General features: G+C 37.0%; 1 protein-coding gene and 1 long non-coding RNA gene across 5 annotated transcripts; both read right to left on the reverse strand.

The window, feature by feature from the left end:
• Nucleotides 1-954: 954 nt before the first annotated feature.
• Nucleotides 955-61,364, reverse strand: LOC106050568 (uncharacterized). Of its 4 annotated transcripts, none has more exons than XM_013205543.2 (2): nt 60,847-61,364; nt 955-11,593 (listed from the first exon to the last, which is right to left on the reverse strand). In XM_013205543.2, the coding sequence occupies exon 2, from the start codon at nt 11,386-11,388 to the stop codon at nt 7,936-7,938; it is 3,453 nt and encodes a 1,150-aa protein (XP_013060997.2). In that variant the 5' UTR covers nt 11,389-11,593; nt 60,847-61,364; the 3' UTR covers nt 955-7,935. The 4 variants fall into 4 exon arrangements, with proteins under 4 accessions (XP_013060997.2, XP_013061000.2, XP_013061003.2 ...); XM_013205546.2 differs by lacking the exon at nt 60,847-61,364 and adding an exon at nt 37,723-38,230; XM_013205549.2 differs by lacking the exon at nt 60,847-61,364 and adding an exon at nt 13,249-13,403.
• A 22,281-nt stretch (nt 61,365-83,645) lies between these two features.
• Nucleotides 83,646-91,881, reverse strand: LOC129923564 (uncharacterized). The gene is made up of 3 exons (XR_008775525.1): nt 91,614-91,881; nt 90,207-90,539; nt 83,646-86,087 (listed from the first exon to the last, which is right to left on the reverse strand). It is a non-coding gene; the product is annotated as an uncharacterized LOC129923564 (long non-coding RNA).
• Nucleotides 91,882-144,179: the final 52,298 nt, after the last annotated feature.

Here is a 144,179-nt window from a genome sequence, read left to right on the forward strand (position 1 = left end):
GCATAAAGGAGGAATCATCTTCTTTAAAAAGTAAATTTTATTTTTTACTCGTCTTCCGAATAGTTATATGTAAAGATTTTTTCTTGTTCTTCTTTGTTCTCATTATTACCTTGGAGGGTTTAGATGACTAGACCAATATCTGAGATGAACTGGGCAGGAGTCTCCAGATCAAGCATGTATAGTTTTCTTCTATAGGGGTGTTATAGGCCCAATGTTTTGTTTGGGCTCTTGAAGGAGAATTCAGTTTTGAATAGATTTTTTTTAGTTAAAGGTTAAAAGTTAAAGTTAACAAAAGGGAAAAAAACTACAGTATAAGAGTTAAAGAGTTCTGATTGATCTGCTTTGCTCTTACTTTATCCCCTTTCTCAGTGTAAAAGTCATTCTCAATAAAGCTCGTAACTTTGTCGTGGTTAATTTTAGAGCTATTTGGTTCCTTGTGTTGTCCACTTTGCTGTACCTGTTACACATGGATGTGAATAATCTTACTCAAATTATTATGCATTTCAAATTGTTACCAAGGTCACCTAATATAAAACTATGCTACTAGTTCAAGATAATTATACAATATTTTAATTTCAACAACCACTTTCTGAGTTTTTTCAATGATTATTTACATAAAACTATTGATGGTGTAAAGTTGTAATGGACCTCATTCACCAATCGTAAACAAACAACATTTAGCCACGTGATAATATTGTATCACGTGACAGCCTTTATGGATTGCGAAATTTGTATAGAAGAGATAGAGAACCACGTGGCTAAATGTTGTTTGTTTACGATTGGTGAATGAGGTCCATTGAGTCAATTATGGCATGCAATGATCATCTTGGGACAACTACGTTAACAATTCTTGTATCAAAATAAATGGATAATAAAAGAAATATCCTAAAATATGGCACAATATGCTAGGAGACTAATTTAAATAATGAAAAAGAAATACAAAAACACAACTCATTGTAAAGAGAACAATATATTTATTTAATGCACTGCCCTCCACAGTCTGTGGCCACCTTCAGTTCAAGATGTTAGACCAATTTTTATTTTCAGATCTACTTTTGAAATATATTTTCAAACACCGAACTTTCTTATAAACCTGGACACATTTTATTTATATAAATAGCCAAGTGTTAAATAATTACATTAATACAAAATTTATTTTGTGTAACAAAAATAATAGACTAACAAAAAATTAAATTAATCAAAGAAAATCTAAACAAAACAAATAATAAAAGGGACTCTTAAAAGGATGAAAAACACATAAATTAGGCTATGTTGCTTCATATCTATAAATTACTTTTTTCAAGATTACTTATCAGTAAAATAACAAAAATTAAGCTTTTGATATTTGAAAAAAAAAGTGATTTTGCCAGTAATGCTATTAGATTGTGATTGTGCAAAAGCTTTGTTATAATATGCATTTTGATTGATTTTAATTTGTCCAACTGCAGTAATGATAAAGACATTTTGAAATATATATATATTTATTTATATAAATATATTATTATATATTTAAAAAAAAAAGACTGATGAAATTAACAAGTTCAAAGTTCAAAATATGGTGTCTATATGCACAACCTATTGCTACACATTAGAAAGCAGACAGTAATATACAAACTTTGTAATAAATATGACAAGTAATATTATGATGTGAGTTTTTTTTTTGAGTGACATCTTGGACAACATTAACAACACATACCTTGGTGAGTTGAACTTTTGATATGACATAGGGAATGAAAATACTAAATACACAAACAGTTTTTATATAGGCTACAATCTTTGAAAAGTTAACAAACACACAAAATGTATTTAAAAATCAGATCTACAGCTTTGAAATGATTTGAACATGTAAATAAATACATCAAAGAAGAATTAAAGCTTTGTGCTGACTTTGTGTACATCCAACTTGCTAGCGAAACCATGAACAATTCATTTATCAGTCTACGAATCAAATGAGTTGTTTTTAATAATGCCCTCATTATTAGACAATATATTTTCAATGACGTCTTAAATTCGCCTTATCATATGTCAATGTAGGCCAGGGGCAAACGAACAAATATCAAACATATAGAAACAACATGAAGTGTCTTAAGGAAGAAAAATAAAGTACCCTATCTATATAACAGACAATATCAATTTAAAAAAAAAAAGGCGATAGACACCATTGTATTAAAATGCTGTTGACACTAAACATTATGTGTAGAAAGAAGGAAATGAAAAACTTGAACAAGTCAAAGAAAGACAAGAACAAGAACATTGTCTTTCAAAGAATTCACACTTGTTAAGAGCTTTTCAATGTAACAATGCAAATTAAATTCAACACAAACAAAAAACTATAGAATTCTTTTATAAACACAAACTGAATATTTGAATTTAAACTTGCAAAAATATTTAAATAAAAAAACAGGTGTAATGGTAAGGAATAGCTTCATTATTCTCTTAACTACTTTAAATTAAAATATTATTTCATTACAAATAAACAAGTTGACCAAACTAAAGATGATATTACAAGTTATCCAATAAAAAATACAATACTAAAAAATCTGTTATACCAATTTGTTTTTTTAATCTCAAGAAATGAAGCAATATGTACAATGCTAGTCTTTTGACTAACTATAAAGAATTAAACATACAACAGAATCATCATTCAAATGATATAATGTAATCATCTTTAATAATACCTCCATTACATGACACAATTTGTAAAGCTAAGATCTTACCTTTTAAAAGTTGGAATGCTTTCAAAAATTTAATTGCAAGGAAATCATTTTTCATATAAACAAAAAAAAAGTTAATATTTTCTTTTTTCAAATAGAATTTCTACATAATTAACTTGTAGAAAAAAGAGATGTTATAAAACTCTACACTGTTCTCCTATTCTCTTCTACATATTTGTCTGATTAAATTTATGTTTATCTTTGGTAAAAAAAAAAGAAAAGAAAAGCTGCAAGAATAACGATTTGTAGCGTTGTGATATGACTGTTATTGATTAAATGTTAACAATATTGTTCAAATTAATAGCATCGAATTCAAATGATTCACAGCAATTCACTCTTCTATGTTGAAAGTTAAGCCAAATTCAACACCAGAAAACAGAACAAAACATGGAGAAAACAAAGCCAACACACAACATGCAATTGTTATTTACATAATTTAACTCCCGGGATTCAAAGAGATGTACAGGGTGGATACAACACCAAAGTTCAACAAATGTCTATGACAGTAAGAGTTATCACACTTTCTCCAATTATTATGGCCTGAGTGATCAAAGGGGGACACCATGAAACAAAGAAGTAATGCACACAAAAAATAACATAAAAAAAAAAAGAAAACTTTTTTTGAAAATTATTAACAACCTTTTGAAAAAGGTTTTTAAAAGAAAAAGAAAGGAAAGAAAGACATCAATAGTATTAAGTTAATGTAGATAAAATAATACATACATAATTGAATCAATAGCAAATAAAAATAGCCAGCCCTAATTGCAATGTGAAACATTGTAGGCCAACCACGATATCATCGGGGTACCAATCGTCATGGAAAATTTCAATATAAGTATGAGAATAGCCATAATTTTATTATAGTAAACTCCATTTTCAACATTAGAGAGATATTAAATTAAAAAAAAAATCTAAAATGAGTTTGCAAGCAAATGTGTATGCCTTTCCACTAAGAAAACAGTGAAATGCTAAAGCATCTGATTCAAATTTTTGTTTCATGAAGAAAAGAGTGAAATCTTTTTAAATCTTTACAGCAAATCTATTTTGTTTAATAGCTGCAAAAAAAAACCAATGTCTATTATTTATCAACTGACCACTTAAGAAAATAGTCACAATGTATTGAGCCATTAATGAAAGATTTTAGCTTGTCAGACTTAAAATACAATGAAAATAATTTACTGTCTCATCTTATTAATATTATGCCCCCCAAAAATATGTTTGAAATTAACTGATTGGTCAAGCAATAAAAAATTAAGGGGCAACAAAAGTCTCAAAATAAATTTCAAACGCAGCATGATAGAAGGTGTCCAACAGTTACTTTATGAAGAAACATTTCTGAAGCAGTTCAACGTATAATATATCAATACAATAATTAACAGATTTGAACAATATTAGCAAGGTCCTGAGATGAGAGTATATAACAAGGTTCTTAAATAGTTGCAAAAAAAAAAATGAAAAGTAAAAATCCTGAGATTTTCCAACACGCTATTATAATTTTAATTGGAAAGATGTAAAAAAAAAATGTGAATGTGTACAAGTTCCTGAGGAAAGTTCTGGAGTAACATTGGGGACGAAATCTAAAGACAATATCTTTCAATACTTTGGTAATGTTTATTTTGAAATCAGATGGAAAAAAAAAGTATTTTTTCTTTCTTTTGCGAACCTTCAGCGTCAACAAAAAATATTGTGTGGCGAAGCAAATATATTTTATTAAGAAAATGCAAGATACAGAGTCAAATAGTCATATGTACATAAAAAAAAGTGTGATAATTTGGGGACAAAAATTGAAGCAAAGGGTATGTAACTATGTGTAAATATATACAAATAATAATGTGAGATCACCTGAGTTGTCTTTCCTGAGTTGAATATCAATGCATTATCACTGCAGAAAGATGTCAGAAAAACTTGGATGTACAGCAAACAATATATAAATATATATATAATTATATATATATATATATAATTATATATTTATATATATATATATATATATATATATATATATATATATATATATATATATATACAAAAGATGAACAGGCAGACTGTTATATAATCTATGTACAAACTCACAGAAAAGACAATTATTGTCAACTGTGAATCTCAGAAACGAAATTCTAATTCTCAATTTTTGTTAGAACAATGAAAAATTAAACCCAACCCAATCCAAAACAACTCCTTTATCAACACATTGATTGTACAGGTGATATAATAAGTTACTCATTAGTCTCAAGGCATAGCCAGGTGTGAGTCGTTTTTAATGGGTTTTTTTTTTTTTGGGGGGGGGGGGGATAAAACTGAATTTTCTTTTGCTTTGCCACCTCCCAACTATGTCCAATCATTAGAAACCAGATTTCAAGATGTGAGCATTATGAAGACTTTGCTTTTTTTTAATAATAATATTAATAATCTTTATTGTCCGTATGGAAATTTGTCTTACAATTTGTGCATTATAATAATATAAATATAATGTCAGCATTTTTCTGTTAGCCTGATAGAGAAAACACAAAAAAAACATGATAACAGTCATTCTGCGGCTAAGCTTTATGAGAAACAACATTAAAAAAATTATTTCTTTTTATTGTTCTTTTTAATATTTTTCAATATCCCAAGCTAGATCAGTGCAAAGCATGCTTAACTTTATTCCAGCTGTTACAGAAGTGTTAGACAAAAAAAAAGTGTAAGCCTCAGGTGACAAAAGCCTGCATATAAAACTGCTAAGCAAAACTGATACTGCAGTGCACAGATGTTCCAGTGAATGCATTATGATCCCCATACTCTTGACATATTAACATTTTTGTGTGAGCTATACCGGAAGGAGGGGGATAAAAGATAACATTCTTAGATGCACACAAATAATTACTGCATCAAGAGAAAATAGTTGTCATAACTATACTATTTGGAAAGACCTAGTTTATAGCCTTGCTTAGAAATATTCTAAATAAAATGATTACATTAAGGGAGTCCTTCTTAGAAATGTTTATCCATTTAGCAGAGAAAAAAAAAATCTGTTTGCTACATTTATAAATTGAATAATAAACTCTATAGAGAGCTGAACAGAAAACTTCAGTGCAGTTAAATTCAGATATTTCTCTAGTCCTTTAATACCCCAAACCATCGTGTAGTTGAAAAAAAGAAGTTCATATTTTAAACTTTAAAATGGTTCTTGATAAATATATTTGTTTAATTTGATTTTCTTGCTATAGGTATTGTATAATACAAGTATATACAATCTTGTTTACTTTTAATGCTGTGTTAGTACACTTTTCTCTAAATTTTAAGCAGAAAATCAGGCTTACTGACAAGGATTGATCCAATACTTCAAATGTAATTTCTGCTTCATTTAAAAAACAGGAAGAAGGCTATAAAATGGGCTTAGTCATCAGGAATAACTTGGGAAAGGGGGAGGTGGGGTGGCTTACAATCAACTATAGTTATGAACAGATTTTATGAGACTAAAGCAGTAGAAACTTCATTTAAAAAAAAAAGAATTGAGATCAAAAAGATAAATATACTTTAAAAAAAATCACATCATGACTTAAAGAACCATACCCGTATTATTGGTCTGTTATAATAAATAAACACTTTTCCCAAAGCTTACACACACACATAGAATGAAAAAAGCAAAATAAAATTTAAGCAGTGCTTTCCATTCAATACAAATAAAAAATGAAAGCAGATTATGGAAGTTTGAGAACACATCACTGTGAACTCTGTCAGCAATACTGTTTCAGATATTGGTTTGGAGTGTGTAGAATGCTGTTAACATCTAGGAATCTTGATATGGAAAGGTAATTGCAGAATAAAATAAAAATTTTAAAATTTATATTCACACTCCTTAAGTGTCAATAAGTGTGTGTTTAAATTTGTTTGTTTTTTTTTCGATTGATTCCACACTTAGAAATAGTAAATGCAATATCATGGAAAATTTGGCAGTTTAAAAACAAACTAGTGTAAATATATATATTATAAAAGATGAATGCTTTATGCAACAATATAGAAATGTTATTAAATACAAACTTTGGGAAGAAAAATGGATGTATAGTATAAAGTGAAAATGAATAAATCCCTGCAATGAAATATACAAATTGTACTGAAACCATTGAGGTAGAATTTTTTTCTTGAGTGTATAAAAATATAGTTATGGGCCTTTGATTTGTGCCCATACAATTCGTTTTTTATGTGTTCTAAATTTAACTTGCCACTACTTCCATCTAACGCCTATATATTCTAGCTAATCCTATTTTTAAACATATTAAAATATATACTTCAAGCTATTCAGCAGTGCCTCTTACAATTTGTGTTGGCTATATATACATTTCAAACTATTTCTCAAGCTGTTAAAGCATAAAAATACAAAAAAAGCAACAGCCAAATACCCATCACCAGTCAACACTTCAAGATCAGCCTCTAAATATCAAAACATTCCAAATGATATTGAGTCAAAGAGATAATGCTTTTTTAATACTTTTGATGCAAAATATTATATAATTACATTCTTAAATTGAAGTCAATAGGAAGCAAATATAAAAAGCCAGCATGGAACATTGCTGAAATTCAGAGATTGGAAATGTGAAATATTTTAATTTTGTTAATTCTACAAACCGAAAAGTTAACTTTTTAGTACCATATTTGTTTTTTTTTGTTTTTTTTTACATAAATTAAGATTAAAAAAAAAAATTCAATACCCGTAAAAATAAAAAATAATTATGCAAATGGAAACTTCAGAGTGTGAATTGGACAACAATAGGGGAAGGAATTCTCTGTTTAAAGAATTGAAGATAAATATGTGATGCATTCAACAGCATTGTAACAGTACATTAGGACACATAAATATGTGATGCATTCAACAGCATTGTAACAGTACATTAGGACACATAAATATGTGATGCATTCAACAGCATTGTAACAGTATGTTAGGACACATCCCTGATGAGATTGAACCAGTTTGAAAGATGACTCCCAACAATAATTTATTGTCACCGTGTACACACTATAAATAGATGTTTTTATTCCTTAGTTTTGAGTGTACAACTGACACATATATAATCTTTATTTAGTTCTTGTTCATGTCTTTTTTTTAATGATGGTAATGTTTTTAATAATCCACAGCTCATGTTGTTGAGTGTATATCAATAAGCAGTCAAACAACATTTTGAAAAATGAATAACTTTAAAAAAAAAAATCACTTTTAGTCACAAGAGAAAGAGTACGCTAATTTTTAAGCTAGACCACCTTTTGCACCTAGACCAAGATGTTCAGATAAATGAACAGTAAAGTAGGTTTTGTCTTTACAATCTTCACCACAGACAGAACAAAGGAATGGCCTCTCTGTGTCAGACTGGTGGTACTTTTGGTGCAGGCGAAACATGGCATACTCAGTAAAGTAAATCTCACAATAAGAGCAGCGAAACATCCTGCCTGAAGTCAGAAGAGACAGGAGAAGCTCCTGAAGGTGGTGGTCATTTATATTGCTAGGGCTTGGGGCTGAGTGTGTGGAATTGGCTGGGCTGCTGTGAGAGCTGAGACCAGAAGGGCTAGCATGAGAATGGATATTGTTTCCATTGCAGGATGAGCCAACTGGACTCCCAGATGAGCCATGGTTTTGAAGTGAGCCTGTTGATGACTGAACCAGTGGGCTTGGACAGCAAATATTCACTTGAGCACCAAAATCTTCTGTTGAAATTTTTAGCTCCTCTTTTGTGTCCATGCTTTTTATATCTGGATTTCCATTGGTATTGATGTGTTTTTCTTTTTTTGGAGAGAAACAATCAATAAATGGGTTACGTCCCTCTCGTTTGGTCATCTCCCCAGGTTCCTCAGCTTCAACTTTAATATTCTCTTTTTCCCAAGACTTCTTCACTGGACTTAAGCCATTGCTTCCATTTACACTCCTTCGAGGATATTTTTCTTTACTTCTGTTAGTCTCGTCATCATATACAGACTTTCTTTTTCCAATACTCAAGTTAAGAGCATCAGATTGTACTGAAGGAGTCAGGCTGTGGCCTGCAGCATAAGCTGAATAGTTAATGAGCTGGTTAGTTGATGCGTAAAACTGATAAAGATGAGGGGCTGCAGCTGCTGGGTAAGCAAATAGATTAGCAGCAGCCACTGCTGCTAAACTACCAGCCATTGGTGATGCCAAGGAGTTTGTGGTCAAGTGAGTGGGCATTAATCTTGGTGAGACCATGTTCTGAGGTGAGTTTTTGGGTGGAGTTTGTCTTGCAGCATTGACATAGTTCTCTAGCTCTAAGTTAGTTGGGGGAGGAAGGGAATGGCGTTGGTTTTGTGGGAAATTAGAATTTGATTCTGTTGGGGTTTTTCTAGAATGATTAGCATAATGTGGACTAGGGGCAGTTGTGGATGCTCTTTGTGATGTTGTGGTCACTGATGTATTGGTAATGGCCTTGGTGCTGGGACCTGTGCTTTGAGTATGTCCACTCGTTTGATTATACAAAACAAAATCCAGCATTGCATTTCGTGGGACATCATGACGCCTGCCATGCCTGCGCAATGTTGACCCTCTTGTAAATCTTGCACCACAAATTTGGCACTGATATGGCTTTAGTCCCTGGTGGAGCTTCATATGTGACTTCATATTGTTCTTGTAACCAAATCTTTTATTACAAAGTGGACATGCATATGGCTTCTGAACAGCATGTGATCGTTCATGAAAACGTATAAAAGATTTTGCAAATGATTTGTTGCAAACTCTGCAAACTTCAGTTTCTTCTGCCACTGATTCTCCGTTGGCTGCTTGCTCCTCCACCTCATCAGAGCAGAGTTTCTTCGTTGTTGAGTCTGAGTCTTTCAGAACATCTGGGAGACTGTCAGCACTTCGTCGCTGCAGGAGGCTGTTGCTCTCTTTGCTATCATGTTCACCATCTGACAAAGCCATATTGTGGGGCATGCTTTGACCTGCCTCTGAGTTGTCCAGGAGGGAGAAGTACTTGAGTGAACAAATTTCTTGCTTTGGTAGTGTATGCTCAGAAACAAGGTGTTTTTTCAGTGCCATAATATCTTCAAATGTAGCAGAACAATGCTTACACTTGTATGGCCCCTCGTTGTGATGGCGCAGGAAATGAATGCGAAGGCTGTATGCACAATGAAATGCACTGGTGCAGAGAGAACAAGCAAATGACTTAGTTTGTGAATGAAGAGCCTCGTGAGCCTTTCTAGTGATGCTATCTGCAAAGGATTTCTGACAATACTGACATACAAGAGACTGTGACATATCTAATGCATCAGATTCTAACTTTATGTCCTCCTCATTATGACTTTCATTGAACTGCTCCTGATCTTCAGCTACCTCTTCTTCATTATCTTCATCTTCTTCTTCATCTTCCTCATCTTCTTCTATCAGATTGGTTGAGCTGAACTCTTCCTGGGATCTATCAACATGAGCTTTGTTATTCCACAATGGGGGTGGTGTGGATGGCGTCATTTTCAAGCGGGCACCGGAAATGTTGGCAACAGTGATTTTGTCAGGGTATTCCATCTTCTCGTTGTTTGGGCTGGGCCAGTCACGTTCTCTACCTGATAAGCGTTTATACTCATGAGGGCTTGGTGACCTCCTTCTATCCGTTTTAACCTGCAGCTTGTCAGATTTGGTTTCTCCTGGTTCAGGAGACTCTGTGGCCAAAGGAATACCACGTAGAGACGATGGTGGGAACACTGGGGGCTGGGATCTAATGCTGAAATCTGAGCAGTACTTAGCTGTGAGATCCATACCTGAGTCAGAGTTGAATGATTTGGAAAGAGCAGACAGTCCCAAAATAGAATTGCTGTGCTCTCTGTTCTTAGAAGAAGGGGAGGGTGAGGACGACCAGGACATGCTGTCAGACTCTTTCTTTGACTGCAGCGTGTTGCTGTTTTGGTCCAAAGAGGCTATGGCAGCAGCTGAGATGGAATTATAAAAATGGCTTCCATAGTGAGCATAGCTGTAAGCCGATGCTGCCCCTCTGGAAGGACTAGATCCTAGAGCATTGATGGGGTTGGTGACAGGGAATGAAGTAGGGTAAGCCGGGTGTAAGGTTTGTGGTGGGGGTGATGCAGGTGTCGGTGCAGAAGGCAGATTGCTACCAGCATGCGAAGTTATGTTAGCAGAGCTGGAGTTCACTGTCCTTGGGGCAGAAGGCAGCTGATTCGCACTAGCATTTGCTGCTTCTTTGTGACGTTGTTGTTGCTCTTTCAATGCAGCTGCGGCCGCGACTGCTGCCGCTGTGTTATTCTCCTCATTTTTGGCCAGACTATTTGATGCTCTTAGAAGAGGGCATCTGCGCTCATGATAGCGTCTAGTAGTGGAGCGCGTAAACACTTTGTTGCAAAACGTGCACATGCGAGATTTTCTTGGAAAACCATTACTTACATAGTTATAAAGTTCAGATCCAAAATTATAAGTGGGCATTTGAACCCCAGAAAGACCGTAAGGGAATTCATTAACGTTCGGGTAGGCCATCGTGAGACTGGTATTAGTTGAGGAAGGCTGCGCTCTGCTGTATGAGGTGCTCTCCCTTGAGCTGCTTCTCTCGGAGTGAGATCTGGCTAATGCGTCATAAGAAAACTCTGGAGGGCTTGAGCGAGATGACGAGTTGACACCACTTCTGGAAGAAGACAAAGGAGAATATCCCGACAGGAGATGATGCCGAGAGCTCATATAACTTCTGTTGGCCATTGTTTGCTAATGTGACAGTCAAGCTGTTCAAAATAAAATGCTGATTCTTTTGGCCCCTCAATGCTGGTTTGGCAGTCGCTAAGTTGGACAAAGCTGAATGGAAAGTCGTTGTTGCGAAATACTGAAATGGTTGAATTCTTGATATCCGTGGCGTTATTTCTCCAGTGTGCATCCTAGGCATGATAACCTCTGCATCGGTGAAATTCTGAAATGGAAAGATTATGGTATTAGTTATTTGCATAAACTGCAGCAATAATACTGTAACCCATTTCTACCTTTACATTTCAGCGGTGAAATTCTAATTCGTGCTTTAAAATTTACTTATTTAATATTTCCTAATTTGAAAGTGATGTAGCTCAGTCAGAGGCGGCCTTAGCATTACGCGAGGCCCGGGGGAGTGTCAGAAGCCGGGCCCAGGGCGAGTGTCATACGTGAGCCGTAAAAGTAGACCATATAAACTGTAGCAAATGACACTAACGGTCTCTTCCACCTCTGATGCTGTAGGTGTTATCATCTTTACAAAACAGTACATTACTTAGGTACTGTACCATTGGACATTTGACAACATTGCGTACTGTATTGTAATTGTTTTGCATTTAAGATTTTGCTTGTAAGATTTTGTCCTATGTCCTATAGTATTGACTTAGTGGCTTTTAATCAACGGAAGTAATGATTCAGAAACATTTTGTACGACAAATCAACAAATTAGATAATATTCATTTCTGCTATCGCGAGACCCCTAGGCGCGGTGTAAGTAAAAATAGAGTTATTTTGAAACCCGTATTTAATTAATAATCGCTTGGCTATCTGCCCATACACAAAGATGTAATTCACTTGGAAGATAACATTGCTCTGTTTTACCTGAGTTGAACAAGAATGATTTCTTTATAATAGAAGCAAAAACATACAAACTTATTAAAATTACAAAACCATGAACAAAGCATAAAACGTATTCGCTGTAAGTGTTATGCTCCTACAAAAGTTACGTAACGTATACAGATATATACAGCTAGTATTATTTTGATTATGTACGTTTGCAAGGCTTAGGCTTACTCGAATACCCACCATTTCTCAAACGGACATGTGGTCTGAGAGTGCCGGTTGTGTTGAGATGACGGACCTGGCCCCAAGTACTGACTCTATAGATATAGATGGCAAAGGGTGCACTTGGCCACTGTGAGAACTGCCAACTCGGCGTCTAGCTTGGTCATGACGCAGTCGCGGGTGCGTTCAATTCGTGCATAATTATATCCGGTCCCCGCGGTACTCTAATATGCAAGCACAGAATTAGGAGAATATAAAGACAGAAAGCGGGAGAATCGGGAAAGGGGGGCGACCCGGGCTAGGAAACAGGGTAGAACTAAATAAGAAAGAAATACAGAATGGCATAATTATTTGCAATGTTCAGTTGCTTTTTATAGTTTAGATCTCGATCTGGATCTAGATTAGTAACATCATAAACTTAAACATATTAAGAGTTAGTGATACGAACAACACTATCTAGTATTTTAAAAGCAAACCATTTCAATTAAGTTTAGTTATTTTACTCATGCTAGGACGAATTTGTACAAATGCTCCTTCTTCCCTAGCGCTATTAGAGCATGGAATGGGTTGCCTGGGCCAGCCAGGAAAACCCAGTGACTTGGCAGAATTTAAGTCATTGGTTAACATGAATGACTAAATGCATGACGCTTAGGGCGTAATCATCTTTTTTTTTTTTTTTTTGAAGTAACGTCTGTATTATATAAGATAAGATAAGAAAATAAGATGTCCGATTCCAGAAGAACGATAGGGTGCAAGAGGTATAGCACATAAGTATAAAAAAACATTAGGTGAGCGAATCTAGACACACATACATACACAATTTCAACTGGAATCATTTGTCTTGTATCAAATAAATGGCGGCTGCCCTTCTTCCGTTCAAAACACATTTTTGTGTAATCACAGTCATCTTTCGTGCACGGCTTGGATCCCACGATTTGAAGCTACGCGGTGGCGTAGGCTACCACCACTAGGTTCTATATGTTAGTTCTGATGACCAAAAAAAAAAAGGTGGGGGGGGGGGGGAAATCCGAAAGAAAATATAAGAACACAATTATTTTAAGGATATCAAAATAAAAAAAAATGTTGGTGCCAAAGTTGAACATACCACTAAAACGATAATTTTCAAAACTCTACATATTTGTTTGCTTTTTCAAATAACTTTTCTTTCCACAATGTCAACAATTTTTAAACTTTTTCCACATTTTCACCTATTTTTTATCCTTCATTGTATTTTAGGGCAAAAAAAAATCACAGATCTGTCTCGTTCTGTCTGGAAAAACTCTGAATGATTCTAAATGAATCACAGGTGTCGATTGCATGCCTTTAGGTTAGGCTGTGACTAAGCAGACCAGTCTTTGAGCAACAAATTTCAAAACTTCCAGGTTGGAGACACGATCTTTCCAGAAGATGCAAAAATTTTGCGTCTCAAACATTGCCCATGAAAACTGTTTAATCTCTACTCGTGATGTATGAAACTTGAGTTCCCTTTAGCCCTTTCTAATACGTTATCTGTTAACGTCTGAGGCTTGTTCAGTGTACGGCAGACTAACTACTTAGACCCTCATTAAATATGCAAGAAAGTAGATGTGAAATCTTCGAATGTCGCACACACACACACCACATAGCCGACTGCGTCATACAAAAATCAAAGTTGTCAAAAAAAAAAAAAAGGTTGACAGCGCGTTGTCGTGGTAACGGCACAGCAAACAATGGTGGGAGAAAAATATGACGTTTAGTAGGAGCATGGCCGATCTTAGGCATAGGCAAACTAGGTAGCCGCCTAGGGCCTCCAGTTACCTAAGGCCGGCCGTGGTAGGGAAAAATCAGAAGAACTTCTTCACGAGATTTCTTAGCGCATGTGAATGCCTGTTGTTTCCATTTTGAAAACTGAAAGATATAATTGAAGGAAGTGAGGATGGGATCACGTGATATTTTGGAAGACCTTGACTTACATGTTGTGGCGCTTGACTATGTGCAAGTCTATGTGCAATGACAGGTCAGTACCGGTATTCTAAGAAGATGTATTGGTCCCTCCCTCCCCCCCCCTCAAAGAAAAATATTTAAAATGTTGAAAGTGTAAAGTATCGGTACTTTTATTACTACTAATCTATTTGTATATATTTTTGAAAGCAAATCTGTTGTTAAAGGTTCGTAACTCTTTATCTGAAAATAAAACCTTACAATTCACGAGAAAGAAAATGAAATCTGGACTGCTTTATATTCGTTTCTAAATTATGTCGAGTCTATTGGTCATTAAATGAAAGGTTTTGTTTAGCTTTGTAAAATTTTAATTATTTGGATACGACTTCGGCTTTTCTGTACTTTGCGTTTTTGCTCAATGTTTTATTTACTTAAACTATCGATCTAGTGCATTTCGATGTCACACAGAAAATACACACACACACACATATCAATACAATCAAGACACCACTAATAGCATACAGTGGCGTTGGTTTGTGTCTGTGTGTGTGTGGGGGGGGGGGTGTTGAGACGTATGGGGATACCATCGGATGACATTCATCAGGAATGAAATCAAAGTGGAGAAAAAGCTGTAGGATTTTATTAATAATAAAATAATTCATGAAATAAAATAATACTGAAATATTAATAACTATAATATTATTAGGCCTACTATTTGCCGAAGCCGACTAAAACATACCATATAACATATGACTTCTGCATAAATTATTGGGAGGAGTGATTTTGGGGGTGGGGAGATAAACGCACCTGATAACACTAATCCTTAGTGGGTGTTCGTGACAAATTAGACTACTGGACTAAACACTGGTATTTAGGGTTGACATCCCTCCAACAAGCTCATCATTAACACAAACAAAAACATTATTGGGTAGTCGTCACAACAATAGATGCGTTATATACACATGCTGTCACCTGACTGATCACGTGGGATACATCAACCAATAGCGTAACTGAAAGTTGTTGCCTTTGAAGCACAAAACATTTAAAAAAAATAAAACAACAAAAAAAAAAAAAGCGCATGTATAGACGCCGTTAATTCCTCTTAGCTCCATTTAGAAGATGTCACATTAAAAGATTTTCAACATGTAGACTGATGAATTAAAGGGCAACAACAAACAAAAATACTCTCTTAACTGCAGAGGGTTTCCATCAAAGTAAAACTAGCACATAAGTTATATGGGAAACTTCAAAGACAATTAGCTAACCAAAAAGAAACTTTTTCCTTTGGTTTTGTATTTAGATGCTTACACAGAAACATTACACATTATAAAGATAATTGCTTGTTTGTATCTACTCCTTCCTCTCCCCTCCTATGAGCAGTCTTAATTTTTCTTTCAACGAAAGGACTGTCTTAATTCCTAATAGTGTGATTTATTAAACGAAGCCTGAATTTAATTTGGTTTAAATGTTTGCTGTTCAATTGTCCTAGTAATTAATTCGTTTTCCCAGTGTAAGATCTGTAGTCTCCCTCGATACGTAACTGAAAGTAATCCAGGAGTCCTTTTTACGCATATTCCAATAGTTAAATACGAAAAACAGGTTTAAAAAAAAAGTTTTTTTAATCCTTCATGGTGAAACTAATGGGAGGGGGGGGGTCTGTAAATTTCTCTTTGTGTTTATTTCTTGAGATGCAAGGATACTTCCCATATTGCATTGCACATTCAAATTCTTCGATTAAAACAGTCCAGCATTTTAGTATAGTTCCATGGTCCAGCTGATGATTTCTACATAAGACGGTGCGCAAAATGTTCTTATACCTCTATATAAGTATTCAGATTTTTAACTGCATCCTGAGAAATATTTGAGCTGAGTGCGGGAATTCCCGCTGAAACCGTATTCAAAATAAAAAGAGTTTTCACTGTATGGCCAATTAAGCGCGCTCAAATCCCAATCTTTTCATTTATTTTTTTTTTCTCCTAACATATTCAAAAACTGTCAAATTTCACGGAAAATCGTTAGAGCAGTTTTTGAAACATCCATTGTCCACTCATTTGATTCTTGAACCTATGAGTTTGGAAGCTAATAAGATGATTTTTTTAAAAGTGTAATTGTTTTCTCTGTAGGAACACATCAACGCTCAGAACGAGGCTTTGAAATTTGCCGCATATAAAGTATAGTGAAGGTCTTTCAGCATTTGTCTAGCAGTACTTCGAAGTCCTGGCACAGCCATTTCACCTTTCCAAAGAATTACAACGCACCATAAAAAATAAACAACGTGCACATCGCATAGTTTCCTACAACAACAACTACAACAGCAACAACAACACCAACAACAGCAACAATAACAACATTATAAAATGTTCTATCATCAAAAACTAATTTACTTTGACGACGTAAGGTGATTTAAAAACTAGGATGTCGTCTGTATTTTTTTTGATCATCTTATTTGTTTCGTTTCTTTTTTTTTTTCATCCTGCCTGTCTACACTTGCAGTATAACTAGTTACTATTGGTCACTGGAGATTATACTTTTTTTTCCCCCTCCGACAGCCGTCCATGTGTGTGTACGTGATGTGTGTGTATGTGTGTGTGCATGAGCGTGTGTATACTGCTCTATGCATGTGTGTGTGTGTGAGGGTGACTGACGCAAACGTGTGCTCGCTTCTGTTTAGTTCCGTGTTTCTAGTCGTTCCTTCGGTCGGCTCACGCCTTGGTATTGATTCGACTGGCATTAGTACTGTGTTGGTAGGTCGCCGAGGCAAGATTGGTATGAGGGAGAGAAAGAGGGGGAGGGGCGAGGATGACGAAGAGGAGGACGGGAGAAATGTCTAGGGAGAGGGGAAAAAAACTATAGAATCTCTTTCTCGAATTTCTGCAGATTCCTTCAGAGAATAAGCTCGAGATGAAAAATAAGAAAAATATTTTGCTGTCATTTATTTTGTAGGACGACCTATAAGATAAACCTTTATACAGAAATAGCAACAGACAAAATCTAAATTAATATTATACAAAATAATAATAATATAAGGCATAATTTTTTCCCCTTTGGATTCAAACTATTAGCGTAGGCAAAGTTGAAGGTGCTTATGATAACAATAAAAATAACTAGTCGACCCGCTGCGCTGCATACCCCGCTATTTAGTGACGGGTAAAAATAATAACACACACATCACCGGAAAACTCCTCCAGGAGACTACAATGAATGACTATAAATTAATTTACATGATAACAAAAAATAATATTACAAGAAGAAGATTCTCGTTGCCTGTCAGAGGGCGGTACTGCTGCAGACCTGCCACATCACCAGAAAATTCCTCAGTGGAGACTGATAAAGGGATTACGATGAATTTTGTTTCTCTTTAGCTAAACTCGACCCTGGCAGTGCCAGAGAATGAACACTCGTTCGTTTCTAACATAATACTAAAGAAGAACAAGAGAAAGACGAAGAAGAAAGTATTATTCTACAAATGAATGTCTTCAAAACTAAAGGAAAAGGAAAAACTGAAATGAGTTGAAACATCGTGGGAATGATACTAAATCTAGGTAGGGCCTAATGTGAAAATGGTTTGTGGACGACATTGTTCTTACGGATAAATCCGTTGCTAGTAAATGCACCTTCCGGAAAAGCAACGACTTAGCAGATTTGAAGTCATTGATTAACGTGCATGAAATGTGTAGGACGTAATTATCTTCATTTTTTTTTTTGGAAGTAACGTCTGTAATATATAAGATTAGAAGATAGAAAGAAAAAAAAACGCATTTCTCTATAATTATTTGTGGGGAAAAAAGACGTTTCTTAGTGAAATGTTAAAATTAAATTTTTCTGGATTCATTTTGCGCCTAAATAGGCAAGAAAAAATTTAAATGGCGGCTTGTGGGAAACATGCAGACGTGAAAAAAAAAAGGGGGAGAGAAGCTCACTAGAAATAGTCAGGCAACGGGAGAAAACTAGTAAAAAAAAAAAAAAGGCAATGGGAAGGCAGGGGGAGCTAAGTTGCGCTTTATCGACTAGCAACAACACAGAGCTAGCTGACAGCAGTACTAGTCATAAAATAGTCGTTAAAAAAAGTACCAAAGGCTGCACTATTTTTAGGGTTATGACAAGGGTCCTCAATAATTTAAAGTAGCTTGTTTACTTGAAAGGAACAATTTAGCCGTAAGCTGTAACCCTATTTAGTTCATGCACTTTACTTTCATGATGTTTGGCGACACATTATGAATAGGTGTACACTCCTGATTTTCCAAAATAGTAAATAAGCGCGTAATAATCGTCTGGGAACCCTTATGTCTGGGACCACTACAGCAACAGGGTGGACCCTGGCATGGAGCGTGAGTATGCGCGCAGTCTTTAGGGATGCGATATGTGTGTTTGTGTGAGTGGAAGTGGGAGTTACTGAGATGCGGGTGCAGAGAGGCAATAGGAATACATTGGGGTGTAGTAGAGGAAAAGGGGAGAGGGGGGGGGGGGCTGCATGCATACTTGAAAAAAAAAATTGGTGGAGGGGAAGAGAGGGTTCGTGTGGGGTCGCGAATGGTGGAGGTAGGTGATTGTGGAACGTGGCTTGGGTGTGTGGAGATGGGGCGCAAGTGAGTAATCTGCTGTTTGATATGCTTACAAAATGTGAAGCAGAGCTCCTCCTCCCCCCCCCCCTAAAATCTCCCAGCCTCCCTCTTGCCAGCGCCCTTTCCACACTCTGTGTACATATACATACCTGTACATGTGCAGGGTACGGTCGATGACCTGTCGGACGTGGGCCACATAGGGTTCACGGTGAGTTGAAGAGGTTAAAAATAGATTTATGTGCACAAGGTTAGGTCATGAGAGTTTCTCTTCCCCCATTCTCCCCCTACACCTCAATGCTAGAAAATAAAACGCATATGTTTGTGAGTGTGTGAGAGGAGAGAGAGAGAGAGAGAGAAAGAGCTTGTTGCTTAGAGAAACTGTTGCAGGAGAAAACAGGAGAAAAAAAAATGGGGGGGGGGGGGCGTGATGTGTATGGAATTCAGTTTTTGAAACAGGAAGGCTCTCACCCATAAATGGTAGGCCTGGGAGCAGAGAACGTACCTCTCTACCACTGATTACTAGTTCAAATCCTATGAATGATATACATTTGTCATTCCTTTGTGTATTAATCTTTGAATATTATTGATTGCGTATATGCTTAAGATATAATAGTTATTAACCCCCCACTTAAAATCTAAGCATCATATAACAGTACAAATGATGCGGTTACTACTTGGAAAAGCCGCTATTGCTTTTGTGTTGTTTGTCTATATTACTGCTAAACTAAAAACGTTACTGATAATACAATTATACTTTCATCTTTATGGTGCTCAAGATAGTAACAATGGCAACTCATGGGGTTCCGATAATGAACCGTTGTGTTTTGTTTAAGTATTTTATGCATATACACTTAAACCAGTTTTATTACAAATTTTGTAACATTAAAATATCGGACAGCCGTAAAATCCCAAGTGGAGAGATGCCAGTAATAGTAAAAGGCATATAAAGCCCCATTAAGAGGCAAAGAAAAGAGGCCTAAGGCCCAAGAATTCCTATGATGACAAAGCTAAAATTGAATAGCGCAAATTCTGAGGTTTCCTTAAAAGAAGAAAAAAAAGCATTAATTATAACGCATTAACTTTCATCATAACTTTGACCTAGAAAAAATGTACAGTCTATCCAATGTAGCCACAGTTTTCCGAAAAAGTGTCCTTAGAAAAATATAAAAGGCAGTTCATAGTAGTAGTTAAGTCGATCTATGGGATTTAAATTAACTGTTCAGGAGATCTATGAATAAAATTGTAATGTAATGCGTGAGCACTGCCACACAAGGGGCAGCCGTATTTATCTCATCTGTGAAATGTTATCCTAAGAGGTACAAATGTTCTAATATTTAAGACAAATAAATAAATATCATGTTAAGATAATGACATTATTAGTCTTTTAGACGAAACGTTGGTTCAACTGCCAGTTGTTGTTTTTTTCTTTTTGGGATCAAGCGTCATCGTCCGATTCACACCCAATCGTAAAAATTACATTTTTTATATTGCGTTGTTAAAAGCGGGAAAATAAAAATAAAAATTAGGAACTAGAAAATTACGAGAAACAATTTAACATCGCTTCAGAAGTGCTGTTAATAAAACTCTTAAAGTAACGTATCGTAGTTGTTGGGCCATTCCTGACTTGAAATCTCATACTTCTGGAAAATTTCAAATATCGATAGTTTCATCTAATCTTTTTTTTTTCTAACTCGTCTCTAATTTTGTGTCCTCCCCGCTTCTCACTCACTCCACCTCCTAGTCTCTGCTCCTCCTATCTCGTCCACTCCATGCTCCCCCCTCCTCCTGTTCGTCTAGCAGTTAGTTGAAGGCTTGCCACACAAATTACCGACCTAGTAGAGGGATGGACAAATAGGCGACAGACACGCTAGCAGATAGATAAACACGCACCAACACAAAATATAAGAGAGAGAGAGAGAGAGAAACAGGGGAAAAAATCGTTGGTCAATAGTTGTTTGTTCGAGTGAGAAAGACCATTGGTCAATGGAGGACCGTGCGCGTGTATTTAGTTAATAGCAATGGTGGTGGCGGTACTAATGCGTGGACAGATGGATTGGTCAGTCGGATCGATTCACCTGTGAACACGCGCAAAAAAAAAAATTGCTTTTAATGATAATGACCGGAAAGGTATTTAAGTTTTTTTTTCGGTCTAGTTCTTTGTGAATATGGACAGTCGATAAAATCGCTTCAATTAGATTTTTATAATGACTTCCCTTGCTCCTCTGTCTTCATATCTGACTCACGGTAAACCAACCTACCTATACATCAAATACAGTATCGTCACGACATGGTCAAAGACAACGTGTCAGTAAGTAAAGAGAAGAGAACCTACATCTCCACAGCAACGAGGTTCGCTGTCCTATTTTAAGTCTACTATAACCAACCAATGCAATGCAAAACCCGATGTCACCATGGGCAAAATTGCCATTATCGTAGGCAATTTTGCCATTATCGTAGACAATGCAGTCAGTGTTGTAGGCAATGCAGTCCTTATAATCGTGGTAAATGTAGAAATGACACAATACCATACTTTGTGAAATACTTTCGCTATCAATATTTTATCGTAGGTTTATCTTAGCAAGAGCCGATTTCAATCGCAGGGGTAGCGGTAAAAAAAAAACAAAAAACATTATAAAATTCTGAAACATCACAATTAAGACAAATTTAAGACAAAGTCTGCAAAAGTACTCGATGAATTGAAGACACTACAAAAGTACTCGATTAATTGAAAACAATGTCTACAAAAGTACTCGATAAATTGGAAAAGTGTTCTTGATGTACTGGTGTTGATGTACTGACTATTACTACCATTAAAAAATAATTTCAAAAAATACAATATTTAATACATTCCCATTCCCTAAGGAAGTTTCGGAGTAAGATGAGAAGATGCGGACTAATTGGCGCAGTATATTTGTTGTACCGATGTACACAATAACAAGTGAATGGTTTTTGCTCTAGCATGCATTTTTTTTTTAAAAAGTCATTAATCACATTCACCTATCTTATAGTCTGTTTAACAGTTGGGATACCAAACATGATCTGTCAACCGTCTTTCTCCATTCCTTTTTGTCTTTCAATGACAAATCTGTCCATTCCTCTATGCTGCTTTCCCGTCCCTTTCTCTGTCTGCCTCTGCATCTTTTTCCTGGTACTGTTTCCTGAAGGAAGGTCTTTGCGAACCCCGAGGCCCTTGTGATATGGCCATAAAGCTTTACCAATATGCCATCATTTCGATATTTCCCATGAAAAACTTAGGGCCTACTCAAATAACCAGATTTCAGTGTATTGCCACTAAAGCTGGATACATATAATATGTTTGAATTTGACTAATAGTAATACTACACATTTAATGAGCTCAGTGGAAAGGGGAGATAATGCCTGTACATTTATGTCGTGATTAAGCCCCTTAGTTTGTTTCTATTTAAACAAGCAGAAAACTCTCCGACGGAAAATGCTGAACGACAAGAAAGATGCTACATTCCTCCCTGCCAGATAGCTGAGAGAAAATACAGTAACTATTTAGGAAAAAGGAAATATAGGCTACGTTAAAGAATAAGATGGTGAGGGGGATACAAAAAAAGGGGGGGGGGAGGGGTAGTTTAAAAAAACAACCTTGAGTATATAACCAGTGACCGTGTTCATACAGACCAACCACCAAAAGCTTTCAAGGAAAACTCTGGGCGGTATTAATGGACGCTGGTTAGATTATCTCATGGTCCTATACAGACGGGATTAAAGCTCTCGGAGATCAGACTGTGGGAAGAAGGGGGCCGGGGCTGGGTGGGGGAGGTGTCTTATAAGCTCACAAACACACAGCTTTCCGGAGTTATTAAAATCAAAGGATCGGGGAAGAAGATAAGGGAGGGTGGAGGTGAAAAATTGGGAGAGAAACTGTCGATGGTTAAATATTGGGAGGGTACCGGGGGGGGGGGGGGGCGTGCCCGTCGTCATAATTATAAAGATGTGCGGTTGTCAATGTTAGGGTGTTTTTAGGTGTTTTGTTTGTGCGTATGAGTCTGTGTGTGTGTGTGTGTGCTTTTGTCATCCCTTATACATCCTGTTTTTAACTTAATTACTAATTATGACCTGATAAAACTTTTTTAAAAAAATCAGCCAGATCTTGTTAGGAAGAATTTAATGTAATCACTTACACAGGCTCAATAAAGTGAATAGTTCAAAGTACTGAGGAATCCTAGTCGATGAAGGGCACAATAGAAACAATTCGATAGTTACACAATATAATGCAACTGTGATAATATTTGATAGTAGATTTTGCCTTAGACTAAAACAACGGATGAATTGTTTAATTTGTTTATACGAAAAAAAATAATTCTGGGATATTAAAAGATAAGCTCAATGTGTGTGTGGTTTTTTTTTGGGGGGGGGGGGGGTATAAACGACAAAAATATAAAATATATAAACATAAAGGTTGATAATTATAAATATAAAATACTTTTGCTCACCCCTTTTTTTTTATATGTATTCTTCTTTTTTAACCCAAAATAAACATAATTCATAATTTTTATGTACTTAAATTTGAAATTTGAACACCTAATTTCACGCCACATCTTCTATTAGCCAGAATAAGCACAACTTTCTTTAATCATGTGTCTATATGTGTATCATGTTTAAGTTTCAGGCATGTGTCTGTATGTGTATCATGTTTAAGTTTCAGGCATGTGTCTATATATGTATCATGATTTAGTTTCAGGCATGTGTCTGTATGTGTATCATGTTTAAGTTTCAGGCATGTGTCTATATGTGTATCATGATTAAGTTTCAGGTATGTGTCTATATGTGTATCATGTTTAAGTTTCAGGCATGTGTCTATAAGTGTATCAAGTTTAAGTTTCAGGCATGTGTCTATAAGTGTATCAAGTTTAAGTTTCAGGCATGTGTCTATAAGTGTATCAAGTTTAAGTTTCAGGCATGTGTCTATAAGTGTATCAAGTTTAAGTTTCAGGCATGTGTCTATATGAGTATCGTGTTTATGTCCACCTATGTCAATAGTGCCTTTAGTTTTGCTCCATCTTTTTATGTATTTGTTTATGTTTTTTTTGAATTAGTCTTTGTTTTAAAATAGACCAATATCTCTGTTCTAATCATATATCTATATTTCAAGTATATGGGCCATCCCATAGTGAGGCAATTCGGTAGTGGTCAATTGATACAGATGGCAGTCAAAAGAACTAATATTTACTATTCGTACTTAGCAACTGACCAAAACAAATGCCACCTTGACCACTGGACTAGATAAAGAAAATTGGGTCTTGAGAGAAAAAAACAACAACAACACGAAATCAATCACCCCCCGAGGACCACGACTTGACCTTACTTCGGCCTAGACTCCTAGTGACCTGGATTAGTCCATTCCAGCGGTTAGGGGTGAGGTGATGATGAATGCCACTGACCCCGCGCAACCCCAAACTGCTAAGTGATGAAATAAATGTCAGAAAATGAGGGACACTGGGGGCAACGGGGGAGGATATACGCTAGTCCCCCCCCCCCTTCAAGTCGTCACTTATTTTTATCTCTTCATCTTTCTCCATGCTCCCCCCCCCCCTCCTTGCACCCACCCCCTACATGTTTTCTTTCACCCACGCACTAAACCTCTTTCTTACCATGTCGAGCATTTGACTTCAGTAAGTCACGGTGTGGGGGGGGGGGGAGGGAGGGACTTTCTACGTCTACCAATGACATGCAGAAAAAAAAAGATGATATATACATGTAATTAAAAACGCAGACAAAAGGCGTGTAGCGTCCGTAGCAACCATGGGACGCAAGTAAACGGTAGTAGTTGTAACATTCTGTCCAATACATTCCTTGCAATTAGATATATTGGAGACTTCGTTATTCGCAGAAATTCTCAATGTTTGAAAATGTATTTAAAACGTGATTCACATCGCTAAAAAAATGCACACAATAAGATCTCTATGGCTTTCCAAATGTAAGGTCGATCCCAATGTCAGCGCAATACTCTCGACACCGGATACACCAAATAGCTTGTGGGTTTTTTTTTACTGGGCTTGCCTCCATTTTATGAAATTCTCTCATTAAAACAAACAAACAAAGGGAAGGGTAAGAAATCAAATCAAAGTGCACTTTGATTTAAAAAAAAAAGTTTGAAAATCTAATTCATTTTAATTATAATGATAAGAATCGAAATTGTGTGAACGAGGGAGATGGGGGGGGGGGGGCGAGCCTTTAATATTAACCGTCTTAAATAATTAAAAATTAAAAGACTTTCTTTAAAAAAAAAACACTTTTTTTTTTCAATGATGGTGTCATTAGTATACAACAATCTGTGAAAAATTAAGGCGGTAAAAAAACAAAGGCCTAAGACTTGAATAATGCATTAATGTTTGTCGTGCTCTGACTTCTGGACCAGATCTCTTGAGATCTTTTTGTTTTCAACGCTAACCCAACAAAACATACTCCCCCTAAGCCTAATTACAGTTTTATAGTAAAGGGGAAATATAGTTGCCCCAAATAAAGCTGCCCCCGTGAAAAGATGCACAATAAACGCTTTGGTCATACACTGGAATCAGTCGCCTGGTAAAACTGTAAAGAATGGCGTCCCACACTCAGGTCTTCTTTCACACGTATAACCACACACACACACACAGTATACTATTCGCGAGCGTATAAACAGGACATCACGTGCGAATCCCTTAAGCAAGCGCACATGTGTGTGTGTGTGTGCGTGCGCGCAAGTGTGTGCTCGAAGTCAAAGAATGTATGTTCAGGAAAAAAAATTGTGTGTGAGTACTATTAAAAAATTGCTTCAATGAAATCAACAAAATTATCCTTCAACATTATTTAACTAAACTCTCATTGCCGATATGGGTCGTGCCATGGTCGGCATCGTCTGTGGTATACTTCAGTGGCAACTAAAACTGTTGAATATGTACATATATTTAAAGTTTAAATTATGCCCAAAAAAAAAAAAAAAAAAAAAAAAAAAAAAAAAAAAAAAAAACAATAACAACAACATACAATAACATTCCTTTTTCGTGTAAAAATAAAATAATTTTGGTTTCTAAGATTAAACTGATCAGGAGCAACTGAACCATTGGCGCTTTTTAATCTTTTTTTATCACAAAGTAAAACTGTTGACCAAATGTGAATTAGTAAATACAGTAGTCAAAATAAATATGAAAACAGGAACTCAAATTTTTACAACTTTGTACTTCTCGTAAATCGGAATAAAAATCATAAATTCATTTCACTTACCTTTTCGGACTCATCATTTGACTATACATTTTTGAAATTACAAGATTGCTAAATATGTACATAAATACATATATACTTACAAATGTTGAAATATTTACAAGTGCCGAGTACATGTACAATGTGTACTATTTAATACTAAGATTTAATTATTCCCTTTCCCACTTACTAACTTTGACTTACATTGATCTGGTTGACAACTGCTCACAATATAATTATATCTACTCACTGTGCTAGATCCCACTTATAGTGTTTCGTTGTTTTATTTTCCAGTTATACAACAATGTCATTGTTTTTGTTTTACCGCAGACTACATCCGAAGCTTGAACTTTCAACCCGGACGAAATTGAGAGTCAGATGCAGGATTTTTCTAAGTGGTAGTCTACCCTGAAACACGCGATTACACTGAATGCATCCGTAAGTGTGGCTATTTTTAGAACAATAGCGAAAATACCATCTAGAAATAAGTGTCCATACTATTCGGAAATTTCCGATAAACTGATCAAAGTATTTGGAAAATTCGTGTTGAATCATATCTAAGATGACTAAATAATGACTTTTATGCAATAAATCTATGTAAACAATATAAAACTAATTTTATATAAAGTATCAATTCCTGCCTTTATTATTCTTTTAAAATTACGGTAATTAAAATGATTGCTAGAAGGGCGCAGCTTCTAGAGGCAATTCATATTTTTTGTCTAAAATGTAAAAGTTGTGATACAATCATCTCCCTATTGAGTCAAACGCAATATCTCTGTCTTTTAAAAATAATATATATTTTAGCATATATTAGAGATTTATACATTAACATATATTTGTTACATTCAATCAAAACTTGAAAGCTCTTTGGTAAATTTACTTAGTTCGATTCTCTTTTCAATACTTATTTTAGAAAGGTGGACTTAAAGGCTCTCCACACGATGTACTGAGAAAACCTTTAACCCACACACTCACACAGTCACCACGCGCACACACACACACATACATTTCCTAGTAGAGCTGCTGTACTGCTGCTTATCTTGAGCAGAGAGTCACGTACAAGCCAGCAGCACGACCACATCTGGAAATTTACTAACAAAACCACACATCCACCTAAACAGAAAAAAAAAACCCAGACGTATCAAGGAAGCAATTACAAAACCTAAAGAAAAATCTAGGGGGAAAAAAACAACATAAAAACAAAATACTGAGAAAAAAAAAGGACCCTGGTACTTTTTTTTATCAAAGCTTGGTAGCAACTCATTGATTTGTGAAATGCTGCTCAATAAAAAAAAATACCAACCAGGGGGAAATAAACTGTGCAGTACTACTGACTATGAGCTACCTCCCTTAAAATCGCAGTCTGTTTCCCCTCCTAACTCCTACTGTGTGTGTGTGTGTGTTTGGTCAGTCAGCAGTAGAGCCAATACTTCATCCCCGGAGAGGATAAAGAAACTTGTGCAATACAATTCAATAACATTTTTAAAGTAGCTAACTCAAAATATACTAGACTTTTGACCGTCAATAGCGAGAATGCAGTTTGAACCAATGTTTGTTTCCCCACATATTTCGCTGCTATTTTTTTACTTTTTAAATTTTGGACTACTTTTTTTTGGGAACAAAAGCACCCCGAAAAAAAAAACCTTTCTTATTGGCCTGGAGGTCAATGGCGATGGCCTTGACCTTTTCATATCATCTCATACATTATAAGAATTCCGTTTAAAAAGTGTACTTCTTATATCTACTTACATTCAATGCACTAGGTCATGTATTTGTTCTTTAAAACAAAGGTTATGATTACATCAATATAACTTTGAATTCTTTTCCATTGGAGAAAATCTTTTTTTTTCTACTTTAATACAAAATAGATTAAATTAAACAAATAATACATGTAAAGCAACTTTTTTTAAACACATAATATGTCAACGTGACCTAGACTATGAAACGGGAGAAATTTAAACATTATTTGAAATTGCACACAGAATTTTTTTTTTGTTAATTTGTTGCAAAGTGTCAAAAGGAAATTATTGTTTACTGATATGAAAGTTTACACTTGTAAATGGAGAGTTTTAATTATTGTCATTTTTTTGTCCTGTTAAATGTAAATTGTGCTAGTGTTATGTTACGCTCACATTTTCGTGACATGATATTGGTTTGTAGAAAGTTCGGGATAATTAATAAAACTGCAAAGGGAGATAGAAATGTTAAATTTCAGGATGCACCCGCCAAATGTTAAAATACGTTTTTCTTAGCCAGATTTTTAACAAAGTTTTCAATTTTCTCAGCATATTTTTTTATAATTATATTTTTAATTTTTATTATTTTATAATACAATTTAATAATAATAATAATAATAATAATAGAAAGAAAACGAAATACTGTTATTATGTTTGACTCTTGTAATCTTATATACTAGACCACGTTGAGAACAAATCCGTACTTAATAGTTACTAAATCTAGTTTTTGTAATATTAAATAAAACAGCTCACACCATGCAAAACAATTCCCCTATCAGGCAAGGTGTCCCGACTACCAGAGTTGACGTCGGTACCTAACACAGGCTAACTTGGTTAAACAGAAGTCATACACAACAGGGGTGGCCAACCTTTTTCGGCTATGGGGCCATATACATTTCCGACAAAGGTTTGACATGCCGCCCAACCACCCATTAAATGTTTAGTTTAATGGAACCGATTCTCTAAAGTTTCACTGAAGTTTCACTACGAACTGATGGTAGAGATTTATAGGGACCGGAAAACACCGCGTCACGGAGAAGGCCCGCAGGTCGTAATTTGGACATCACTGACACTGAACATCTTAGTGCGCACAAAGTCTCGCCTATTTCTCCCGTTCGACATGTCAATACTTTGATTTGTAGCTTCATATGTTTTATATTCAACAAATGCTTATACTTTTTGTTTTCAAAATGAAGGCCACAATATCGTCAAATTGTTCAAATCACACTATAAATTCAAAGTCTTCGAATAAAAACAGTAGCTCTCTCTCGCTATGTCTTTATTTCAACTCCAGTCTCTCTCTCTCTGTCTCTCTCACTTTCTTATTCTTTCTCATTTTTTTTCAGCAAGAAGACTTTAAAAAAAAAGAAGAAAGTCCACGACTAGCAGGCAACTCATCAAGTACTGAACACAGTATCGATCTCAGTGACTGTGACGTATCGATGCATAGCGAGATCCTAGCTGGCATACATTATTTTAGTAGGCGAAGATACTTTTGGAAGAGAGATGGAAAAGGGGCACGTAACCCCGCGGGCTCGAAGCGTTATCATTATTATTTTTCAAAGTCGACACACACACACACTCAATTTAGATTAAAAGAAGGCGTTTTGTTACAAAATATAATAGTTTCAGTAGTATAACATAATATAGCAAGCTAACTGTAGAGATAATGTGAAAGAAGAGATTCTGAGACAAGCCTTACGTCACATCGTCTGCTGCAGCTTGAAAAGCGGCCATTTTGGTGACCAAAAAAAAAAGGGATTGAAATTTTGAAGGAAAAAAAAACGATAAAAGATAAATAAAACTAATATATACAAAATTAATTCCTACTGAATTTTCAAATAATATAGTAAACTGATCATTCGTATTTAATTTAATTTGTCATTGAAAAATAAAGAGAAAAAAATTGGCGAGTATGGGGATGGATCCCACGACATTCGCGTTATTAGCGCGGCGTTCAATCAACCGAGCTTTCCAGTAATACTTCTATATACAAAATGAAATTTTGGGACAGAAATGAATGATTTCATGTTTTTGCTAGAGACTTTTATGTCTTTTCATCAACCTCTACCCTTTCGTGCCACCCATGAATAAAGTGTGTGCACAAAGTTAGCATATAGTCAAATATCAAATTGTATGAACTAAATGCTGACTATGTACAACGAAATAATAGCAACTCATGTTTTTGTTTTTTAAAAAGTTCGGACTAAACTACAAACCATAAACTAATAAACAAAATGTATTTTAAACTAAACTTTTTACTCAACATTGTATTATGTGATAAAAACTGTCAGTAGCTGAAGAATTTGAGTGTTTTGTTCTTTGTCCAAGATTTTTTTAAACAAATGCGATTACGGCGAAAAGGAAATTTGTAAACAGATCCTGACGGAACCCAACAGCTTTGTTTGTTTCTCCAGTAACAGCTTAGTAAATGTTTTTCTCTATCAATTAAATCTTTAGATTATCATAAAGATATAGTCATAAATCTTTTTTAAAAAATATAAACTATTCTGTCACGATGAATAATTAAAATAAATACCCTAGTGAACTACGGAAACCAGATGATGCAAAGCTCTTCCGTGTTTATGGCCGACGGTGAAGGAGGATCTTGTGTGGCCAGCACAAAGACCAACACACTTTACATCCCTAACGTATATGTCAGGTGCACACTAGACTTGGGTGTAATCAGGGGCGTCGTCACTGGTATTCGAACCCAAGACCCATTCGGCTTTACCACTGGATCACCACGTCCCACAATGAAAGTACGTTTCTTGGAAAAAAATGTTTGAAATCAAAAGTAAACAATGTTTTGACACATTTTGGTACTTGACCTGGTTAGACGTAGCGATTTTTTTTAAAATAGAAAAACTGATTATTTGCATCTTTGGACCATTGTAATCGCGAAACATAGACGAGATCAGTAGAACAAGAAGCAAAACAAAAACGGGAGGAAGAACATAGACTCAGAGGGCGTAAACCCAATCCTATGTGGAAGTACTGTTAGGGCCATGGATGTGATATTGATTAGGAAAAACGACATTGCTATACCTACATTACACGTCCACTGTTTTGATAGATTTAAAAAGGAATGTTGTATTTATAAAAGTAAAGGTTATACTTAGCGAAAGGATATTGATCTCTTGACCTATGGGGCTCAAAAAATAGCCATAGAAATTCATGTTACGTAATTACGACGGAATAATAGCTAGAGGCGTAACATTATGGAATAAATTAATAGAATTACCTCACTTCTTATTGGTGACAAAATACAAGAGGAGGTAACCGGGTAACCCAGAAATGTCAACAATGTACACAGATTCATTTAATATTGAGTTAGTTGTCTTTTGTTTTTCAAATGTAGTAAGATGGCTGAGCATGTTCTTGCTTCGTTTAAATAATTGAACATTAGATAACTAAACACTTTGTAAGTATGTTTATCGGTATCTATAGGCTACTTTATTGACCTTGTGGAAATTTGTTGTGATTTTCTCAGATAAAGACAACACAACGGTTATATCCGGAGCAAGAGACATTGAGGAATGGAGAAGGGCGATCGAATAAATCCTGTGTGATGCCCCATCGGTACAAGGAATAGGAATAGATGAAGGTGGTATGTTTTATCCAGCCTTACTATTTAAATGAAACTGGTAAATAAATTCAAATTCATTGTAGTAAACTTTGTGAACATAATACTTATTGAAATTTCGCGAATACAATATTCAGTTCTTATTAATTCACTTTTAAATACTGCCACTGGTACAAGACTTTCTAAGTTACAGTGTAAGGGTGAAATAAATAAATTAATTAAACGAGTTATATCCCTTTAGCGATGGTCCACGCTTAGATGTAATTATTTTTATTGCATTCATTAGTCACCTGTGATTTTAAACTATTATAAGTTAATTCTTTTGTAAACATAACTAGCAATAAAACAATTAATTTGAAGATTTATTGTGTGCTTTAATTGCGATGGCTTACTGTAATCTTGTTCATAATTTCCAAGACATTCCATAAGTTGTGAAAAACATAACTTTTTTAAATCAATGTCTGTCTGGGGGGGATTCTTGGATTTTCTCACTTTAGTACCTTGAATGTACAGGTTCGTTAATTTGTACTTCCTTACATCAGTGTTTGTCAAACTTTTTCCTAAACGGAACACTTCGCACATTCTGAGTATTAAACTTAGCTAAATTTGGCTCACTTTTTAGAGAGGTTAATTCACGTGGTGGCCTACTGTTTAATTGAAAATTGAAATGATCTCGATACATTTAATTCAGAAAGTTTAATCAAAAGTATTGTGAACTGATTTCTGTCAAGTACAAAATATGGATTATGTACACACCACTTTGACTGATACTGCGTGCAGTTTTAAACAGAAGTAAAAAAAAAAATCGTATCTTCGTATTTACACACGTGACGTGTCCATGTGTAAATCTAGTCATGTGTTAATCTAGTCATGTGTTAATCTAGTCATGCGTGTTGTCTAGAGACTTTCACTCTGCTAAGTCTTTCGTGGCTAATTCAGGCAATCCATTTCATGCTCTAATAGCACTAGAGAAGAAGAAGAAGCACTTGCGCCAGTTTGTCCTAGCATATGGAATAAGAACCTTCTATTTATCTTGGGGTCTTTCTGAGTATTTCATACGGTTTTGTTTTTTGTATAAAAATTTGTAAATTATGGTTCAATGTTTTATGTATTATTGCTACTTTACTTTTCAGTCTTCTTTCCTTATTGTCTAAGTTTAGTGATTTTACTCATGGTGTTACTTTAATCAAACGTGAAAATTCATTTGTTTTAAATCTCACGGTTCAATTTTGAGTCCGTTGTAGTTTTTATATGTCTACTTGAGTTGACGTGTCCCAAACAGAAGACGCATATTCTACTATTAGTTTAACCAATTAATTAAGTAAATACTGTTGGAAGTCCTTATTTCTCCACTTGCTGAGAATGCACTATAAACGACATCGTAGTGGCTTACCGAAATAATAGCCTGAGTCCTATCAGCTGAAAGCTGTAGCTATAAACTAAGAACGTGTTTACGGAAATGAGCCAAACAAAAATATATTACAGCAACTTTTTGGAGATGTCGGGGGGAATAACTGAAAGTGAAACACGATCCTGACAAAACATTCACGACTGCCTTTTAATTATTAGTGACCTGGTTTAAGGCAGCCTCCCCTGCCCAAACCTTACCTGCCCCTCGTTGCAGGGTAAACTATTTCCATGTTATTTACTTTCATTCATAAAAGAAGAGGAACAGTTCGTACAACAGTGATGTGTGTGTGTGTGTGTGGGGGGGGGGCTCAGGTGAAACAAATATCAAGTAAATCCAGGACAGGGCCAATACACTGTAGGCTACCACCAATAATAATAATAAGAAGAAAAATAACAACAACAATAATAATATAAAAAAAAAACAATAATAATATAAAATTAATAATATTAATATAATTTTTCCCGCTCTTGGGTGGATTCTCACTCAAAAAAATTTACCGCTTTGGAAAGCAATACCTATACTATTGTTAATTGTTTTTTTAATTGTTCAGACGACAAACACTAATTATTATCTTTCTTTCTTGCCCTACTATTTTGGGTATGTAATGGATTCCAATAACCTAGCAGATATTTCTTTTTAAACCAAAGTTCCACATTTATTTAGTGTCGGCTTTCAATAGACACTTTTAAAAAGTCCTATATTTCTCTGGTGTCGGCTCTAAATAGATTCTAGACACTTTAAAAGTCCTACATTTCTATAGTGTCGGCTCTGAATAGACAATTCAAAGTCATACAAGTTTTAATTGGTTGCGATTGTCTCTAGTTCGATACAGAAAAAATGTTCCATAAGCTTCATCTGCTATTACTGTGCTAGTTATTTTGATTTCTAAGTTAACCATTTCATTTAGTTTATTTTCAAGGGTGGTAACAGCAGGCGTCAAATGAAAAGCCGACGGTACAATTACAATTTTCTATTTGAAACAAGAGACCACAGAGTTGTGCTGTGTTCCTAACAAATAGCCTCAAACTCGACTTCATTAGCCTCGATTTTATTTCACACGAGTGATAATTATGATTCTTTAAGACAGAGAAACAAACAAAAATCAAAAGTGAAATAAAATGTGGAAACTAAAGGGTCATAGAAAAGAAAGGGGAAAAATATAAATTTTCTATTTGAAGAATTTATACGACAATCATGATGAAGGCCAACAATTTTTGCGGTTATTTGAATAAGAATGCGGTTATTAAGACTTGACGTTTTTAATTACATTTTATCAAACAAGAAAATGAATTTAGAAAAAAAAAAAAAACAACAACCATATTTAAAGAAAAATTCAATTTTTTTTTCAGTGCGTACGGAGAATAATTTACAAAATAATTACAAAGAGTTATGTTAGAGATATTTAGCTATATTTGAAAAACTATAAATAGCTTTTCTGTGGGATAGCGTTGATAAGCTATGTTTTGTAAGTATCATAATTGGAGTGCCCTATTTTTAGCACTACAGAATTAATAAACTTTTGTGTTTGAAGCTTATTTTTTAAATTTAGTGGTTGGCAAGATTGAAATTCAGTTTAGCGTCCCAATAAATGTATTCACTCTTTAATAGCATAAAAACATTGGAACAAAAACAAAGTATATGATAATTATATCTCTGGAAAGGATACCAAATTTAAGAGGAGTTTAGGTAATACTGAAAGAAGATCAAACAACAAAATTAAAATGGCTTAAAGGAAGACCAAGACACAGCTGGATAGGCACAATGAGGAGACATAGGACAGCTTTGGGTACAGACTACGATGAAGACAAGAAATATTTCTAGATGACATGGGTTATACAGACCTAAAATACTTAGATTCACATGGGGAGATAAATCTGGGTATATTAAGTATAAATGTTTATCATTTCATTGTGAAATAAATAACCATTACTATTCAAAACTGCTCCAGAGTTGTATTTCTGTTTTAACTAGCCCTGTATCAATTTCCTCATGGAGAAGCGAAATAGTTTGGGAGCACCGGTCATGGAAATAAAATGGCGCCATGATATTATTCGTGTCACCATGCAGTGTTGGAGAGAAATTAATGAAGCAGAAAATCACCACGCGCGTGCAAGCACACAAGCACAATCACGTCAACACACACACACACTCATTGCTTGTATACTTGCGTGCACTCACATGGCTTCTATCCCGTCATCCTATGCACTAACCAGTGTCTATTAGTAAGGTTTCCGAATTATCACTCTTCCCAAACTAATAATAGCCCACCAAAAGAAAACGGGAAACAACTGGTTGGAGTTAGACTACTACGTGAACTCAGTATGGGTATGCATAGAACATGGAAAGTACATGTACAAAGGACATACAATAAACTGTCTAGTCTGATTTCTCTAATTCAAGTACTCTACACATTTGAGCAAAAATTGTCTTAATTGTCTTAAATATAATGCATATGAAATTCTCGTGATATGAAACTATTTCCCAGTATATGACCTCAAAAATGTCATTTTATCCATTTGCTGTTCAAAATGTATATATGAAGATGATTGATCAGTAAAAGCTTGTGTTTAATATCAATGGTAAATCACAGCACACTTACGGCATACGAACTAAGATTTTCTAGTGAGAACTATGGTCGTCTTTTTAAAAATAATCTTCTAAGAAATATTCCAAAAGTGAGTATTATCACGTGTTATCATTATCATGGGCGCATATGGGCGTCAAGCTCATCCGCTTCTATGTCCGACTTTTGACGAAGGTATCATGTGCCAGCACAACGAACAACAGTCTTTACGTCGCCCAGCTAAAGCCTTAAAAACTCGATGCTCAAAATACAAGTCTTTACCTAGATTTAAACTTGAAACCCTTCGGAAACCAAGCGTTACGTTTATCGTTCGGTCACTAGACCACACTTATAAAAGCTTAGTGTAGTTAAAAGCCTATTGCATTGCCTCGCAACAGTCTGTCAAGAGGCTGGGAAGTATGAACACTATTGCCCGGACATTAAAAGTGATCCGTACACAACAAAAAAGTTACATTAATTTTTTTTTATACAAATTTAAAACAAAAACAACACTACACAGAAAACATCAAAAGATTGAAATCTGATTGGACAGTTGTGACACTAGTAAATCTAATCAAGTTCTTTCAACTCTTTAAATCTTTTGTCTCGTTTCTTTGATGTACAGAAATCAGGAACATATCGCAACAGGCGCTTAATTGTTGTTTTTATAACGCTTATTTTATTCCTTTGATTTCTTACTGTCATTAAAAAACAACGTACTGGTTAGTTCCGAACGAGTTAAATGTCAAGTTTACCACAAATAAGAATGAGTTGTCTTTAAGAGTGAAATATAAGCGCCTGGTGTCATTAAGGGTTAACAACGAATACAAGATTGAATATAAGTGTAATAAGAGATTTCACATGTACATCGTACTAACAGTAGAATATAAGAGATGTACATGGTACTATCAGTAGAATATAAGATATAGAAGTCATTAAAAGTTGATCTCATTAGGAGATAAGATGTTACTTAAAGTGTAATATTATTTCTTCCGAAGTGTATTGTAAGTACTGTCATAAAATGCGTCAGACGTAAATTATTTTATGAAGTAACGTCTGTAATGTATAAGATCTACATGTCATTGGATCTGTAGTGTAATACCTACGTGGCATTTCAATTACCCATCAAGACCTAATTGTTCTTAGAGGTGTATTGCAAGTCATATATATCATACTACATTTACTATATAAAGTGTAATGAAAATGATTCAAATGATACATAAAAGCGCTCATTTTATCAAAAGTTTAATATAAAAGCTAGATGTCAGTCAAACAGTGCCTATGTATGAGATCTAGATGACAGATGTCCTGAAAAGAACACCAAATAAAGTGGCCGTCTTTAAACAAAAGTATAATAGACAGTATAGACGTAGTATCTCTCGAGTCAGTCTTATATACAGAGTACCAAAAAGCTATCTGTCGCTAGAGAATACATCTACAAGTTACTTCCGTATAATTAGCATAATGACGACGATGTAAAAAAAAAAAAAAGTGCGACGCGTTATCGCCAGGTTGTGACAACATTCGCCAAGTGTCAAGGTCGTCTTTTGACACATGTACGTCACCAAGCGGGCAATACCTTAGAAAAGGCAGTCCCCCCCCTTTCACGGCCTAGGTAAAGGGTTATTGGAAATGGCTTGGGGAGAAAGGGGGGAAAGGAGATGGTCGCGGTGTGGGTTCACAAAAGGTCACGTGGTGCAATAAGATTCAAAACATTGACAATAGGCCTTATTAAGCGTGCACGAAACAAAACACATTTAGATCCAGACCTAACTTATGGATAGAGCTATAATAGGCAGCATGGCTTGGTGTCTTTTGTTGTGGGCGCGTTTCTCTTGTTCTTGTATTAAATCTAGATCTAGTGTGTTGACATGTATTCAAATATATTAATGATTTCAATTGCTAGGAGTCTTTTACATCTAGCAACTGGTATATTATAGGAATATTATATTATTTTTTTAGAAACTTACGACTTGACAGAAAACATTTGATTTTATATAAAATAATACATATATTCTTAGGTCTTGTCTTATTTTCTTGCTTTAGTCCATCTGACTATGAGTCTACGAAAACGCACTTTCCAAATTTGAAATAACTAAAAGATATAGGTGATGCACCACTTGCACATATAGATGCGTGTGTATGTATTATATTTATATATATATATATACGAGTATTTAGAAAACTTTATGTGACTAGGTTTAAATTATAAATTACTGTGAGAGAGAATCTTATCCATTGTCATTTAAAAATAAAATGAAAATCTAAACACAATATGAGGTATAAACGTAATCACTTACCAAAAAAATCAATTTCTTATTGATTACCAAGCAGTAATCAAAAGTCTTCGATGATGGAATAAAACAAATCGATTTTTAAAATATTTTTTCACTTTTGTTTCCGAAAAAAAAAATATTGAGAAATGTAAAAGTCCATCACATCAATTTTAGAAATCAATTTTTTTCTGAAAGTAAAAACAAGAACCGAAACTAAAAACAAAATAGAATCTAGTCCACATTATGTGATCGGCTACATTGTCCTGGGCTGAGTTATCAGTTTGCACATAATGAAAAGTCCGTAGTAGTTTTGTGTGTGTTTTTCTCGCTTACTTTGTGTTGGTCGTTTCCCCAGCGCTCAAAAGTAATGCGGCCGGCGAAAAATGTACAACACGTTTTCTCTCCTTCAAGGCAAGCGCAATAACTCTCCGCACCGCCACAGAGACAGTACACCTCGCATTATCAACGACTGACACAATAAGGCATACAGAAAGGGGGGAGGGGGAAAAAAGGGGGAGTCTAGAAAATCTATCGCGGTAGTACTGTTTTTAAACACCCACCCCCGTTTGACTATTGAAAAAAAAAACATGAGAAACAGTCCAGTCGCTTGGATGGACGCCAGTACGGCCTGCAGTCTACCCGCGCGCTGGCCCAGCGACTCGCCATGCCGCGCGAGATTCTCTCCCTTTGCTTTTTTTTTTCCTTGTGCAAAAAAAAAAAAAATGGAAAGAAAAAAAAAAAAAAGAAAAGTACCGCCCGAACACTGGCTACTACTGCGACCACTAAACAGTACTTAACCATGGGCAACCCCCCCCCCTCCCCACAGCTGATGGCGCCCCACACTCACGCCAACAGCAACCAATGCAATGTGACTCTGGGTTGGCGTATTGGGGGAGTGGGACACAAAGTAAATGGGAAGGTCAAATATTTTAATTTATTGCTTTAAAAAAAATACACTTACCTAATTTAAACGAAAAAAGCAAATTTTCTATGTAGAATATTGCCACTAGTTATGTCAGTGTATCGTAGACTATTTGTTCATCGAGTTTTCCCTTTGTTTCTGTTAATATAAGTCAGTTGAGTTTTCTTTGTATGGTGTTTCATTTTTATTTTGTTGTTTGGGGCCACCAAATTCACCTAGGCCTAGGGCCTCTAATTACCAATTTTCATTGATACGCAGCAACCAACAACGTCGTTGGTATAATAAAACAAATGCGGTGTTGCATTGTAAAATGGTATCTACAGGAACCAAGATAGGACAAAAACAACAACAACAACAAAAAACAACAACTACCTAATAAAAAGAGCTAGCGGAGGGGGGGGGATTCACTTTTCGAAAACCAAATGTAACTATCGCACCAATTTTGAGCCGGTAATGCTATGGCGAAATCAATTTTAAACCGCGCTTTTTAGTTTAAAAAAAAGCGTGACAGAGGGACGGACAGACAGACAACACAAGACAAATATCTGCTTTTCCTATGGGAATGATTGCTAAAAAAGATTTTCTGGCGGTATTTGTATTTTTAATCTTTAAAATACTAGACCATAATCTCGACTTGTGAGTGAAACATACTGTACAAAAGATTGTTCCTCATGCAATCTTCTGTTGATTTATCACTTGCACTCACGATTTAAATAAAGTAGCAAGATGTCTCTACCTCCTAGCAGCAGTTACACATCTTGTGACTTAGCACGTGTATCCAACCACAGAGGTAATCACACAAATCTACTCATGTACACTCACGTGGCCAGGTGGGGAGGTGGAGGTCCTGGGAATTCCTTAGGTGACTTAAGAGAGGAGGGCAAAGGTGTAACAATGTGTAAAAAAAAAAAAAAAAAACTCACACCCTCCACCTTTCCCATACCCCATCTAAATGATCGAGTTAATGCCCTTGTTACATGCACAGACAGAATTGTACTAAGTTGTATTAGATACCCATTTCGCTCGCATTTCGCATGGGGCATCGGTGTAGGGACATTCTGGTTCCGTAAGGTTGTTATTGCCGGAAGTGGAAATGGATATAAGCACTCCACTATCTTTAAAATGCTTCCAAAGGCCTTTGTCCCACATTCATATTCATGTCTGAAAACCAGTCCAACTCCTGGTTGTCACGTGTTGCTTACATATATTGGGTCCGGCGAAACTGTTTTCAAGAGAAGGGGCAAAGGCGAGTAACTGGCGCCTAAACCAGTAAACTTTGGATAGAAGGGACTCGTTAGCCTTCGCTGGCTACCCACCCAGGAGATTGAAAACTCTGAATTCAAAACTCTGCTGCCTTGCAGCTATACCCAAACATTGGAAAAACTTCGGGAGTGAACCCTAAGGAAAAAATCAGTAGTCGGCGATCCTTAGACACTTTGCAGTACACAGTGCCACACCCTGGCAGAGCCTGAGATACTGTTGATATCAAACTGTATCGGCTCTTGTTGCTCCTTTGGATACATCAGCTGTGTGAAGAGGGGGGGGGGACTGCCGTGTGGGCCGTATCGTTCCAACCATAGCTAATGGTTGGCAATCGACTCATTTCTATCAGATGACGCCTATAGTCGCTTAAAGACTGAAGGAGTCCATATGGACACTCTAAAGTAGCTTGCCCTCTTGACAAGGTAAACAACAATAAAAATCTAAAGTGATATGCCCTCTTGACAAGGTCAATAACAATAAAACGTGTTATAATTATTTACATTAAACACAAAGACAAAGTTGTTTACATTAAAGACATTGTGACAGGGGAAGAAGCTCCCAGTAAAGTTGCTTGCACTAAAGACATTGTGACAGGGGAAGCAGCTCCAATTAAAGTTGCTTGCACTAAAGACATTGTGACAGGGGAAGCAGCTCCAATTAAAGTTGCTTGCACTAAAGACATTGTGACAGGGGAAGAAGCTCCCATTAAAGTTGCTTACACTAAAGACATTGTGACAGGGGAAGCAGCTCCAATTAAAGTTGCTTGCACTAAAAACATTGTGACAGGGGAAGCAGCTCCCATTAAAGTTGCTTACACTAAAGACATTGTGACAGGGGAAGCAGCTGCCATTAAAGTTGCTTGCACTAAAGACATTGTGACAGGGGAAGCAGCTCCAATTAAAGTTGCTTGCACTAAAGACATTGTGACAGGGGAAGCAGCTCCAATTAAAGTTGCTTGCACTAAAGACATTGTGACAGGGGAAGCAGCTCCAATTAAAGTTGCTTGCACTAAAGACATTGTGACAGGGGAAGAAGCTCCCATTAAAGTTGCTTACACTAAAGACATTGTGACAGGGGAAGCAGCTCCAATTAAAGTTGCTTGCACTAAAAACATTGTGACAGGGGAAGCAGCTCCCATTAAAGTTGCTTACACTAAAGACATTGTGACAGGGGAAGCAGCTGCCATTAAAGTTGCTTGCACTAAAGACATTGTGACAGGGGAAGCAGCTCCAATTAAAGTTGCTTGCACTAAAGACATTGTGACAGGGGAAGCAGCTCCAATTAAAGTTGCTTGCACTAAAGACATTGTGACAGGGGAAGCAGCTCCAATTAAAGTTGCTTGCACTAAAGACATTGTGACAGGGGAAGAAGCTCCCATTAAAGTTGCTTACACTAAAGACATTGTGACAGGGGAAGCAGCTCCAATTAAAGTTGCTTGCACTAAAAACATTGTGACAGGGGAAGCAGCTCCCATTAAAGTTGCTTACACTAAAGACATTGTGACAGGGGAAGCAGCTGCCATTAAAGTTGCTTGCACTAAAGACATTGTGACAGGGGAAGCAGCTCCAATTAAAGTTGCTTGCACTAAAGACATTGTGACAGGGGAAGCAGCTCCAATTAAAGTTGCTTGCACTAAAGACATTGTGACAGGGGAAGCAGCTCCCATTAAAGTTGATTGCACTAAAGACATTGTGACAGGGGAAGAAGGTCCAATTAAAGTTGCTTGCACTAAAGACATTGTGACAAGGGAAGCAGCTCCAATTAAAGTTGCTTGCACTAAAGACATTGTGACAGGGGAAGAAGCTCCCATTAAAGTTGCTTGCACTAAAGACATTGTGACAGGGGAAGAAGCTCCCATCAAAGTTGCTTGCAGTAAAGACATTGTGACAGGGGAAGCAGCTCCAATTAAAGTTGCTTGCACTAAAGACATTGTGACAGGGGAAGAAGCTCCCATTAAAGTTGCTTGCACTAAAGACATTGTGACAGGGGAAGAAGCTCCCATTAAAGTTGCTTGCAGTAAAGACATTGTGGTACTGCTTCAAGAAATAGACAACGTTATAATATTTGCTTCTTATGGGAGTGCGCTGGTAAGGGACATCCAAACCTTATCATATCATAATACTTTGACATTCTATAACTGAATCTCATTTAAACCCTTTGAAATATCTACTGTATTCCATTTTCATCATGTTCATGTTGCTTTTTCTTTTCACTGAACATAGAGTTTCACTAAGATAATAGCATCAAATTTAAAAGAAAAATGTAAGCTTATTTTCAAATTAATTTATTCCGTGTTACAAAAATGGAGTATAAATGTATAATACATTCTTAAAACTAATATTTAAAATAATTTTTGTCATTGTTTCGGAAAGAATTTTTTTTGTGCCGAAAGTGTTTTTTTTTTAAATATAAACAGTATGTTACCTTGTGAGATGAGTTCGAAAAAAAAAGGTTTGCACCAGTCATCCAAACACATAATCACGCCACTGCTTCTGGTTGTTTGGCAAAGTCTTGATGTCACATTTAACATATATTATATTTTAAGCCAAAAAAAAAAAAGCTTGCGTGTTAAAACTACAAATTAATTTTGCTGTTTTGTAGTTTTTTCACAAAACGTAACATTTTTATATAGTTTGACTATAGGCTATTGTAGTAGACTCTACTCACACACACACAACTACACACACAGCCATTCATCACATACCAACACACTCTTCACCTAACCTTTTAATTTTCTACTGTTTTTTGTTTTCATCTTTCACTTTTTTATTTTTTTTTATCAGCCTCGTGAGCATGAATAATTTCTTATCTCTCAGTTTCTTTTTACCCTCTCTCTCTCTCTCTCTCTCTCTCACACACACACACACTTTTCTCTCCTATTTCCTTGTCTCTCTCTCTCTCACTCAATTTTAATATGAAGCTCTCCACACACTATCATCATGCTCGATACCAAGAATCACTCTGAAACTCTTCCCTATTCTTCATCTTTACCCTTCATCACCTCAAGATGTGCCCCCTTCCCCCCCCTCTCTCTGTCTCATTCTTTCAGTTCACCCACAGCCCCCCCCCCTACTTCACACCAGCATCAGTCACTAATTCCTGCAGTAGATCGATAAAATGATAGCTACTGGTTGCCGCCACGCCTCCCCCCTTTCCTCTTGTACTATTTCATCCCTTACGTGGAAAATTTTAACTTCAACACACCATTTTTTTTTTAATTCGAACTATGCGGCCTTACCATGGACTTTTTTTTTGTGGTCACACATGAGTACAAGTGTTAACTGGCAGAGGAAATAAGATAAGAAAATGGAGACATGTTGAAGGTTTGTCTTCAATGTTGAAACTATGTTGTTGTCAAAGAAAATAAGATAAGAGAATTGAGACACGTTGAAGGCTGTCTTAAATGTTGAAAGAATTCAGTTGTTGTTTTAAAGCATCCATTTCGAATGCCACGAGCACACTGGACTAAAGTTTATGGTTCCCAGAAAACGCAGGACATCCAGACTATTCCACGTAGTATATCTTATTGAGATATTGTTCATTTTCCATGATCCATTCGAGTGTTCGTTGGTGTATCTATACACGCTGAACTTCCTGTATTAGGAATGTTCAGTTGTCAAGACAACTGTTGGAGTAACTACAAGTTGACAAAATGGGCTCGGGTTTGGGTGGTCACATTTTGGAAAAGTACATGCTTTCTACTGGCTATACCTTCCACGTGTACTTCGTCTATTCTTGAATGTCTATTCTTGAATGCCAATTCTTGAATGTCTATTCTTGAATGCCAATTCTTGAATGTCTATTCTTGAATGCATATTCTTGAATGTCTATTCTTGAATGCATATTCTTGAATGTCTATTCTTGAATGTCTATTCTTGAATGTCTATTCTTGAATGTCTATTCTTGAATGTCTATTCTTGAATGTCTATTCTTCGTCTCAAATAAGTGAACGCCTGTTCCGTGTGTACTTCTTCTATTACGAATGTCTATTCTTCGTCTTAAGTAAGTGAGCGCCTATTCGATAATGGAACGGAACCAGTTGAATATAGTCCATAATCATATCCATTGATCATGATGTATAAGGGCCGCGTTTTATGAATGATGTATTAATCGTCACATATTAGGGAACATTATATATTGAGAACTGCTATATGTGCAGCTTTAGAGGTATGTGTACATATAAATCGTCGTTATAAAAAAAAGTTACTAAAACGTGAATAAGTTTACCGGGTAACTTTAAAAAAATACAAACTTACAAAAATGAACCAAACTAAATTTAAGCTGGGGTCAGGTAAGTGAGAAGATTTACGGGCTTTAAAATCAGAACCAAAATTTGTGCCCTTCCATCAACATGGATGGGGGGGGGGGGGCAGTTTTATGACTCGACCAAGTATGCACATTCTTATTTATTTATTTTTGTCTTTTTTGAGCTGACCTAGTTTCTCTTTCATAATCTCCCACAAAGACATTATATGCATGAAACTAATGCATATCAAATGTATTTTTATAAACATTTCTCTTATATTTTATACAATGTAATATTCTGAGATTGTGGATTTATCGGATAAGAAAAAGAAAAACAATACAAGGAGAGAAAACAAATACCATTAAGAACAAAAAATATCTTCTAATATTAGCTCAGCTCAGATATTGATGACGTACTATCAAACAACCCAGTGGACTAATCAATCGAAGCAGCAGCTGCCGAATGACGATAGTGAAACTAATTCCGCATGTGTCGTTCATAACTGCGAATGTTTTAGTCACTTCAACTTTCTTGTTTACGCCCCCCCCCCCCCCCACTTTTCCCAAGGACTGAAGTATTTAGACCAGTATTTGGTGTCAACAGTCGTCCCGGATTCTTATGATAAAAGTTCCCAACGCCTCGCTACAATAGGTTGAAGTGCATTACCTTGTGAAATATGATGGGTTCATGCAAGTGAGTTTTCCCAACTGATCATACTACTTCTGCTGTATTTCCTGGGGAAGCTATCCGCCTACTGGTCTTTTTTTTATCTTATGCAATAACTTGCATGTCTTTTGTGATGCTCAAATTCCGGCCCGCGTGCTATATCCGGTCCCTACGAAACGTCTGCCTCAAGTGCATAATGAAGTCGCAGATGCTCGGTTTCATTAGACGATTTTTAGAGGCTACTAAAAAGAAAAAAGCCTTTTAGTTTTGTGTTGATTGCCTGTGCGTCCGTTCGTCTGTCATGTTTAGATATCAAAAACTAGAAGAAAAGATATTAAAAATCTAATTTCATGATATTTTGCAGCTATTCTCTCTCCTCCGCAACCCAGTATCGCAACCATATAAGAAAAAAAAAAACAACTCAAATTCACTTTCACGTAGTTGTTAATGAATTGCCCCTCTCCTTTTTAAAAAAAAATCATGCCTTAAAAATAATAATAATAATTTTAAGACCGCATCAAAAACCAAGAGATTAGAGACATGGTTACTACAGCGATTGGACCCCACGATGACCTGATCGTAAAAAAACGCAAGCTAAAAATCTATGACCAAATTACCAGGTCTCGCAAAGACCTTCCTTCAGGGAGAAGCACAAGGAAAAAGAAGAAGAGGCAGACAGAGAAAGTGATGGGAAGACAACATAAAAGAATGAACGGGCCTGCCATTGAAAGAGGCTCTATCTAAGGCAAGAGATAAATAGGAATGGAGAAAGACGGTAAGAAAATCTTGCATGGTCCCCCAAAGATCCAACAGACTAAGAGATAGGTAAAGGTAAGATAATAATTAAGTTAAAGAACTTTCAGGTATGTATATATACACTTACATCTATGATAAGCCTTTATAGTTGTGACTTTAAGACATCTATTCTCACACGAGTGAAACTCCACTAATACATCTATCTGTACAGGCTTTGCAATGGCTATGGTATGGGGAGGCGTTTGGGTCACATTTACACTTTTTTATAAAAAAAAAATAAAAGTTAAGAGACTCAACGTACAAAATGAGGGTGAGAATAAGGAGGGTCATCAATATTTTATGATCTGGACACATTCAAAGGGGTGCAAGAAACAACAACCTAAAACGTGTCTTCGCAGCACCGTCGCCGGGCAGCGCCTATGTTGAATGAACGAGACGCCGGCAAGCTGCTGCATGTCAAAAGCGTCATATCGGCTGCTGTGGGCAACACCACCACCACCGAGGGCGCCGGGTGGGACATAGGCGTGGAGGAAGGTGCCACGTGGGACAAACTGGGGGGGGGGGGTAAACGAAAAAGTGGAGGGGGGGGGTATTAGCATTTAGCGTTCTTTTACAGTGAATTGTAAAAAAATGGAATTTGAAGGGGCGGTAAGTGAAATGGTGGGAGAGAGCGGACAAAAGAATAGGTAGGATCGTAGTTGTGGGGTTAAGAGAATGCGGACGGACAACTGCATAGGTTACGACCCGGTGACGCAGGAATAAGCGTCAGTGGAGCGAGACATTTACCTGGGTGAAGATAGTCATTAGAAATAAAGAAAGGACCAAAAAAATAAAAGGGGGTGGGGGGGGGGGCGCATGGTTACCGATGTGTATCCGATTCAGCTTTGTTGGGAGGGGGGCAGGTCCCACTCTAAGGATGAACGTGCCCAATGCTGCTTTGTGTACAGAGATCCACTCTATTACTAAATGGCCCACAAGAGGACCAAATTACTTACGCAGTGACCAAACCAATCTAGTCTAAAGAGTTATAAAGAATGTGTAATCTAAGTTTGGGGTTTATCCAATTGAAAAAAAAAAACTGTGTGCAAAAAATAGATTTTGGATTTTAATCTAATGTGTAATTTTGATATATACATCAGAGAAACAAAGAAAATATACACAATATTTAAAAAAAAAAAAGATTATCTAAGGGAAAGAAATCCACATTAAGATTTATATCTCTCAATAATGTAGATTTTTTTTCCATTTTTCTATTTCAAACAAAATAATTAGCAATAATTAATTAAAATTGACTGATAGGTAATTGTGTTTTTATTGATTCATGTTTTGTCGGGTGAAGTAAATAATTGTGTAAAGTTTCAACTTCATATTATATTCCGTGTAGGAGAAATAGTGTGTTCAAAGTTTGTACGAGACAAAGGGGGTAAACTGGAAGAAAGTTTCCATGTTTTCAAAAGCAATGTTTTTAAAAAGTTTCTGAGCCTGAATTACAACTCGGTCCTCCATGATGCAAAGTCGACATGGTAGTCTCTGAGCTAAAAATACTTATAATAAAAAATATTAGGTTTTATGGAAATCTTTTGTTAGTTTCAAATCTTTAGCAAACGACCGTAAGTCTATGCACAATTTTTATCTCCCCTTAGCCAACACGATCTCTATATAAACAAAATTAATTAATTACGACTAAGTGATATAATAATTGGTTTATTTTTCGGTTGACTCGTGTGTTGTCATCGACAATAAGTAACTGTGCAAAGTTACAACTTGATCCTAGAATGGGAAGTGGGAGAAATAACGTGTACACTGCTTGTACCTGATTTGTAAATAGAGATATGACAGATTGCGAGTGTCTTTTTTAGTCCAACCTAACTTCATGTTGTAGTAGGCAAAATAGTCTCCGTTGAGGTTTTGGTAGCTTTAAATAAAAATGTATCAAGTGCATATGAATAGACTATCTACATGCTCATCATTGTAAATAAAAACGTTGAGTTATAAATAAAATAAGGGACACAATAAAACGTACATGTACAACTGGTTAGCTGCTCATTTGGGTCAGTCGCACTGACAATATTATGCTATACAATCACAAGAGTGACCTCGAGTTATTATTGTGAGACAATGACTCATTATTGTCACGAGCAAGAGAACAATAGAGATCTTTGTCTACTTTAAAAAAAAATGGTGGAGTTGCGGATTTTCAAGATTTCCCAAAACTATTGAATAGCACAATGTATTTTTACATATTTCATTTAAATATATATAGTGTCGTTTTCAGTACTGCAGTAATAAAGAGCATACCGATGTGTTGCAAACAAATATCAAAAGAAACAAAAAAAAGCTGTCACCATTAAATAAAATATAAAGTAATCCTTTTAGACCTTGCGATCTATGGGGCAGATGCTTCTAAGGCTGACATGGGTGTCATGGGACTAGCACAACAGCAAACCGCCCTTACTTTCCCCAACATCAGAGACGTCCTAAAAATCATGAAAATCGTCAAAATCCCCGTCTTCACCGGGATTCAAACCTTAGACCGCTCAGTACGGAAGCCCAGCGCTTTACACTGAGCCACCACGCCACAAATGTAACCCTATATTATAGGCCTATTTAAATAAGCAATATTCCATTTTGTTGCCATCTCATTAATACGGAGACAGACGTTCCAGTCCACACGATTAACTACCCACGTTGACTTTAGTCTGGTCAAGATCATCATCATATTATAAATTGCGATTCACCTTAATTATTAATATAATATATATATGTATGTCATGATCGTATAACTGTTTCCTCGACAATGTTAAAATTAATGATCCAGGTGGAGGAATACATCCATGATATCAACTCATTACTCCCGCGTCAACATAAATGAAGTAAAGCGAAAAAGAAAGTAGTCCCGTAGTCCTTGGACTGATGCAATAGATCGATTCAGCAGACAACACGTTGTCACAAGGTGTGTACGGTGAGGGGAGTATTATGGAGCGGCGATGCCTTATATTGGAAGGGGCATACTATCGAGCCTATAACGCTTCATGATTCAAGAAATTAAACGGATAGAATCTTAAAGTACATTTCAATACAATCCTAAAATATATACATACTTGAAGTAAATTAAGAGAACATAAATTGTATTATGCAGGCTATACATTAATTATGTACTGTTTTATATTAAAAAAAACAACAAACAAACAATTATCTGTGTTACGACTGTACACAAAAACTGAAGAAAAAAAAATTAAAGTAACAAAAAAAAAAAAAAGTGTCATCCCGAGAAGAATGCTGCTGCTGAACAACCAAACCATTCCAAAAATTCTTCAGTGATCATTCCAATGCAGAAACCTTTCAAACCTTGCGATTTATGGAGGCAGATGATGTAAAGCTCATCTGTTTCTATAGCTGACGGTTAAGGTTGTGGGTGGCCAGCGCAACGACAATTAGCATTTAATTTCTAGTATCCATTAGAGTTTTAATGGATTCAAAGTCAACCTGAAAATCCAGAAGTTTTAAAACACAGTCACCATTGGGATTCAAGCTCGAGACCTTACGCCTAGAAAACCAATCGTTTTACCACTCAGCCACACATATTTTGTAGAGGCGAGGTGGCTGAGCGGTAAAGCGTTTGGTTTCCGAACCGGGGTCCGAGGTTCGAATCCTAGTGAAGATTTTTTATTTCGGGATCATCGGGCGCCTCTGAGTCCACCCAGCTCTAATGGGTATCCGACATTAGTTGGGGGAAAGTAAAGGCTGTTGGTCGTTGTGCTGGCCACATGACACTCTCGTCAACCGCTGGCCATAGAAACAGATGACCTTTACATCATCTGCCCTATAGACCACAAGGTCTGAGAGGGGAACTTTACTTTACACACATACTTTAAAAGGTATATAAACCTTGCCATATCGGCTTATGCATTCATTATAGTGCTTTGCGGTTATATTTAAAAAAAAACAACAACAAATTGATTGATAATAAGCATAAAAAAATATTTTTACTAGTATCAATAATACCAGTTGAGGAGAATACTTTTGCAGACCAACCACATCATTTCAATAGACATAGTTCTCTATGATTCTTGTAACCTCTTTGGTGGTTAAGTGTTTGAACTGAAGATACAAGTCTGTCAAAGACAAAGAACTTGCACTCATGTAGACCAACACTGTAAAAGTGTGCTAGTTAGGAGAGGGTGAGGACAGAGATACAATGGAAAAAGGAAGGACTGGGTCCAGACAATGACCAGAAAAGGCTATGGACACAACAAAACAAAAATCGATGCTCCTTACACCTGAGAGATCGATACGTTGACCTGGCCATGACACCATGTGTGTGTGTGTGTGTCTCTCTCTCTTTCACTCACACATATCACACACAGGGGGGGGGGGCAGGTATTTACCTTGCATATGTAAGTAGACGTTCTTCGTCAATGAGTCTCAAACGCCAGGTCAATGGATTCTACATTACTTTTAGATGCGGCGACTATTTAAAAAGATACAGAAAATCTTCTAATGTATAGCATTATAGTTTATATTTTAGGCCCAATTTAATAAGTAGGCCTATATACATCATAAAAAAGAGTATTTATATTTTGTTGTTTATTGTATTTGCAGTTAATAAATTAAGCTACTAATCCCTGCTTAGTGACTAGTAGTGTTCTGAGTATCCAAACATATTTTTAAAAAATCAATGTTATAGTAGTATAATATATTACTCTATTAAAATTTCAAGCTTGTTCTATTCGCAAATAGTGCGATAACACGTTAGTTTACTATTTTATTTAAAGTTAATATTTTATTACCATATTATTAATGTCAGTGCCAGAAAAATGTCAAGGAGGTCAATTGTTATTATCATTAAGCTTAAAGGATTTCTGCGGACAATGTGTTTAAATGGGAGATAATCATTTAAAAGCATACAAATACTACAACCGAAGTCTAAGTAGATGCTGACTGCTGGGTTTAAACTTACAATGACCGCTGGGTTTAAGCTTCTAAAATTTCTATCTAGCCTATGACGTCTTCATTTCATTAGTGATACAAAAGAGTTATGTTTCAACTCATTTAATAAAAAGCTAACAAGTCATCAGTATGAGCGTATACCTTTTTTTTTAACCGTGGAGGACGGGGGGGGGGGAGAACATTTAGCGTGTGTGTGTGTGGGCTGTATGAAGATTGAGTGAGTAAACTTGATTGTGCATTCACTTAAATATCTGCGGTAGGTCTGTGTATACGTGTATGTCTGTGTGTGTGTGTGTGTGCATTGTGTGAAAAGAGAGGAGGTTTAAAGGAGACCTTTCTTCAAGAGAACAAAACCTGCAACCATTCTTTCATTAACTTAAGTGATGGCCCACACACATACTGCAACGCACTTTAAGCCTTCACAGATATTACCCCGATTGATTGATAGGGTAATCGATCATTTTTAAACTACGGCTAAATAAAAGATCTTGCAGCCCCCCACCCACCAATTTAATTCTCTTCGACCAGAATTAAATGTCAACGCGACCTTTAGCGTCTCAAAACGATTTTTTTTCTAGTTTATCTGTTTCAAACATTAATCAAAAATCTCCAATGACCAGGGCAAAGAATAACATCGCATTTTATTTTACATTAAGTGATATACATTTTTTTTTAAATCATAAGTTCAAAAAGTACAGCAAACAAAACAATTATATTTTATTTGTCATTAAATAGGACGCGTGGTGGCTGAGCGTCAAGCCCTTGGCTTCCGAACCAGGGATCCCGGGTTCAAATCCGGGTGAAGACTGGGATTTTTAACTTCGGGATCTTTGGGCGCCTCTTAGTCCACCCAGCTCTGATAGGTACCTGACATTAGTTAGGGAAAAGTAAAGGCGGTTGGTCGTTGTGCTGGCCACGTGACACCTTCATTAACCGTAGGCCACAGAAACAGATGACCTTTACATCATATAGGACCGCAACTCATTGAAAAAAAAACCTCGACAACATTCGCACTACAAGCGCGATGCACTATCAACTTAGCTACCCAGCCATACTACTTTGTGGGACATTTTAAATATAAATAAATGATGTTTTTACAATACCTCTGTTCAACTTATAATTGCATAGACCTGGTACTTTATTGTAAAAGTGTGTGTGGGGGGGGGGGGGGCCTTGGAACACAGATCTCGAAAACGACTCTAACTATTTTTCTAGAAATTTGATACTTGCTGTATATCGTTAGGAAAAGATTTTCTAGCTGGTTGGCTAGTTTTCAAAGTTGAAAAAAAATAATTAAAATTTATTTAGAGAAAGAGAATATATTTCTCTTGCACGGACTATACGTCTTCGGGTATTTCCGTATGTAGGCCCTATTCCATGGACTTATATATACTATATTTAGACTGGACATGGAGACTTTTGAACACTACACAAAATGTCGAGAATTTTTTGTACTAGATGTAGATCATAGACATAGCTAAATATAGACTGTAAAAAGGAAGTAACTTTATGTAATTTGAAAACATGTATATCTATTGTATTCGGATTTCCGAATTATGAAAAATTGCATGATCTTCACGCTGAGAGATTTAAAAAAAAAGTGAAAATATTGTAATAGTTATATAGTTTATGGCTGAAATAGATATGAATACTTAACTTTTATACTGCTCATAAATGCTGTATAATAAAGTACACAAAATTGTAAGTCACAAATTTTCGTTTCATAAAACTCTTTAATCGGCCAGTCTATATTTATTTATGTCTATGGTGTAGATCTAAAAAAATAAAATTATATGTTACATAGGTTAGGGTTGAAAATAACAACAACTTTACTTCTTTGAACTACTTTACAAAACAACGCCTTGATCCAACTTTCTACAAAATGCTCACGATCGATCAGTCGCGGATAAGAATTTATTTCCAGTTTCCAGTCTAGTAGTAGATATATATATATGTCTATGCCCTATTCATTCAAGAGTTTAGTTAATGTTCAGGAACATTTTGCGTATCGTCTTCTAAATCTAGATCTAAAGGACTATCATTGGAATAGTATATATTCTAGTGGACCTATACATTCGCCTAACCAGGATTCTTTCTCGGTTTGTGGGGGTGTGGCAGGGTACAAATGTTCCTTTTTAAAATAAATCTAAATTAGTGATAAAGAGACAAATAACCGCTCTATTAGTTGTATAAAGACAGTATTGTCTTTTTTTTTCTCTTGTTGACTTGTGACTTTTGAGCACCTTAGAATATAGATATATATATACACATAAAATTATGGTAGGCTCAACGGGGTATACCTCCAGTTAGCTGTTTCAAAATTGAATATAGGCCTACTCATATAGATAATTAAGATAATATAGCATGTTTTCGAAGAAAAAAACAACAACAGACTCTGCTGTTCCCTGAGAAGTTTATTATTTCGTAAGCTCTACATGATTAAAGCTCTTCAAATTTCCTTTTTTTTTTAAATTCTCTTTCAAATTTTTACATAGGGAAAAAAATCATCCTTGGGAAAACACTTCAAATTATCTTATTATGACAAATATTTGACACTTGACAAGAGAGACAACTATGTACTAAAAGAAAAAACAAAACAAAACTGTACAATAGTCGAAATTATGCGTCATCTTACAATGCAGAGGTTATTGTTTTTTTTTTTTAGAAATAGTTGAGCATTGGTATAAATGTCCTTGAGTAAGTGTTCGCGTATGACAAATACGAGAGGGCGATGCGTAACCAGGATACGCAGTTCCGCACTAGCTAAGCTGAGCATGATGATGCAGCATGGAGGATGAGTTTTTGTGGGTTTTTTTTTTTTTTTTTTGTTTTGTTTCTTTTAAAAAGTGCTGAGAAGTATCGGAAATGCTTTTTACGAAAATGTCTGTTAATCATAAATGTATCACCCTTGATATACAGTTTCCTTTTGACAACCCACACACACTCACACACACACACTCACAGCCTTTCATTGACTTACTAATAAAATATTGCTTGGAGAAACATCACACAATTTTACAGAAAACAAAAGACATTACGGATATTGTATGAGAAACCAAAAAAAAAAAAGGAATTTCTTTAAAAATTGTAGCTCGCAAATTATCTTCGTCAGTTGTTGGGGAGTTAACACTCAATGTAGAGCCATGCGTATGCAAATAAAATATTAAAATGAAGTTAAACCTTCGTGACTCTCCCTTTTAGATGCCCATCGCCATTACTTAGTGCAATTATTGTACAGATGGCATGCGCATTTATTATGTACTGAGGTGACATAGTGCACCATACATTTGGCAAATCAAGTGCGACAAGGGTCACGACTATAAGAAAAACTCACCTTAAAAAAAGGGGTGATAAGCGATTGCCTTTCATAATTCGCTAAAAATCAGTCATTAATGCCTGTTAGCTACCCCTTCCCCATCAAGAAAAAACAAAACAAAACTAATTGTATGTCTGTATACAGGGTCGGATTGAAGAGAGGGCGGGTGGAGCTACAGCTCAGGGGAATCCGTAAGAAAGGGGCTTTCACAAAAGATAGCAAATCTATTTTTTTAGGCTTTTTGAATATTTCTCTTCAAATTTGTACCAAAAATAGTTTACGTCTGACAGTTGGCAGCAATGTCGTGAGGAAAAAATATTCGACTACAGTGTACTCGTATTTGCTACTTCGGATTGATTACTTATACTCTTCTCATAGATATCTAGCTATGAAATTATCCGACTTTGCTAGGTCTGCGTAGCCACGGGAAATACTGCATTCCTCATTAATTAATCTTCGAATTCGAAGACAAGCCTGATATATATATATATATATTGTGTGTGTGTGAGAGAGAAAGAAAGAGAGAAGACAAATAGTATTTAATTAATTCCTAATTACTAAAATGTGGATTAAACGTAGATACATCCCTTAAAATGAGGCTGGTTTGAGTCTGAAGTGAGATTCAAATGAAAGCCTCCATACAATCATGTGATTTTCTAGCAGGATTTGAACAAAAAAGTCAATCTGCGTTGTAACAGATGTCCACAAAATAAATAAATGAATTCACGTCTCTGTACTTCGAGCCAGGAGACTGAGCTAAGAGGATGCAATGTTAAATAGGGAGATTATGCAGACTTAACTCGAATAGGTATTTAGGATCACACAGAAATAATGCCATTGCAATTTATGTGACTGATAGCATAATTAAAGTCGTGTAACTATGCATTACCATTATAATGTCATTGCCTAACATCTGATTCCATCAACTTGCAAATAAACAAAGACCGATGTATTTAAAAATAAAATTATACTTATTTAAATTTGTAATAAGTAAAAACTATATATTCCCACCTAAGGCCATAGAAACAGGTGACCTTTAAATCATCTGCTCCAAAAATCGTAAGGTCTGAAAGGGGAACCATGAGGAAAATGAAGGTCATCTGTTTCTGTGGTCCACGGTTAACGATGGTGCCATGTGGCCAGCACAACGACCAATCGCATTCTCCAACCAATGTCAGGTACCCATTAGAGCTGGGTGGACTCAGACACGCCCTAAAGATCCAGAAGCTTAAAAATCTCAGTCTTCATCGAGATTCGAACCTCTTCAGCCATCGCGCCCCCGATGTACGATAACTTCAAGTAAATGTCTTTAGGTTTTAGACATTTAAAATGGCTAGATTTTCATCTCGAAATTCTGAAGAGCGACTTGACTTGTACAAGTTTCAAACTTTCAGAAATGAACATTATTTCGTCCTAGCCCAAACCTCTTACAGCACGGCAGGGTAGAACGACAGGAAGGGTTAGAACTTCGGGCCACTGTGATGACAGTTCTAAGCTCATACCACACGACCAGGCAATGCAGAAGAACACACCACGCAGAGAGGAAGTAGTCAGTGTCGATACGATAGATATGTGTTCTCTTTTTAATGTGGGTGCGATTATTTATTTTTGTTGCCAGGTGAATAAAAATGTTTTTAAATTTGTTAGAGCCATGACAAGTGGGAAGTTGTAAACAATTTTATAGTTTTGGGAAACGTAATAGATCCCATATTCTTTTGTGTATTCTCAATTTTCCAGCTAAGTTTTTCTCCTTAGTGTCTGAGTATTTTTAAACGTTTTTTTTTTTAATAATTGATTTAGTATTAAAATGGAAAGTAACAATTACTTAGCTCCAAGTACTTATTTGAAAATATGTTCGATGGCATGGTAGTGGGGGATCCTCGAGACAGGAAGTACTTAAGGAGGCCACGTGAAACATTTCCACGCGCCGGGGACTCTCCGCCACAAGTGACTCAATGTCCTTATGGAAGAGCTCCAAGTTCAGCACGTGCAGTGCAGGGAATGACCCGTGATTGGCTGGTCTACGTCACGTGATGGGACTGAAGCAAAGGAAGTTGTCACCTGCAATATCCTAGAATAAATAGGGTTGCAAGACAATCATCTGACTATAGAGTTATTAGAATATAGAAATTGGAAACAATAACAATTGGGGTGGGGGTGGAGGAGGAGATTGAGTATGATGGAGGGGGGGGGGCCTGGATGTAGACTTTCAATAAATACTTAATGACTCATTCACTTGATGTTAATATCGTTTTAAAATCCGTGTATGGCAATTTTTTTTAATGTCGTTAGAAAAGAAATGTTATTAGTATTTTTAACTAGTATTATTATTTGTCAGTTGCTGATCATTCAGAGTTCACGAGAAATGAAAAACATAGCAAGACTTCCCAGATAAACATTTGAGTTTTACAATTGCCTTATGTGAACGTGCATAATATGGAAAATACTTTTTTTTCACTTACTACATTCTCGTTATTATTGTGGTTTATATTTTTTTTTTATAATTGTCTTATTTTAAATAGAATTAATAACAAAACTGATCCTCGGGGGAGGGGGGAAGGCAAAGAGAACGCTATGGTTAGGAAGATTTGTGTACATTGTGTACTAAGTAGGGTCGGCGTTTTTTCATATTGAATGACACCCAAAAAGAGAATTTGTCTATTTTTCAGGAGATTTTCATGACTTTTCAGGAGATTTTTAATAATTTCAGGAGATTTCCATGATTTTTTGGTATATTTTGCATATTCAGGAGATTTCCAGGAGCTTCTGAAAAATCAGGAGGCCGCACGAACCCTGTGTACTATTCCTTGCACTAGGTCAGTACGCACTACACAGAAGCCTGAAATGTGCTTGAAAGAGATGTATGAAGCTAGAGATCAGCAGTGTACTCTACACAGAATCTTTATATAGGCCAAAAAATGTATTCATAGGATTAAGTGTGTACGTGTCTGCATAGGGTTGTATCCCCAGGCTACGCACAAACAAGTCCGGACTACGACTCGTCGGACACGGTCGATGACCACGGGGACTAGCCTAAATGCTTTTCACGTAGATGACCTCTGGGCTGCACAGGTAAGTCAAATAAAAGGCAAAGCAGTGTGCAAGTAAATAGTGAAAGGGGGTGGGGTGGGAGGGGAGAGAAAGCAGCGGGCGGGGGAGGGGGGCATTTGATTAGCACACGATACGTGCAAGTTGACCATCCAAGCTAGTTACGGCCAGCGTTTGGCATTAATTGATGACACGACACAGGAGTTGGGGAGGATGGTGGTATGACGTCAGTAAAATGCCCCCCCCCCCTCCCCCAGTGAAGGAAGGGTGGAAGGTGGGGCTCTAAAGAAAAAAGGGAAATGACGTCAGGATTGCAAGGCGATAACAAAGACATACAAGATTTGTGTACAATGACGTCTTGTCGCTGGTACTTCTGTGCAAAGTGACACGACATTTACCCGACACTGTATATGACACTGGTCACTTCATTAGTGTCAAGGTCATAGAAAATGTTAAAAATAGCATCCGTCCCCTCTCTTTGACCCAGAAAAAAAAAACTTCCAAAATTTTCGAAAAAAAAAAAATACTTTAACTACAAACTTAAAGCTATACGAAAGATTGCTTTACTTTTCGGTCGTAAGTTGAACTTTTATTTTTTTTTAAATTTCAAGTTTAGTCATTTAGTATTACACCGCTCACTTTTTCTTCTTCGCATTTGTTGTATGGCTTTTGTCAATCGCGTTTTTTTCGTGCTATATCATAATCAGTGACTTCGGGCCCATGAAAATTGAGTCTGCATCAAGCTCTAGCATTCCTTCTAACCAAGTTGTCCATATAATTCAGTGGCGTGGTAAAACGCTTGGCTTCGGAACCAAGGGGTACATTCCTCTTTTCTCCTTTGCATTTTTATAGGCTCCCCGAAAGGGGAAAAGACGCTATTAGTTATGTGTGGCATGTCTGTCCGTCCGTCCCGTTTAGATCTCAGAAACTAGAAGAGAAAATGAAAAGCCGACATCATGATATTTTAGATCATTCAAAGTTCTGATGCAACAGCTACTTTTTTCTTTACTGAAAGTGAACCATCTAATTTAGAAAATTATCTATGCAAGCAGATTTTTCATAAAAATACTCCACTTTTACAACTATTCACTATTAATAGTAATAAACACGGGAGGCTCTTCAGTAGGAGAAACACCTATATTCCATATTTTTAACACATTTACGCAAACAGTTTTAGATTTTTTTAGCAAAAAAAAAAAAAGTAATTTTTAAATTTGTATTGCTAAGTTAAATAAGTTCTGTCATACTAACTACTACATTTACACCAAAAAATGTTAACTATTTTTTAAAGAGAAAAAAATCTATTAAGTATACATATAAGTTGGACAGACTTTAAAACAACAATTAATACGTAGTTTTTTCATATTATCGCGTGAACTGTAGTAGCTACAGTGCCAATCACCAAAGAAAAACAATTATTTTTTTTTACCGAAAGTTTTTTTTTTGAGGATTTGAATAAGAGATTGACCCTTTACAAAACTATTAGAGCAATTAGATATTCATTATAAGACATCAGTTAGGCCAGGTTCACATCAAACTTCACATTCACTTATCCTTTCGTCTGCTGGACCGCTGGGGTACCACACAAGATGCCCACCCTTTTTCTCCATTTTACTTTGATAGAATTTCATTCTGATGTCCTTTCTGAAAATATTGAAACCTGCCTTTTTACCTGCCTGGGTGGACCACTTCGGGGGCTGATTGTGAGTTTGTTTTAATGGATTTTGTTTAACGCGCTATAGCTTGCTCAACGAGTTCTGACCAAATTTCTTTTTCCTTTACTCGTTGGCCGTCGGCCATAGAAGCAGATGAACTTTACTTTAGAGGTCGTAAAGAATAAAAGGGGTATGTAACTCGTGCCTCTCTGGCAGACGTTGCAGTACGAGAGCACTAAGGTAATAGTGACACAAACGATCACCGGGAAGTGAAAGGGTCAGCTTGAGAATCTTATCTTCTTATCTTATTAATTACAGACGTTGTCTTTAAAAAGAAAAAGAGAGAGAAGATAATTAGGTCCCACTCATTACATGTGTCAATATAGTCGTGTATGTTAATCAGTGATTCCGGTAAGTCGTTGGCTTTACTGGCTGATTCAGGAAACCCTTTCCATTCTCAAATAGCACTAGGGAAGAAGGACCACTTATACGAATTTGTCTTAGCCTGCGGAATAAGAAATATGACTATCTTAGTGTCTTTCTAAGTATTTAATTGGGTTATATTTCTTCTATTTGCAAATTATGGTTCAGTGTTTTATGAATTGACTGAAAAAAGATTTAAAAGAGAGATTTGATATTAAGTGTTTTTTTTTTAAACAAGAGCCATTCTAAAAATATTATGTTTTTAAGGTCAGAAGATCAAATATCACGCTGGTGGTAAACGGACAAAAATATCTTATTATTATAATCTAACGGGAAATGTTTACTTACAAGAAAATACAAATTAAAATCTATTGCATAAAAAGTCATAAAGCTTGTTGGTCCTATTGCTTTTCACGCATACATTAGAATATATATCAATATATATATATATATATATAATCTACATCCAAGTGATACAAAGTTTGACTGTGAAAAAGCAATGGCCTCATCTCTGGAAGAAAAGCCTGCCAAACGCAAAATGGTTGATTCCTCTACCACCAAGGCGAATGTCTCATTTACCTGCGTTACATGTGAACAGAGAGAGATGTCTTCAGAATATGCGATACCAACATGTTACAAGGTGCTCTACGAGCTGAACCATTACCAACATGTTACAAGGTGCGCTCTACGAGCTGAACCATTACCAACATGTTACAAGGTGCTCTACGAGCTGAACCATTACCAACATGTTACAAGGTGCGCTCTACGAGCTGAACCATTGCCAACATGTTACAAGGTGCGCTCTACGAGCTGAACCATTACCAACATGTTACAATGTGCTCTCTACGAGCTGAACCATTACCAACATGTTACAAGGTGCGCTCTACGAGCTGAACCATTACCAACATGTTACAAGAAGCGCTCTACGAGCTGAACCATTACCAACATGTTACAAGGTGCGCTCTACGAGCTGAACCATTACCAACATGTTACAAGGTGCGCTCTACGAGCTGAACCATTACCAACATGTTACAAGGTGCGCTCTACGAGCTGAACCATTACCAACATGTTACAAGGTGCGCTCTACGAGCTGAACCATTACCAACATGTTACAAGGTGCGCTCTACGAGCTGAACCATTGCCGGCTAAAATGTTTGATTCCATTACAAAACACGACTCTTCAAACTTAGAAAGTAGAAGTAACACATGTAGGCCATTAATTAGCAGTCCTGAATTAATGTATTCACACGACACCATCGAGAAGGTGCGAAAAGCTCTAAGTAATATTTATGCGCCACGTTGTGCTGTAAACCATTATTGCACTGTTAATGAACATGCATTCAATGCTCAATACGTGACTTTTGATCATTCCATCCTAGACTCTTTTTTTTTTAATTTTATCTTTATGATAAGTCGTTGTGTAAAAGTGCGTTACGCTTAAAGATTTTAAGAAGGGAATATTTTTTAGAAATTTTATTTTTTTATAACAAATGACCAATTCGATAATACACTTAAACAATTTTTAAAAATCGATTCCGATTAGGGAAATAAATGAAAAAAAACAACAAACAACGGAGAACAAAATAATATTTTATCATTTTTAAAATAACTTACTAGCTTTTTTCTTTTTCCTTTCATGATTAATTTTAATACTACAACCAGGTTTAATTACAGTGAGCCTTTCTAGACAACAAACCTGATCATTAAGAAACGACCCGAAATTTCAGAGAATGTACCAACCAACCTTGATATTTCAGAGAAGGTACCATTGAATCAATGTCCTATATTTCCCTTGATATGACATAAGAATATATAATACTAAATAACTCGGTATTTATTTAAGACATAGAACTTAACACAATAAATAGCGAACCTCTAATAACTTTTTTTTTAACATTCCTACCTGTTCAACATCCTAAATGCTCGCATTAAGAAGAGATGACACCTATGTTATAGGGTATACTGAAATTTCCACCAGTTTCTGAATCTCAAAAGAACATCAAATACTGAAGACGTTTCAGTCTTGAGAGACACAAAACAAACAAATGTGTTTCCAAACACACTTCAATGTTAGACTTCAGGACACAACTATTGGATTCTATTGCAGGCTTCCCAGTCCGTCTAGTACAAGCTGGCCCAACAGTGGAGGCCTGGCCGAACAGTGGAGGCTTGAACTCTTCGATGCGTGCACGTGAAATATACTTTGTTATATTGATGATATTTATATATATATATGTATCAAATCTCAATGATTTCTCATTCGGCAACATATAAATATAATGTCAATCGCAGCGAAGAAAGAGAGAGAGAGAGAGACAGTGCTCGCGAGTCACTATGTGTTTTAAAGATTCTCTGCCAGCCGCGACACGGAGTCAATTTTCAAAAGTCTTTTGCCCCACTAGTACACTTGTGTTGCATTTTTATTTCACGGGAATTTGCGCGCGTGTGTGAGTGAGTAAATTAGTGTTTGTCTGATTGATATATTTATATATATATTAGTGCGCGCGTGAGCTGGAGTATTTGCTTGCTCTTGAGCACAGGTGTAGAGACACTGTCGCATCGAAAGCCAAACGCGAGCAGTAAAGCGAGGGTCAGACTGGAATGAAGTCAGTTCAATGGTACACATAAAGCAAAGCGATTATCCAACTTTGAGTGACAAGGAGTCATTGTGACCCGTGATATATCATATAGCTAGGCCTTCGTTTTTTTTTCTTTTGTATAAGATGAATTTTGTCAATAAAATCTAGACAAATATTTAGTTGCATCTCTAATGAACTGACCAGCTCTATTCTAACAGAGTCGGTGTTCTTGTTTTTTTAATCTACCATGACTGGCTGTTTAAATATGATTTTATCGTAATCCGATTTCTATCCGAAATGAAGCCATCAGCAGGGTCGGAGTAACAAAAGTGCAAGATTGGGGCAACCTCCCAGAGCCTTATCATTAAAAGGAGGCAGCAACATTTTAAAAAATATATATTTCTAGAAATTATGCAAATTAAATAAGATTAATAGAAAAATAACAAATGTACAGGAATGCATTCTCTATGTCTGTATTCATCAGTATGACATGCTTTAGGTGTATTTATGTTACTTAGTGCATATATAATATATTGAAGCTTGAGAACGTAGAAACTTCCATGTACTGAAATATGTCACACTACATAGTAAGTAGATCTGAGTCGATATTAGGGCCACAGTAATGTAATGGGTTAGTTAATATTAGATCGACAGTAATGTAATGAGGTAAGTTGATATTAGATCGACAGTAATGTAATGAGGTAAGTTGATATCAGATCGACAGTAATGTAATGAGGTAAGTTGATATTAGGTATTATGAAAGTAGCACAGACCTGATCTAGAACCTTTAAAGCTAGAGAAACACTAAGTAAGTACTGTACATCAGATATGAATACGAACCTGAATATAAAATATATATATAAAGTAATAAAGATACAGACGAGTTTACAGTTTACATACTGGAATTAGGTGAAGACTATTTAAAAATAATTAAGTATTGCCTTCATTTAACAAATTTGTCTAAATATTTGAAATATTTTAAATCATGAACATTATTTAGATTGGGGAAAATATTAATCAAATAAACCAAAAACTTTTTTAAAAGAGCAAATATCTGAATTAAAAATGAATAAACAAAGACCTACCTTTCACTTTCACTCTTGGATGCTCTGTGGAGTTTCTCAATGTCTGCGACTCAACGTTGATGCTGCACTGCAACGCACTCATAATATCCAGTGAAATGTGTGCTACCTTAGATCACTGCCATATTGACAATGTAAATTATTAGCACATTGGTAGGAACGACGCCTTCCTGTTGGTAGATCTAGTGCTTTTCCACTTAGCAGCTTAAAGACTACTGTCTACTGTATATATTGAAACATCCCATTTCCGAATTATACACAAAGAAACAAACAAATTCCTCTCGTCAGTCCTTTTCAAATCTCAAAGAAAACATACAAGATAAATTACACCAGATCTAGTTAAATCTAGCTAGACAATCCCGAGCTAGCAGAGAGAGAAATAGGACACAACGCTGTCCTTTGAACCGACAATAAGCTTGCCATGCTAAAATTTGCCTAAAATATGAACGAATGTCCAGTCTGTGCACGGCTTTCACTCTAAATGGCCGTCTTGCACACCAAGCGATTTCCAACTTAAGTTTCTTTCTTAACTTCTGAGGCAGTGTACTTTTTAAAAAAAAAAAGACTCTGAACCTCCCTTCCCAAGTCAACATAAAGTGTCAGGCAAATACATGCAGGTCAGTGCTGTAATCTTAACGAAATAGTCGTGTGCTGCGGTCATGAAGGGGGGCGGGGGGGGGGGGGGGAGCTGTGAAAAAGGTGGGGGGCAAATGGTCAGCGGTGGTCACTCCAGTCGAGAGAGGAGAGAGTGAAATGAAAGCCCTTAAAAACGTTCGGACAATGCAGAATTATGCGGACAAATAGCAACGGGCTCTCCAAGTGAAAAGTGCAAAGAGGAGAAACGTGAAGCGAGTGGGGGAGGGGAAGTGGTAGTGGTTGGGGGGGGGGGCTTGAAACACAATGCTGGACACGGTCCAGTGTAGATTAAAGTGCATGGGTGATGAAGTGCCCGTGTATGTCCGTGCGAGTGGGGGGGGGGGGGAATAGGGCGCTACCATGACGAAGTGTGGTGTTGTTACACTGCCCAAGTCCTGAAACGAAAAGCCTGGGGCGGACAGAAATTGTATAACGTTGGCGCACAAGTGCGTTTGCCTGTGTGTCTCGTGTTGCTACATAGGTACAGGAAAAGGTCAAGAAAAAAATATAGGGGAGAGAGAAGGGGTTGGTGGGTCTGACTGACTCATATACTTTGGCCAACAGCAACACACACGCACAAAATACTGGACAATAGCCACAACAGGTCACCCTAATGAGAATAATGGTTGTATGAAATGTGAACAGCCACTCTCACATCCATTGTATTTAAAAACCAACTAAAAATAAAACAAGGGGAAATGACTCTGCATAAGACAAAGATATCAAAACGTGAGAAAAAAAAAACAGGAGTACGACCCTAAATATTTTTCTTTCAGAATTGTCAGATTTTTATTTTTCAATTACTTTAGTTCTTGATCCCATAGTTCATTTCGGTAACACCCTCCCGTTTCAAGTTGTACCCTACATTTACTCAACATGTAAGATCGCGTACTCTGGAGAGGCTAGACAGCCCTCCATGTTATTTTATCTATATTCATAAACTTATTCTTATTTATAAGTTTAACTCTTTTTCTCCCAAATGACGATACCAACGTTGATTCCACTAGAATGTGATAAATAATTATGGAGAGAAAGAGTTAAAATGAACGAAGTCTCAGTGTGTGTGTGTGAGTGTGATATAAGCAAGGAATGGTCTCCCCTGAAGTTAGGTTTGAGTCTCACCGAATGGGTAGGTCTGCTGAAAGCGTCAATCCTCTACAAGAACTGTATGGGAGTTGGCTAGATTAACACCTTTAGTAAAATCACTAAATTTAGACAGCCTTCAGGATAGAAGACTTAAAAGTAAAATAGCAATTATACATAAAACACTGAACCCTAATCTACAAATACAAAATTTAATAAAATACTCAGAAAGACACAAAGATAAAGGCACATTCCTCGTTCCATATGCTAGGACAAATCTGTACAAATGCTCTTTCTTTCCTAGCGCTATTAGAGCATGGAATGGGTTGCCTGAGCTAGCCAGGAAAACCAGTGACTTGGCAGAATTTAGGCCATTGGTTAATATGCATGACCAAATGCATGACGCGTAGGACGTAATCATTTTCTTTTTTGAAGTAACATCTGTATCATATACTATCATATTAGATAAGATAATACCCAAATAAAAAAAATACGTTAAATATTTGTTTCTAGATCTAGCTTCTAGTGGCTTTCAGCCCATATCAACTATTTGTTTCTAGATCTAGCTTCTAGTGGCTTTCAGCCCATATCAACTATTTGTTTCTAGATCTAGCTTCTAGTGGCTTTCAGCCCATACCAACTATTTGTTTCTAGATCTAGCTTCTAGTGGCTTTCAGCCCATATCAACTAGATCTATTTGTTTCTAGATCTAGCTTCTAGTGGCTTTCAGCCCATACCAACTATTTGTTTCTAGATCTAGCTTCTAGTGGCTTTCAGCCCATATCAACTATTTGTTTCTAGATCTAGCTTCTAGTGGCTTTCAGCCCATATCAACTATTGTCTTTGTGAAAACGTACTTTAAATATTGTTTCTAGATCTGGCACATTGCATTTCTACCATCTTGTATGTATTCATGCGCAACTCTGCACATCACACGATTACGTCATAGAAGGCATTATCATTACATAGTCTACTTGGATCTGAGCTTGACACTCTTTGGCCAGGCAGCCAAGTGCTGTACTTTTGCGCCACCTGGCACTATTACGCGGGATAAGCGGTCGACTAATTAAGAATGAATGGCGTGTTGAAATAGAATTTTTTTAGCGTAGCAATCAAACTAAGTGAGACAAAGGATCCCATAAGAGGCAATACCGGCATTTAGTTTGGTCTACTCTCTTTCATCCCTTTTCTCTCGCTCTCTTTCTCTCTCTCTTTTTTTCTCTTTCTCCCATCTGTTTGTTGTAGCCATGCCCAAGGTGTACGCCCGCCTTATTGTTGTGTCCGAGCATTGCGCCGTATGAGCCCAGCGCCGTTTTATCGATGAGCTGTAAAAATGGTCCTCGTGGCCGCTATTACGTGGGTGAGAGGGGGCCCCATCTGTTGTTTGTTTTCACTCCGCGTTGTGCCCCTCGTGACCTGTCGCCGTGCACCTGAGTATAAAAGTGGACAATGAGACGGTGTGTCCGACACGCAAAGTGTGTCGTGATGACTGTCAATGTTTAGGGTGGGGGGGGGGGTAAACGTACTGCTGATCACTGTGATGTCTGATTCAAGTACATACAAGCAATACCTACATGCTTGTCAATCTTAGAAGTAAACATGGCGGCCAAGCCCAGGTTCAACCGTGCATGAACAATGAAAAAAAAAAAAAAAAAAAAAGAAATGAGCTTTTTTCTCTTCCAAAAATCGGTGGTCTCTAGAAGTCTCTACATCAATTTCTGTATCAATTTCTATTTTGTTTTGCCACAAATACTGCAGAGTACAACAATAACAATATAGAAATAAAACTAATTATTGAACATACAAGTACAGCAATTCGCTAATTCTCTCTCACATGTTCTCTCTTTGTATTTGTTTTTCTCTATCTCTCCTCCTCTCTCTATCCAACCTCACTCCTCCATACTCACACTCTCTCTATCCCTATCTATATCCCACACTATCCCTATTTTTCAACACAATTTGAATACTAAACAGCACTAAACTAACAATAGTATGGTGTCCTGCGGCGAGAGGCTTGGGCTAGGGTGTCATTCTCCTCAAAACTCTGGAGGAACATCCGAAGCAAATAAAACAAAAGTCTTCTAAATAACAAATTGAAGGACAATCCAAATATTTCTCAGCTACCAATGAACCAGCGCCCTAATTTTGTTTTACATTCAAATATGGTTGCCTCGTATTAACCTATTCTATTTTTTGTTAAGCTTGCGTTGAAATAATTGAGATGTGATGCTTCCTACAGTGACTGAAGGTTAACTTCCTATCGATAATACCAGACACAATTTTCTGTGTCGCCTATGTCTTAGTCGTTTACGAGACTTTACTGTCACCGTTTATAATGTTTTAATATTTTGTACCTGATTTCTCAACACAGACACAATTGAAGGGCAAAAAACACACAGCACATTTGACCCTGCATCAGGTTTATTGAAAGTGCTATGTAAATTAAATTTATGTTTGTATTGTTAATAATTTTTTTTACAATGACATTTTCAGGTATTTTCTGTTAAACATTTTATTTCCACAGTCATTGGCATTTTCTAACAAAATAACATTAGCTAAACTTCTAACAGACGGACAATGCAGGACCTGATTTAGACTTGATAAGGCACTAAGTTATTAGATGTATGGGCAATTTATATGTCCATAAATTATATGTCAGTGTCAAATCTGATTATCAGTTCTCTAGAGAAATGAACAAATATAAAATGAATTAGTGCATAAGTGGTGAAATATCAAATCATTAATTTCAAATAATTATATGAAATAATTAATTCACTCGGACATTTGGGGAGGGGAAAGATTGTGCTGGTTAAATGTAAATACTGCACTGATGTCACACTTCTGTTTTTAGAATGAGTAGATGCTCGATATCAGTGCTATAGGGAAATATTTAAGTCACAGAGATGAGGAACTTCAGACATCTACAGGGCATAATAGCATCACCAACAGAGATGAGGAACTTCAAACATCTGCAGGGCATAATGGATTCACCAACAGAGATGAGGAACTTCAAACATCTGCAGGGCATAATGGATTCACCTACAGAGATGAGCAACTTCAGACATCCGAAGGGCATAATGGATTCACCTACAGAGATGAGGAACTTCAAACATCTGCAGGGCATAATGGATTCACCTACAGAGATGAGCAACTTCAGACATCTGAAGGGCATAATGGATTCACCTACAGAGATGAGGAACTTCAAACATCTGCAGGGCATAATGGATTCACCTACAGAGATGAGGAACTTCAAACATCTGCAGGGCATAATGGCATCACCACCAGAGATGATAAACTTCAAACATCTGCAGGGCTTAATGGCATCACCACCAGAGATGAGGAACTTCAAACATCTGCAGGGCTTAATGGCATCACCAACAGAGGTGAGGAACTTCAAACATCTGCAGGGCATAATGGATTCACCTACAGAGATGAGGAACTTCAAACATCTGCAGGGCATAATGGCATCACCAACAGAGATGAGAAACTTCAAACATCTGCAGGGCATAATGGCATCACCAACAAAGATGAGAAACTTCAAACATCTGCAGGGCATAATGGCATCACCAACAGTGATGAGGAACTTCAAACATCCGCAGGGCATAATGGCATCACCAATAGATATAAGGAATTTTTAAGATCTGCAGGGCATAATGGCATCACCAATAGATATGAGGAATTTTTAAGATCTGCAGGGCATAATGGCATGAAATGAAATAAACTTAGTACCTCAACCATTAGCCAAAGACACATTCCGTCCGCAGCGTTACAAATCTGTGCCGGAAAATATTTGACCGGATACCTTTGACCAAACACACTTTATACGCATCGACGACTTCTTACGTCACTTTTAATAAGCAAAGTGACCTGTGGCCCGCGCGTATTCAAGTCCAAGCCTGGTCAGCAGAAGATAATCCGCTTAGCTCTCCCTCCCTTAGGCTCGACGTTTTCTTCTGCGTTCTTTCATTGCACTTGGCGATTAGTATCTAAATAAGGCCCTCAGAAATGACCAGGTACCAACAATGCACTTGGCGACTAGTATCTAAATAAGGCCCTCAGAAATGACCAGGTACCAACAATGCACTTTGTTTTCTTCTATTCTTTTATTCCTTTCAGCGTTTAGGCTGGTTCTTACGTCGACAGTTAAGTGCCTTCTTTGGATTGCGTCCCCTGTTCGTTTAAGAAAAGGAAGTTACGGGTGTCGACTAAGAGGGTGGGGGAGAGGGCGAAGGTTAAAAGGTGAAAGGGGTTAAGAAATTCGACTTACCTGCGAAATGTGACAGAAATCTGTTGACAGGTGTGCAGAGTGCGGCATTTTTTTCCCCTGAGGGGCAGGTAGACTGTGGCTTTATTAAGCAAAATGAGTTGACATTAGTTTTCCCAATTCTTTTAAGCGAGAGAATACAATTGTATGTCCTACACAATTTCTGGAAATAAAACGACTTATTATTTCCTACATTGATACTATTTTTTGGTATGTAGCAAAAAGAAATTGTCGCAATTTATTCATAATCCATTCAATTCAATTCAATGTATTCATCTTCTTTTTCCTGGTATTGTTCCCTGAAGAAAGATCGTTGGAAGACAAAAGAACTATTTGGTAAATCACTTAAATGCCAAACTGATGGTCTGAAATTCGAATGCTGTTGAAGTCAGACATCTTTGGTGTGTTCCTAAAATCTGTCGGAAAATGTAAAAATGTAAATGTCTTTTTCTGCGTTCTCATTGTCCAGTTAGAGAGTTTAGATAACCGGTCATATCTGAGTTTAGATAACCAGTCATATCTGAATTTAGATAGCCGGCCATATCTGAGTTTAGATAACCGGTCACATCTGAGATGAACAGTGCAGTGGTTTCCAGATCAGTGAGATCTCAAAACCGGTAAAATTTGTCTTTTAAAAGGATACTTTGGGGCCAGTATCTTGTTCGGGCCTGTCGATAAAGTATAGAGCTTTGAAACAGTGGGAGGGCGGTGGCTGAGGGGTAAAGGTTCGAATCCTGGTGAAGACTGGGATTTTTAATTTTGTGCTCTTTGGGCGCCTCTGAGTCCACCCAGCTCTAATATATACCTGATATTAATTTTGGAAAAGAAAAGGCGGTTGGTCGTTGTTCTAGCCACATGACACCCTTGTTAATCATCTCAGATGACCTTTACATCATCTGCCCTATAGATCGCAAGGTCTGAATGGGAACTTTACTTTGAAACAAGTCAAGTACACCTATAGGGCAGCACAACTATCAACTACTTTACTTTCCCCAACTAATGTTTGCTGAACACAGGGGCACCCTTAAAATTTGGAAATTAAAAATTCCAGTCTATACCGAGATTCGAGCCCGGGACCCATCGATTCAGAAACCAAACGCTATACACTCGGCCACTACGCCCCCCCATACATGGGCGTAACCAGAATTTTTTACGAAAACTGCGGTATTTTTTTTAAAAACTCACCAGGTTTATAAAAGAGGAATTGTCTTTAAAAAAAAAAACAACATTTTTATTTCGTATGTGACATGTTTTTAATTAATTAACGTCAACCAATGCATTCTATTCCTTTCGCCTGCTTCCTGACATCATAGATATCTTATCCATCGTAAAGGACACTTCATGCCCAATAATTGTTTTCTTATCACTTCGCCTCTGCCACTCTACTTTTTCCTGGTAACGATCCTTACAGGCGCGTCTTTCTTTGCAAGACTTGAAGATCTTGTTACATGGACGCATCAGATTTTTTTAAAAACGTTAGTCAGGAGATGACCAGAAAATCCAGTATTGTGGACTATCCTCGCGTGCTAAGAATAATATAGCATTTCTATAAATGGACTTGATTAAGCAATACGAGTTTTTTAAATTACGTTTTCCCCCCACACGTATTTCATTTACGTCAACACTTCTTCTGGAAGTAGGTCACATCAAAGTAGGTCATATCAAAGTAGGCCATATAAACAATAGCACCACATTTTATTTCGAATAGTAAATCTATGCATTTGAATGACGTATGCCTTACTAGTATCAAGGTCTTGATTAAAAAATAAAAGCTTGTATTTATAACTGTGCATTTTGTGCCCCCCCCCCCCGACCCTACACCCTGTCGTAGTGAAGATCATTTCATGACACCAAACCCAGAAAACAAAATTAATAATAATCTTTGGAAGTGGCTGAGCGGTAAAGTGTTTGGTTTCCGAACCGGAGTCCGGGGTTCGAAACCCGGTGAAAACTGGGATTTTTAATTTCGGGATTTTTGGGCGCCTCTGAGTCCACCCAGCTCTAATGGGTACCTGACATTAGTTGGGGAAAAGTAAAGGCGGTTGGTCGTTGTGTTGGCCACATGACACCCTCGTTAACCATAGACTACAGAAACATATGACCTATAGACCACACGTGTTAACAATGATCTCGTAAAAGAAACAAGTTTAAACTTAAATAAAAATCGCCTTGTACAGGGGCCAGCCGTCACCTCCTACTTTATATAAAAAAAAAATTAAATTATAAGTTATTTCAATTAAAATATTAAATTCAACTACCTAAATAGTAAAAAATATTTAGTAAAAAAAAATCTTAGTTTAAAAATAAAGCAGGGATAAAATTTCAATATTATCATCATTTTTTATCCTTTTCCCCCCCTCAATTCCAACCAGACTAAAAATACACTAGAATACCAGCCATTCAATACTAACTACTGCTTGACTTCTGGCAGTGTTCAAGACGGAAACGTCAATGTGTTTTCAAATCTGACCTTTCGTTCACCTGGAATTCAAACTCCATGAGCGCCAATTAAAAACGATTGACCTGGAAGCAGTTGGAAAATGACCCTCCCGCGAGCATTGATGCCAAGGATTGAATGATGTGGGTTGAAAACTAAACGGATGAAACGTTTGGCTATTTACAAAAATAACAGAAATAGACACGTGACCACAATGTGAATAATAAAATTTAAAAAGGCGTGGACTGTGTCAAAGACAATCCTTGACTATAAATATTAATGACACACAAAGTGATGGTTAACGGTTGCTGGGTGATTCAATAGAGTTTATCTAGAGCAGTGATGGTTAACGGTTGCTGAGTGATTCAATAGAGTTTATCTAGAGCAGTGATGGTTAATGCTTTTTTATTTGGGGGGGGGGGCATCGGTCATATAAATAACATATACATAACATATACATAACATATACATAACATATACATAACATATACATAACATATACATAACATATACATAATATATACATAACATATACATAACATATACATAACATATACATAACATATACATAACATATACATAACATATACATAACATATACATAACATATACATAACATATACATAACATGTGTGTCTCTGGCCGCATAACCAAAAAAAAAAAAGTGCCAAGTGCAATGGCAACGATTCTTGGCGGCTTCATTTTGTAATAATGGAATAAGTTTCGAAGGGCGGATGTGACCCGCGGGTCGTATTTTGAGCCTTCCTGAACTAGAGTATAGACTTGAGGAAGGTCGCCTGACAATAATGGCTGTCATGTAATTTCTCCCATGTTACCAACTTCTTTAATTTTTCCAACCTTTTATTTTTCTCTTTTATGGTGGCCGAATGGTCTCAAATTTTGTTGAAGGCTAGCATTTCAGGATTTTAGTCCAACCAATTCTAATAGGTACATGACTAGAAGCAGACGAGCTTAGTATCATTTTAACCCTTTTAATTGAAAGGTTAAGACTTTCTGAGTCTTCCACTCCGAGTCTATGAAATCGCTGTTTATTGATAGTTACCATTTATACTTCAGTTTTCCTTCTCCGAGCTGGTTAGACAGCAACTCTGAATTTAAACCTCTGCTGCCTTGCATCTATGCACAATCATGGGAAAGGCTTCGGGAGTCTACCCCGAGGAAACATCAGCACGGCCACTTTGAGCACTTTGCAGCACTCTGGTAGAGCCTGCGATGCTGCTGACCGCAAACTTGCCATTTCTTTGGATACATCAGCTGCGTGGAAAAAGGTGTGTGGGGAGGGGGGAGGACTAATATGTGGGCGACATCGTTCCGAGCATGAGATGATCCATAGTCGCTTCGTGACCGAAGGAGGCCACAATACATTTTGTACTATTGGAGACCTATGCATCCACTTTTGTCCAATTGTTCTATAGTGTTTGTCTAGTTTTTTTAAATTTTCGCATCTCGATTTTTTTTCAGAACAATTAAGTGCTGACCCTAAAACCTTGAGTTCGAGTCCTGGTGCTATTACTTTCTTTTAGAGACTATATTTCGACTGCTGTTTTTTTTTAAATAGTGGCTGCTCTCTCTCTCTCTCTCTCTCTCTCTCTCTCTCTCTCTCTCTCTCTCTCTCTCTCTCTACCATAATGGTAAATTTTCTTAATTCAATAATTTAGTGAGAGAACATGTTCTGTGACGCTATTTGATTGCGAATAAAGGTTGAGGATGTTTAATTATAACAAGTAACATACACAGAAATTACATTTATAAAATCAAATCCTCCTTTCGGGAAGCTGGTGTTGGTGCGGGGGAATTCCCGCCGAAAAAAGCATTCCTCCAAAGTGCTCAGCATCAAAAGACGTAATCCAAATTTAATTTTACGATATGTTGTGAACAATTACAACGGTCAAACTAGTGTGGGCAATAGGGTAGTTATTTTGTTACCCCCACAGATATACATTAACTGTGAAATTTCTAGGAAAACCGTTAGAGCCGTTGTCGAAATATCCTTCCAGGGTCCACCCATATTTCTGGACCCATGAAGCGTTTGTAACCTAGAAAGATGAATAGTAAAAATCCGTATATTTACCAGGAAGTAATGCAAAGTTTAACATATTGATCTTTTTCTTTTACTGTCAACTCTTTAAAATGCTCAAAGCTTTTCGTTTTTTTCCCCCAATCCTTAGTTTTATGTATTTGAACAGTATTTGTATTTTTGTTTCCTTTCAGATCTTTATATTGGACTAACTTGAAAAAAAAAATCTTGTATAGACGGAGTTAAGAAAACTTTTATAGCGCGCACCGTCAAATGGTTCCCACGACGCATACCAAGGATCTACTGAAAACAATTGGGGAAAAAAAGATGCCACTGCGTTAAAGAAATAATTATGGATATTTCTACTACCTAGTTTCTGGAGGTTTCTATTTTATGCACTTATTCTAGTTCACATGATGATCAGCACTACCCATATCACTAAAACATATATAGGTCTATGATAGATTCGATATTGACATAACAATGAATTTCCTTAAAAATTTCAAGAGTTGAAGTACAGGAAACATGATTCAACAACGAGTCATGCACATTTAGAAACAAGCTTGGGTTAAAGGTCAAACGCACACAACTAACGAATAGCAAAGAGAAAAAAAATACCAATGACACATTAATGAGAGCTAGAAGTGTGTACTTAGAGGTCACAAAGACATCAGAAAACCAACTCATGCATACAATGGTCATCACTCGAAAATCATCTTCACATTTTTTAAAATGCTTTTTACCTTCCTAAAGAATTTTCAGAAAAAAAAAATGTCTCCCCTTTAATCAATATTGATTTGCATTATATATATTTTTTTTTCGAGAAAGATAATTATAAAATCTGTGTCTTAGTTCAAACTTTCTGAAGAACGACAGGCCGTGACTGCCAGAGGGTTTAAACTCGAAACTTTCAGGTCGAAGGTTTAAATCAAAAATGTGAAAGTCAAAACAATTGAGAACGACGCTATAGTCAAATCTGGTTAATCGGACCACCAGCCCTTTATTCCCTGAATCCTAACGCACTGAAACAGATTGTACTATTACAAGCTGAATCCGTTTCATTGGACCACCAGCTCTTTATTCCCTGAATCCTAACGCACTGAAACAGATTGTACTATTACAAGCTGAATCCAGTTAATTGGACCAGGCTATGGTGTAATAATCTTCATTTCTCAAAGGTATTGTAGATTTTCATACATGGCGGAATAACTATAAATGGCCAGCTTTTAGGTGTCTCCGCTGTACAAGATAAAAGGATGTGTGCTTAAAGCTATGTTTTTTTTTAAATAGTGAATGTTTTATTTTTGTTCACTTTTTTTAGCACTGCAGAATCGAACCTTAAAAAGCTCTTTTTTTTTTTTTTGTTTGTTTTCTAAACTTATTCCTATACAGGGAAAGTTGTAGAGTCTCTGTGACTTGAAACTTCTTTAACAACAAATGAGCAACTATCATCATCATTGGCCACATTACGACTATGGTACATCTCGAACACTTTTACATGGGGCTGTGGAGCCCTGGAGAGACACTCACGTCCACACATAGCGCAGGTCAAGGTGGCTTTCGCTTTGGTGCTAGAGGAGCCGGCCATTTTCCGTGTGGCACGCTTTTCTTTAAGAGCTGAGGCCCATGTGTTTTTTTTTTTCACTGTTCATAGCAACTATATAGCGGTGATAGAGGAGATTTTATAAGAATACCATCTTCCACGCGTTGAGATAGTGTTACAATGACATCTGAATTCTTAATTTTATATATTTAGTCGGAAACTGTGAAGCGTCCTTGACATTATTCAGTTTTTCATACATGGCTGAAAATCTCTATATAGCAAGCTTCTTGGCGTATCCGGTGTACAAACTAAAGGACGTGTGGATAAGCTTTTTTTTTTTAAGTTATCTTATAAAATACAGGCGTTACTTCAACGCGTCACTAGGTCAATCTAGTTATCTTATAAAATACAGACGTTACTTCAGGAAAGAAAACGCGTCACTAGGTCAATCTAGTCATGCATGTCAATCAAGGACTTAAACTCTGCTAAGTCGTTGGTTTTCCTAGCTGATTTCATGTTTTCATAGCACTAAAGAAGAAGGAGTATTTGTACAAATTTGTCCTAGCTTATGGAACTAGATATATACTTCATCTTTGCGTCTTTCTGAGTATTTTTATTTGGTTTTGTTTTTGTGTTTGAAGATTATAGTTCAGTGCTTTATGTATAATTGCCATTTTACTTTTTATTCTTCTATCCTGAAGGGTTTCTTAATGTAGTTATTTTACTAAGGGTGTTACTCTAGTCAAATGTGAATATTTCTTTGTTTTGAATCTCACTGCTCTATTTGTATCTGTTTTCTTGAGTTGAGGGGTGCAAAATAGAGTATGCTTATTCTATTATTGGCCTAACCAACTTTATATCCGTATTGCAGGACACTTTATACCACTGCAGAATCCAATTGATAAAACTCTTCCGATTGTAGATTTTATCTGGTTTAGCCACTTTGAAGGTCAATTTTTCGTTTTCAAAATGTAAAGTTTTTGTAAAAATCTCCAATGCAGATACACATCTAATGTAAAAAGAAATATTTCGTGAATAATATCCCCCATGGTGTTGGTCGTTCATTTTTCATTTATTTGCGTATTTCTAGTAATGTTACATTACAGCAAGGAGTCTATCCAGTGTGCTCTGCACAATCCAGTTCTTCTATTAACAGTTCCGCCAACGATTTTACAAGAGCACGTGGATTGGAACTTTACATAAGACTGTGTGCAAAATGTCCAAGTACGTCTATCGAAGCATTCATCTCTATACTGAATACAAACATTTAAGTCGAGTGCGGTAATTCCCGAAAAAAAAAAGAAAAAAAAAAGTAAGCCAAATTTAATTTTAAAATGATTATATTTACGAAAAATTATAACGGTCAAACCAGAGTTTTCGATGTGTGGCCATTTAGGTAGTTATTTTTTTCCAAAATATATACATACGCTGTGGAGTTTCTAGGAAATTCGTTGGAGAGGTTTTCGAAATATCCTCACAACCATGAAGAGAATGCAAGCTAATAGGAATTGTAACAGAACAAAATACATTTAAATGTAAATGAATTAGCCTAACTGAAATATATTTCTTTCTATTCATTGTTGAGTAAAAGTCAGAGTCAAGTAAGGATTTATGTTGTGTTGTCTCGGCTACACTGATACGCCCTTCAGACATGCCGGCGTTATGACAGTGTCAGCTCTATGTGGCATATGACCCTGCCACGATGTCCAGTCACGGATATAGCGCATTTTTATTTCTAGTTGAACGCTTTATCGTCCTGTCAAAGTGAGACGAATCGAGTTCTGTCCTCACGGACCTGACATGCTGGGTCTCCATTTCAAGGCTGTCGCAGGACCGTCGGCAGTCAACAGTGTATGCCTGTATGGCAAGGGTGTGTGGGGAGTTTGGGGCGGAGTAGGAGTGGCATAGGGCGTCGAATGACGGAAACAGCCCAGTGGGGCGCTGTGCCAAAGACATCCATGTCTGTCACAAAGACATATTAGAGCCCATTTATTTCACCAAAGGTAACAGAAGTAAACTGAAGGCTGGGTGGTGATGGCTGGGTAAATCATGGTCAACGTGAAAAGGGCGGGGTCGAACCTTCAAAACGCAATGGTACCTCAAAACGAGCTGAGAAATATATTTGTCAATCTTTGTTTGGTACGAAGCGAGCAAAACTAATCCATTTCATCTAGTTCAAAACAGAGAGAGAGAGAGAGAGAGAGAGAGAGAGAGAGAAAGCAAGCGAGCAGGGTGTGGACCTAGTCTTAGGGGCTCCAGCCTTTTTTTTTTCAAAGTTGTATGCTCTTATAGTGAATACAAGTACTATTAGAGGTAATTAAGAGAGCAAAATTACACTTACGAGCCTTTGATCTGCTTATCAATGAGATATTGTGTTTAATGTATTGTGTTATGATATTTAAAAAGTATAAAGGTATGTTCAAACTAAAAAAAAGCTCCCCTTTCAGACCTTGAGGCTTATAGGGCAGATGATGTAATTGTCTACTACTTCTATGGCCCACTGTTAACGAACGTGTCATGTGGCCAGCACAACGACCAACCGCCTTTAATTTTCCCCAATTAACGTCTGGTACCCATTAGAGCTGGGTGAACTCAAAGGCGCCCAAAGATCCCGAAATTAAAAATCTCAGTCTTCACCAAGATTTGAACACAGGATCCTGGTTGAGAAGCCTATCGCTTTACCACTCAGCCACCGCGCCTCCATGTTTGAACTAGAGTCTAGTAAACTTTTGAATGTTTATAACCTACGTTCTATTAAGTACTAGACGCATAGATAAGTTTATCATTTTTTTCTTCATATCAAGATAGACAGCACTGACTTGACTCCCAATTCTTCCCCAACCCCCAACCAGTTGTTTATTTCTGTCAACCATCTCCCGCTTCCAAAATGATTAGTACAGGGAGGATGCACTCCCATATATGGCGCTCTTGTCATTAGAGTTAGATCATTCAAAGTTTAAACAACTTAAATAGTCACACAACAACAACAACAACAAAAAAAAGAAACCTACAAAGGTCAATATGAACACAAAAGTAGTACACTTTGAATCATGAAACATCAAAGATGATGTCTCGATACCCAATAGTTGGCCTCACTTGGCTATATTCTCAGCTGGCTCTCTTTAATCTAGATCTAATTAAAACAAGTCATATAAATCAAACTTTTTAATCAATTCCTACTTTATGTTCAAATAATTTAGTAAAGAAACATTATGTCTTACCTTTGTATGGGGGCGGACATATGCAAAATGGACATTATTGAAGCTCAGTAAAAAGATAAATACAGCATAATTGTTGAGTGCCACAAAAATGGAACAATGGGAGTTAACGGTTAATTAAAAAATATGATTAATTTAATAATCAAAGTTCTTTCTGAAATTTTCGATAAAATATATTATCACACAGACCGAATTTATGTGTGAAATTTCGTCTCAATAGGAAAGTAAAAAGTTGTCAAAATAAATTCTTATTTGTTTCATTTCTTTTTTATTATGAGGAAAGTGTGTGTTCTATAATAGGAACAAGACAAAAGGTGTAAGCTATATAAGTCTATGGTGTAAGCTATATAAGTCTATGGTGTAAGCTATATAAGTCCATGGTGTAAGCTATATAAGTCTATGGTGTAAGCTATATAAGTCTATGGTGTAAGCTATATAAGTCTATGGTGTAAGCTATATAAGTCTATGGTGTAAGCTATATAAGTCTATGGTGTAAGCTATATAAGTCTATGGTGTAAGCTATATAAGTCCATGGTGTAAGCTATATAAGTCTATGGTGTAAGCTATATAAGTCTATGGTGTAATCTATATAAGTCTATGGTGTAAGCCAGTGGTTCCCAAACTTTTTTGTCTCGTAGACCCCTTGCCATGTTTTTAAGTTTTCGGTAGACCCCCCAGCATTTTTTTGAAAATTTATTAACTTCAGATGTGCTTTTCTCACTGATTACTATGCGATATATATTTATTGATGACATTCAAAGCAAAATATAGCAAAATATCCTCACATGAAACACTGAGATTATGCCTTCGTGTTGATCAAATTTAGGTTATCGCATTGTAGCTGCAAGTTAACCTCATTCAATTAATGAAACAAGTTTGTGAAATAGTCTATGTCCGATTCCCGTTTAATTTCTCTGTCTAAAAATAGGATCTTGGCAACCAAGAACGACAACTATCATACTTCAGTGTGAAGGAGCAATCGATCAAAATTTCAGGCAAAAAGCAATTCTTTATGAATTTCTTGATTCATAACAAAAATATAATAATACCACTACATTATCAGGCAAGGTTAACTAGTCCAGCTTTTTAAAAAAGTAAAGCGTAATAACACGATAACCATTCATTGTCCAAAACTCATTTCACCATTACACCTTTGTACTGTATTATTCATTTGGAGAATTTTTAATGATGTCAGACATAAGGTTATGTAATAAAGATGGTAAAACCTCTTCAAAGGTTGGCAAAGTCAAATTCTGAATTTAAAAGTTTTCAAGAGTATTTCAAATCTTAATCTATTTTATTTCATGTTGACTTTTCTCGATGTTCCAGCTTCGATGGTTTCATAGCGACATAGCTTCAAACTTTGTTACATAAAAATAAAGAACAAATGCAAAAGTTGTTCAACAAAGAATGAAGCCAAATTTTTAATAACCAACAATTTACGGTCAACATTTTATTTTATAGACTTGGCCATGTAAATTATTACTTTTATGTAGACACAATTAAGATATTTAAAATAATACGTTAAAATTTTTAAATAAAAAAAAATCATTCCACTTACAGGGTTGAAATTCAAAGGATTAACTAAGGTACAAATGTGTGAACGAGTCAATTTCATGAATGGTCATGCTTCAATGAGATCCGCCTTCGTAGACCCCCATTAACAGGCCATAGACCCCCAATTTATTTTTTCACTTCCGTAGACCCCTTGGAAGTCCTCGTAGACCCCTGGGGGTCTATATAGACCACTTTGGGAATCACTGGTGTAAGCTATATAAGTCTATGGTGTAAGCTATATAAGTCCATGGTGTAAGCTATATAAGTCTATGGTGTAAGCTATATAAGTCTATGGTGTATGCTATATAAGTCTATGGTGTAAGCTATATAAGTCTATGGTGTAAGCTATATAAGTCTATGGTGTAAGCTATATAAGTCTATGGTGTAAGCTATATAAGTCTATGGTGTAATCTATATAAGTCTATGGTGTAAGCTATATAAGTCTATGGTGTAAGCTATATAAGTCAATGGTGTAAGCTATATAAGTCTATGGTGTAAGCTTTTGAAATGTATCTTCTAATTAGAACAAAAAAAAAGTGACTAATGTAACGAGTATGAATTTCTTTGAACAAAGATATTTGATGTTTTCTGTTTTCACATGTAGGTTACAAACAAAACATTAGTAATACTCATTGACTACTCAGGTCAGGAAAACCCTCTCGTTTAGTCAGTGTTTATTGAATAGCTCCAGTCATAAAGACCGCAAGTTACGAAGTTCAAATGCAAAACCGTTCAAGAGACCAGAGAGTTAACGGATGTCATTGGTAGATGTCAGAAAACTGGGTCTGACCCAGACCATTCGTTAGAGAGGGCCTCGACACTGACCTGCGACGTCACAACCTATGGGTAGTGGAAATCAATAGCGCGTTGCCACGTCGTACAGACCTGTGAGGTGGCAATGAGCCATTGATCTAAAATGCCCACAGGCTGTGACGTTGCAGGTCAGTGTTCAGGCCTCGGTCTAAATCTCCATATTAATGCTTGCTAAGATTAGACTCATGGAGTGAAGTGTCAAGTAAATTCAGGTATAAAAAGCAGACGAACTGTAAGAAATATAGCAAGTCTCACTTCTTCACCAGACCTACATCTTCTAACAGACAACACCTTCCGCGACTTATCTTCGGTAGAAGAAGAAACATAGAGTCAAGTGTTTGTTTGTTTGTTTTTTTTTTTTGTTTTTTTTTTTGTTTTGTTTTGTTTAAATATGTAGATACATTTTTTTTCACATAAACGAACACCATTTTTAAAACAAAAATTTTTTTTTTTTGGATTTCAGATGCCAGAACGTATACACAATATAGATATCTAGTTTCTTTTTGTGTATAAAGCTAAATTACAATCCAGGTTCCAGTATATTTACCTAATGTTTCTAAATTAGTTCGTTGGAGATCACGTTTTTCTTGGCTACGTCAGATTACGGTCATTCCTTTTGGCGGTCCGTTAGAGACGTCACTTGACACGGACTATACACGGTCCATCGCAGCTTTATTGTGGTGGTACGGGAAGGCACGAACCGCAACTCTCTTTGCATTTTGCAGTGTATGTAGATCTAGCTGAGTTGCATTCCCCTTTTTGTTGGACCCGTCCACTATCATCTCCTTTTCTTGTAATGTTTTTACATATCTTGGTTTGAAGACCTGGACTTTTGAGGAGGGAAAAAAAAGGGGAGGGCTCCGAAGTGTGGGAAGGGGGCTAGTTGTTGGTAAAAGAAAAATAAAAGAGGTGGGGGCGGCGGTGGGCAGCAGCGGTGGTGGTACTAGTCGAAGCAGTTGTGGTGTAGGGGTCATTGTTCGACCCCTTGCTTTTCACATGCGATGCCACATGCTGGAAATTAGATCGCATGTGACCTAGATTCTTCGTTTTTTTTTTTTTTAAATAATAATAAAATGGTACTTCCAGTATTGGTCACGACGTGTAGGAGGTTGGTTGGTGGTGTGGGGTGGATGGTGTTGGGGTGGACAAAGTATGGGGAGGGGGGCTGTAAAGAAAGGAGTGAAGAACAACGAAGAAAAGGGGGAGGTGTGGGGGGGGGGGGCTTATGTAAAGTCATGCCACGTTGGCTCACTAGTGTTTTTTTTTCCTCCCCCCCCCCCCACCCCGAGGCTTCTCTTTGAATATGCATGTGTGCTGTTAGTCATGTCGGGGGCGGAGGGTGAACGGCGCTTTGCCCAGGGGGTCGATTAAGGTGGTGAGGGAGAAAGCAGGGAGCAAAGACTAAGAAGCAGTCTCGCGAAGGAGTAGGGAAAAAAAAAGAGTGTGAAAAAAATGGGAACGGGGTGAAGGCCATTGATATCCGCTAACAACGCATCAATAAAATAATAGAAACCTGCCCATCGCTTTCGTCTTTCCCTTTTTTATATGCTGCCCCCGTCACCTGCTTGCCCTTGTCTCACTGTGGGAAGGTCATCTCGGTGTCCAGCACGGACAATGCTGACCCGTGGTATTGGTTAACAAGCGGTAAGCGCCTTTAATCCTCTCGGACACACCAGGGCCGTGTCCAGTAAATGGGATTGCATTGTCCTACATAGCGAACGTTCAATGTGGATACATCGGACACTTGTACGCTTTTGTTGCTTGGGTAGCGTTTTCAGAGCGCAACCTGGTGTCGACGGCTTAACCGAAACACAATTTTATATCCTCAAGGCCTACCTTCTGTAAATTGAGGATTAACAAAACAACAAAAAGACGATCCTAATATACAACGTTTCCTCTTTTCTTAATTTAGATGTCACGTGATAAACGTGGGAATTCATTTTCGACTTTTTCTTTATCTGATTTATATTTTTTTGACTGTAATACATTTTTTTTTTATTTTGTATGACAAGTGAAGCTACAATAATCAATAAATATTAAGAATACTTTAAAACAATAATCTATACTGTAATGTAAAAAGTAAGGCGTATATATGTATGTATGTATGTATGTATATCCCGCATAGAAATCAAAACCGTTTCACCAATCTTGATAAAACTTGGCATAAATGTTCCTTGTGTACTAACTGGAACCGTGACGTGTGTATAATAGCCCTAAAACAAACTAAAGAAGCTCAAAAAAAAAAAAAAAAACTGCCCAGTTCTATGTAAGTATTAGTACTTCATGGATCTGGGCCATAGTTTACCATGTTTAGATCGAAAGGATCTAGATCTATTTTTTAAAACTAAACGTTGCACAGATCGCTTTTTACTTTGACACATGAAAATACAAAAAATAGATTTAGGTCGATTAGCTATTTTGATAGCTCCATTCATACTATTTTTACATTCACGCATTCAGCATTCGCTTATACTTATTATTTCGTTTAATTGTTTACATAACACCCTCAATGACTATATCGACAGTGATACGCAAATTAAGACCCGCGGGACGCGGGTAACATATGGCAAGTAATAAATATAAAAAGCTTTAAACAACTTTAGGTTTAAATTGTTTTTCAAGGAATTAGGGCACATTGAGATTTCCGATAATTAATTTAATATAAAGTTCGAAGTGGCAAAGATGAGTATTAGCAAAATGAATTGGTTTTCATTCATGCCTGAAGTTTGATTTTCAGTCTAGAGCATTATGTAACACTGCCAGCAGGAAAAGGGGTCGCGGTAGCTGAGTGGTTAAGCGCTTGGCTTTCTAGCCTGGGGTCATGGGTTCGAACCTCGGTGAAGACTGGGATTTTGAATTTCGGGATTTTTAGGGTGCCCCTGAGTCCACCCAACTGTAATGGGTACCTGCCTTTAGTTGGGGAAAGTAAAGACGGTTGGTCGTTGTGCTGGCCGCATGACTCCATACTCGTTAAAGTTGGCCAAAGAAACATGATCTTAACATCAATTGCCCTATAGATCGTACAGTCGGATAGTTATGACCACTAGATGTATGTTAGATGAGGGACAAAGCATTTTTTTTTTAAATAAAATATATGTGATGAAAATAAAATGAAATTGTATAGACATTGTACAGATGGTCATGTGTTTGAAACATTTTTACTGAAGTGTTTATTTTTAGATCACTTATTAATATCGTTTTAAATCTTTCTAAAGAACCGGATAACAACATGGGTGCATTCTACGAGCTAGGAAAATGTGCATGTACAGCAGGGCCAGCCCTAGGCATAGGTAAATTAGGCAGCCGCCTAGGGCCTCCGATTGGTGTGGGGGGCTTCGCACAGGACTCCAAACAATTTTTTAAAGAAGAAATAGTAACAATTTTAACAATTTTGAAACTATTTTATTTGTTTGCTACAAAGCACAAGTGCTACAAAGGCAGTCATTACAAATAATAACAGTATACAAATAACATACACAAAATAATTAAACTGAAGTAGCGAAACTTTTTCTTCAATGTTAATATTGGAACACACTAGGTTTTTTTTTTAAATAAATGCGTTATTTTAGTTTTTCGCTTTTTAAAAAAAATTCTATTTAATTGGGACCCCAAAGTCACTTCCCTCCAATTATATAAGGCCGGCCCTGCGCACAGAATCGTAGGTACATTCCCCCCCCCCACATGCACACACACACACACACAAAGCCACACACACACACACACACCAAGGTTGTCTAGCAGCAGCAGTCTGACAATCAATATATATGTATAATAGCGGACCTTAATGATATTGATCAGCCATGTAAATTAGTCTAGTTTAGTTCCGTGGTGGGACCTACGCTAAGTAGGCGTATTAAAGTGAAACACGATGAGAAGAAGGTCGAAGTAAGGACAGAGAGATGGAGAGAAAGAACGAAATAAAGGAAATACGAAAGGGAGAGAGAAGGGAGAGAGAGAGAGAGAGTGGAAAAATATAAGTAAATAAAGAGAGAGTTGAAGAACGCATTGACAAACGGACTAACATATCGATATACAGATAGATAGATATGAGGCGAGGTGGCTGAGTGGTTAAGCGCTTTGCTTCCGGACCGAGGGGGTCCCGTGTTCGAATCCTGGTGAAGACTGGGATTTTAAATTTCGGAATTTTTAGGGGTACCTGACTTTAGTTGGAGAAAAGTAAAAGGTTTGTGCTGGCTTCATGACATCCTTGTTAACCGTGAGCCACAGAAACAGATAACCTTTACATCATCTGCCCTATAGATTGCAAGGACTGAAAAGGGGGAACTTGATAGATAGATACAGATGATATAGACATAGACATATTGTGGCTACTGTGTTAAAAAAATGAAAAATACAATTACAAAATTGGGAGAGATTTTTTAAAATGTCAAGGTGGTCCTAGCAAAAGGTCATTGGTGCCTAATAAAAAATAAACCTCTGTTTGTGCTATAAGCGATACAGATCAGACATTTAATTTTTAAATGCTACAAAGTGCACATATAGGACTGCTAAATTTGAAGCCAATCAACACTTCTTGCATTCTGTATACCGGATTTCCTAAGACCCGAGATATTTTCAGTTGTTTTTTTGCCATAGTTGAAAACCTTCAATGCAAGGCATGCAAATAAGTATACCTCATACCCCAATGTATTACAAATGTGAACAAATAGATGAGATAGTACATGGACAAATTGATTTCATCCTACATGGACAAAATGATAAGATACTACCTGGATAAATTTGGGGACCCACTACATTGACAAATAGATGAGATACAACATGGACAAATAGATGAGATACTAAATGTACTAATTGACGAGACACTAGATATATAAATAGACGAGATACTACATGAACAAATAGATGAGATACTACATGGACAATTGTTCATCTGATTGAATGATCTTGGTAATCCAACCCCAAAAATTGGGGGGAAATACGAAATTTATTTTTGAAGTGTGTAGGTTGTGTCCCTTTGAATTCTAAGACAATGATTGCTGGGATTGAATCGACGGTAATTTCAACGATTGAAGACCTGAGCCAATCAGATTTTCAATCGTTTTCTCAAGAGCTCGTGAGACGATTGAGCTGAATTGGGCATTGCTAGGAGTGGACTGAAATGAGAGTGTAGGCACTGAGTGCTGAAACTGACCGTAACCTCGTTTGAAGGAGACCCCAACATAGTAATTAGTCATCTCCCCTGTCTATGGCTCTTGATGCCTTAGCCCCGTAACTATTCTCCTCGCGTCTTTCGTCTTTGTGTAACATGCGAGCAGGAAGGGGTTTTGTAGTACAGTAATGTTATTAAATAAATGTTCCCTTTAATGCGATACTACGTTCAGTGCTGGAAAACTGATAAATTAACCCAACCTCCCCTCTCCCCGGGCCCAATCTTAGGTTTTCTGCCAACCAGTGCTGGAAAGCTGATAAACTCCCTCCTCCCACACCATTTTTTTTTGTTAACCGGATGAAGGACTTGTCATTGGGAGGAGCGGGAAAAAAAAAAGGGGGGGGTGATGAAAAAAAATTGGACTGGTGTATGAAGCTGTGAAATCTTCTGAATGTAAGTTAAAAAAAAAATACAGAGGTAAATGTGGCCAGGTTGGGCAGTCGGTACACAGAAAATTCTCGTTAAGTAAAAGGCATGCCACACAATTTTCTCAAACAGCTTCCGTTGTTATTGGTGACAAGTGAAGCGTCTTTTTATGTTTGTCCTTTCTTCTTCTTCTTCTGCATGTCGGAGGGTTCAGACAACTTGTCCTATATCTGAGAGGAACTGGGCAGTGGTTTTTTGACCAGGCAGCTCTCCTAATAGTTTTGTTCGAGTCTCTCCATGGAGTATACTGCTCTGAAGGACATGATCGTCTTTCTGTAAGCTTGCAAATGTTAAATTACTGCAAACATATAAAATAGAAACAGAAAGTAGCCAAAGTATTAAGGAAAAACAATACTGCGATGCATTAAGTCTTTACGTAGGTGCATAGTGTCTTTTGTTCTTAAGGAGGAACGGAAGTTCAATAACTTCTAGCACCAACACCACTGGTAGGGGCCTATTACTTTTTATAAGTTATATGTCAAAGCTCTTTAAATTGTGGGGGAACACATTTTTTTCAAGATTTACTTTTCTTCCATCATATTTTGTAGTCTTTACTTCGTACTTAATAACTTCTACTTTTTCTTTTTTTAAATCGCCTCCCAGAGACCTTCTGAAACCTTTTCTCCCCATTGCTTTTAAAATCCATTACTCACCAACGAGCTCGCCCCCTCCCCAGTGAGCCATATTACTATTAAAAGCGCCATGTTTGGTCCTTAAAATTGTTATTTTTTGAAACACTGACCCCTCTTGCCATCCCACCCCCACGCTACCCCCCACCCCCACTTTCTTTTTCCCATCATTGGTCCCCAACTGCCTTAACATGTTCAAATCCTATCATGGGCAAGGGGAGCATGAAAACTATTGGCTAGGAAAGGAATGAGGGAGAGACGCATGGCGGGGCTTTTGGCTTTCAAGAAATTCAAGGTCACTTATTCCAGTGAATGCTAATTTATTCTACATTTTAACCCCCCCTTCTTTTCCTTTGTTTTGTTTAAAATCCTTAATTGATTTTTTTTTCTTCTTTTAGTAATACGACACTGATGTGATATTCTTCATTAAATAAATACGAGCGAACAGTTAGGTGAAAGTGAAAACGAGAGACAGACAGACCGACAGAACAGAACTTACAAATACAAAAATCACAACATAATAAGATTCTCAGAAGGACACGAATATAAGGGCAAATCTCTTATACCATATACTAAGACAAATTCGTACAAGTGATTCCCTAGTTCTACTTAGAGTATGGAACGGGTTGCCTAACACACGAATTAACAAAAGGGGGAAAAAAGGAATTAAATAACAATGATAATAAAAAAAAAAGATATATTTAAAAATATCTGATCAGAATAATCAAAGAAATGCTGACTATTAATTTTGTACACAATTTAAAAACAAACAAGCGTGAAAAAAATGTTCTCTGTGATACAAATCCTCCATGTGACAGACGTGTGATGATGTATTGCCAGTAAGACATCAGTCACATACATCACCATATCATCACCGCAAATATTTTAATATATGGGTAATTACAATATACTTCTAAGTCGTAATTAAAACACTTGAATGTTATTAGGAATCAAGGTAGCACATTGTATGAGATATTGTTGAAATAATTGAAGAAGTAAAACAAGCAAATAATTGTCTGACTCTAACAATGTGTTCTAGAAAGAAACACTGGTTCAGAAGTCAAGACGTTTTTGTATAAACCCAATCCAACCTCCGTAAACAAAGTCGAATGTAACGCACTTAATACAATCTCCAATAAGTGTAATTGATTTTCTATTATAACAGATAGAGGGTGACAAGAAAGCTGAGTGTTCGAGATCGTCTGCTGTTTATTAATTTGCTGCATCCGCAAAGTAGCAAAAGTCTATTGTCGGGCTCACATCTTCTTCTTAAATTTTGAATATTGAAATATTCCCGCCTTTTCTTGCACGAACTAAAACAAATGCCATTTTTTCTAACAATTTTTAAAAATCTGGCCTGTCCTCTCCTTCAATAGTACATTGTAAATTAATAATATATCGAATAATATTATTTTAAATTATTTAAAATTTTGTAAACTATCCTGTCTTTCAAATCTGCATAATCTTTGTAGAGGCCCGAGCAAGAGACTGGCCCCAAAACTTCCAAATAAAACAAAAACAATATGGAGAGCTGCCAGATGTGGACACCACTGCGCATTTCAACGCATATATAGGACTTCTCGACTGAACCCTTTAAACGTATGATATGAGAACGAAGAAGAAGACTTAAAACTATCTGAGCCCTTATCAAATAGGGATAATGACGTCATTGGCGGGCTACATTCAATCCTCAATTACGCAGCCTATGATAAAATATAATTACTGTGGTAGCCAAGTCCGGGACCTTAGGCCGATTTGACTGATTTATCTAAATTGAAGTCCCGCGCATGGCAGTTGCTCCGCAATTGACATTAAACATATCACTATCAGTCATGTCTCTTGTCACGGGCTTTTAAAGATGTTGGACTCAAAGGGTTAACATATTTAGCGTATCGTACGATTGGCGTAAATTTACCTACTGGCGCTTTCGGCGTTTGAGTTGCTTCCTGTGCATGTTGTATAACAAATGTTGGTATAATGATCTAATCAATAGTAATAGTTTTCATTGTAAAACAAAATATAGAAGAGGTGCCTCGCGAGCATCCATTAAATTGGTCCCCGCAATTCGTAAGGCCGGCCCTGGTGTTAGCAGCAAATAAAAAAAATTAAGTTAAAAAAAAATGCTGTCTGTGATACAAATCCTCCATGTGACAGATGTGTGATGATGTATTGCCAGTAAGACATCAGTCACATACATCACCATATCACCACCGCAAATATTTTAATATATGGGTAATTACAATAAACATTACAATAAAGAACAAACACACACACACATAAACACACAATTTGAGAATATTGTTGATTTCAATGGCTGCCGGTAGTAATGTATGCGCCCTGGACTGTCGTCTCGGTGGTCCCGTGTTCGAACCTTCCCCACCACCGTCCCTCACTGTTCTGCAGGATGTTTGAGCTATGATTTTTAATTCTGTGGGAAAATCCAAAACATTTAAAGCAAAACATAACAAGGTTACAAAGACATTTTGTGTGGAAACACAAATTGAAAATCGGACCCGATGTGGTCCACCCTGGCAGGTAAAAAGGCAGGTTTCAATATTATCAGAATGAAATTCTATGAAAGACAAATGACAGAAAATAATGGAGAAAAAGAAAGGTTTACAGATCTCGTGTGGTGCCCCAGCTGTCCAGCAGACCAATGGATAGGTGAAAGTGAATGTGAAGTTAGATGTGACCCTGGCCTAACTGATGTCTTATAATGATGTCTAATTGTTTTGTAAAGGGCCTATCTCTTATTCCTCAAGAATAAAACATTTCCGTAAAAAAAAAAAAAAAAAATTCTTAGGTTAGGTGTCTTCTACTGTACACATTACTGCTGTTCACGCAAGACAGAACTTACATAACTTAACAATATAAATATAAAAAAAAAAAATTGACCAAAAATCTACAACCGTTTGCATAAATGTGTTAAAATATCGTAATTAGAGGTCTTCCCTAATAAAGAGTTAGAAGTGTTTGTTACTATTAATAGTGAATAGTTGTAATAATTGTGTATTTTTATGAAAAAACTGCTTGCATAAGTGATTTCAGAATAGGAAAAAGCAGCCGTTGCATCAGAACTTTGAATGGTCTAAAATATTGTGATGTTGGATTTTCACTATCTTTTCTAGTTTACGATATCTAAACGGGAAGGACGAACAGACTGACGGACAGACGGACAGACAGGCCGTACAAAACTAAAAGCGTCTTTTCCCCTTTCGGGGGCCCCTAAAAATACATCACTGTTTCTTGAGCAAAGGTGCCCAAGGATTTTTCCGGATCTGGGTCTCAAATACATTTCCAATTTACATTTACTCTCACTGTCCACCTTGTCGCGGGTATAGGTAGTGAGGGTCTAAGTGAATTTAATGGGCGAGAAATGTTTTTCTTCCATGCAACCGTATGTAGGTCAAAGCTCCGATACATTTATATCATACTACTAGTATGTGTGTAATACTATATTATTGGTTATAATGAGTCTGGCTAATTTATTCAGAAAAAAAAACTGGACTGAAATTTCAGATTAACAAGAAAAAAAAATGGAATCTGGTAAAGATGAAAGAGAAAATAAATGTATATTTAAAATGTATATTTTTGAAATCTTGAACTGGAGTAGAATTTCCATTGTTGTATAAGCCGGCTAACATGAGTGAACCAATACAAGAGAATTATGAAAAATGAGTTCACTGTGGCAGCCTGTTGTATCAAAATGCCAATAACATTTCTGTTCGTATTTCTATTCCAAGATCATATTACAAAACGTGAGAGAACAAACTAATAAACATACATACATTTTTTGTTCACGTTCTATTTTTCTATTCTCACGAAGAATGTAGATCTCATTAAATGCTCCAATTGTGCTTCCGTTATTGTTATGTTCCTGGATGCGAGACTTAGAAATCTGAGCAGACGTGAAACTTGTTAAAGGATTTCACTTCCTTTCAGTCTGCACATCAAAAGTGACACTGTGGGGAGGGTGTTGTACGGTCAGGGCTACTCAGCACAGATAACTGGTCACTAACTCACTCCAAAAGGCTGAGGCAACACATGCTCTGGACAATGAAAATCGAAACTAGTGACACATGCTCATTGTGGAGCGGCTCCACGGCAATCTCGACCACGTTCTGCGAATAGAGGAGAATAATGGTGTCGGAAGATTTGACACAGAAAAAAAAAAAAAAAATAAAAAAGGAACCGGAAGCAAAATAGTACCGGAAAATATGAAAAAACTATTATTGCGTGGAAAAAAAAACTTTAATTTTAAAAAAAAGTTAGAAATTTAACTTAAACAAAATAAATATTTAAAAAAATACGATGATCATGTTTCTATAAATTCAAATTTCATGAACAAGGAATCAAACTGTCCAATGACGTCTAACTTAGTGTTTAGTGTGTGACAAGTATAGGGTAGGGGCTAGTGAGGGATGCGAAACAAATATTGTTCTTTCTGATAATCAATTCGGATACCCTCCCCTTAATCTACATTTTACACACAAATCCTTTAAAAAAAAAAGTTAATTACTACATTCTCATTATTCAATTTTGGTAAGAGTTCGTTTGAGTTGAAAGAGTGAAGTCCGACTTCTAAGTTGTACTTCTAGATGTCATATAGGTAATGATGCAACACGGTGCCAAGTTGTCGTGGCCATGGTGACGATATGGTAGAATGACGTCAGAGTGATGCCGGACAGCGCTAATACTGCCTAACGGCCGCCATATTCTGTTACGCAAGAATTCTAGTTTATCTATCAATCTATCTATCTATCTATCGATCTTTCTATCTTTCTATCTATCTATCTATCTATCTATCTATCAATATGTCCGTCCATCTGTCCGTCAGTCAGTCAGTCAGTCTGTCTGTCTGTCTATCGATACGTCAACTTGTCTGTTTGTACATAAAGCCTTATCTGTAAAGTCATTCACTTACCACTGTTGCTAGACAAAGTCAGAAGCCAAACAGAGAGCGTGAGGAAGTAGTTACTTATAGATCTAAAAAACCTAACATCCTAGAAAAAAAAGGGGGGTTGGTGGCAGGATGCAAAGGTCATGACTTACGGTTAACGAGGATATTATGTGACCAGTACAACGACTACCAACTTTTCTCCAGTCACGTGACTGCTAGACTGCGTTCACTCCCCTTTTTATTTTTGTTTCACTGTAATGACATGGGACAATACTCCTGAGACTTCGCTGCTTACCTTCAATGTACTATTAATGTCACAGGCAAAATGAATTAAATCTCTAAACTTAAGTTTCTTGGCATTAAGATTTGAGTCGCTCACAAAATGTGATGTCTTTTTAACTTATCATAAGTCAGCAACGATTCCGGAATTGCAAGAAAAAAACAAAAACAAAAAACTAAACTAGTTAAAACAAGTGTCAATGCTAAAAATAACAATAGTCACACTTTCCCCCTTCCTTATTCCACCCCCAATGCACAGGCCTTCCGTCTGTCGTCTGCTCATCTTTCCCTCGATTCCCCCCCCCCTGGTCTCCCACTCCTCCCATTCTGTTTACGAGTCTCGCTCTGCGGTGCATGATTCGCTGAATAATTATGCATCGTGTGGGTTGCGTCGTCTGCAACAGCCACTGCCTACCTCTCATGTCGAGCCATCGATCCCTCGGGGAGACATGGGGAGGGTGGCGGCGGGGCGGCGGACACGCGTTGCGCGTCGGGGGGTCCAATGTGCAAGAACGAATGCAGCAATAGCAAGCAGTGCAGCTCACGAATCGCTGACTGGGAGAACTCACGATGAAACCTGCTTGTTTTTTGTTTTTTTGCACATCTCATTGTCTGATCACATGTGGCAGCGACTGGGGCACTTTGACCTTTTTGAAAATATTATATATCTGGTGACGCATATTTGATATATTTATTTGACTATAAAAAGTATATTTTAAAGATGTTAATATGATTACAAGTCTTTTGAATCTTCTCTTACAGGGACAATCTATAAATAGACTGATGCATCTATAGATATTGGACAATGCCAAGCCCGATGGATCTAGGATGAAAATAGATCCAGAGTATTGTGAAATGTATCATTTATCTTGGATTGTGACGTAATGTTTTTGCCCCAGATTTAGTGCAGGACTCACCTAACTGATTATATAACCTCCAATGGACTTGAAGATCTGCTTCTGTTGACTGCAATGGACTACTATAAAAACAAAAAAAAAGGTTATACATCTGGACAAAGTGTTGGACCATTAATTCTCAGAACATTTAGATCTGGACAAAGTGTTGGACCATTAATTCTCAGAACATTTAGATCGGGCTCACATTTGTTCTGCACTTGTTCTGAACATATAAAGTGTGTCAGTCCGCAAGACAAAAGACATTTGAATGAGCTAGAAGCTTCACGGTCGTGCGTTTCTGTTGCTAGAGATGGGGATGGGGTGGGGAGGTAATAGTTTCTCATATTACATAGTGTGACGTAGAGAAGTATAGTTTGGCTTTATGAAATCAAAAGTGTTGCTTAAAAATATTTTAAACAGACTATTTGTTTCAGAACAGCGAAATAAGAAAATTTCATTTGCTCTAAACTTTTCAATAAGTTACTACTCTAGATTTTAAAGAAATAGATTCAGAGAATTTTCTATTGTTACTTGTTCTCATTAATTCAAAGAACAGTTATTTCAATTTTAAAAAAAAGCAGAAGAAAAACTTTAAAAAAAATTTTTCAGACCAATTTTATTTTCTAAAAGGGAGTGGTCACAGGAAAGTTAAGATTTTCATACACAAGATGTCACTGATCAATCATTTCCAACTTTATTCACCACTTTCACTCTTTGTCTGTTGGACCTTTGAGGCATCACAAAAGATTTGTTGACCATCTTTCTCCATTCGTCTCCGTCTTTTGCCTTGGATAGAATCTCTTTCTTACTTTATAGCAACAAAAACAACAACAAACAAACAAAATAAAAATAAAAAGTTAGATGAAATGTATAATATTGTGTTATATGTAGACAACCGCTTACAAAAAAAAATTAGTTTACGAAGCCATTCCCACATAGATCAATAAATAAATAAACACACACACATATATATGTATACATATATATATACAAGGACAGATGGGAATAGAATAAAGAAAGATAAAACATACTAGACTAGAGTTGAAAGAACATCAATGAGCTGATGAGAACACAAGAGAAGTAGCGACATGGCCCAACAATTTTATGTTAAGGTGTCTTAAAGATCAGCTTCAGCTCCGTATGGCTTGATGAAGACAATAACTCCAAAGTCTCCAACGATTGTTTTAGAGAAATCTTTCACTCTCCACCTTCACGGGTCGTAACACATCGTCCACTATACACGCGACCGTCTAGTATTGTCTCGCGCATACCCGAAATTGGCCTCACCATACCCTACCCATCACTATGACCTCCCCAACCTAACGCCCCCCCCCCAGTCTGTTACTTCATCTCACTATATCACTGCCTCACTGGTCATTTCCGCTGCACTAAGACCGTTAGGATGTAAAACGGGGGGAGGGGGGGGGGAGAGAACTCGCCATCGTTTCGCTGACCGCTTGACCCAAATTCTACCCCCTTCTCCCCTCCCCCTTCCATCACCACACAGTAATGCACACGCACGCACACACGGGTCGAACATAAATGCAGACGCATGCACGCACTTCGCGAATGCCCGTCACCATCGCTGACCACCAGGCTCTTTAATCCTCTGCTGGACACAAGCCGGTGTCCCCTCCCTTCCCTTCATGCGTCCAGTATAGCCACCACCATCCTATGCTGGTCAGTGGCGCATCTCAGCTGCTAACTGTAGGAAAGAGGTTGGAACACCCACTTGAATTTATTTCTACCATGTTTGTACTATATCTCGATAAATTACGTCATCGAAATATATAAATTTAAACAATAAATAAATAAATAAATAAATAAATATATATATATATATATATATATATATATATATATATATATATATAGAGAGAGAGAGAGAGAGAGAGAGAGAGAGAGAGAGAGAGAGAGGGAGAGAGAGAGAGAGAGAGAGAGAGAGGGGGAGGGAGGGAGGGAGAGAGAGAGAAAGAGAGACAGACAGACAGACAGACAAATAGACAAATAGACAGACAGAAAGTATCCCTATACTTCCACTGAAAGAAATAATTTACCTCCATGAACGGGACGCCTATGTAACTGACCACTAAGTCCCTGGGGGATTCTGTTTCTCACTCTCTTTTTCTAGCCCTGCGAGCCCACAAGACTGCATCGTCCATCTGTCTTGGATGCATTCAATTGACGTAGTGGACCAACAGTGAGTCCGCTGATGAATTACTGTAATACTCTTCAAGTTCAGCAGGCTAATATTTTGACTTGGTCAATAAGAAGACATAAGGAAACGAACTATTGACGTGGCCACAATATTACTGATTTTAAGGATAATAACTGCGTTAAACATAAGGCACTAAAAGATAATAAATGGAGTTACACAAACTCGTAGGCGGCCCAAGTTAGTCAGTCGTACCTTTACATAGGTGCACACTATTCCTACTTAAAAAGAAATAAATTGTACTTATATCTGACATTCCATCATTTCCCAGTGTGTTTCTCTGTCCATTTCAAAGTTATTTTACTAAATAATTAAAAAAAAAACACGCAAAAATTGCTTTTCATAATTATCCTACACATTGTTTTTTCCAACATTACTATGAAAAGATTATGCAAATGTCAACCAAATACTAGTTAACGAATTAGAAAAACAACTGAAACATTTCTTTAAAATATGTATATGGATACTAACCATAATTTTATCACATACTTTTGATGATGAAAGATAATAGATGTTTTATTCGTAACTATTACCCCACTGCTCACAAAGTTCGCATGGATTACTTTTAGGGATATGATGATACTTTAAACTACAACCGCTGAGGACTTGAGCACTATAACTAATATTAATATTTTGCGCAAAGTTATTTCAAAATTATGTTCAAATATATTTTGTTCAATGTATAATATACAGTTAATAAATAGTTATACAATTTGAAAAAAAAAAAAAGGTTTACTATTATCTCATGTGCACTTTGATCAGTGTATTATCCAAAGTCAACACACTACATTACAGGCTTGTTTGTTTGTTTTCTAAGCAGGAAGTAGAGAGAGAGGAAGGGGTCATTTAAACCTGGGAAATATAACACCTCTTCTAACCAGCCAATATTAAACCAGCTTAAAATAATAAAATTTCGGGGATTTTGATTTATTTTTTTTTGTGTTCGTCACAGATGGGATGTGGATCACTTTTGATTTTTTTTTTAACCGTACACATATTTCCTATGTAATGAAAGACAAAAAGATCAAACAAATATTTCTGAATTAATTTATTTACAACTGCTATTAAAGACAAGTCACGGAATCAAGTTATGAAATAAAGAAGGGAAAAAAAAATAATTTCAAAAGATTTAAAAAATCAATTCCTACTTAATGATCAATACTGTAGTAAACTAAACATTTTGACTTTTAACTTATCATGGTAAAACCTAGTTAGAGCAGTATAAGTTCTACTGTTTGTTCCGCTTTACACGGAACGATTTGGTCGTATGATGATGTCAATGATGTGAAGCGGGGTTGGCAGAGTACATAACCCACCACGCAGACCCGAAAAGTAAATCAACGCAACCGAACCAGAGTTTTCTATCAAACTCTGCTTTGAATACATTTATCTAGAGTGTCCACTATTGATAGTCTGAATAAAAAAATATGTTAATTTTAAACGCAAAAGATCAATAAACACCATATAGCAAACTGTTCTTTGTTGAAGAATATCACATCGGCGACAAATGCAACAGCTTTGAAACAGGAAGTATTGAAGTAACAAAGAAATATGCTAGACCTAGTATCTTTCTAGAGCTATAAACTAGTGACAGCATTTTAAATTGCTTACAGTCAAGCGGTTATCGATTTCTGCCACCAAGGTAACTAAACAATAATAGTTGGACTTAATGTGATGGACAAGGGGGGGAAGAGGAGGACTTCTCAGGAGCTGACGAGAAATATTGAGGTTGAGGAGTGAAAGGGGGGAGGGGGAGGCATACTTCGACTAGAGTAGAGTCGACATTAAAATACAAAAAAAAAAAAAACAGACTAGAATGAGGACTGATATAAACGCATCTCTTTTACTGAAACAAAACGTCCGACAGCTCGCGAAGATTTATGACAGTCCGGCCATTAATACGTCCTGCAATTAAAAATATAAAAGCTTCCTTTTGTTTTGTTTCTTTTGCACATCTAATTGTAGAGCGAGTTGAGTTTTTTTTAATATTCTCGTGTGACAGACTTGTAAAAGGAGACGGCGTCTATCTTGTATGAAAAGACAAAATGTGGCCCACGAATTGATGACGTCAAATGCCGTGATGTGGGTTTGACTTCGCAGCAGATGGGCAGAGAAGATATATAGCAGCAAAAAAAAAATGCATTTTTTTCTTTTGACATATATATTTATTTATTTTTGTGCTGTCTCCTTCTGGTTTATGATCTTTTTCATTCATTGTTAAAGGGAGACAGACTGTTGCAAGAAGACACAATGAGGGGAGAGAAGAATTGAGTTTGGTTTTGAGACACAAAGAACTTTAGGTCTTACCAGTGGCGTAACTAAGGGGGGGGGGGGGATGGGGGGGGAGAATTTTAAAATCCCCCCGGGCCCCCACCTGGGGGGGGGCCAAATGGGTGTCCGAAATTTATTTGTAAATACATAAATTAATATATTTAATTGACAAATAGTGTCAACGGGTGTCTTTTTTTTTCAACATTTATGGATTAAATTTATCACAAAGACTAAACCTAGATTTATGTCCATCAGCACATTGACTTTGTTGACGTTTTAAAAATATTTTTTCCCACAGAGATCAAATTTTAAAAAAAAAATTAGTCTTACATTTTAAACTTTGTAGCCACGAATAAAACTGCATGATATACAGCGAATTCCAGGTATCTTGTTACCTTTACTAATAATAGATCTAAATGGAGAGTATCATATGGCTACACTAATTAACCTTGAAGCAAAATTTACAGAATCGAGTATAACAGATCTAAAAGTTATTCTTAATAATGCTAAAATTTTCTCTTTTTCGGGTTTGGCGTCTATAATTTCAGAATTAAACTTCACTCTCGAGTTATTACTCCTTTATTCATCTACTATCAGGGTCGGCCCTAGCATTTACGGGGCCCTATGCGAAACGGATCGCGCGAAGCCTTGTCTGGGTTGGGATAAGCATAATGTCAAAATTATTTTTTTTTAATTAGAAAATAGGCCTACTTTCGTCTTTGCAATAAATTTTTATCAAATGAAAGCTCGCAATGCCTTTTTTTATTTATTGGCACCCCAAAATGTCAATTTCGTCTTTTCTTCAGGAGATGTGAATAAATTCAAAAAAATTTCAGGACTTTATCGTATATTTTCCCTTTTCATGAGATTTCCTGGAGGCCCTGGAAAATCAGGAGGTCGCGAAAACCCTGTTATTTTATATACGTTATAATTGTTTAATTTAATAACGTACACTTGGAATTAGCGCGGGGCCTATGAAAGCGCGGCGTCCACTGCGACTGCATAGGCTGCAGTGGCCTAAGGCCGGCCCTGTCTACTAGGAACTTGAACAATTCGTCCACTTCTGGTTGTCTTGATTGGCACAACAAGTTCTCTAGACGTTGGTCTATAACTGTCTGTTTCGTTTGTTCCAACAGTTTGCAGTTCATTGTCTCCATCGGTATCATAGTACCCAGAGATGTCTTCATCGAAACTCTTATTCGAAAAGCGTTGATTTCTTCTGTATGTTTTTCCATCGTTTGTCTTTATGATGTAAGATCTGGGTGCTGAATGTTTTTTTATGACAACTGCTTTCTGCCATGTTTGACCTAGACGAACTGTCCGACAGAATAATCTTTAGGTAGTCTTGCTTTTGCATCGTATTTTACTTTGCTTTTCATCTGTCGTTCGTTGAGTAATGTCTCTGCATTTTCAGCTACCGATGGTTTCAATAGTTTGGGATCAGTTGGAATGATTCCCTGAGTCTTCTACTCGTCAGCAGTTGTGATGGTGAATACGGCAGTCCACTTATCGGAGTATTTCTATACTCGAGCATAACGAGATATGGATCTTTCCCACTTTTGTATGCTCTGAATCCTTTTGCTTTCGCACAAAACATAAACAACCAACAACGACGTAATACCATATAATATAAGCACAGAATCTTCTTCGTGCAGTGGAAAATTAAGAATTTTTTCCTATCTTGAATTCTGGTCAAAGCTCCTGCGCCCAATTAATATAGTTCGGAAGAAACTACAAAAGTCTGGACTGCATATACGGGAAGCTGCTAAAGAAATTAGTACCCTTTCATTCTTTATGCAAAATGATGAGAAACTGACAAAAACCCAATCCATCGAAAAAGCAAAAGAAGGTAGTGAATACTATGGATTCCCTGTAATCAAAACAACCAGAAGAAAGAAAAGACTTGATGGGAAGTTGAGTTCTAATGTAGCACTGTCATTAGAACTGCAATTCAAACAGGTTGCGACAGATGTGCTGGACAGATTTCATATGGAGATGAAGGGCAGATTCCAAAGGCTGGAAAGAAAATGGATACCTTTGGGTTTCTTCTTGAACCAAGACACCTGTTAGATGAATACACGCTTGTGACAAACTGTGCTACTTTTCCTGTTTGTATGATGAAATAAATGGAAAATCGCTTTTTCAATGATGTCATTGATGTACGAGCACTTTTCATCAACAAACAGTAATACAATCACCAATAGACATATTGAGGAAACAGACTTCATATGGTAATTACGTGTGCTCAAACTTTGCAACCTCCTCCAAATACCTCTAACTCAGGCTACTTCCATTACGTCATGTGAGAGATCATTCTCAAAGCTCAAGTTCATCAAAAACTATCTCAGGGCACAATGACACAAGAAAGGCTTATCATTGGCTTTAATGTCAGTGAAGTCACAAATACTAGAAAGTATCGATGTAGTTGATGTTATAGATGTCTTTGCTGCACAGAATGCACGACGTGAAGCGATATCAATTTAGATTTGTCACTTGTGCATTATTTAACTAATAAACAACGGTATTATTTATTAAAAGAGTCTTGATGATTACTTTTTGTTAAGTTTACTGATATGCTGAACCAATTTGATTTGGGGCTTATATATTTTTGCTTACATTATCTCATGTCATATGTCGAATGTCAAAATGCAAGGGGCCCCCAAAGAGGTCAATCCTCCCGGGGCCCCCAAATCCCTAGTTACGCCCCTGGGTCTTACAGGTACACAAATAAAATGATTGAAATAGCATACATAGATATTAATTTTCTTTGCACACAGTTCAATAGTTAATTATTAGAGAAGCAAAGGTACTGTAGATCTATAATAATAATTAATAATAAGACTTTTCTGGATTCTACAGTTTATTTTTATGAGGAATTTAATATTTCACATGGATACGTGGTCCCATATGTGACCTACATATTCTGTCACATTCAGCGCAGAGATAACCGTTGTCCGCCGATGGTTGATTTAGGTTCTCCTTTCGCCGTCTACGTCTGTCCTCGGAAGTTGATTTTCTTTAGGCCTAGAATGTGCATATTATCTTATCTTATCTTATATAATACAGACATTACTTAAAAAAAAAAAAAAAGAAGATGATTACGTCCTACGCGTCATGCATCCCGCTGCTTTTGTAAGAAATATCCAGCTGTCTCGTTCGGACACGACATGCTACCTGTAGATCTATACATTGTACATGTCCCATCTAAATAAATATCAAACTGATTCTGTGAAGACATTGTCATCAATGTTATTTATTTATTTTTTTTTTTTCAAAAGCACTGAGTAAATAGGGGCCTACATTAATCAGTTATGTCAGTTAATCTCACTTTTAAAAAAATCAGATTCGGATAAAAACTTCAAACCAATATCAAAACACTGGAAACAGTTGTCAGAAGAAAGATAAAAGTTACATTCATGTTTTGGTCTATAAAAATTTTATATTTGATTTACGTATAGATTTAAAAAAGATTTTTTTCAACTTCATTTTGAAGTAGGCAAAGCAGAGACTAATAAAGTGTTTATGTTTAATTTTGCTTCAATGATATATGTACAATCAATGGTTGCTCAGGAGTTAAATAGAGCCAACAAGTATTAACGTAAGAGCTTGAGTTCAAACACCATTGATTCAGTTAGGTCTGCGGGGATCGCATTCATTTGAACGAAAAGGAGGAGGGAGGGGGGCCATGCAAAGCGCTCAACACACACGGAGTTCCGAGCAACTGTCCATATCTTTGGCCGCCCGTGTCAAATGATTTTTTTTACATGTTTCGGATGTTCCTTCAGTGTTGAAGATAATTTACTTCTTAGTCCAAAACCTCCCGCAGGACGACGGGGGATGGGAGTTTACAGGGTTTGAACCCGGGACTATCGAAAAGTCCGAACGACAGTCCAGCGCGCAAACCTCACGACCAGGTAGCCATCCGTGAGTAGCATAAAATACTGTATCTATAGGTGACACATGATTTAGAGGTTACAACAAAAAAGAATTTGAGTGCTATTTAGAAAATACAGAAAGCCCTTTACACGTCCATACAGAGCCCTTTACACGTCCATACAGAGCCGTTTACACGTCCATACAGAGAGCCCTTTACATGTCCATACAGAGCCCTTTACACGTCCATACAGAGCCCTTTACACGTCCATAAAGAGCCCTTTACACTTCCATACAGAGAGCCCTTTACACGTCCATACAGAGCCCTTTACACGTCCATACAGAGAGCCCTTTACACGTCCATAAGGAGCCCTTTACACGTCCATACAGAGAGCCCTTTACACGTCCATATAGAGCCCTTTACACGTCCATACAGAGAGCCCTTTACACGTCCATACAGAGCCCTTTACACGTCCATACAGAGCCCTTTACATGTTCATACAGAGCCCTTTACATGTTCATACAGAGCCCTTTTACACGTCCATACAGAGCCCTTTACACGTCCATACGGAGCCCTTTACACGTCCATACAGAGCCCTTTACACGTCCATACATAGCCCTTTACACGTCCATACAGAGAGTCCTTTACACATCCATACAGAGAGCCCTTTACACGTCCATACAGAGAGCCCTTTACACGTCCATACAGAGAGCCCTTTACACGTCTATACAGAGAGCCCTTTACACGTCCATACAGAGAGCCCTTTACACGTCCACACAAAGGCCTTATTATAAGCGTAGAAGCAAAGTCACACAAAAAAGTTAAAAAGTAAAAAAAAAAAAAATTTTTTTTAGAGAATTTCGAATAGCTCTAAAAGATCTCTAGGGTCTGTTTCATTCACTACAATTCAGAGAGACATGCTTCATTCGGTATTGTGCTTCATCCATGCAGCATGACGTATTCAGTTCGTTTGCTCCAGTTTTGGTTTGACTTGGCCATGTGGTGCACAAACAAACCTCCAGCCTAGTGGATCTATATTTAAAAGTTGCTTGTCTACCTCGGGATTGGAACTCGAGAACCTTTCAGTTAGGAGGCCTTGCGGTTTATGCCTTTCAGCGAGACATCCCACTTTGATTGCTTTTTTATTTTCTCTTCCAAGTTGTACAACTCCCCCATTTTCTCACATACACTAATAGATTTTAACACATACACACTTGTATAAATCTCGGGCTGCTTGCGTTGAAATAAATACGGGTCATTATTGTAGCATGGGGCGTATTGATGTATGTTGAAGAGCCCGACAATATCAAGCGGGAAATTTTAAAACTTATCCCCTCCCCTCCTCTTTTATCTATTTTTTTTTTATTTATTCATCACAATCACACACGTGCACACAAACCACACACACAGACTCTCTCCCACCAGGTGGGACTAGTGTCAGTAGGGGCGGGTTATTTAGAGATGCATCGAAAACACTTCCGTATAGTCACCTATAAGAAACTAAAAGGGAAAACAAAATCTAGTGATGTTTTTTATTTGTGCTTTGTCTTTTTCTCTACTTACACTGGGTCACGTGATCATTTTTAAAATGTCCTTAGGTTTGCATTGATTCGTCACATTTGCTGCCGATGATTGTCTGTGCCTTGATTTTAAAATGTGTCACCATTATCGCAAATCATTTTCATAGTATAAAAGAAAACAACAACTCACATAATAGACTAGTATCATTATTTATAATAGGTTATACTAGAAAATAAACAGGTACCCAAGGGCGGATCAAGAACAGTAGGTTTATTGGAGGAAAGTGTTGGGTTTTTATTGGGGGGGAAGGGGGGGGGAGTGAAACAAGACGTTTTGTTACGATTGACATTTTTAGAGTCATTGCCATTTTGGCGCGATAGGATTAGGTGCGAAATGTTTCAGACAAATTATATATGTTTCTTTCTCACCTCAATAGAAGAAGGTACATATGTATGTATTGAATGTTGTTTTTTTTTTAAAGTCACACGACCATAGTTTACGATATGCATTCATGAGATAGTCAAAATTATTAAAACTTTTTTCTGGGAAGGGGGAGAGGTAGAATGTATACTATTCATACTATACTATAGTATATTTAAAAAAAAAAACAATGTTTATGTCAAAAAGTTTTGTGTTGTATAAATTATCATCAGCACATTTCGCGCCAAAACAGCTCGCGCTGAAGCGGCTGCACTAAAAAGACGGCGACAAAATGGTTGCACCAAAACATGATGCATGCCATATTTTAGAAGATAAAAATAGAGTACTTCTAAATTTACTCATACTTTCCTTTGTTTACAAGAAAATATTTAATGTGCATATTTTAGTTTAAAATGTGTATATCTTGATTTATTTGTGGAGTGTAAGCTATTGGTAGACGCACTTCTGTAAATCCGGTGCTGCATTTACATATTTTACATATTTACATATAATATTTACATATTGCCAGCATGCTACAAGCGGGCACTTTTTAATCACGACAATGTTTCCAGACGACGTACGAATTAAAGCGTTGGCGGTAAAAATGCGACAAAAATATTAGAAAAAACAAAAGAAAAAAAAAAACGTTAAATGTTTCTGATCCGACGAAATTTGGATATATTTCTGTCTGTTGTGGAGGTTCCTTTCTTGTGGAGGTTCCTTTCTTGTTAATGTACCGGGTCAGCCTCACCTGCCCTCCCTTAAATCCAGCCCTGCTTGGGGTCCCAAAGCTATAGCTTGTGTTGCCAATAGATAAAACCAGGGGTCCCTAAGCTATAGCTTGTGTTGCCAATAGGTAAATCCAGGGGTCCCTAAGCTATAGCTTGTGTTGCCAATAGATAAATCCAGGGGTCCCTAAGCTATAGCTTGTGTTGCCAATAGGTAAATCCAGGGTTCTCTAAGCTTTAGCTTGTGTTGTAAATAGGTAAATCCAGGAGTCCCAAAGCTATAGCTTGTGTTTCCAATTGGTAAATCCGGCTTTGGCTACAAGAACTGGTCATTTTTAATTGGTTACCACTTAATATGACTAGCAATAGTCCACGTGAAAGAATAATATATTGGTAGCAGTTTCTAAACTTAGGAATTTGCGCACCCTTGCGTACTCCTGGAAGTGACGACCTATAATTCTTGTTGGGACGGGAGGGGGGGGGGTACTCAAATTACGAGGGAAAAAAGCAACGTCCAAAAAAAAAAGTTTCTGAAAAAGGAAACTAACTTTTGTGTGTGTGTGTGTGTGTGTGTGTGTCTCTCTCTCTCTCTCTCTCTCTCTCTCTCTCTCTCTCTCTGTATAAACAAAATCTGCTCAAGAATAAGAGGATACAATTTTTTTAAAATTGAAATACTTTGTCTTGTACAAACTTTCTGGGGCAAATAGGACTAACTATAGGCCCTACTGAGTAGCCAATAGCAAATCTTTTTTTTTTTCCAAATGAAACAAATTAATTTGACACGCCTGAGCTTCAGCCATACGCCCAAGTCTTCAGTGTCATCTTCAGTGTTACATCTTCGGCATCAGAGCAATGCCGGCAGCAATCGAATCAATGTCATCTTTTGCAATATTATTTCCGTCATCAAACTGATGCACCAGCAGCCACGCTCCTCCACCCTCCCCTCTTTTTCCTTCCTCTTCTTTTCCTAAAAAAAAATTTTAAAAAATTAAATTAACTTCGCCAGTGAAAATTTGTTTTTAGACAGAATGAAAGACAACCCCCCCCCCATTTTCCCCGATCTCAAGAAACACACACCCTGCTTGGATACAATTAGAAATAATTTATGAATAGCAGCGGAAGTACTTGCACCAAACATACTTGAACGGTATCAGCCGTTTAATGGGAGAACTGCAACTCTGGCGCCCTGGACGCTGACATCGGCAATCAACTCCCTCGGTTACTTCATTAGCTCAAGTGACGCAATGAGCCCCAGGGGAAGCTACTGCGTGCACTTGTTTATTATTGAGACCTCTGCATCATGTCACATTCAAGTGCTAAAGCAAAAGTGAACAAAAAAAAAAAAGGGATAGCTAGAGTTGTCTGTCTTGAAGTGTTCAATTGGTTTTTGTTTGACGACAGTATTTACTATTTGAAAAGAGTTTTAAAGATGAAAATGAATGAAAGACCTAAAATGTAAAATGTATCTTAGATATAGTATTGGAATTAGCTCATTCCATTACTACATACAACCGCAATAGTATTTTAAGTATTTTACTTTTATCAATAAGCTTGGATCAGTCGTGTAATTACACTTGTAATAGATCTAAAGTAACACCAAAAAATATAGAATCTATCGCTACAACAAAAAAGGGTGGAGAACGACCTGAATTGCAACTCATAGCTCAAGCCTTATCAGGTTTGTCAAATCAACCAGGTAACCACTCTGCTAGTTGAGAGCTTATGAACATATAAGATTTTAAAGCTATCTTTTGTCTCTATAGTCTCATCCTATTTTTCAGAATTGTGCACACTTAGACTCAGACGACGATCTATAAAGGGGAGTAATTCAGCTTCAACCACCACTTCAATTACAATTTCTTTCCTTTGTTGGAGGAACCAAAAAAAAAGTTATTACCTTTAGTTAATTAACTAATTGTTTAATTTTTTTTTATTCTTGTGTTGTCAGGTGAAAGAAATAATTGTGTAAAATTTCTGCTTGATCCGAGATCGGATGTTGAAAAAATAACGAGCACAAACTTTTCACCAGACAGACAGACAGACAGAGTGAGTTGATATAAGTTTTGTAACAATAAGCAACTAACGTTCGGTTTAGTTTGCTTGGAAAAAAACAGTCAAAAGTTATGTAGACATCTTTTCTTCTTACCCAAATTGTAGACATCTTTTCTTCTTAACCAAACTGTAGACATCTTTTCTTCTTAACCAAACTGTAGACATCTTTTCTTCTTAACCAAACTGTAGACATCTTTTCTTCTTAACCAAACTGTAGACATCTTTTCTTCTTAACCAAACTGTAGACTTCTTTTCTTTAAAAAAAAATTCTTTCTAGCTTCACGGTTTTCATTAAAACAACGTTTTACATTTTTTTTATATGTCTTATCAAGGTGATTTGTCGTTGTGCTGGCCACATTGCACCCTCGTTGACCGTAGGCCATAAAAACAGATGACCTTTACTTCATCTGCCCTATAGATCACAAGGTCAAGAGCTTTACTTTTTTTTTTGTTACTACTATGTCTTATAACACTGGGTTCTCTGTTACTAAACTGAACATCGGTAGTCCCATCTCACTGGGTTCTCTGTTACTAAACTGAACATCGGTAGTCCCGTCTCACTGGGTTCTCTGTTACTAAACTGAACATCGGTAGTCCCATCTCACTGGGTTCTCTGTTACTAAACTGAACATAGGTAGTCCCATCTCACTGGGTTCTCTGTTACTAAACTGAACATCGGTAGTCCCGTCTCACTGGGTTCTCTGTTACTGAACTGAACATCGGTAGTCCCTTCTCACTGGGTTCTCTGTTACTGAACATCGGTAGTCCCATCTCACTGGGTTCTCTTTTACTAAACTGAACATCGGTAGTCCCATCTCACTGGGTTCTCTTTTACTAAACTGAACATCGGTAGTCCCGTCTCACTGGGTTCTCTGTTACTGAACTGAACATCGGTAGTCCCATCTCACTGGGTTCTCTGTTACTAAACTGAACATAGGTAGTCCCGTCTCACTGGGTTCTCTGTTACTGAACTGAACATCGGTAGTCCCATCTCACTGGGTTCTCTGTTACTAAACTGAACATCGGTAGTCCCGTCTCACTGGGTTCTCTGTTACTGAACATCGGTAGTCCCATCCCACTGGGTTCTCTTTTACTAAACTGAACATCGGTAGTCCCATCTCACTGGGTTCTCTTTTACTAAACTGAACATCGGTAGTCCCGTCTCACTGGGTTCTCTGTTACTGAACTGAACATCGGTAGTCCCATCTCACTGGGTTCTCTGTTACTAAACTGAACATCGGTAGTCCCATCTCACTGGGTTCTCTGTTACTAAACTGAACATAGGTAGTCCCATCTCACTGGGTTCTCTGTTACTGAACTGAACATAGGTAGTCCCGTCTCACTGGGTTCTCTGTTACTGAACTGAACATCGGTAGTCCCATCTCACTGGGTTCTCTGTTACTGAACTGAACATCGGTAGTCCAATCTCACTGGGTTCTCTGTTACTAAACTGAACATCGGTAGTCCCATCTCACTGGGTTCTCTGTTACTAAACTGAACATCGGTAGTCCCGTCTCACTGGGTTCTCTGTTACTAAACTGAACATCGGTAGTCCCATCTCACTGGGTTCTCTGTTACTAAACTGAACATCGGTAGTCCCATCTCACTGGGTTCTCTGTTACTGAACATCGGTAGTCCCATCTCACTGGGTTCTCTGTTACTAAACTGAACATCGGTAGTCCCATCTCACTGGGTTCTCTGTTACTAAACTGAACATCGGTAGTCCCGTCTCACTGGGTTCTCTGTTACTGAACATCGGTAGTCCCATCTCACTGGGTTCTCTGTTACTAAACTGAACATCGGTAGTCCCATCTCACTGGGTTCTCTGTTACTGAACATCGGTAGTCCCATCTCACTGGGTTCTCTGTTACTAAACTGAACATCGGTAGTCCCATCTCACTGGGTTCTCTGTTACTAAACTGAACATCGGTAGTCCCGTCTCACTGGGTTCTCTGTTACTGAACATCGGTAGTCCCATCTCACTGGGTTCTCTGTTACTAAACTGAACATCGGTAGTCCCATCTCACTGGGTTCTCTGTTACTGAACTGAACATCGGTAGTCCCATCTCACTGGGTTCTCTGTTACTGAACATCGGTAGTCCCATCTCACTGGGTTCTCTGTTACTAAACTGAACATCGGTAGTCCCATCTCACTGGGTTCTCTGTTACTGAACTGAACATAGGTAGTCCCATCTCACTGGGTTCTCTGTTACTAAACTGAACATAGGTAGTCCCGTCTCACTGGGTTCTCTTTTACTAAACTGAACATCGGTAGTCCCATCTCGTTTCATACTTATCAATATGGATTTGAGTGCTGACATTGCTGTATTTATGTATCGGGGACTTTCCCGATATACTCTAAACAAGGTCAAGGACGCTAAATTCTCGCCAACTAAAAAAAAAATTGACCTAAATTTTTAAAGTGTTATTTCGTTATTGAATGAGCTTTTACCCATAATTCTAAAATGTACAATCATATCCGCGTACTGCCCATTTGTTTTGAAATAATTTTGAAGCTGTGCCTCTGTCATAGAGTTCAAAGTCTAATCACAATGTTTCCTTCTTAATGATTGTGTGTGAGTGTGTGCTATAGATGGAGGCAGGAGCTTAGACAGCAATAACGTCAATCTGTAATAGGATAACTGATATTAATTTTTGACAGCAAGACGTCTGAAATAAGATGTTTGATATTAGTTGCGTTTTGATGGAGCGCATTTCGAAGAGCTAAATTTGACCACAACCAAGTAATCATTTCAAACGCGTCAAAACAGTCATTGACCTATGTCCAGTATTCACCGAGATGTCCACAAAAGTGATGAAACTAATGACATCTCATTTCGCAATTCACAAGGCGAAGGACGACAGAAAGAGTTAAAGAGAGAGAGAGACAAAGAAAGAAAGAGAAAAAGAGAGAGAGAAGGACAGAGAAAGAGAGAGAGAGAAAGAAAGAGAAAGAGAGAAAAAGAGAGAGAGAGAAGGACAGAAAGAGAGAGAGAAAGAAAGAGAAAGAGAGAGAGAAAGAGAGAGAAGGACAGAGAAAGAGAGAGAGAGAAAGAAAAGATAGAGAGAAAAAAGAGAGAGAAGGAGAGAGAGAAAAGAGAGAAAAAAGAGAGAAAGAGAGAGAGAACAAAAAGAGAGAGAAGGAGAGAGAGAAAAAGAGAGAAAGAGAGAGAGAGAAAGAGAGAAGGAGAGAAAGAGGCTAGGAGAGGAGATAGGAGGGAAAGGAGGGGAAAAGTTAAATAGAAAGAGCAAAGGGGAGAGAGAGAAGAAACCGAGAGATTAGAGAGAGAGAGAGAGAGAGAGAGAGAGAGAGAGAGAGATTAGAGAGAGAGAGAGAGAGAGAGAGAGAGGGGGGGTATACTAGATGGCTGACATATGAAGGAACGGAGGTGAAAGTATATATAAAGAGAATTTAGAGCAAAAACAAAAGGAGAGGAAACAAGGAAGATATAAAGAGTGAGCGAGAAAACTAGAGAGCGGTCTTCTGATATGTACAAGTGAAACGGAAGAACTAGAAGAAATGACCAGTGAAGGCTAGCGGGTAATGCAAAATATACTTAACGTCATAGCCCGGTTGAAAGGTCCAACAGCTTGCGGTCATCTAGTGGCCATCACCAGCAACGTCCTCTGTAGTCCTCAGCCCGAACTCAACAATTTCAATCATCCCCCCCCCTCTCTCTCCTTTTATAAACTTGCACTAATGGAAATAAGGACTAACGAATTTTTCTTTAGGATTGTCAAGCATTTATTTCCATATGAACCATTTGATGTGATTGTCAAGCGTTTATTTCTATATGAACCATTTGATGTGATTGTCAAGCGTTTATTTCTATATGAACCATTTGATGTGATTGTCAAGCGTTTATTTCTATATGAACCATCTGATGTGATTGTCATAATTATAAGGAATGGCGGGAAAAAAAAATACTGACTGATGTGGCAAATTGTCTTATGTCCATTGTATTTTTTCAATCATGATTTCGTTCTCCCCCCCCCCCCCCCCCACAAATAAAATAATTTTGTTTCTGTACTTATCGTTTTAATCAATATACCGTGTCTTTTATTTACCTATTAATTAATAGTATTACCCACCGGCTACGACAATTGATTTGTTTATTTTAACGGTATCCTCTGTCCACTTTTTTTTTTACTCTTAAAAAAATTACTCGCCTTTCAGCGCTTCCCCAAAACTAAATTACTTTTAGTCCATGAATTCTAGTGTCTTTTATTAATAATTTACCTATGTACAGTTCCCCCTCTCTGTACCCCCTCTCTCTCCATCTGACTTTCTATCGCTCTCCTCCATAGTTATTTCTCTCTGTCTCTCTCTTCTTTTACTGTCTGTCTTTATCGTTTCGTCTTTTCTCTCTCTCTCTCTCTCTGTATATATATATATATAAATATATATCGTTTCTTGACTTCTTTTATTTGTCTCTCTGTCTTTCTTTCTTTCTCCCTCTGTATCTCTAGTTCTCTCTCTCTTTTTTTTACTTGCTCTTTCTCTCTACTAAGTCCTTTCTCTGTCCTTCTATTTTTCTTCTTTCTCTTGTTATGTCTTGATATGAACTCAAACAAGTTTTTATTTATTTTGATTTCCTCGTTCCAATATTTTTGTTTCTAGATTTTTTTCTCTTTTGCTCTCTGCCATCACACGCGCTGCTTGGGGGAGAAAAAAAAATGAAAATCTGCTCCACAGAACTTGATATGACAGGTCGGTCCAATCTAAGATCCCAGCCCAACCCGCTTTCCCCCCGATACCACCCCAAACTGTAATGGTCTGAAGTATGGACTAACAGTAACACTGTGGAGTGACAGACTAAGATTATAGAGCTTTGATTTTTTTTAAATGCATATTTGATAAAACTTTCTCATTCTCTCTTTTTCTCTTTCTCTCTTTTTCTCCCAATTTCTCTTTCTCTCTTTTTTTTTCTCTTGTTCTTTTTCTCTCAAATTACTCTTTCATTATCTTTCTCTTTCCTTCGTTTTCTGTCAAAGTGTTTCTTTCCGTCTCTCCATCTCTCTCTTTCCGTCTCTCCATCTCTCTCTCTTTCCGTCTCTCCATCTCTCTCTCTTTCCGTCTTTCCATCTCTCTCTCTTTCTGTCTCTCCATCTCTCTCTTTCCGTCTCTCCATCTCTCTCTTTCCGTCTCTCCACCTCTCTCTTTCTGCCTCTCCATCTTTCTCTTTCTGTCTCTCCATCTCTCTCTTTCCGTCTCTCCATCTCTCTCTTTCTGTCTCTCCATCTCTCTCTTTCCGTCTCTCCATCTCTCTCTTTCCATCTCTCCATCTCTCTCTTTCTGTCTCTCCATCTCTCTCTTTCTGCCTCTCCATCTCTCTCTTCTGCCTCTCCATCTCTCTCTTTCTGCCTCTCCATCTCTCTCTTTCCGTCTCTCCATCTCTCTCTCTTTCCGTCTCTCCATCTCTCTTTTTCCATCTCTCCATCTCTCTCTTTCTGCCTCTCCATCTCTCTCTTTCCGTCTCTCCATCTCTCTCTTTCTGTCTCTCCATCTCTCTCTTTCTGCCTCTCCATCTCTCTCTTTCCATCTCTCCATCTCTCTCTTTCCGTCTCTCCATCTCTCTCTTTCCATCTCTCCATCTCTCTCTTTCTGTCTCTCCATCTCTCTCTTTCTGCCTCTCCATCTCTCTCTTTCTGCCTCTCCATCTCTCTCTTTCTGTCTCTCCATCTCTCTCTTTCCGTCTCTCCATCTCTCTCTTTCTGTCTCTCCATCTCTCTCTTTCCGTCTCTCCATCTCTCTCTTTCCGTCTCTCCATCTCTCTCTTTCCATCTCTCCATCTCTCTCTTTCTGCCTCTCCATCTTTCTCTTCCTGTCTCTCCATCTCTCTCTCTTTCCGTCTCTCCATCTCTCTCTTTCCGTCTCTCCATCTCTCTCTTTCCGTCTCTCCATCTCTCTTTCTGCCTCTTCATCTCTCTCTTTCTGCCTCTCCATGTTTCTCTTCCTGTCTCTCCATCTCTCTCTCTTTCTGTCTCTCCATCTCTCTCTTTCCATCTCTCCATCTCTCTCTTTCTGTCTCTCCATCTCTCTCTTTCTGTCTCTCCATCTCTCTCTTTCTGCCTCTCCATCTCTCTCTTTCCGTCTCTCCATCTCTCTCTTTCTGCCTCTCCATCTCTCTCTTTCTGCCTCTCCATCTTTCTCTTCCTGTCTCTCCATCTCTCTCTTTCCATCTCTCCATCTCTCTCTTTATGTCTCTCCATCTCTCTCTTTCTTCCTCTCCATCTCTCTCTTTCTGCCTCTCCATCTTTCTCTTCCTGTCTCTCCATCTCTCTCTTTCCATCTCTCCATCTCTCTCTTTCTGTCTCTCCATCTCTCTCTTTCCGTCTCTCCATCTCTCTCTTTCTGCCTCTCCATCTTTCTCTTCCTGTCTCTCCATCTCTCTCTTTCCATCTCTCCATCTCTCTCTTTCCGTCTCTCCATCTCTCTCTTCCTGCCTCTCCATCTCTCTCTTTCTGCCTCTCCATCTTTCTCTTCCTGTCTCTCCATCTCTCTCTCTTTCTGTCTCTCCATCTCTATTTCTTTTCTTTCGTTCTCACTTTTTTCACTCTCTCAATCTATCTCTCCGTTTTTTATTTCTCTCGCTCTCTATCATTCACTCTCTCTCTCTCTCTCTCTCTCATCCCCCCCCTCTCTCTCTCATCCGTGCGTGTGTGCGTGTGTTTTGCACAATTTTGTCTCTGAATCCCTTTCTTGAACTTATGATGTCAGTCGCTAACATGTAAAACGAAATGAAAATGTGGTGAGATTTCAATCAACATTTATTCCAGACAAAAGTAAATCGCTCAATTTTCATTTCATCACTGTGTCATATATACAAAAATAAAATCTTTTCGATATGTCTTCCTCCATCAACACAGTTATGCTAATAGAATGTTGAAGTTGTTTTTTAAATGCAGATTCGAAAACAAAATCCAATTTGATAAAAAAGTATTTAAAAAAAAAAAGTAGAGTTAAAAATAGTAACGGAAGTCTGGCGCAACTTAAAAGAAAAAAGTGAAACTAAAATAGCTGTTGACTTGAAAGATCGATGGTCAGATAAAATGGCTGCACCAGTCAAGGCAGTTGGTACTAATGCCCCCACCCCCCACGCCCCCTTCGCTCAATCTCGAACTCGTTTCAAGCTAGTCTACCCCATCCAAAGACACACACGCTCTCTCACACAAATTCTCTCTCACACACACACACAATTTCTTAAACTCACACACTGCAGTCTCAGACTAACCCAAAAAAAAAAGTCCTCAGACATAGAATGACTGCTGAGAAAAGGGACAAAAAAAAAATTGCAGGATTTTGGTGAGCGATGAGAAGAGGGGAATGTGGAAAGTCAATTGCTATAAAAGTGAAAAATCGAATGGCGTATTTGGCAGGGGCGTCACTATGTAAATAATTTCAAGAAGAAATCAAATGGTTTACAACAAATCTTCGGGGGGAGAAAAGGTTGGAGACAGAACAACAAACTAGAACATAATGGAAGTACATTCTAGGTGTTGTTTGAGTAGACAATGCCCTTCAATGCAGCAATAATGTAAGTGTGTGTGTGTGTGTGTGTGTGTACAGGGGGAGGGGTGAAGAATAAAGGAGGAGGGAGCACATAGAATCACTCAAATAAAGGCGGAGCATTGATGGGCTGTTAATCTTTGTTTTATCAATGATGAGCGTGTAAATATTCTTGCTTCTGCATTTGTATTGAAGAACCAAGCCATCCCTATAAAATCTCCAGAAGGAGAGAACTAACACATTCCAATGAGTTTTCTTGTCGACAAGCTAAGGAAAAAAAAAAGATCGCAGAGTACTAGAGAAAACGCCTCGAGGACTCTCAAAGTATTTTTAAAAGTAGTCAGAGAAAACGAGGACTCTCAAAGTATCTTTAAGAGCAGCCAGTATTTACAGGGAATGGGGTAAGACTGCAGCCCATGATATAACTTTTGGACTCCTTGCACTGAGAAATGTCACCAGACGTGTTGGAGCTGGGCAAAGAATGGGTACTACCACAAAAAAGAAAACTGGAACATGCCTAGCTTGCATTTGACACTTCCATGTTAAGTTAGGCCTCACTAGTCCAATGTGCAAGCAAAGAAATGTCCTTCAAGATCCACATCTCCATGTTAAGTTAGGTCTCACAAGTCCAATGTGCAAGCAAAGAAATGTCCTTCAAGATCCACATCTCCATGTTAAGTTAGGTCTCACAAGTCCAATGTGCAAGCAAAGAAATGTCCTTCAAGATCCACATCTCCATGTTAAGTTAGGTCTCACAAGTCCAATGTGCAAGCAAAGAAATGTCCTTCAAGATCCACATCTCCATGTTAAGTTAGGTCTCACAAGTCCAATGTGCAAGCAAAGAAATGTCCTTCAAGATCCACATTTCCGTAAACAACAGGAAAACAACTAGATTCATTTTTATTTTGTTTGAATATCAGAGCTCGAGAAGAATAGTACTTACCTTATACTAAATACTTGTATTGTAGTACCAAAATACACGCAGTGGTTTCCTTCGGTTACCCAGGCAAGTTTGGGATTTAGAAGTGTAGTTTATTCTTTGCAACATTAAACGACAAAACCATCATGTATTGGAGAGAACTCTCCATGACAACGTAAGCTAATATAAGATAAAATACGTTATTAGTTGATCTTGTAATATGGCCATAGAATTTAAGCTTGCGTTTTGTTACGATAGTTAGCATGTCATCATGGGGTCCAATCGTTGCAGTAACACTGTCTCTAATCTCTTGGTTTGTGATGCGGTCTTTGAATGTGATACCTAGGATCCTTCTGTAGCATCTCAATTCCATTGCTAGGATCCTTCTCTCTAGCCATGCAGTCAGCGTCCAAGACTCACAAGCATATAAAAATGTGGCCATGACCAAGGAGCACATCAGTCTGATTTTGGTGCCGAGGGCTAAGCCTTTGTCTTTCCATATTAGTTTAAGTTTTGAAATGGGTTACTGTGGACTAGCCAGACTAATTAAGTTGGGTTTTTGGTATTTCTTTTGTTGCCAAATAGATCTGGTCTAAAGAGCGAGAAACAGATGTATTTGTGTAGCTTTCTGATCTTGAAGTTGCCCACTTCAATGTGATCTTAAGCTAGTGTGATTTCCTATTCCCGTACCTGTATAGCAGTGTTTCCCAAACTGTGTTCAGCGGAATCCTAGTGTTCCGCGAGGACTGAATAGGTGTTCCACAAACTACTGGGATAATTAACTATTAGGCCACCACTTGAATTAATTTCTCTAAAAAAAAAATAAGCAGAGTGTTCTTCTAAATTCTCAGAATGTGCGAAGTGTTCCGTTTAAGTACAAGTCTGGGAAGCCCTGCTGTAGGGGATGCACTTTAGAAGCAATACTGGAGCTAAACAATGCCGAAAGTCTTTTTTTTTTCTTCTTCATGTTCATTGTCAGATACGTAAGTAAAAAAATGTGTTTTCAGTTTTCACTTTCTTTCAAAAAAAATTCTTGAACTGAAATATTGGCAAGTCTTGTTAACTATCTTCTCTTACTTCTTGTTATATTCAAACAAAATAAAACTAAAGGGCTCATAAAGACCTTCCTGCAGGAGGCAGTATCAGGGAAAAGAAGACGAGGCAGACAAAGATTGAATGGACGGACTTAACGTTGAAAGAGATTCTAGTCAAGGGGAAAGATCGAGAGGAATGGAGAATGAAGGTCGACACTAGTCGACAGATCACACGTGTGCCCCAACGGTCTAACAGACTAAGGGTTATGTAAACGTGAAGGTGAAATAATGATAGATTAAAGAAAAATACTAACACATAGTTTAATCTATATTTGAAACAATAATAACAACTCTGGTGAAAGAAAAAGCCCAATACAAAGCATTGTTTACACTTGGACTTGCGATCATCTTGCAACCATGTTATCTCTATTATAAGGCTTGTCTTCGAGTCCGAAGATCAGTGAGGAATACGGTATTTCCTGTGGCTGCGCAGCCCCAGCTGTGACCTACATATTTTGCCACATCCAGGGCAAGCATAACCATTGTCCGCAGGTGGTCGATTTAGCTTTTCTTTTCGTCGTCTGCGTTTGTCCTCGGCAGCAGATTTTCTTTTGGTCTCAAATGTGTATTCCGCGGCCTTCGTGAGTGACCTCCAGCAGTCTCGTTCCAACGCCGCATGCAACTAGGTGCTCTCTTCTATGTCAGCCAAGGAAAGTCAGCCTCTGTTACGTCGACCACCTTTTAGCTCACCAAAAAAGACTGCCTTTGTCATACGTTCGTCTTAGACCATTTATATAGTTTGAATACTATTTGTAGTGTTTTGAATTTAAACATTCTTGGAGACACTTCGTCAAGTATTAAAGACAAGGCTATGTGTTTTTAAAAAAGGTCTTTCTTGTCTATTTTTTTTTCTTCTAGTAAAATGCAATTTCAGTTTTTCACAATTCCCAAATAAACATGAACAAAAAAGTTCAATTTTACTTTCATTAAAACAAAATATTTGATATATACAATGCCAGAAGCGATGCTGCGAGATATGTTATGTATATATATATGTATGTTGGGCGAAGCATTGCATAGCCCTGCTAAGGAAATCGTGAAAGGGAAAAACAACTATTGCTGGAAATCTGCAAAAGAGTAATTTATTTATAGAGCTGAATCTTTATTGATATGCTAATTTGAGCCTCTCCTGAGTCCCTCCTCTGAGCTACGCTACTGAGACGAACAGAGTAACAGGAGGGAAAAAAAACGTCATTTGAAAAGGGGGTGGAGAAAAATAGTCTCAGTGAACGAAGCAAACAAAAAAAAATTGAAGGAAAGAAAGGGGGCGGTGACGGTCACACACACAAAAAAATATGGGGAAATAAAGGGAGATAAAAGATATAAAGTTAAGAAGATAAACAGAAGAGTGAGCTCCCCCAGTAGCATCAACGAGAGCCCCCGAAAATCTTACCACGTGGACATCAAGCCCGGCATCTTTCTTAGAATATCTTTACTAGCAGAAGTGAGCTACCAAATCAAAGTCACGTGATAGGATCACTGATCTATTTGGTGGGTTGAACACTTTGCCAAAAGCACCCCCAAAAGTTTGGGTCTACCAGTTTATTATATACATATAACTTACAAAGCTTAAATTAACTTGCTACTTCTGTGTCTGCTACACATATGCTTATATTAGCTTGCTACTTCTGTGTCTGGTACACATATGCTTATATTAGCTTGCTACTTCTGTGTCTGGTACACATATGCTTATATTAGCTTGCTACTTCTGTGTCTGGTACACATATGGGACACACGTTATTTCATCCGCTTCCAATTCTTGGATCAAGTTGAAACCTTACACAATGGACCTCATTCACTAAAACGAGCGGTCACGTGATAATATTGATAAAAACAACGAAAAAAAAATGTCACGTGATAACCATTGTTGATTAAAATTAGATAGTAATTTGTATAGAAGAGATAGAGAAGCACGTGACTCAATGTTGTTTGTTTACGATTGGTGAATGAGGTCCATTGTTCATTGTCCTAACAAAATTAAAACACGAATCAATCAAAAAGTAACCAATTAATTAATTAATTATTGTTTTTTTTTATATAGAAAAAGGAAATTAAATCTTACAGCATTGAGATTGGCAGTAAATGTGCTGTTCTTTCTCTTATATAAGCCCCTTTTTTAAAAATTATTTTTACAACAAAATATTTTGCGGCCAGAAGTGTAGTCTTTTTAAAAATCGAAAACAATCTATTATTGCAAAATAAGAGCCTCTCTCTGTTTCCTTCCTATGTATGTCTGTGTCTGTCTGTGTGTGTGTCAGACTATTACCCACAAGTGATTGTCTTATAGCAGTCGCCTATGTGAAAGGGAAAGAAGTCAAAAGGAAAAAAGTGTGTCCCCCTCGGGAAGCTCGTGGTGCCGAGATATTGCAGTATGGGGCGAATGGTACTTTGGGAGACACCAAAAAAAATACTTCCAAAGTGAAATGAAAGTATGTCTGCGTGTGTGTGTGTGTGTGCGAGTGTATGGGTGTGGGATAAATGTCGGGGGGGGGGCGAAGCGGGGAAAGGAGGATCTGAGACAACTACTATCCCCCCCCCCCAAAGAAAAAAAAATTGAATAAAAAAAAAAAAAGACAAAACACGAGTGAGACTAGGGATCGATGTCTGAGGTGCAAGACGGGTGACCAATAGAGTGATCCCTCAACTCCTTTCTTCACCCTCGACACTCTGGCCAACCTTCCTGGTTTTTTACTTCTTTGGGTTTTTTTTTTTAACCAATCTCGGCAATTTTGTTTTTCCTCCACGCTACTAGCAAACTTGACCCGGCCGTCTCTTCATTGTTTTTCATACCCAGAAAACGATGTTAGTTTCATGTTTAATTCACAGTTTAAGTCGAGGCAATAACAGACGGTCGTTTTTGATTCAATTGTTATTTTAAAGTTCACAATCCTTTTTTTTTTGGTTTTTAATTTCACACTCAAAATCTCTAGCACAGCACTTTGGACCCGTCCTGAACTAATGTGTGTGTGTGTGTTTTTTGTTGTGTGTGTGTCACTATGTGTTGTGTTTTTTTAGTATGAATTGTGTGTGTGTGTGAGTATGAATGTTGCGTGTGTGAGAATGAATTGTGAAAGCGTTTCTTTTTTTTTTTTTTTATTTAAGTGTTGGGAAAAGTAAGTTGAAACATTTGTATACTTGGTAAGAATTAAAAATTACTAATTTACATCAGATTTTTAGATATTGTTCTCTCTCCTTCTCTCAACCCTCTATCTATTCTCTCGTTTCTCTGTTCTCTCTTTAAACTCCCCTCTCTGTCTCTCTCTCTCCCTCCCTCTCTTTCTCTCTCTCTCTCTCTCTCTCTCTCTTCAAGAGCATACAGAAATATGTCAAGACATCAAAATTTAAAATGTTTTGAATGGGTTCATTTTCTTTTTGTATTCAGGTAAATGTTATATTTTTATTTTAAAAAAAATTAAAATAGGCGAAATCAAAATTAAATTTGCGATAAAAGCATGAAATAACAGATATCTATTTTTATTTTAAACAACGAAATCATATATTATACGTACGTGCGTTTCATGTCCAGGAAATCCTTTTCTAAAATCTCTTTTGTGATCGGCAAGAATATTTTGCTTCTAACAATATTTGACAGGAGAATGTATGATACAATGAAATACTAGTAGTGCAGTAATAAATGATCACGCTGAAATGAAAACATGATTACATGAAGAGAGCCTGTGTTTTTCACAGAAACTCAGAGGAAGCAACGAAATGTCCACCCATGAGTCATTTGTGTGGTAAGCAATGCAGTTAAAACGGCAATTAAATTTATTTTTTTTCGGAACCATATCAGAAACTATGAAGTACAAACTATCAACAATCATAATACTATCTTCATCCATACCTAACCTACTGGAGGATGAAACATGAAAAGTGGAAACTTGCACATTGAGGTTAAGCAACTATGGAGCTACAATTAAACGCTGTAAGAGACCTCACGGAAAACAAGATCTTTGTTACCAGTTCGTATTGTTGTAGTGTCTGTTCTGATGAGTGTCAGGTTATAATAAATATTTAAATTTTGTAATATGTTGAACTGTATAAACATTAAACAACATGTAAACATTTCCAGAAACAACAGTAAGCTTCCTATAGATCTAAAAATAGCCGAGATAAATTTATCAGTCACAGACTCTAAAATTATGTTGTTGTTTTTTTCCTGTCAATCGGAGAAGTTAATTTTAGAGAGGGTATAAATACAAGGGAAGACATTAAACGGGATCAGTCAAAAAGTTTAAAGTTTCAGTTTAAGTCTATTCTCTTGAACCTATTATCGAAATTAAGTTATATTGTATTTTAACAGTGTTTTTTCAATCCTTGAATGTCTTCTACTTGAAGGATTCAAATATTTTATTTCATAAAAAGGAAGTCTGACATCTCTTCCACCAGAAAATATCCCCGGCATGCACTTCGGTCTTGGGGCGTCAGATTTACATTTTGAATGTGATAAAACGTATTCATGACCAAATTCCATGGTAACAAGAAGATCACAATTGAATTTTGCTTCATTTTTTTTAACGATCCTCTATTCTGGAAATACCAGAGAATGACTACAGCTCATGACTCTTACAAAAGTGTTATTACTTTTTAATATAAGTAGTGATAGGGAAATTGCAAGTTGTTGCACTGATAATAGCTATTCTTTTTTTTTTCATGGTTTAAAATAGCTAATATCTTTTATTATTGTAACATCTTTAAGAAAACCATGAAAGAACAACTTAAATCAATCCAATATCATCCAACAGTATAATTGATTTTTACGGGTGACCGTTAAGTAAACATGCCTATTATTAATTGCTCACATGAAATTTGCTTATTTTTGACGGACCTATCTTTGACTTCCTTAGAGTTGCTTTAACTTTAAACTTACTTACAGTTGGCAATTTACTTCCATAAATTTGACTACGTTACTGGCCAACATTTGACTTCAGCATATTTCACTTGCTTACATTGCAATCGCTTACATTTGAATTTCGCTTATTTAACTTGCTTACATATGACGGACCTACATTTGATTTGCTTACATTTAACTTGCTTACATATGACTGACCTACATTTGATTTGCTTACATTTGACTTGCTTACATATGACGAGAATGACTCCATTATATCTGTCTTCTCCAACTAGCTGAGGAATTGTTTTTAATTTGCTGCCAAAAGCTTAATTTAAAAAAAATAATAAAAAAGCATATGCTCTACGTCCAATATAAGCCGCTCCCCGCGCCCCATTGGGCACCCCTGTCCTTAACTGTGTCATTGAAGTGGCTGGTTGATGGACAGATCGGCCCAGATTAGGGAGGACAACGACCAACACTAAGCAGACGTGGAGAAAAAAAGAACGGATTAAATCCGAGATAGATCCACCGGCAGGAGAGAAACTAGCCAACGGTCAGCAGACTTATGCTTCTAAGGACTGTGTGGACAGCTGGGTAGGGGGTGGGCCAGGAAGGAGGTAATATTGCAAAAGGTCGGAGACGTGCATTAGTATTGTATTGTTGAGCTCTGGACAGGAGAGAGGGAAAAACCACCAACGATAACATAGACAGGGAAAAACAAAAACAGAGAGAGGGAAGGAGAAAGAGAGTGAGAGAGAAAGAAAGAAAGAGAGATAAAAGAGAGAGACAGAAAGAGAAAAAAGAGAAAGAAAGAGGCACAGAGAGAGAGAGAGAGAGAGAGAAAGAGAGAAGAGAGAGAGAATGAAAGAGAAAGAAAGAGGGAAAGAGAGAGATATACTTACGTTAGTCTTTGTTAAAATTTTGTGTTGTTTTTTTTTTTTTACAATATCTCTGTTCTAGGCACTCTTTCACGGAGTTTGGACGGACGCTGATTTCAAAAACGCCTTGAACGATTTTCCTAGAAATTTAACAGTTAATGTATAATATATCGCTGAGAAAAGAATTACTAGCTCGTTGGCTACATGGGGAAAACTCTAGTTTGACCGTAATAATTTTTCAAAGTAAAAATAAAAAAATGTAAATTTGGCTAGAGACCAAATCTAGGTCTAGATCTTACATCGGTTTTAGAAGGACTATCGCGTTCTTGAAAGGACTATCGCATTCTTGAAAGGAATATCGCTTTCGGGAATTTCTGAATGTAAGGCTTTATTGATTCAAGAGTTTAATAAATTAATGTTCAGGAAACGTTTGCGCATTGTCTTCTAAGTGTAAATATTAAAGGGTGTACTAGAATACTAGATCTATACATTCGCTTAACTAGGATTCTTTCTCGGGGAGAGGGGAAGGGGGGGCGGGGTAGAAAATGTTTTTAAATCTAACATTCGTTAGTTTCTAAGAGAAAACAATGGCTCAATAAGTTGCATAAAGTAGGTATTGACTTTTGTTTGATCACTATATATGATGTAAAAGCGATATAGAGAAATGTTAGGGGAAATATAATGAGACCTAATATAAACGTAAGGAGATGAAAATAAGAAGACTGGGAGAGGTTTTCAACTAAAAAGTAAACAAATGTCAATGTTCAAAGATTTCTTCTGGCAATTACTTTTGTTACAAACGGAAGAGCTTCGAAATTTGATTCTGCCATGTCGAGAAGTGCGCACAGATTTATTAGTATATGCTTTTAAAAGTACATGGCTTATCAAGACGTCCAGGCCCTTCCCAATCGTTGTCGAATCATGCAAGCAAGGACTGTGCGGCTATATCATTGGATCCACAGGGCTCGCAAGGACGTTTATGCAGGGAACAGAACCAGGGCATGGAAGGGGAGGCAGACAAAGGAAACGACGGGAAGACAATATCAAGGGATGGTCGGGCATACAACTATAATTATGGCAGGGTGAATGGAGTGAAATGGCCAACAGATCATGTGTGGTGCCTTGGCGGTCCAAGTGATTGGCCTTTCCTCTGTAATCTTTTGTACGTTTTTTTTTTTTTTTGACTAAATGTTCTTATGTCTTCAGCCAAATGATTGTTTTTTTTTCATTTCTAACTAGCTAGCTTACACTATTTGTTCTTCTGAGCAGATACTAGAGGCCACTTCTCGTGACAGTTTGTCTCAGCGCATACTCTGCGTATAATGGTTTGAAGATATACCAACGAAACAGCAATCATTGTTACGAAGCTTGAGGACATCACCAATCCAGTTGAGGACCTCTCTGGAAAAAAAAAATACTAAAAATTAAAAAAAAACAGAAAAACTAGGTGAAAATGTACAGAATAATAAAACTGATTTTACAGACAAGTTGTCAAGTAGTTTTTGCTTACTTTTATTTTTTTTTCCTTCTCGGTGATCCCCCTTTAAATTAACATTGGTTGTGTCCCTTGGCAGTTGGTACAACTTACACTAATGTAGCATTTCGGAGTAACCCTTTTTTTGTTCTTCTTTCTATATCTATTCGGTTTCCCCATCTCTCGCGCCTTCCTCCAGTATTTGGTCGTGCGCGCGTGCGTTGGTGTTTTGAAATGGGAGAGTTAATCCCCATTACTTTTCGGGACGAAACCGTCATCTTTTAAAATGCTTGACACGAGGTAAAAGGGAGGGACAATTCTCCGAGGAGACTCCTGGAGGGTGGCGAAATCCAACGCTGTTGCTGCCCCGGACATAACCAACGAGGGGGGCGAATGGGTTACTTTTTTTTCACCAGAGGTGTCACCCAAAGAGGGAGACGCGTAATGATTGGGTGTCTTTCTGTGGTTTTTGATGCGACACTTTCAGCTTAAAATTTCATGATATTAAAATATTTTTTGTGCCATTTTTCGAACTATTTCTTAGCACGGGTGGAAAGATTTTTTTTCCATAGATCTATGTCCCGAGCTACTTAGAAATTTTTAAATCAGAAAATCGTGTGTTAGGAACACAACAATGAAGTGCAGAAATAGTATAAGTGGTTGCTGATGGTTCTGTCGCACTAATGCTCTTGTAGACTAATTTTGTCATTAACAGAAGCTCATTTCATTCAACATTCTTTTTGAGCTTCAAATGTTGGCTTTGAAGATGTAGTCACGTGGTCCCAACAAAGCCAACAGGCATGTGACTGTTATGAGCTATCTCGACATGACCAATGACAAATTTCTCAATTCAGAACCGGACACAACAGAATGAGACAACATAAGTTCCGGAAGCTAAAAGTCGGGACTAGCGAAACCTGCCCTTGTGAGAAATCACCATGACCATGCCCTTCAAAGCTGCATACTCAATCAAGAGGCCCGAACAAGACTCTGGCCCCGAACCCCTTCTACAGAAGAACAACTATATGGAGAACAGCTTGAATGGAAACCATTGCGCGGGTCATCTCAGATATAGAATTACTGATCTGAACACTCCAGGATGAAACATGAGAATGACGAAGAAGAAGAAATGTGACGACCTCTTGGAAGCAACGGCATGCTTGCGAATGCCACTGACCACAAAGGTCTTTGTTTGGAAGATCCAGAAGGTCTACTATTTAGTTAGCTTGACTCTGCTAGGCAGTTTCGTATCGGAAGGTAACTGTTTCGGTCCCTGGCCAGTGCTTTCCTTTATTACATTACTAGCCTGACATTACCCGCGGCCTGCGGGTCTAAGTTTGTGTTTACTAATCTAGTGGATTGGATTTAGATGTATGTTAAACTTAACTAATGATCCTTTCAAGTTTTTTTCTCTTTCGCTACGAAAATAAAATTAGTTTTGCGAAAATGGGTTCACCCGAAGCCGATACATTCATATCTATTAAAAACGAAAAGAGCGATAGCTTTGTTAACTGAATGGGATTATAAAGTGAACAATTAAACGAAATAATTTTTAGTACGCGATTCATGAATGAAAATAGATCTAGGCCTATCTCAACCCGGCTTCGCAGCTTTCGTAAACGAATGCAGTCTATTAAAAATGCTTTAGAAAACCAAATTTGAATGTTTATTTGATCAAAATAGGAAATGAATGGACTATAATTAGTAGTATAGTATAAAACTATCTGTGCTAAGAGAAGTTTTATCATCTTAGAGTTGAATTCGAGTTTTAGATCTAGGGATGGGATTATAAAGTAAACAATTAAACGAATTAATTTTTAGTAAGCGATTCATTACGGTATTGTCTAATGAAAGAATGTTTGTCAGGAAATCTGCAGTCACAGATATAACGAACTAATTATTTCAAAAAATGCTTTTGAAACACAAAATTGAAGGTTAATTTTATTATATAATAAAATCAATGGATCTTCTTTTGTATTTTCATGTGTCAAAGTAAAAAACTATCTGCGCAAAGTGTATTTCTAAAAATTAGATCTAGTTCTAAATCCTTTCGATTTTTTCTATGTCAACATTGTAGACATGGCCTAGATCCATAAAATACTATAGCTGTAATAGAATTGGACTACTTTTTTTTTTTAGGGTCTTAAGTTTGTTTAAGGGCTACAATACATACACTAAGGTCTAAGTTGGTACCTAAGAAACATTCCTGCCAAGTTTTATCAAGATTGGTCAAGCGGTTTTGATGTCTATAAGTAACATACATACATACACCTCACATTCTACTTTATAGTACAGATATTTAATTCACCATTTTGTTTCATTAAAAAATGTTGTCCCTTGTGCTGGGTTTATATATGTAATATGTATGCATTAGTCATTGTTTCAGTACTTAACTTCACCCTTGTATTTAAACATACACAGTTAATTAGTGCAGCTATGTATTTTTCTGCGCAAATAAATCTATGCTGGTTTTATTTGTTCAGATCACACGATCTTTCCATGTGTGAATATTGCTTTTTTTATTGGCCTCCTTCAGTAGTAGAACGACCATGGTTTATCTCGTAGAACACTTTTTCATAAGGCTGTGGAGCCCTGTTTTGGAGAGGCACTTCCGTCCACAAATATCGCATGTCAAGGTGGCTTTCGCTTTGGTGTTAGAGGAGCCGGCCATTTTTCGTATGGCACGCTTTTCTTCCAGGCCCATGTTTTTTCACTGTCCATAGCTTTCTTGGTCACCATCTCTCTCCAACGTAGTGCGGTCTAGGGCTATGTCTTTCCAAATGGTCAGTATCAGTGTTCCCTGTTTTCACCAGTTTTTCTTGGTTCAAGACATATTGCTTACAACGTTGTTAGATTAGTGATGCATAGTATGTGTGGTAAAGTGGCAACCACCTAACTGAGGCTTGAGGTCAAATCCAGATTTGACTCGAGTTTTATTGGCTTAATTTCTGAAGACAGCACGGAACGATTCTCAGAAACCTTGGCCCCTATCCCTACATACAGTCAAAAGAGATTGAGCTGAGCATGCTGATTCTCTTTCCAGTTTCTCCTTTGTAGGATGATTTTTACAAGTTAAGTAAACATTTTGTTATGGTCACGAAGCTCGGTCTGGGTGCGGTGGCTGAGTGGTTAGGCGCTCGGCTTCCGAACCTGAGGTCCTGGGTTCGAATCCCGGTGAAGGCTGGGATTTTGCACTTCGGGATTTTTTTTGGGGGGGCACCCCTAAGTCCACCCAACTTTAATGGGTACCTGACTTTAGTTGGGGAGTGTAAAGGCGGTTGGTCGTTGCGCTGGCCACATGACATCTTGCTCGTTAACCGTTGGCCATAGAAACAGATAACCTTAACATCATCTGCCCCATAGATCGCAAAGGTCTGAAAGGGAAACTTTACTTTATTACGAAGCTCGTTGGAAACTTGTAAATAAATTACAGGGCTTTGTGTTGTCCTAGTAGAGAACTATTGACCAGAGCAGTAGCAAACCCTACCAATCCTTCATAGTGTCCTGGTGCAGGCTGCTTTTCATTAACTAAGAATTTTTCTTTCAGAAAAGTTATTTAGCAGCTCAATCTCTTACCTGGATATCTGAAGGAGAATGTAAAAGCGATTGATCATTGTATAGACCCACCCTAAAACCTCGTCATTATCAGCTGTTATTGCAGCAACAAGTGAAAATACCTCACCTGGAATACATATGTAGATATAAAGTAAAAATGTGTTCTTTCTAAGACTTAAACAATAGACAATTTTTTGGGCACAATGTAAATTTCTTTTTTTTTAAAGGTATGGCTTTATGGAGTAATCTTTGATGCTTGTTTTTTGTGTTTTTTTTTATATCAGCTCACCCTGCCTGTCTGTCTGGTAAAAAGTTTGTACACGCTATTTCTCCGAAACCCAATTTCGGATCAAGCTGAAATTATGCACAATTATTTTTTTTTACCTGACAACACAAGAATCAATAAAAAGACAACAATAAGTTAACTAATTATTGATAATTAATTATTTTGTTTGGTATCTCGAACAAGGGAAAGAAACTGTACTTGATTGAATTAGTCGCCGCTTTAAAGTAAGTTTGAAACAAACAATACATAACTCTGCAATCTTCTATAGTTATAAGAGTGGTTAAGATGTCAACTTGAAGAGGCATGAGCCAAGAGTTCAAATTCAATTCGTTCCTCACCCCCTTTTCTTTTTATTAAATGCTTTTAAAACCGATTTCGGTAAAATTCAACCAGATACCCTTTCTTCTCCCCCCCCCTTTTTCCCTATTTTCCCAACTGGTCCAGATAAGTGATACGATCATAGCGTATTGAGAAAGCTAAAAGTATGAAATAGAATTAAGCAAAAACAATTGGTAAAAGTATTTCTAATCGCACAGATATATTATTGTTGGTCTAGATCTATTACAAATTTAATGACATGACTGATCCAAACTAATTAATATAATCACATTTCGTATAAGCTTTTTTTTTTAAAATTATTCCTTATGTTTTTCTTGTTTTAATATTTTATTTTGACATTATAAGATAACTAGTTGACACAAAACAGTAACAACAACACGATTGCTTAGTGTATAAATGTTCTGTCTGGTGCCTGTCCACTCTTGTCGCTATGCTACAATGTACATAGATAAAAAGTCCTCGCCAAAAATCAATAGAATGCATTTGCTTTTCACCTGGCCTGCTCGAGGACTTAGTGCCGGCCTCAGGTAGCTGGATTAGTCTGGTGGTCAGAGAAGTCCATTAGGGAGATAGAGGTCACAGTGGCCGGCGTTAATGTACATCTAATTTGTGGGCCAGCAAACAAAGACTATTTAACGATCTAGTGTTGGCTCCAACTGTCCAGGATGGATCACATCTGTGGTCTTAACTTGAATGACTCAACATCCGTCTAAGAAACAGTTGTAGAGCACCATGGCCGTGAACATTGCATGGTCTGTTAGGTTAGTTGTGTACAGGATCAACTCATATAATAACTAATATATTATATGTACAAAAACCTACACTTTCACACCTTTACATACACACACAAATATATTATTATTATAGCTTTTATATAGCGCTACTTTCATGCTTATAGCATGCTCAGCGCGCTTTTGGTCCAATCTCATTTGTGGACCAGTGGGGGGGAGGGGGTATCTAGGAGTTGGTTTTCCGTGCTGAGTCGGGTGTCGAACCTCGAGTCCTCTAGTCCCCTTCTATGTAGCCAAGCCAAGCCAAGTTCAAGCGTACTTGGCCTCTCGACCACGCTTGCCACTAAAAGGGAATATATAAGCGCTTTAGTTTGGTAAATTTAAATGTCAAATGGATGTTTTTGTTTTATTCAATGGACCTACTTCCAGTCCAATGGGAGTAATATAACAAGAAATCTAAGGACTTATTAGTTGATACGTTTTGGCTTATTATGCTTCCTGGGTTGAGAGCTCGAATTTTAACTTCAACATTTAAAAAGAAAAAGGAAACCTCAGCATTTGTGCTATTCATTTTTAACGTTTTCATCCTAGGAATCCTTAGGTCTCTTTTCTTGCTTTGTTTTGGATTGTTCTTTTCTCTCTTTCTGGGCTTTAAAAAAAGTTTTATTACAAGGTTAAAAACAGTTAACATGTAACTTTATATTATAAATAATAATAATAATAAATACTTTTAAAATAACTTTTTTATTCAGTTAGATCTAAATATTTATTTTCTCATTTTTTTTGTAGAAAATAATAATAAAGGTATTTGTATTGATTGATATCACAACAGTAATGACTTTGAAAACAATGAGTAACTATATGACACCAACAGTGAAATAGATAAAGTTTTGCTTTTTCGCATACTTACTGCAATTCTTTCATTTAGTGAATTCATTCTTTCCTCTTCCTCTTATATATTTACTTTCTCTTATCACATTGTCCACGTAACTCTATCTCTTATTATTCAAAATTGACTGCGAATATTTTTGTCCGCAACATGGCTGTGTCTATTTTATTCAAATATTAGAAACGTAAGCACATCATTGGTATTGTCACGTTCAAGTCTTAAAGAGTTAACAAAAAACTAGTCGACCAGCGGCGTAGCATACGCCGCTATTTTGCTGGACCGGCCTTAGGCCACTGCAAACTATGCGATCGCAGTGGGCCCCGCACTTTCCTAGGACCCGAACTTTCCTAGGACCCGCGCTAATTCTAAGTGTATAAATTATTAAAATAAACCATATTATAACTTAAAACAGATTTCCCGCGCCTTCCTGTCGATTTACCAAGAGCTCCTGGAAATCTCCCGAAGTTTTATTTACAAAATATACGAAAAAGTCCCTTAAAATATACGTAAATATATAGACAAAAATTGTCATTTTGGGGTGTCATTCAATATGGAAAACGCCAATCCTACGCGCGATAAATAAAAACGGCATTATGCATTAGCGGTAATTGTGTAATCTGGTGTAAGAAGCTTCTCGCGCCTAAAACTAATGAAGAATTACTTAAGGTCAACAATTCTCAAAGATAGATTGAAACATTTGGCAATTCTTGCTATTGAGGGTGATCTATATAGGAAAAATTATTATGATATAGTGTATGACTTTGATACACGCAAGGCTCGTAAAGTAACTCTGTACGTAGTAAAGAATGAATAAAATGCATAGACGAATTTATTTTCTAATAGAAACTCTTAAATTTCACTTGTTATCCGCTTCCCTACCCAAACTTGGCCCCGCGAAATCCGTTTCGCATAGGGCCCCACAATGGTTAAGTCCGGCCCTGCTATTTAGTGACCTGTAAATATACATGGTAGATTACTTGTTCTCTTTCCATGACTTCTTGGTCACTATGATTAAGTCCGGCGCTGCTATTTTGTGTTTGTAAAATGTTTGCTTGTAATATGTTTTACATTTTTCGGATCTTCCTTTAGAGTTGACGATAGTTTACTTTCTAGTCCAAACCTCCCGCAGGACGAATGAGTGTGGGAGCGGGCAGGGTTTGAACCCGGGACTATCGATAAATCCAAAAGACAGTCTAGCGTGCAAACCGCACGACCAGGCAGCCATCCGTAGTAACCGGTGAATACTTGTTCTCCCCCCCCCCTTCTTGTTTTTTCGTGGAGTGACTATCTGCAGAAATAAGAGAATGTTACTTAACCTTGGTTAGGCCAATAATAGAATATGCATCCTCCGTTTGGGACCCCTCAACTCAAGAAAACATTAAGAAACTGGAACAGACACAAAATAGAGCAGTGAGATTCATAACAAACGAATATTCACATTTGACTAGAGTAACACCTTTAGTAAAATCACTAAATTTAGAAAGCCTTCAGGACAGAAGGCTCAAAAGTAAAGTAGCAATCATACATAAAACACTGAACCATAATCTTCAAATACAAAAACAAAATTTAATAAAATACTCTGAAAGACACAAAGATAAAGGCACATTCCTCGTCCCATATGCTAGGACAAATTTGTACAAATACTCCTTCTTCCCTAGTGCTATTAGAGCATGGAATGGGTTGCCTGAGCTAGCCAGGAAAACCAGTGACTTGGCAGAATTTAAGTCATTGGTTAATATGCATGACTAAATGCATGACGCGTAGGACGTAATCATCTTCTTTTTTGAAGTAACGTCTGTATTATATAAGATAAGAAGAAGAGTGATCTTTCCTTTACTTCTTCTTACTTCTTCTCGTCCAAACTCTTGAGCCATGAAGAGAATTATACATATAGATTTGGTTCCTCTAACCCTTCTCATCTATTTCATCTCTCTATCCAATACGCTCCTTCTACCCTCAGAAATCTTTTTAGGTATCCTCCACCCCCCCTCCCCACCATCTTTTTTGGTGATAAGACTCTCAGAAGAAACCATTCAAATCCTAAGTAGTTTTGTTTTTTGTTAGTCCTCCCCCTCCCCCCTTATTTTTATTTTCCTATGGAGTCTTTAGAGCAATGAAAGTAGAAAAAGGACTCATGCAACAGAATGTGTCACTATGGAGATTTCTTTTAAAAAAAAAAGAAGGGGGGGGATCCTGGTACCATGGGACCGGCACCGTATGGTCGTCTTAGAGTGACCTACGAGGGAGGAAAAAAAAAACATAGAAAGAAGGTCGACAGGATAGACCGAAAGTTTTAACCATACAAGAAAGAAGAAAAGTATATTGATTTGAAATTGCCGGGTCTTGTGTTGAAGATATTAAAACGCAATATCATTAGGCAGGCTTTAAGGGGTTAGAGATAGGAGACGGGTTGTAAAGGAAAAAGGGGGGGGGGCAGGGGGCGGGCGGGCGGTGGTGGGGGTAGGAATAATGTGGTGATGGTTGTTTAGTGGGAAGAAAAGCGTTTGTGTAGATCCTATGGTCAATAGTCTTAGAACCTGGGTCTGATATCGCAATATTTAGACGAGATGAGACCACGAGAATGGTCTCTGGTGGTAATTTTTTGGGGGAGAGATGTCCCTCGCAGCGTTGTACAGATATATGGCAACACGAATGATGTTATAAGATAGAATAAGATAAGATGATAGGATAAGATAGGATGATAAAATAAGAAAGTAGAAAGATGATAAGATAAAATGATAAATAAAATGATAGAATTAAATGATAAGATAATATCGGTATGATAAGATAACACGACGCTAAGATAAGTCGAAGGTGAGATGATAATACATGATAAAGATAATATAAGAGGATAAGATAAAAAGAGTTTTGAAGTTTTGAAAAAAGAATATTTCATTGTTTTAATTTAATTTAATTCTATCCTTAGAAATATTTGCTTGTTATGTTATATTTTATTTCATAGGCCTATTTTGAACAATAACACTACCACACAATAATACAAATATGGTTTGAAAACAAAATATACTGAAATCGTGAACAAAAGAGTTGTTGTTTTTTTTTAAACGCACAGGAAGTCACGGGAAAGTGACTAAACTCTGCGAGAGAAGTCTGTCTGTAGGTCTGTTAATTTAACATCAATCTTAAAACCCAATTTAAAAAAATATGAAAATTCTTCCGACTATGTTCGCATCAAAATGACATATCATAAGATGATCTTAAATCTTTGCAACAGAGAATTTTTGTATGTGATTTATTTTTATATGTTGTTATGTTTTAACGTTCTGTTCTCCCTATATGGCAAAATATGTAGGTCACAGCTGGGGCTGCGCAGCCACGGGAATTACTGTATTCCTCACTAATCTTCGGACTCGAAGACAAGCCTTATATATCCCTAAACTAGAGATTCCTGCTACAACTTATCCTATACCTTAATGGACAGAATACCTAATTTATCAACACTTTCCTTTCACTGCACACCGGATACACCACACAGCTAGCTATTTATAGTTTTTTTTCCACCACGTATGAAAATAGGGTACATTAATACTATATTGGAAATAAGATTAATTAAATAAAAATTATATTCACATCAAGAAACAGATACTTTGCAGAGATGTTTACACTTTTTCACAAGATTCAAAGCGCAGATTCATTAAAGATTTTTTAATTTTAGAAATGTATACGAGCTCTCATTACATCGTAGGGATGCTCAGTGTACAAGTCACGCGCCAGCTAACTTAACCAAGTCAATAACGAATTCGAAAAACTCCACCAGTAACCAGGACAACATCAATCAAATATGTAAAGCTCCACCAGTAACCTGAACTACATTCATCAAACTTGTAAAACTCCACAAGCAAACATAGATTATAACCGTAAAGTTCAGCTGGTTATCACTGCAACGACAACAACTAATCTCGCAAAGCTCCACCAGTGACCAGAACATCAACCAAATTGGTTAAGTTCCACCAGTGATCAGAAGGAGATCAAATCCAGCTCCACTTGCAAACATAAAAAATATCACGGTAAAGTTCAGCTGGTTATCATAACAAAGAGTTCCACAAATCTCGTAAAGCTCTACAAGTAACCATAACAACCAAGTAGAAACTCGAAAAGCTCTAATGGATGTTGAGAAGACATATGAAGTTCAACAAACACAAGACAAACACTATTCAAAAGTCGGATCAGGAAAATGAAAGGAAGGGAAAAAACTTTGTGTCAGCATCAATATCATTTTGGTATTGCCTCAGGGGGGCTGCTGACCTCAACCATTAAAAAGGCTCATTTACAAAGGCGGAGACGACATCCACTTTCTGGAAAGCCAAGACTTTTTTTTTTTTTTTTTTGGAAAAAAAATTTGAGATAAAAATAAGGAAAGTAAAAACAGAAAGATTTTCTTTTCAAGAAACAAGAGAGAAGGTGGGCCGGGGGAGCGAGAGATTAAAATCTTAAAGCGTTCTTCAGGACTTGCTTCTTTTCAGCATTGGACTAGTTTCACACAAATGTTGAAATCGATTTGGTTCCGACATCACTTTGCTTTGGAAAACCGTAGAATGGAAATCAGTTGTTAAATATTATATATATATATATATATGTGTGTGTGTGTGTGTGTGTGTGTGTGTGTGAGTGAGTGTTTATGTGTAATTATTATAGGATTTCGGCTTTATTGGAGATTTCCACGCTAAACTAAACAATGTCAAGCGAGGACGCTAAACTAAACTTCAATGTTGCCAACTAAAAATAAATAAAATAAAAAAATTGAGCTTGAAAAGAAATAGCGGAGAAAAAATTGAAGTGTTAAAAAAGTGACCCACAGTTCTCCTATGGTTTGTAATGACTAGCACGTCCTTTCTCGTACACTGGAGACACCAAAGGCTAGTTCTAGTTTTTTCTCTGATTTTAGTTACAAATCTCTAATATAATTTATGCCTTGTGTGTCAAAATGGAACCGGGGATTGCTCCTGCTTTCGCTGTAAAATTCTATTTGTTTTATTTTGTGATTATAATACATTCTGCTATTTTTTTTTATTTTCTTTTAATGAGTAATGATTTTGTAATTATATTTAACCTTTCGACAATGTAATCTTATCTTTTCAAATCGTATCTTATCTTTACAACGAAGTTACTTGACCTATCTTTTAATTAAACAGTAACGTTAAGATTATATATTCTCTCTCTCTCTCTCTCTAACACACACACACACGCGCGCACAGACACATTTTCCTTGGTTTCTGCTCCTTGCGTTTTCTGCCCAAACTAAGTTCCCTCTAATAACCATTTTCCATTCTCATAGTCTTTGCAATATTAAAACCAAACCGAAAATAGGAGGGGAAAAAAAACCATTTCTCCTAAGATAAGCCTCTCTTGTTTAAGTACCTAAGATATTGAATCCGTGGCGGAAAAGAAAATAGGCAGAAAAAAGGGGTGGGGTAGGAGACAAACAAGTGGAAGAGTTGTGTACATTTTCCGGTTTAGAGTTAGTAATAGTACCGTGATAGTACCGTGATAGTATGATAGTACAGTGATAGTACCGTGGTGATTCTCAGAAAATAACAGAAATTACGTGTTACGATACGAGACATACAAGGGAGAGAATATGAATGCCTTTGACAGTGTCGAATCATTATTTTTTTATATAATAGGGCGAAGGGTGCATCAAGAGAAGAGGACTACTTTAGACGTATCATGTCATTACTTGTTTGTTTTTTTTTGTTATGACAGTAGCAGGGGGCCTCGAAATATTGTAGACACTTAAAACAAAGTGAAATATTTGTAAAGGACAAAATTACTAGTGGAAACTCTTATGGAAGATTCATTCAATATTACTGTTTGCATCAAAGCTGGGGACTACAAAGTGAAATGCAATATTACACACTACCTCAACTGTCGGACTTTAAGAAATTGCTTTCTTGTATTTAATTTCCTTATTTTATTAATTTAATTTACCTTATGAAATTACTTTATTTTAGCAAATTACTTTATTTTGGCAGATTACTTTATTTTAGTAAATTAATTTCCTTTTGCAAATTACTTTATTTTAGCAAATTACTTTATTTTAGCAAATTATTTTATTTTGTTACTTTACTTTATTTTAAAAGATTAGTTTATTTGATTAAATTACTTTATAAAATTACTTTATATTAGCAAATTACTTTATATTATTATACTTCTGCACATCGCGAGTTACTTTATTTTATTAAATTGCTTAATTTTATTGAATTACTTTATTAAATTACTTTATATTATCAAATTACTTTATATTATCAAATTACTTTATTTTATTAAATTATTTTTATTTATAAAAATACTTTTTTTCACTTTATGTATTAAATTTCCTTTATCTATTAAATTACCCTATTTTATCAAATTATTTTATTAAATTACTTTATCTTGTCTATATATGCTATTACACTATTTTACTTTATGAAATTACTTATTTATTAAATTACTTTATCTATTAAAGTACCTTAGTTTATCAAATTACTTTATTTTATTGCATATATATTTTATTAAATTACTTTAATTATTAAATTACTTTGTTTACGACGCAAAATCATAAACAGTTGCTCTATTTTTCGTAACTTTTGTAATTTAGGATTTCCTTTTCTGTATTAGTGACGTATGTTTAGGGCAATGTCCAACGATGGATGTCTGATGCCATAGAGCATTAGGAGAAGGGAAGTACAACATACTAGACCAGGTTGTAGTAGACTTGAATCTACAACATACTGTAAAATATGAAACCAAAGACTGAAAGCTTCAACCAATGAGAGAGAGAGAGAGAGAGAGAGAGAGAGAGAGAGACCAAGGGGAGAGACAAGAAGAAAATGAAGAAATTAACTCCCCTTTAATTTTTTTTTGTACTTAAAGCTCTCTTTTCTTTCTGTTTCTTTCCCTCCTCTCTCTCTGTCTCTCTGTCTCTCTCTCTCATTCTCTCTCTCTCTCTCTCTCTCTCTACGGCGATCACGGTGCCCAGTTTAAATTAAAGGTGACGTAGAGAGACAGAGTCGGAGACTAGCGTCATGGATTGGTAAGGTCTCGTAAGTCTGGAATACGTGTGAGTATTACAGAAAAGAGAAAAAGGCGGGATAGTTGTTGTTGGACTGATGGACTTAGGTTATTTAGGTACATCCGCGACCAACAGCTGGAACTAGGCATGGGAGACCAACATCCCGAAGCGCATACTATTTTTTTTTTCAATGCATAAGGCGCCCGAACAATGGCGTCAAAAAAAAAACCCCTAACGAAATGCAGTATTATCGCTAGTATAAATATAATGCACTATTAAATATATTAAACTATGATTGTAATAGATACAAGTATTAATAAAAAAATAAATAAAAAATAATTGCAAAATGGTTAGGATACAAACAAAAATTAACCCCAACAGAACGTTTATCCAATAAAATAGTTCTTTCCGCCAAGGGCAGCTACTCACATTGTATCTGCTAAACAACTATAAAATAAAATAAAATAAAAAAATAATAAAATTAATAAACCATAAATCGGAAAAGAAAACACAAAAAAATGAAAGAAAAGATAAACTTGGAATGCCCGAGGGCCCCGAGTGACCCCTAGTCCGGTCCTACACCGTTGTCCACCCCCTGCTATTAGCCAGCCGTAATTATAGCCACTGGCTAGGTTTCCGACAAACCTCTAGCCGCGTGCAGTAGTTGTCTAGTAATGCCGAAGATAATGAAGATGATGACAATAAAGAATATAATGAGCATGACCAGGACAAAAATATTATTAATGATGTACACTTTTGATTTTATTATTTAGATCGGTGGAGCCCCTAAAGTTTGGTACAAAATATCATATTTTGCATTTCATTCTGCTTGTGCATTATAGCAATACTTAGATCTAGTCTAATTAAAGATGTATCTGCAAAAGAGGCTACACAGAAATCATCTGACATCCTGCGTAGGAAGTGTATGGCTGTTCAACTGATGCTCGTTCGAATCTCGAAAAAGACTAGAATTAGGCTTACGATCTTTTGTATGATTCGTCAGAGGAATAGATTTTGTCCGGGTGAGGATGTCGGAAAAGATTCAGCATCGTCTTTTTTACAAAAGTGACTTTCAAATCAGTGGCGTAGCTAAGGTGGGGGAGGGAGGAAGAATTTGAAAATTCCACCCGGGCCCCCACTTAAGTGTTCGAATTTTTTTTTAGATTGAATATTAAATATTTCGCAAAATGCAAAGGCCCCCCAAAGAGGTCAAGCCCCCCCCCCACCCGGGCCCCCAAATGAAGGCAAATTTCTAGCTACGCCACTGGTTCAATGTATAACTACACTGACTATAGCAACGTTTCTGAAATTGTGTGTGGACCCTCCCCCCGTCCTACGCACTTACAAAGGTGCTGGGAAGTCATTGTTTTTTTTTTCAAAGAGAAAAAAATATTTTATTTCCACTGTAATTATAAATCCGTATCTGGTTATTAATCAAGTAAAATGGAACATTATTAACGTTTAACAAAAAAAACTAATTGATCTTATTTAATCTTCCTGGAAGGACCTGTTTTTCGCCAGAGGCGTCTGGAACGAAATCTATTTAAAAAGTCCTTCTGAAAGGTCTTTGCCAATGCAGATCGAGATTTTATCCTTTATTATCCGTTATATTGTTACTTTAGGGAGAACAATTTATGCCCGATAAAAGACGTCTTGCTGTACACGAGGATAACCCTATGACCATCAAGCCCAATACAAAGGTACACACTCATCTGCCACGATTCTGTATCAAGAGGCCCGAACAAGATACTGGCCCCAAAACATTCCTATAGAAAGAAAACTATTTAAGAGCTACCTGATTTGTAAAACACTGCGCAGTTCATCTCCTAAAATGCATAATGTTCAGGAACTGTGGAACAAGCATTCTTGTAACTGCTGCCATGTATGTGGAGCCAAATAATGTGAAAATTAAGCATCAAAGCATTTTTAATTGTAGAAATATAACTTCTGGTGCCCATAAAACTCCCGCGGAAGAACTGGAACTTCTCTTTCAGGTTATAATTTGCTTGGAGGGATGTCCTCTGGAGCTGAATCAGCTTCTGCACTAAATGGTGAACTAAGGGTATTAAAGACTGGTTTCCAAGTTACTGACGTCTTAAAATTAAAATTCCACATTAAAGGAATCCAAAAAAAAAAAAAAAGGCTTGTACTTTTCAACCATTTCACAAGAAATAGATTCACCTTTCAATATAGGAAAATGATGAAACCTGTTTTCACTTGCTTACCAGGAGCTTATGGTATAGGTTTGTTTGAAAAGATTTAACTTGCACATACATTTCATGTGCCAACAGCCCGTAGCAATAATTCCGATGAAAAATATGAAGTATGTTTAATCTTTATTAGAAATAAAGTCAGTCAATGTCCTTATAGAGATGTGGTAGATTCTTCCTTGAGATTCCATATGCAGCTTTGTGCAAACATTCCTATTCAGAGTTTATGGTTGGGATCTTCTTCTTTAATTTATTTCAAAACCTGTTTTTCTCCGTCAAAATACGGACTTCCTCAGTTGTTACACTTGACATCTTGTTCCAAACCTGCCCAACAATTTGAAACACAGTTCTTCATAGCATTGAATAAATACTGGTCTGAGTTTGTGTCTTTGAATGTTTCGAAATATTGCCAATAAGATAATCTTCGTTTATTTTAAACATGTTATAATGATGTGTAGAGACAAGGTTTCTTTCTCCTCTTCGTCATAAATGATAAGAATCAGAAGTTTCAATAGTTTATATAGATATTAACAGTTATTTATTTTAATATATTAGGATTTTTATATGTATAATCTGTGGGCACTCCTTACTCTGTAGGTATACGCGGGCCGCATAAAACACTCCTGCGGGCCGCATGTGGACGGCGAGTCGTAATTTGCCCATCCCTGGTCATCTGAACGCTCCAACATAATGAGAACGAGGAAGAAGAACTGCCACGAATGTTTCTTCAACAATGCCTAGCAGAAATACTGTGTTGTGAACACCAGGAGAATGAATGTAGGAAGGGAAACGGTCAGGGGCGGACTGGGTGTTAAAATCGGCTCGGGCATTTCTAAACAATCCGGCCCACAAATTGTCTGCCACATGATGGGCATCCAATCATACCTGTCCTCATAAGTATTTTGTTAAGTTTGATAATGTATAGAAAGTAGTTAATAAATGAATAGTTTATTGATGATTTTGAAACTATTTGATAAGCGCTATTTCTAAAGGAATAAAGCTTAACACTTGGAAATGGGGAATCTCTAATTGTGAAAAATTCTCATTTACATCCAAGACATCTGAAGCTCCTCCATCAACGAACACATTGTTTATGAGTCACTATCATTTCTCACCATTTTCTCAGGCACATGGACTTCAATTTACAAATATAAACCTTAATCCTCCATTATTTAACTGTCCATCTCATACGGTCATGGGGGCTGAGAGGTTATACGCTTCCAAACCTGGGGTCCTTGGTTCGAATCTCGGTGAAGACTATGATTTTGAATTTTAGGATTTTTAGGGTTCCCCTGAGTCCACCTAACTCTAACGAGTGCTGACTTTAGTTGAGGAAGGTAAAGGCGGTTGCTCGTCGTGCTAGCCACATGATTCCCTGTTCGTAAACAATTGGCCAAGAAAGATCGCAAGGTCTGAAAGAGAACTTTACTTTACTCACATATTATGCTCTCTCAATAACTTGGAAACCTAGTTTGACTGCAACTTAGAGTTGGCTACACACACACACACAACAGATCATGTTCGCCTCTTCGTTCGTAAATGCTGTCATGATAACGTTTGCGAATCTCTAGTGCTTGCGAAAAAACATTAATAATTTTACTTTTTTTTTGCCCAGGATTCCAGCATTTTTTGCTTTATATTTTTAATCTTACTGTTTTCTGTTCCTTCTTTTCGATTCTTCTGCAATTTGATTCCAATCAACACATTTCTACACTGTTCAAAATAATAATTGTGATTTGTGAAGGACTTCATAGCGGGGCCAACTCGAGATCATGCGACAACTCTACCAAACCAATAAGAATTCACATGTGATTGGACATCTCATCTATAGGACTTGGACCGTTGTTATTGGTCCCTTTATAGATTCATCCTAAATATAATCACACTATCGATCTCTATAAGAAATAAAGGCCTTAATTTTCTCTTTTTTTTTATCGTTTAGTTACGTCTACAAGCACCATATTAGATGAAAGATATTTACGACAATGCTTTAGATTAGTATTAGACTTAAAAGTGTAAAATGTATTTGTATTCTAATGCGACAATCAAAGTGTTGCTTTTAAAGAGAATAATATAAATCTTGAAACAAACTACTGGTATTCATGCAGCCCTTTCGGTGGCCCTACCGGCCCAATGGGGTACCGGCACACCGGGCATTTGCCCGAATGCCCATATAGCCAGTCCGCCCCTGGAAACGGTTAGCTGGATAACAGGGACGCGAACGTATTTTTTTTTTATTTATTTTTTTTTTTTGAGAAACACTGGACTAATTAGATGTACTTATACATCAATAGAATTGTATGTATGTATGTATGTATGTATGTATGTATGTATGTATGTATGTATGTATGTATGTATGTATGTATGTATGTATGTATGTATGTATGTATGTATGTATGTATGTATTTATGTATGTATGTATGTATGTATGTATGTATGTATGTATGTATGTATCTATCTATCTATCTATCTATCTATCTATCTATCTGTCTATCTATCTATCTATCTATCTATCTGTCTATCTATCTATCTATCTATCTATCTATCTATCTATCTATCTATCTATCTATCTATCTATCTATCTATCATGAATGAGAGAAAGAGAGAGAAAGAGAGAGAGATAGACAGAGAACTAAAGAAATACAAAGTCCTTTAACGGTTGATGTTAATAGTATTCGCGAACTTTTACTTACTAAGTTATCGGTACATTTCTATTTATAAATGTATTACTTGAATAGTAACAAAAAAAAATACAGTGAAACCAACAAGACCTTAGAGTACAATACTCTTGGCAAACCTGGTGGCCTGAGAGTAATTTACTTGCAGAGCTTCCTATTCACAAACTCATTCACCTTTTTCAGAAGCAAAAGTTTTCCCAAATACAAGTACTTGCTGCTTCTTAAAACGGCCGTACCAGGTGCAATTGCCCCACATCAAAAAAAGCCTCACTATAGTTTAATGTAGCTGTTACGTTTTCGGTTACGGATATTAACATTGTAGTAGGTAAACAGACTTTAGAAGAGATCATTATAACAAGGAAATAATTCACTAGAAGCGTTTATGGCAACAGACTCGGTGGGAAAAATGGAACTACTAGGGAAATGGAAGACACAAGGAGCAAGGTCATAGTCACTTGCAGGAAAGTCAAAGTCACTTGCAGGAAAGTCAAAGTCACTTGCAGGAAAGTCGAAGTCACATGGAGGAAAGTCAAAGTCACACAAGGAAAAGTTAAACTCACATTGAGGAAAGTCAATGTTACAAGCAGGAAAGTCGAAATCACATGGAGGAAAGTCAATGTTACAAGCAGGAAAATCGAAATCACATGGAGGAAAGTCAATGTTACTAGCAGGAAAATCGAAATCACATGGAGGAAAGTCAATGTTACAAGCAGGAAAATCGAAATCACATGGAGGAAAGTCAATGTTACTAGCAGGAAAATCGAAATCACATGGAGGAAAGTCAATGTTACTAGCAGGAAAATCGAAATCACATGGAGGAAAGTCAATGTTACTAGCAGGAAAATCGAAATCACATGGAGGAAAGTCAATGTTACAAGCAGGAAAATCGAAATCACATGGAGGAAAGTCAATGTTACAAGCAGGAAAATCGAAATCACATGGAGAAAAGTTAGTCACTTGGAGAAAAGTCAGTCACTTGGAGAAAAGTCAAAGTCACTTGCAGGAAAGTCAAAGTCACATGGAGGAAAGTCGAAGTCACATGGAAGACAGTTGAAGTTCAACGGAGAAAACTTACTGCAAACTCACACAGAGGAAAGATTGCTACTAATTTTGTATTTTATACCAAAACGTGCTAGTGCTCCAGAATGGGAAGAAACAATGGTGCCCTAACGCTATTGAAGATATGCATGAGTCTAGATCTAGAACGAGTCCTTAGTCCTTAGCCTGCTTCTGAACGTCAGTCAATTCTTATTGTTTCCTCAAAATGTCACATTTCCTAGGGCCCTATCAAACAACACGAGAACGGCCAGCGCTCTGTTGTTCCATTCAAACCTAGCGAATAGAACGTGGCATAGGAAGAGAATGGTTGACCTAGATCAAGTTCTATTATAAGCACTGACTGTTGCTGACGTAATGTACCTATTCCAAGCCCACAAAATGTTTGCGCTCGACCATGGCCTCGTTTTACGTGTTTGCATGTCGGAATAAAGATGTAGACATCTCTCTCTCTCTCTCTCTCTCTCTCTCTCCCTCTCTCTGTTAAGTTCATGTTTATAAGCTTATTTCTGATTTTGAACTTTTGACCTGATCTAGCCTTATTTCTAGTCACCTCGACTTGCGTTCTTAAATAAAGGCGTGTAAATAGGCTATATAATGAATTGACATTGTAGATGACTTGGGGGGGGGGGAGGACTTGATCTCTCTACTTGTGTCCTTTCAATTTTGGTGTTGATAATAACAAAATGAAGTATTAAAATTTAAAAAAAAAAACGTTTCAAAATCTTTTTTTTTAGGATGGCATGTCTTCTAACACTTCTCTGTACATCGCTGAGACTTGAGGATCAAAGACTTTGTCCTAAATCACGAATGACGTGCGCAGTGTCCTCTCGGAACTGTCATTATATTCATTTCTGTCTAGCTCCCGTTTCAGACCTTGCGATCTATGTGGCTTATTGTGTAAAGGTTATCTGTTTGTGTGGCCCACGGTTAACGATGGTGGTATGTGGCCAGCACAACGACCAACCGCCTTTACGTTTCCTCACTAATGTCGTGCACCCCCTAGAGCAGTGTGGACTGCGAGGCGCCCTAAGGATCCCGAAATTAAAGTCGTAGTTTCACCAGGATTCGAACCGGGGGACCCTAGGCTCTAAATCCAAGAGCTTTACCATTCAGCCACTGCGCCTCGTCAAATAATAAGCTGAATATATCATCAGACAATTATTTGAGGGATGAAACAGAGAAGTTCATTCTGTCAATTTTTTTTTCTTTTTTTTTTTTTTTTTTAAAGAGAGAGCGTTACTAACACTCCAATCATTAAAACAAATTATCCTTACACACCTGTAAAACCAAATATCTGTTGTTGTATTTACAAATCTTATAATGTGTCTATCAGGCCAAACGTGTGTACACGTTAATTCTCCAACACTCAATCTCGGATCAAGTAGAAATTTTGTACAGTTATTTCTTTGACCTGACAACACAAGTAATAATAATTTTAAAAAATAACTATTGGTAATAAATAACTTTGTTTTGGTATCTCAAACAAGGGAAAGAAATAGTACTTGAATGAAGTGGTGGTATAAGCTGAATTAGTCCATTTTATAGATTGTCGTCTGAGAATTATTACAAATTTAATTATATGACTGATCCAAACTAATTGATACACGTAATATAAGCTTTGTTGTTTTTTTTTTTGTTTTTTTTTTTATTTTGCCTGTTTTCTGAGTTAAACAATAGGGTTTTGGCTAGGAATGGAGCGACAAGAAATGTAGATAACACATTGAAAGGAGAAATACAATGGACAAAAATATAAAAATACAAAAATGAGTACACCTAGGGGAGGATACTCTGGACTGGGCTGACTTGCCCTTGAAAAGGTTAATAGTAAAAACGTGTTTTTCTCATGTATAGATGAAGATGTTTATAGATGATGCGAAGTATAGAATGGAGCGAGGTGGCCGAATGGCTAATCGCTTGGCTTCCGGGTTCAAATCTTGACTGGGATTTTTAATGTCGGGATTTTAAGGGCGCCCCTGAGTCCATCCAACTCTAATGGGCAGCAGACATTTGCTGGGTAAAGTAAAGCGGTTGGTCGTTGTACTGACCACATGACACCATCGTTAACGGTCGGACATAGAAACAGATGACCTTTGCATCATCTACGATGATCTACCCAATATTTCTTTAAAAAAAAACTATGAAAGAAAGTTAAAAGTGACAGCAGAGTTTGTATGTTTGGAAACACGGGAATCGCATGTTCACAAGTGATACTGGTTCGTGTTGTCACAATACAACGTATACAAACGCCATCAAACGCTCTGCTTTACAATCGACATCCCTACTGTATCAGACCGTATACAAATGCCATCAAACACTCTGCTTTACAATCGACATCCCTCCGGTATCAGACCGTATACAAATGCCATCAAACGCTCTGCTTTACAATCGACATCCCTCCTGTATCAGACCGTATACAAACGCCCATCAAACGCTCTGCTTTACAATCGACATCCCTCCTGTATCAGATCGTATACAAATGCCATCAAACGCTCTGCTTTACAATCGACATCCCTCCTGTATCAGACCGTATACAAACGCCATCAAACGCTCTGCTTTACAATCGACATCCCCTCCTGTATCAGACCGTATACAAATGCCATCAAACGCTCTGCTTTACAATCGACATCACTCCTGTATCAGACCGTATATAAACGCCCATCAAACGCTCTGCTTTACAATCGACATCTCTCCTGTATCAGACCGTATACAAATGCCATCAAACGCTCTGCTTTACAATCGACATCCCTCCTGTATCAGACAGTATACAAACGCCATCAAACGCTCTGCTTTACAATCGACATCCCTCCTGTATCAGACAGTATACAAACGCCATCAAACGCTCTGCTTTACAATCGACATCCCCTCCTGTATTAGACCGTATACAAACGCCATCAAACGCTCTGCTTTACAATCGACATCCCTCCTGTATCAGACCGTATACAAACGCCATCAAACGCTCTGCTTTACAATCGACATCCCTCCTGTATCAGACCATATACAAACGCCATCAAACGCTCTGCTTTACAATCGACATCCCCTCCTGTATTAGACCGTATACAAACCCCATCAAACGCTCTGCTTTACAATCGACATCACTCCTGTATCAGACCGTATACAAACGCCCATCAAACGCTCTGCTT

The sequence above is a fragment of the Biomphalaria glabrata genome, chromosome 17 (assembly GCF_947242115.1).
Source record: "Biomphalaria glabrata chromosome 17, xgBioGlab47.1, whole genome shotgun sequence".
NCBI classification, from domain to species: Eukaryota; Metazoa; Mollusca; class Gastropoda; family Planorbidae; genus Biomphalaria; species Biomphalaria glabrata.

Coding starts and splice junctions, on each gene's coding strand:
- LOC106050568 (XM_013205543.2), bottom strand. CDS start 11,388: ATGGCCAACAGAAGTTATATGAGCTCTCGGCATCATCTCCTGTCGGGA.